The sequence below is a fragment of the Diadema antillarum genome, unplaced genomic scaffold, assembly GCF_040938485.1.
Source record: "Diadema antillarum isolate AM-2024a unplaced genomic scaffold, OU_Dant_1.0 seq00001321_RagTag, whole genome shotgun sequence".
In the NCBI taxonomy this organism is placed as follows: domain Eukaryota; kingdom Metazoa; phylum Echinodermata; class Echinoidea; order Diadematoida; family Diadematidae; genus Diadema; species Diadema antillarum.
Genome location: NW_027272092.1, coordinates 91,023 through 235,201, shown reverse-complemented (window position 1 = coordinate 235,201; position 144,179 = coordinate 91,023). Strand labels below are relative to the sequence as shown.

Genomic DNA, 144,179 nt, shown 5'->3' with positions numbered 1-144,179 from the left:
GTGTCACACTGATAATATGTACATGATGATGCCAAACATCACACAAGTAAAAACGGATCTGCTAGAGTTTTATCTCTCTCCAGCATCAAAATGATACCGGAAGGCCTGATACTAACGTGAGGGCCCCATAATGTATAAGCTTTGTTTATAAGTGGGACCATCCATTTCCATTCCCTTCCTTATTTGATTTGCACCATGCATATAAGCATATGTATTCAAAAATATAATTATGTTTTCTTCATTTTCTTACTCATTATCACATGTATTTTGTTAATTTACGTTTTTGCAGTTATTACAAATGTGTTCTGCTTATAACAAATTGTCTATAATTTTTTCTTTTTATTTGATGGACATGAATATATATATATATATATATATATATATATATATATATATATATTTGAACTTTGAACTCAAAGCTAATAAGATGCGGCTATAATTCAGGCAATCGAGGTGGATCCCTCTACAATATCCTACACCTTTAAAAAAAAAAAAAGATGCTTGGCACAATTTCAGTTAAGTTTAGGGAAACTGCATTTGCTTCGGAAGGCAGGTTCACGAATGCTCTTAAAGGACAAGTCCACCTTCATATACATGTGGATTGGGTGAAGGCAACAATATTAGTAGAACACATCAGTGAAAGTTTGGGGAAAATCGGACAATCCGTTCAAAAGTTATGATTTTTTTTAAAGTATCTGTGCAGTCACTGCTACATGAGAAGTCTACTACAATTTATGATGTCACATGCGTACAACAATAAAAGGAAAATATAAAGGGAATTTCACAAAATTTTATTTTTTTGAAAAGAGTGCACATTTCTGCAACTTGTCACTGATGTATGTTAAGATTTATATTATTTCCCCTGCCTTCTGAAAGTGTTTTTTATTATGAGAGAAAAGTGAAAATATGTTGAATTTTCTTTATATTTCTTAAATCGTTGTACACATGTGACATCACAAACTGTAGTAGTCTTCTCATTCAGCAATGACTAAGCTGAAACTTAAAAAAATTCATAACATTTGAACTGATTGTCCGATTTTCCCCAAACTTTCACTGATGTGTTCTGTTGAAATTGCTGCATTCACTCACTCCACATGTCTATGAAGGTGGACGTGTCCTTTAGATTTTCATTTCTGCATCAAGGTCCTCTTGCTGAGCTTGGGCATATATTATATCCTTGTATATTTCAGGGCTCCATGGAGTGAAAGAAACTACAGATAGGCTGTATGTACACTGATTCATTTCTTGCATTTTACTTTTGTTGATTCTTTATTTCCAGAGAGGTCGTAATTATGCATGCTTAGTCTCTTTTTCAGTCGCTGCCCTGGCTATGTACGTGGGAATGCGGATGCGGGTCTAGCTTGAATGCATGTCCATGCCAATATCCATCGGAAAAAGTTTCGCAATGGATATTGCATTGCATACAGAAAGTAAATTGGACTTGGCTAATGACTATGGCAATGACCCACTAGTTGGTGCTTCTCTTTGTTCTTAAATTTTCTCCTTTGTAAAGAGTGAAACTGTATTTTCGTCAGGACATCTTAATGGAAATTGAGCAGACATGAGCTACATTATTATTATTTTCTGTTACTCCATCATGAACTGCTCCACATTTTTGTTATTGCGTCTCTGTACATGTCATTAATGCTTTTTAGCACACGCTATATTTATTCACGAATGCAGTTCTCTTTTGAGCGAGCCTTCTGTTACACACCAGAAAACGTATCAATTCTTTTTTAAGTCACTGCCCTTTGTAAACATGTCGGCAAGCAGTACTTTCACTTCCTACGCACATTTCAACGTATGCAATTTCAGAATTCCAACCTTGCTGTTGTTGCTCTAGCTTTCATTGTCATGTATGCTTCCTACATGCTTTTTTGACATGTAAGTTTCTTGCCTTACGTAAGTCCTCCAACAAATGCTTAGCAAGTCTTTGAAACGACATGACTGATACGCATTCTTTTTAATTGACCCAATACCCAGGTTCAATCTTTTTTGTTCCCTGTCCCAGATTTGTTAAGTCTTTTGTTTGGCGATGTCGTAGATTACCGGGTTTACTTGGAGTTGTTCTGCCCATCACACTTAGTTCGGAAGTATGTGGTTCTGCAATTTTAAAATGGTTATTCTTTTCTGGCTATTCATACCCACGTATCCTACTTGTTGACACCTTCCCTTCTAACATTTTTTTCTCACTCTCTTTTGTTCTGTTTTCCTTTATATTCTTGTCCTGCGTAAGTCCCTGACCCTGAAGTTAAGTAAGTTTTTGAACAGCTGCACACTGATAGAATAATCGTTGATTTATGTCAACACATCGACAGAATATTCAGCTTTACGTGCATTATCACAAAATATATGTACATTTTTTCTCTTTCTTGCTGATGTTTGTCTAGCATTCATTCTACACTTACCACTCGTTTTGATATGCAAGTTTCTTGTCTTACGCAAGTCCTCTGACTAAACGCTAATGCTTAGCAAGTTTTTGAACCGATACACATTCCCTTTAATAGATTCAATGTTCAAGTACAAACGTTTTGTTCCCTGTCACAGGAATTTTTCTCCGATTTTTGTTTGTCTTGTTACAAGTTAGGAACAGACCAAATTCCCTCAGTTCATTATCCTTGTTAAGTCTTTGTCGATGTAGCAGATTACCGGGTTCAATTGGTGTTGTTTTGTCCACACCCAGTTCGGAAGCATGCGGTTCTATACGTTTTACTTGCTGACACCTTCCCTTTACACATTCTTTTCTCTCTTTCTCTTTCTTATTTTTTTTTTCTTCATATTATGTCTTACGTAAGTCCTTGACCCTGATGTTGAGTAAGTTTTTGAACAGCTGCACATTGATAAAAAAAAAATCGCTGATTGATGTCAACACGTCGATAAATTGCTCAGATATACATGTTTTATTTCATGATATATGCACATCTTTCTTAACCTGATCTTCTGTTTTTATTGAATACGTCAAAGTCTCTCAAATCTTTACCCTTTTGAAGCTCTTGGGTTTATTCGGTTTCATTCTGCATATTTCAAGTCCACTGAGACGAGACTCTCCCCGCCGCACTTATTTCTTTTCAAAATACAAGGTGCTCTGATAATGCTCGCTCACTATTCACCCTCTTGATCGATTATACCACTCTCTTTTTATCCTTTTCACAAAGGCCTACCTCATTCCGTGTATCTCGTTATAAATCAGCTGTTGATGTTTTTTTAGCACTTATTGGCGGGAGCTCTACCCGCAACTGGGATTACACCCTCGTTTCATACGAGAAATTTACCTGTACTGTAGTGTATCGTGTAAGATCATTGTCCATTATGTGTATTCTCAACATTTTGTTCTTTTCTTTTCTATGTATGTTGTGTTTTATAACGAAGTGTAAGCCTACAGAGACATTAGCCATGTTTTATGTTTTCTTGATTGTTCACTGTTCCTCTTATTTCCTTGCCTCTAACTACTCTAGTACCCCTGGTTTTGCTGACAGCCAACTAGCCCGAACATTTTGTTTGTATGCCCGTGAGAGGCACTTACCCTTCATTGTCACACATGGCGCCAGCCTACCTTTTCACTTTGCGCAGAATCCGGTGCGGTATCTGCCGCGTCGACTTTGCTGTTATGCCTATGCTGGTTTCTTCCTGTTAGCATCATTTGCGCGCTCAATTGTCAGAGAATTTCTCATTCAATATGGCTGAGGGGATAAATGCGCCTTTTCGTTCCGTATTGGATGATGAGTTTTTTGATCTATTTAGACCTACTACACCAGAATTTGATTTCCTAGATGATGTTTCTAATTCGCATACATCTTTTTATGATAAGTTAGTTGCCGATAATATGAACTCAACAGCTGAAGAAATGCAGTATGATTTTGATGATTTAACCCAAGCTCCATTATGTAGTTATGTTACTATGAATCAATTTAAAGAAATTCGTAAGGGTCTATGTAAAGACACATTTTCGTTGATACATTTGAATATAAGAAGTTTAAGTAAGCATTTTGACGAATTACAGTTATTATTGGATAACCCAAATAACCCTTTATTTACTGTGATAGGACTAACTGAAACGTGGTTATCTTCATGCCCCAAACGATCTTTCTCGCTTGAAGGATATAATGTTTTTGTGAATAACAGACCCGATCGTTCTGGTGGTGGGGTTGCCTTATATGTTTCAAGCAGTTTTGAATGTATTGTTTGTGAAAAGTTGAGTAAAATGAATGACATTGTGGAGTCCCTTTTTGTTCAAATTAATGTTCCTGGTAGTAAAAATATTGTGATAGGTATCATTTATAGACCCCCAAATTCTAATAACAAAGATTTTTTATCATATCTCACCGAGTTGCTCACAGATCCTTTATTTGCTAACTCAGAGTCCTTTATACTCGGTGATTTTAATATTGATTTGTTAAAACATACAACAGACAATATACCGGGTGAATTCCTTGATACATTCTTATCCTCTTCTTTTTTACCCCTTATTTCCAAACCAACTCGTGTTTCTAGTCATTCGGATACTTTGATTGATAATATTTTTTGTAATGTTTTAACTCTCCCAGATTCTTCTATAATTTTGTCTGATATTACTGATCATTTTCCTGTTATGACGCATTTTAAGTATAATCATATTAATGTTAATTCATTTCATCGTCAGGAAAGGCGTAGAGTAACTCAAGAAAACTTGTTTTCTTTTTGTGCTTCTTTAGATAATGCTAATTGGGAATGTGTGTTTGATACAGATGACATTAATTTGTCTTTGAATAATTTTTTTGATGTTTTGAATAATCATTTGGATATATGTATTCCCAAAAGAAAATACAAACGGGGGAATTATAAAACAACACCAAGGCTTCCCTGGATTACAAAGTCCATTTTGCGATCTATTAACAGAAAAAATAAATTGTTTTATTCATTTAAGATGAAAAGTACTGAGCAAGCACGTTTGAAATACACATCATATAAAAATACCCTCACAAAAATATTACGTATAGAAAAGAAAAAGTATTATCATAAGCAATTGCAGAGATATAGATATGATATAAAAAGTACGTGGAATGTGTTAAAACAAGCTATGAATACATCTACCGAAATCTCTGGTATATCAAAAATTCGATTTGATGACAAGATTATTGATAATTCTCAAGATATTGTAAATATTTTCAATAAATATTTTACAACTATTGGAGAAGAGATTGCTCAAGAAATTCCCAATACTGATAAACATTTTACTGATTTTTTGAATCAGTATAATACACATTCTATATTCTTTACTCCTACCACTAGGTATGAGGTTGTTGATATTGTTTCTGGTTTGAAAAATAAAAAAAGTGCAGGTTATGATGATATAAGCAATATGATTTTAAAAGGAGCAATATATTCTATTGTGGATCCTTTGGTGTATATTTTCAATTTGTCAATGTCAAACGGTCAGTTTCCGGAACAAATGAAAATAGCAAAAGTTATTCCTATATTTAAGAATGGTGACAACCTGGATATTAGTAATTATAGACCTATTTCTTTATTATCTTGTATATAAAAAATCTTAGAGAAAATTATATATAAAAGAACAATGAATTTTTTGAAGACGCATTGTGTTCTGACAAACTCCCAGTTTGGTTTTCGAGAAAAGCATAGCACCTCTCATGCATTTTTGAATTTTATTGATAAAGTAGCACATGCTTTAGATAATCACTCTCTTTTGATCGGTATCTTCCTGGACTTCTCCAAGGCCTTCGACACTATTAATCATAATATATTGCTTTATAAGTTGTCCCACTATGGTATACGTGGGAAGGCCTTGGAGTGGTTCAGGAGTTATCTAACTGATCGTAAACAATATGTTTCAATAAACAATTATAACTCTGATATGAGAGAATTAATGTGTGGCGTGCCACAAGGTAGTATATTGGGGCCGTTGTTGTTTATTGTTTATATTAATGATTTATGTGCTTCCTCCCAAGTGTTATCATTCATACTTTTCGCCGATGACTCAAATGTGTTTTATTCACATGAAGATCCAAATATTCTTGTGCACACAGTAAATGCGGAGTTACAAAATTTACGAGATTGGATACGAGCTAATAAGCTGTCCCTGAATATCAATAAAACCAAGTATATGTTTTTTAGTAACACTTTAGATAATTTGAATATGGATATTTATTTTGATGACACTGTTTTAGAAAGTGTTTCATATACAAAATTTCTTGGAATCACAGTAGATGATAAACTTTCTTGGAAATTTCATACAGATTATGTTTGTAAAATTATTTCGCGCAATATAGGCGTCATTAACAGGTTCAAATTGTTTCTTCCCCAACATTCATTATTCATACTGTATTCGTCTTTGATACTACCTTATTTAAATTACGGAATCTTGGCATGGGGAAACACGCATCAAACATTATTAGATAGGGTTTTATTGTTACAAAAGAAGGCACTTCGAATCATTTGTAATGCCGCTCCTTGCTCTCATACAGCTTCTTTGTTTTCTGAAAATAAGATTCTGAAAATTAAGGATTTGTTTTTATTTCATTTAGGACAATTTATGTATAGTTATAATAATAACTGTCTTCCGCTTATATTCGATTCTATGTTTCCTCGTAACCTGACATACCATAGTTACCCAACAAGACAGTCTAATGAATTTCATTTGCCCCTGCTTAGAACGGTTTTAGCTCAGCAGACATTTATATATACAGGCCCAAGATTCTGGAACTCCCTTAGTCCAGACATAAAAATGCTCCTTCTTTGTTTTCATTTAAAAAAAGATTGAAATCATTCCTTCTTAAGTCTTATAATGTAACAGAAAGAAATTAATTTTGTTTGTTTATTTTTTTCAGTAAGTAGGTTTTGTAAGCACCAGGATGCTATTGATTTTTCATAGGCTTGTTAGGTCGCGTCTTTCGCGGAATTCCGCATCGCATCCCCTGTTTTTCCTATTGCAAACTTACGTGCCTTCACAGAACAGATAATGTGTTCTGCTATCAGCAATTCCATACAATTGTATATATCACTTTCTCGTCGCTTTTAATGCTCTACACTTCTAATATGGCTAATAGTCTCTGTTGGTTTGATCTTGAATGTACCGATTGATCTAGGCTTTTTGTTCTTAGTTGTCTCGTCTCTTTACTTGTATTTATGCTTCTTCCCTTTCCCCTTTTCCACTTCTTTTTTCATCCCGCACACTTGTAGTTAAGTTTTCACCTTTTTTTTCTTCCTGTGAGGTGCCCACGTTGTACAAGCATAGTCTTTTGAGTGGGTACCTCCACTTTTTTTTTTAGCAGAATGTATAAATATGTCTGTATGAAAAATGCCTAAATTTGTAATGATTATTGACAAATGCTATCCTTTGCTATCTATGTATCATTCCTTCAAACGTATGTCGAATTTATATTTTTTGTACATTCTGTTGAAAGAAGTGAAAATAAAACCTTTGAATTGAATTGAAATTGAATTATTTTTTTTTGTATACGCCAGGTTGTATACTACATATACGGCCTAATACCAATGTGTGTGCATGTTTTTTATGTTGTTGTTGTTGTTGTTGTTTTTGGGTTGTTTTTGTTTTTTGCTTTTGTAAAAGCGTATGCATATTTGCTTGTAATGCGTAGAATCACAAACTGGTTTTGCAAGGTATAGGGCCTATATACATAACTGAGACTGATCGCAGCCCATACACTCTGGTGCGTCACATTTTGATTTTATGTCTATTAGTCATCTCTATAAATCGTATAAACTTCAACTTATATAATTCTATAGATGTAAAAATTTTTTTTTAATCAAGGAATACTATCACGACTATGTCTTCATGCTACATTGTAAATGCATGTGTGTTTGTCCCGCATTATATACAAAGTTTCTCACGTATCACAATAGGCCTACAAGCGAAAACTAAAATAATATCTACCTGCAAAAACTGTTGCTGTTTATACCACATGCAGGTGTTATGCACAGCAGGTGAAATTCAAGGTTACTCTAGGGCTGAATACGGCCCTGTTAAAGCGTTTATGAATACAGATCATAAGTTTCAGCGCAATTTTCTGGTGCCACTACAGGCCCCTTTATTTTGTTTCTTTCTATTTCTTGTATCTATTTTTTTCTTAATACAGGTATATACAAACGAATCTTTAAAGGCATAATTTACCATTTGCAGATAAAACAAAAACCCAGTAGTAATGCTAATACTTAATGCGAGTTAGGAGTTAGGGATAGAAACAAACACTTTAAAAATTTGAATCCGTATGATCGATGTTAAGTATGGTTAAATACACAAAATGTGAACAATAGTTATGATAAAAATGTTCCCGGATTAATTCGTCTAAACTTAGGGTTTATTGAGAAAAATACTGATATCTTCTTATATTTTAGGCTTTATTGCAAAAAAAAAAAAAAAAAAAAAAAATATATATATATATGGTAGGATGTTTTGTGATAACAGACCTACACATATCCATCAAATGTGATATCTGGAACATTTTCTTTTTTAATCACTGCTCCCAAAGGTAAACAGGACCGTAAGAAGTGAGCGCGCAAAACTCAACGATGAATGCATACTCGTATCGGGAATGTCAAGAGAACGATGCGCTAGTGCAAATGTGGAGCTATTCATATTTCAGTTACCTTTTCTTGAACAAGACTATAAAGCTGTCCAAATCCACCAGACCACTTCTTGGAGAGTTGTAGTTTCGACCTATGTTTCGTTAGAGGTCAGTTGCAGAGGCTCAAACTAGTGAACATTTCGAGTCGAAACCACGCCATGAATTCTATACCCATCAAGTTTGAAACTAGCTATCGATGCCCTCTCAGTTCCGCGACAGCGGATTGTCTGTTGGCTCTTCGCGTTCTACATGACATGTGCACCCGTGTATACATACACTCATGTCTCAGGAAAGTCTGACGAGGAAGTATTGTACTGATTACCCAGTTCTCATTTCTTGGCTTCCACACAGTCCCTCGAATTATAGGACATAAACCGGAGGTCCCGTGTGAGAAGGGGTCACTACTCATGCACTTGAAAGATCCCTCTTCGCTCATTCATACTTCGTAAAGAGGACAGTGCATAACCGGACACCCGGTGAAGTGGTCCCGTCTCACATCCAACTAGACCCCATGGAAGACCAGCTAGTGCAGCTGAATATAGGCTCTAAAGCCATCTTCTCAGATGGAAAATGAAACTAACCAACTGACAAACAAACACAGAGCGGAAATTCCCACGTTTGGTTTCTACTAGTGTTAAATTTCTCTATATAGAAAGCATCCAGGCGATCACCCATCTTCACTTGTCAAGTTTATAAGAACTGTAGAAGATTTTAAACGGTTGTCATGCCAGCAGTGACAGACAAGTTTCATGAAAGACTGCCCACGATGTCTCTCACGCATGTTTTACTCTTCTATGTTCTCTCTAGATACATTCTTACGCTAAACCAAAGAAAAGATAAGTTTTAATTGTCTACGACAGCATAAACCCCTCTGCAGGAATTCAGACGGTTTCCCTCTATGGACAGATGGATATGGCATCCAATCAGCTTTGAAGATTTTCCTGGTTACTGTACTTTGGCCGCTAAAATTTGGGCAACAGAAAATTATCGCAGGTCCCTTCACGAAATTGATTACAGATACAGCTGTATATATAAACTCTTCAGCACACTCGATATCATCATTAAAATTAAGTCATCATTAAAATTAAGTCATCATCATCATCCAAAAGTCAGTATGTATCAACCCACACGCATAATACGTGCACACACACATATACACACGTGACGCACACAGACAAACACACACACAAAATACATTTAACATAAACACGCGCATGTCCACAACCATGTAATACATTCTCACATGTTTTAATTGATTTATAGTAATGATAAAAGCACATTTCACTGCACTTGATGCACTTTATTCACTACTCTGCACATTTTGCTTTTGCTTTTTCTTTTTTTCCCCACCTGGCATCCCCTTGCGAACGCCACAAAATTAGCACAAAACATTTCAATGGGAAAGTGCCCATTTTGTATATGTATTGTGTTTTTTATTTCCTTTTTGAGATTCTGAGGCTGCCATCACTATCAAGCATGTGCTTAAAGACGGCAGGCTCCTGCATGTTTTTTTTTCTTCCTCTTAATTCTGAAACAAGTGTATCCTCGATTTATTTGATCTCATTATGTTTATACCTTAAAGATTGTGATTATGATGCTATGAATGTGCTATTTTTTTTCTTATTCTGTTGTCAGATACACGTGTTGTCGTTTTTTTCAATATATGATTTCCTTGAAAAAAATGGAGAAATAAAATCGAACTGAACTGAACTGAACTGAAAAGAAATGGGCTTATTGAGAAAACTAACGGTGTAGGCCTACTGCAGAAAAGAAATTCAACGTTGCAAGCATTTATTATGTTTGTTATTCAAGCAAACATCAACAATTGATGATCAAATAACCTGTACAGCGATCGAAACAGAAACATTAAACACCAACAGACATCACAAACTCGTATATGCACACATATTATATAAATATATATTACATCTTTATACATGTTTGTACTGTTTGTGGATATGGGTGTGTCATTATGTGTGTGTGTGTGAGGGGGGGGGGAGAAGAATATGTTTATGTACAGCCGAAAAGAGCAATATGCGGACAGTACTATGAAACTACATGCATAAACATTGTATATTGTAGATCGCAGATAGTTTCCTGCCTACCTTTCCACATCAGTAATCCATGGCTTGTCAGACTCTTTTCATGTCTTCGTGTAAATGACTTACATTCTGTATAGACCTATTCGGTTTCCCAACACTGTAATTTATGTCGGCCATAAAAAAACTAAAAGAGGAAGAAGTGATAGATGATTCAGTAGCTTACGCAATGAGTCAGATGCAATGCTATGTCAGTGCATAAATAAACTACCACTACTGAAGCCCCTTTATATACAACGTAAATGCATACATATAGGCCCTACACGCATTCATGTGGCCTATATCATATGTTTACCATGACGGCAAAATGCTTGCAACGTTGAATTTCTTTTCTGCAGTAGGCCTACACTGTTAGTTTTCTCAATAAGCCCATTTCTTTTCAGTTCAGTTCAGTTCAGTTCAATTTCATTTCTCTATTTTTTTTTCCAAGGAAATCATATATTGAAAAAAACGACAACACGTGTATCTGACAACAGAATAAGAAAAAAAATAGCACATTCATAGCATCATAATCACAATCTTTAAGGTATAAACATAATGAGATCAAATAAATCGAGGATACACTTATTTCAGAATTAAGAGGAAGGAAAAAAAACATGCAGGAGCCTGCCGTCTTTAAACGGCAAAGAGGAAATACAGAAATAGATGCAAAAACTGAGAGTGACGAGTTAACGACACAATTAATGAATTCTCATGTTGCAAAGCTTCACTGGTTTTCTATAACAAAGAATAATCACAAATCAGAATGCACATTACATGTATATGTCATTTATGAAAAAAGACTAGAGATGTACTAAGCATTCATTGCGTAACTCGCAAAAGATATTCAAACTTATCCAATAGTCTCCTCATTCCAATGACCTTTTAAGCTTTATTACGCAGAAGAATTCCACTCAAGCAATACTAGGTACACACATCATTGAACAGACATTTCATACTAGAACACAATGGAAATTATATTTTGCAAACTTATTTGACGATGGAGAAACACATAGTCATAAAGATATGTATATAAGGTTGAAGAGCGGTTGTATAATTGAATTACAGTCTTGTGCAACTTCAGTTGATCAGTTCAAACCGATGTGTAAATGCATGGCTAAAATCTATTGTTCACAGCAAAATAAAGTCAGCAGGTGAACAAGTAATTATTTTGCCCCACATGTTACTTCGCATCATTCAGGAGAGGCTATTATGGACACTTTTTAAGAGAAAAACATTCATCTGAAATGAATCTCAATTATCTCATTTACAGCGTGGCTCAAACCTAAAATGACACAGAGTAAAAGAAATGTAACCTACTAGTATATACATACCTGCACAGAGGCTTTCAACGCTGAGGGTTGATTACATCATTACAAATGATTTTTTTGTTGTTGTTATTGTTAAATACCAGTCTGAATACAGTACAATTCCTTTTAGCTTGAACCTTGTGCGTTGCAAGATAAATCTATAGAGCAATTAAACTGCTGTTCAAGGTCGACTGGGATACCTCATGCAATCACGTGATCACTATGATTATTATCTGCCACACCGAGCGACACTGTCATTACCCATTTCACAATTCTTAGATCAGAAAATGACGAAGTTACAGAGTTAGAGAAGTAACTTGTGCTCATCTTTAAGACATCGGTCAGAGTGTAAATCGCCCTGTGTTGTATCTTATACTCACTACATCATCCAAGCCCCCATGTACATAACATGTGACCATTAATTCTCAAATTTGATGAAGAAAAATGCAAAAAGCTACAGTATATCTAGCTCAGAAAACTAGACAATGAGCAGCGGTGTAAACGTGCCTTTCCCTCGACATAATATCCTAATTCAATTCAATTCAAAATGATTTTATTTCCATATAAAGTAATACAACGCTTACATGACTACATAACATCAAAAGGAACTTTCCGAATCACGTAATTTTCAACATAACATGAATACAATTATTATAATGATATCAACTCTGGTTTGGATAAATAAACAAGCAAGCAATACAATCTTAATCTATAACTTTACATGGAAAAGAGGAATTCACAAGTAAAGCATAGCTTGTAAAATTTGTGAATTACTCAAGAGGGTGAGGGCATAGATATGTATACGACTAATTCGTTCACATTGCTAATCAGCTTCTTCATCAAAACACGATGAATATCAGTCTGCCATGAGCAACCATGAGCAGACATGTCCCATGTCATTGGAAAGCTTAAGATACTTTCAATTGAATATGACAGTACCATTTAGGGCATACTGGCCTACATATCGTGCAGTGGTTGGCTTGTCGTCATAAAGTTCACTCGTGTAATCATGCTTTGTTTTGCGTACTTTCGCTGAAACATACAGGTACGTATAGTCCACTGAGGGAAGGGTTATTATACGTGACCCACCATTTCTTCGAAACACAGCTAGCAGTTTGATAAGCAAAACAGCAAAGTTGTGGCACTGGTACCTGAAGCAGAAGCTGACGAAATAACTTTAAAATGGTGGCAGAGTACAGACAATCAAAAGGAAGTGGTAAAATTGGTTGGGGTGTCACAAAACAAGAATAATTCGCCGGTCAAGATTTACGGATATAACTTGGAACAGCACAAAAATTCGTGATTTATGGTCATGTTGATAAATAATGTAAAGGAAACAACAAACATATTAAACCAAACAAATACAACAACATCAACGAAGTGGCGAACCCACTGAAGAATTTACAAACATAATAATACGAACGCACCCAATCATAAGATCATCAAAGACCAGTATTTTCTGATGTTCGGATGTGTTGTGAGTGTGTGGTACTGAAATACATGTACTACTCTATACCTGCAAACACACTAGTATCTGGCTACCTAGATTACCATCAATCTTAACAGCCATATATGGCATTGAAAATATGCGGAAATATGCAATAAAAACGACCTACACGTTCAGTGACCATCATCCCCAAAGCTCTGTGTAGGGGAAATCCCTGCCATAAACTTCGCCAGCTGATCGTCGCTCCCTTCGAAGAGCTCGAGATGGTCAGCCGTTAGTCGGCCTGCCATCATCACCAGAGAGGTGTCTTCGAAGATTGTGGGATGAAGTGTTTTCAAGTCCTCTATCTCCTTTTTGTATCCTTTGCTCGTCTCCAACTCCTTCATGTCCTCGTAGGGCATATCATGCACTATCAAACCAATGTTGCTCTTGCCTTGTAAAAGAAGAAATAAAAAAACATAGTTCCGACAAATTCCCAAGGGAGCAAAACAGCAACACGCAATTCTGCCCGAGTATTGGGAGTTCAACTCAAAGGACATGTTCGCTCCCATAAACATGTGGGTTGAGTGAATTCAACAATATATACCAATTCAATGGGAGTTTGAAGAACATCGGACAATCCGTTCAAAAGTTATGAATTTTTTGAAGTTTCTGCCCAGTCACGGCTGGATGAGAAGTCTATAGCTTGTGATGTCACATTTGTACAACGATATAAGGAAAGAATAAAGAAAATTCAACACTTTTTCACTTTTCTCACATAACAAAAGAACACTTTACTTCTCTCCTTCAGAAAGCAGGGGGGATTAATATTACCCCTAACATATATGTCAGTAACAAGTTGAAGAAATGTGCACCTTATTCAAAAAGAAAGTTCTGTGAAATTCTCTTCATTTTCCTTATCTCGTTGTACTCATGTCACATCATACACTGTAGTAGTCTTCTCATCCAGCAGTGACTGCTCAGATACACTGTAATCTAAAAATTCACAATTTTTGAACAGATTGTTGGATTTTCCCCGAACTTTCACTAATATTGCTGCATTCACTCAATCCATATGTGTATGAAGGTGGACTTGTCCTTCTTATGAGGTTCCAACGGAACTGTTATTGAATTATTACAATGATCAGTCATTCACTTTTACTTTAGTTCCGTAAACTGGCAAACACTCGAATAAAGAGGCAGTAAGTCGGGAGTGTGCAAACCCCTTATTTATAATCTGGGAAAGTAGCGTTCGCATGAAGTAATGTCTTAAAGAGTATCTTCAAAAATTCATATGATGGTCCACACTCCTGAGACATCTCGAAATTCCAGGATTGTGTATACTAATCATACTTCTCTCCTGACAAACAAAGGTATATTGAAGACATACATAGATTATGAACCCCAGTGGGTTCAAATTACGAAGGCAGATCATCTTGCTTTGTTTTGATGTTTCCACTAGAAAAAAAAAAAGGTAAAGGAGATTTCTGTTAGACATATTCATCAAACCATCCATATTTAAGAACTTATGGTTCCACAGGATGACATGTTACATCACATTCTGTATTCATTATGGCGGAGGCCTACTTTTACGCAACATTGACATGGCTTTCTGTTGGTGATAGCCCATGAAGAACACCATACTCATCATGCGCTATGACAGATTTTCATCGGTTGTCTCCCTCTGTACAATATGTATTCGTAAGTTCGCAACTGTTGACTGACTTTTTTAACATAAATCATATGATCATAAGTCATAGATCAAAGATACATTTGTACAGAGGGAGACGACTGATCAAAATCTGTCATAGCACATCTTGGTCCCTTCTGCTTTGATAATCTGCTTTGATCACGCTCATTATGTGATACTGCTGGACCTTTTTGGCCTGAAACTGATGGTATCCAGTAGTATCCATCCAACCGATGCTCCATGAACGATAAAAAGCAATACAGGCACATTAGATTAAAAGAGAGGGGGAAAAGGAATATAACTTACCAAGAACCTGTTTGGCATTTGAGAGAAACTTTTCATAGAGGACCTTTGTCTCGTCGCTGACTGTCATTCCGCCGTCTTTAACGGAGTGGCACAGGATCACCGTGTCCACTGGGCGATCTCGGAAGGAAAACTCGCTCACGTCGTTACGTGGCACTTGACAGAATTTAACGTTGCTGGCGAGGTTTCTGAGCGGCTTCTTTGTGAAGTGGTCAATGAATCCTTGCAGGTTGCTCTTTACGCCGGACGTGCAGATAAAAATCCTTGGCTTCCCGTCCTAGAGATCGGCACCGACAAAAGAGAGTAGAATCTATACTGGCAGTATATCGTCATAAACGGGTTAGATAAAGTTTTCATTCTTGTGAAACATGTACGTCACAGCTTAAGGGTAAGAAAAAAAAATCCATGATCGCCTGGCCATAGCGGAAGGAGCTGGGCAGCGAATGAATACTATGTTGCCATATGCACATAGATATTGTATACATGTTCAAAATTCTCTCTCCTGCATATTTACAAAGCAGTAGCACAATTTGTTTTGTAAAAGAGATTTTGTCGTTGAAACATTACACAAAGGAATGAACAATGTATCATCCAAAAAGAGCAGTCTTGATCATGATTTTCAATGCACAAATTGTTGTCAAAACGCTACGTATCCACCACTTAAACACAACTTTCCTTTACATCCCCTAAAAAAGTTTCGTTACGTTACAGTCATTACATTTGGGGTTTTTTTTTTCCACTATATCGCGACGAGTTTGATATAGTGAACTGTACATTGTCTATACCATATTCTAATTTACGAGCAGAAATTCAGAATGGGCACATATCAGAATAATTGTACACTATCAATTCGTACTTATCATGCTTAGTCTATCAAGGGACTTCAAAAAGATCTCAACTGTCTTTGAGAGAGTATACGATGCAGAATTGTGCATTTTTTAGAGGGGCCCACATACTACAAGCTCTGTCTTTTCAGTGGGTCCCTCCATTTTTCGCACTTTAAGCAACGGTATACATGACGGGGGTACTTCACTTCGATTACTTCTGTTTCTTTTTTACTATACAATGTATTATTACTATAGGTCCTCAACTGTTGTACAGTCTTTTCATTTCACTATGTTCTATTTACCTTATTCTCTGTTATCAAAAGAAGTGAAACATATGTTTTGTCGAAAAATGAAATAAACTTTGAATTGAAAAAAAAAATGGAAAGAGTATTCATTACTTGTATGGCTGTTGTGCCCTCGCCTCTTACTTGCGTGCTACCCAATGTCTTAAAATCAAATCGCCTATATTTTGCAACGATGTGTACATGCATTTCACATGATACCATCACTCAGCACTAAAACTCAGCTGTTTATGTGCATTGGTATCACTTTATATGGCCATCCCAAGATTCTCTGTTACTATAGTATCATGCACGCAAGATGTTTGTTTTTGTCTCTTCAATATTCGTTGTCTGTTGTTTTGCTTCCTCATACATAAATATTCATAATCATGACGATCATCTTCGGACGTTACTAGACGGCAAAATGACAATCTTGTCGCTTGACAGCTTATAATAGAGTGCTGACCGATACGAAAAATGCAACAAGGGAAAATACTGCTAAATGCCCTCTTGTAGGACACTAAGTACACTCAATTGGTCCATCGACAGGTGCCACATGACAAGGAGCAGAATGGTAAATAGACCTTAATTTTGTGGAAAGTGTGTAAATTCATCTCATCATGGGGATAATTCCGTACCGGTCTTTGGACGGAAGTTCCTTTCATGAATTCCTCTAGTTGGGTGTTGGTGTCTCCGAAGAGCTCGGGAGGGTTGGGGGCTAGTTGACCTGCCATCGCCACGAGAGAGGCGTTTTTGAAAGTTGTCGGTTGAGTGATCTTCAAAAACTCGATTTGTTGTTTGTATTTTTCGTTCTTGTCCAACTTCTTCGAGGGCATATCGTGCACTATCACAGCGATGTTGTTCTTGCCTTGAAAAAACAGATCATGATTAGACATTTTATGATGACATGTCTCTGGGGACTAATTTGGAGCTGTCATTGTTGCCTTGATAGATCACTGTTTTACTTTTATTTCAATTCCACTTAAGATATGAAGTCAAACATTAGCATTTCAGAATATTTAACACTTTTAAAAGCCGGATTCATCACGCTTAACAGTCTCTATTTTGCCAATCAGTGAAACTGCATGTTATAGGATCGACATTTCTGTGCTGAAATACGTATGGCCTTTGTGCTAACTGGAGAATCGATTGATAGATGAATGAATAAATAAACAAGGAGCGTGAGACTCACCACGAAACTGTGCAGCATTTGACAAAAATCTGTCGTAAAGGGCGTCTGTCACATCGGTGATGGCCATTCTCCTGTTGTGTATGGAGTGACACAGGATCACGGCATCCACTGGGTCTGCTGGGAGATCTCGGAACGAAAAATCGCTCACATCGTTATAAGGCAGTTGGTAGAACTGAAAGTCTCTGGCGAGGTGGCCGAACTCTCGAGTGATACAGTCAATGAATCCTTGCACGTTGCTTTGCAGGCTGGATGTGCAGACCAAGACCCTGGGCCTCTTATTCTCCTGTAAATCGACAGTAACACGTACCCGTAGAAGGTTGAAGAAAGATATTGTGAATAAAAAGCGCAATCATGGATGAAAACAAAAATCAAGTCTACGTAACACCAAGAAGAAAATAAACGGAAAGATGTTAACTCCGCAAATGCCATGGGTCGTCAGCAGCACACCAGGGATCACCAGTGTTTCGGCCATTTAAGTGCTGTACACCTCCCCCTGGCTGGCCGGTGCTGCGTTGGGATCCCCTTGACAGCACCCCCATGGCATTTCAAAGAGAAAAACAAAAAACAAAACAAAACAAAACAAAACATCACAAAACAAGACAGAAAAGAAAAAGCTTGGCATCAATCACCTCTCCTCACTCCCGAAACACTCTCTCTACACCCCCCTATTCCCACCATCCCCCCCCCCCCAAGCCTTCCCTACTATCCATGCAGATCCTGTCTCCGCTGCCCCACAAATTCTCCTGATCCACCTTTCCCCGTCCCTACCACCTATTCCCATCCCTCTGACCCACCTCCTTACCGATCGACCAGCATATCCCCTGCACCCCACCTCCACAGTATGCACCTCCGCTCTCCACCCCCTTTTCTCACACTCCTCCCTCAACTCAGCATACCTATCCAGCTTCCTTTCCCTTGCCTCATCCATCCTTGTCTCCCATGGCACAGTCAGCTCCACCATTGCTAACCTGTGCACAGACCTAGCCACCAGCACCATGTCCGGCCGAAGGGCAGTTACTACCACCTCCTCTGGCACTGTACGGTTTCCCTCATCCACCCGCACCTCCCAATCATCCCCCGCTGCTAAGATTCCCCCACCATCATCCCTCTGACCCTTCCTTCTCACACTGCATCTCACACCCTCCTTCACAAACCGGATTCCCCTCACCCTAGGAGGCCCATTCTTCTTCCTTGCCTCCACTGCCACCCTCGCCACCTCCGCCATCTCCTTCAACACCTGGTTATGCCTCCATGTATAGGCCTGTAATAGACCTCTACATGCTGACAGAGTGTGCTCTAGTGAGCCCTTCGCCTTGTTGCAGACCCTGCATCCACCATCCTCCACAATGCCCCATCTCTGGAGATTTACTGGAGACGGCAAAACATCAAAGGTGGAACTGATCATGAAGCGCACAGCTCCAGAGGACATTGACCAAAGGTCATTCCATGACACCTTCCTCTGCTCCACCCCTTCCCATCGGGTCCATGCTCCCTGCACTCCCTGCTGTACAGCCTTGGCAAAGCGGTACTCCTCCTCCTTCTCCTTAACCGCCTCCACCACCAACTCCCTCCTACCCTTCCTGCCTTGCTTGCTGTACCATCTGACACCCTGATGAAACCCGACCCCTTTCCGACCCACCTGAACCGCACCCTGCATCTCCTTCCACTTTGCCATTGCCACTGCCTCGTCCGCAGCCTCCTCCGCCCTCCACTTCCTCCCTGTGCGGATCGGTGGCCTAACTCCTGCTATTACCTGGTCCTTTGACTCCCTCATCATCATCACTAGCCTAACCTTGCCAGCTTTGAACTCCTCCACCACTGACGTCATAGGCAATTGCAACCTGCCTGATCTGCAAAAGAATGCCAGATCTGTAAGCATTCTTGGAACGCCTAACCACTTCCGGTAGTATGAGTTCATCTTTTGCTGCATCCTCTCAACCCTGGACACTGCCACCTCGTACACCTGCAGTTGCCACATGATCCGTGGTAGCAAGCCAAACTGGCAGCACCACACCTTCGCATTCCCAGGGATGAGTGTCCTGTCCACCCTCTTCAACCACTCCACCACTTTCTCATAGATCTGAACTCCTCGGTGCCTGTCATTCAACTTGCACTCATACCACCGCCCAAGGCTCTTTACTCCCTGCTCAGTGACCTGAGGGATATCTTCTCCCCCAATCTGAAATCTCCTTGCGACCACCTTCCCCTTCCGCACTGACACTGAGCGGCTCTTCTTGGCCTTGAACTTCATCCGTGTCCAGGCCACCAACTCCTCCAACCTATGGAGGCCATCTTTGACCTGGGTCTCGTTGCCAGACACGATTGTGAGATCATCCATGAAAGCCCTAATCGACGGCACAACCACATCTGCAGCCAGCATCAACCCTTCAATTCTCGGGGCCACACACCGGGTTAACACTTCCATCCCAAGGACAAACAGCAGCGGCGAGACTGGACACCCCATGGGGATGCCAATTTCTAGCGCTTGCCATTCTGTTGTGTAAGTCTGGGTCGTGAATCTCATCCTGAACTGGCTGTAGTAGCTCTGCACCATCTCCCGGATCACCCTAGGGACCCAGAAAAACTCAAGAGCAAAGCTGAGATACCTGTGAGGAACTGATCCATATGCATTTGCAAGATCCAACCAGATGACATCCACATCCTCCTTCTCACGTTTGCACCTCTGGATTGACTCCCAAATCATCTGGACATGCTCCGTACACCCAGGGAAACCTGGTATCCCTGCCTTCTGTATAGAGGTGTCCACAAACTTGTTCTTCATGACAAATCCTGACAACCGCCTTGCTAAGACACTAAAGAGGATCTTACCATCCACGTTGAGAAGCGAAATCGGTCTAAACTGGCCAATGCCTTTGGCATCCCTCTCCTTTGGGATATATACCCCTTCTGCCACACACCAGCTGACTGGAACAATCCGCTCCCGCCATAGCACCCTTAGGATCCGCCACAGCACCCTTCGGACACGAGGACAGTACTTGAACAGCTTGTAGGACAAGCCATTCTGCCCAGCTGCACTGCCAGCTCGGGCCTTTTTAACCACGGCTTCAACCTCCCACAACTTCAACTCACTCAAGTCAAAACTGACCTCTGGCTCCTGTGGCCTCAATAGCCCTGCCACCCCGGTAAAAGGCTCCTCTCTCCTCTCATCACAGTATGTGGCCTTCAGATGCCTCTCGAGCTCTTCCTTCGACACCTCCAAACTTCCTGAAACCCCTTCCTCAAACAACCTCTTTGTGAACCTGTGCGGATTCTTATAGAACTCCCTCCTCTCCCTCCTCCTCCTCCTCCTCTTCCTACACTGATATTCGGCCCTCCTAACATCCGCATACCTCTTCTTCAGGTCCTCATACAAACCCTTCAGACTAGCCCTTTCTCCGTCTGCCTGCCTCCACCTACGCCGCAAGCTCTTCTTCTCCGCCCTCAATTGGGCCATCAACCGCTGTCTCCTCGACCCTGACTTTCCAAAATCCCCCTCCACATTCCCCCCACCTCCACTACCCACAGGCTTTATCCCAAACTCTTCTGCACAAGCCCCATAACACAACCCCTCAAACATACGCATCTTCTTTTCAACACTCCCAGCCAATTCCACTTTCAAAACTCCCGCAAGCTTGATGTCAAAAAGCTCCCACTTCTCACTTCTCGCCGGTGGCCATGCAATCGGCTCCTTCCGCTCAAACACAGCATGTAGAGCACTGCCACCCCTCAGCCCTGGCGCACAGCCCTACGCCGCAAATGGGCCACACTTAAAACCGGTAACTCTGAGGGGCCGGTTATTTGCTTGCCATAGCCATCAGGGTAGCCTTCCCTGATGCCCCACCTATCCGGGGTGTCACTGCTCTATTCGCAGTCGTCACCTGGCCTCTCCCAAGCGTCTCAAAAGCAAGAAAATAAACGGAAAGATGTTAACTCCGCAAATGCCATGGGTCGTCAGCAGCACACCAGGGATCACCAGTGTTTCGGCCATTTAAGTGCTGTACACCTCCCCCTGGCTGGCCGGTGCTGCGTTGGGATCCCCTTGACAGCACCCCCATGGCATTTCAAAGAGAAAAACAAAAAACAAAACAAAACAAAACAAAACATCACAAAAAAAGACAGAAAAGAAAAAGCTTGGCATCAATCACCTCTCCTCACTCCCGAAACACTCTCTCTACACCCCCCTATTCCCACCACCCCCCAAGCCTTCCCTACTATCCATGCAGATCCTGTCTCCGCTGCCCCACAAATTCTCCTGATCCACCTTTCCCCGTCCCTACCACCTATTCCCATCCCTCTGACCCACCTCCTTACCGATCGACCAGCATATCCCCTGCACCCCACCTCCACAGTATGCACCTCCGCTCTCCACCCCCTTTTCTCACACTCCTCCCTCAACTCAGCATACCTATCCAGCTTCCTTTCCCTTGCCTCATCCATCCTTGTCTCCCAAGGCACAGTCAGCTCCACCAATATTACACACATGTTCCCACACACCAGTCGCTTTTGCGCATTAGACCGTGTCATTGTGGTACCCTTGCTTGGGCGAATCGTGTAAAATCACACGTCGACAATTTTTCAAATCCAAAAACGGACTATTCGTACCGTCAACCTAGCTGTTTTTATCCCTATACTACCGATTTTTTTTTGTTCGCCTCACAAGCCTTACAAGTCAGTGTACGTAGGTCCTAGCCTACACCAATTCAAAGTGCATACAGGTGAACTGATGACCACTTCAATGAAGTAATGCCTTGAACTGTATAGTATTACTATTCCTCATAACAGATAATATACAAAGAAATATTGTATTTACTTAAAGGACAAGTTCACCTTCATAAACATAAGGATTGAGAAAATGTAACAATATTAGTAGAACACATCAGTGAAAGTTTGAGGAAAATCGGACAATCGATGCAAAAGTTATGAATTTTTTAAATTTTTGTGTTGGAACCGCTGGATGAGGAGACTACTACAGCTTGTGAGTCATATGCGTACAACAGTATAAAGAAAATGTAAAAGAAAATTCAACATATTTTCACTTTTTCGCATAATAAAAGAGCACTTGACTTGCCTCTTTCTAAAGGTAGGGGGAATAATATTACCCATAACATTTGTCGGTAAGGAGTCAGGGGAATGTGTACTTTTTTCAAAAGATGGAATTTTGTGAAATTCTCTTTATATTTTCCTTATATTGTTGTACGCATGTGACATCTAAGTTATTCATGCACTGCAGTAGTCTTCTCATCCAGCGGGTACTGCACAAAAACTTCAAAAATTCATAACTTTTGAACCGATGGTCTGATTTTCCTCAAACTTTCAATGATGTGTTCTACTAATTTTGCTACATTCTTTTAATCCTTATGTTTATAAAGGTGAACTTGTCCTTTAATTGATATATACCGGAGGGATGATCCTATACTCACTGCTAGTTAATAGAGGGGTCTTTTAGATGAAAGATATAAACAAAAATGTATATATTTACCAGAAAAAATGCTAATTGGTTTAACCATTCCCCCCCCCCCATCTTTTTTCAGTTCAGTTCAAATTTATTTCATATTTCCATTTTCTCACTGATGACATTACAAAATTATTGACAACAAAACAAGAGTACAAAATATATACAATCATGTCTTTTGATTGTAGAAGAAAAAGAAAAAGAAAATATACTTGACACAAATGTGCATGGTCACATCGTATGAAAATGTCACTAGTAAGTATAAGAAATATGATGGGGCCTACATAAAAGCTTTAAAGCTTGTAAAACTGTAGGTTCCCGAGTTCATAGGCATATAATTTTACACGGAGAACGGATATGTTTGTCTTGACCAACTAAAATTACACCAGTACAAAAAAATAGATGAGTAATAAACTAATGAACCACATAGATATCGCACAAACCAGACTGCATACAAATCTCGCAGTGTTTGAATAACAAAATGCTGTATTATTAAAAGATGTATCGGTACCATGAAATCACTTACGTAACTTGGTGCTGCGGACAAGGACAAAAGACTGGGAGCATAAAAAGGTTGCTAAAGGCTTGGTAGTGTGTATCCACTAAGTAATAACTGTTTTAATTTGCGTTTGAAGGTGAATAAAAATAAGGAAGAAGTGATATCTAAAGGGAGATCATTCCAATATCTGGGTCCAGTAAATATAATTGTCTTCTTTGCAAAAATAGTGCGAGTACGGGGAAGGTGATAGGTGTCACTCTGGCGAGTGGGATAACAGTGGATAGAACGATTCCTTTTGAACATGTGGATAAAAACAGATGGTAATTCATTAGTTGTTAGTTTATACATGAAAATTCCGAGATTATAATAGAATAAGTCTGAAATTTTCAGAATTCTGTTTTGATGGAAAAAACAATTGGTATGGGCAAACTATCCGGCGTGGTTTATGATTCTTATTGCACGCTTTTGAATACGGAGAAGGGAATCTAGTAATGAGTGAATTGCATTTCCCCACGCCAAAATTCCATAATTGAAGTGAGGAGATATTAAACAAGAATATATACTCTGCAAAATATGAACAGGAAAGAAATGTTTTAGCTTATTCAAAATCCCAATATTTCTAGACAAAATTTTACTTACAAAATTAACATGAGTTTTCCAGGATAATTCTTGGTCAATCCAAAGCCCTAAAAACTTTGTGTTATTAACCTGCTTTAAACATAAATCATTTATTTTGATATCATATGGAACAACATTCAAAGAATTACTAAATACCATATAATGAGTTTTTTCTATGTTCAAGGACAATTTGTTCGCATAAATCCAGGATTGCACGGACCTGAGCTCAGTATTCATCATATTTATTAATGCATTAGGGTCTCGATGTGAAAAAACAAGCTTGTGTCATCGGCGAAACAAATGAATGACAAAATTTGCGATGATTTTGGAAGATCGTTTATGTATACTATAAATAAAAGTGGGCCCAAGAGGGAGCCCTGCGGGACTCCACATGAAATAGGCTTTAATTGCGAATCATGGCTATTGATATTAACAAATTGCTTTCTTTCTGTTAAATAACTCTTAAACCATTCTAAGGGAGTACCGCGGATTCCATAGTGACACAATTTATAAAACAAGATTTCATGATCTATCGTGTCGAAAGCTTTAGAAAAATCAAGAAAAACTCCAATTGTATGTTCAAACTATCTATAGCATGAGCTACCTTATCTATAAAAGTAAGTAAAGCATGGGTTGTGTTGTAATGTTTTCTAAAACCAAACTGAGAATCCGACAGAATGTTATGATTTGTGAGAAATTTTAATAATCGTGTGTAAACCACCCTTTCGAGAATTTTAGAGATTGAAGTCAACAAAGAAATTGGTCGGTAATTATTCACCAAATCTTTCTGTCCCTTCTTAAAGATAGGGACAACTTTTGCGACCTTCATCTTATTGGGGACTTTGCCATTAAATAAGGATTGATTGAAAATGTATGTAAGAGGAGTAATGATTTCGTTTAAAACATTTTTTAAAAGAAAATTTGTAATTCCATCATATCCTGAACTTTTTTTATCGTTCAAATTCTTAATAATATCTATAATTTCTTCTTCAGCAATAGGTTCAAAAAATATTGATTGAAAATTCCTATTACCTAAGTATCTATAAAATTCAGTTGATTATTTCGGGATTTTACTGGCAAGATGTGGACCAAGAGTTGCAAGATAATCATTGAAAGATTCCGCCATATTGACCGGGTCGTTAATCTAGCGGCCGTCCACTGAAATATATTTAGGAGGATCAGTATTGTTTTTATGTTTGAGCGCCTCATTAATCACCTTCCACGTACTCTTAATTCACATCAGATTTATATTTAACAAACTGTCGGGAAAAATAATTTCGCTTGGCTATACGTATTATGGATGTCAATATATTCCGATAACGAACATATCTTAATTTGTTTAAAGGGGATGGATCTTTACGATACTTATGAAAAATTTTATTTTTGCGGTTAATGGACCTGAGAAGAGATTTTGTAACCCATGGTTGTCGTGGTACTTTTTTATAATTAGAATGGTGAGGTCTTCGGAGAGGAACACAAGAATCATAATTAGCAATCAAAATATTCATAAAATTTTCAAAGGCTAAATCAATGTCGCTTTGACTGTATACAGTGGACCAATCCTCTGAACTTAATTTCTCCCTAAGTTTATTAAGGTTGGATTCCGACATTACACGAATACCTGGGTTGTGGGTGTGAGAAGCATTAGCAGTCATCTTCGTACGCCATAAACAATACGCCACTGGCGATGCATATCTCACAATACAGTGCAGGCCTATATCCCAGAATTGCTAGCACCTGTTCCATCATACTTTGTCTCCAATCGTATAAAACAATTACCGTACGTGCATGACTGAGGAAACGGAAATTGAAGCTAGAATACCGCGTAGCAGCTACAGCCTAGGCCTCTCGCATATTACCTAGCACAAATTAAGACGTAATTTCTAGCGTGTATGCCCTGTCAGGTTATGGCTCTAGCATGTGTTCTTATAATTCGTTAAGAATTCAAGTGAATTATAAGAAACATCGCGTCCAAACATGGCGTTTCTTTTTTGTTGCTGTTGCTTTGGCATCGTTTGAACAGTCAGTGAAACATAGTAACTTTTTTTTTCTACCGTAAATAATCCATAAATCATAGAGTGCTACTTTCAGTCATTTAGTACTTGAAAAACGGTACAACTTACTACAACCTATACTGCTATAGGCCTCATCAACTTGATGTACAACCTATACTGCTATAGGCCTCATCAACTTGATGTCCCCGCAGTCGTTGTAGTACTTAGAAATTATAGAACATAGCCTACATAATAATCATTGCAATAAACACAAATTATTTCGATGAAGCAAAAGTGAAATTGATGGTCTGAGTATAGTATACAAAACTATGTATTTTGTATTTCATTTAAGATAAAACGAACTTTACCATACTTATATTCGTCAAGAAGAGTCTAAATAAAGAAAGACAAAACCTGACTTTGAAAAAGTGGGAAAAACATATCGATGTATGATACGTTGTATTGTACTAGTATTATATTATATCATATCATGTTGTTATTATCATCATTATTATTAGTAGTAGTAGTAGCAGTAGTGGTAGTAGTATACAGTAGAAGTAGTAGCACTTGCTTTCATACGTTATCTATTTATTCATTTATTCTTTTTTTATTTAAATCTTCAAGAAGGAGTGGCAACTGGGTGTTGTGGGGACCAGAGAAAACTGGCAGCGCCTACGGTACTGGGGGTTGCTGACGACCGGAGAGTATCAGAATACGGATGTAATATCTGGGGGGTCATTTATCCGGGTAATCGCATTTCACTCCATGTACACACTTTTTTTACCTCAGTGTTGGTACCTGGTACTTCACTGAGGGATGCCTTTGAATTAGTACCGTTCGACATTGTGCTCTAACCGGCAAAGAAAAAACTTCACGGTGACTCCGGGTGGCGCGATGCGTGTATCAACTCTTTCGTTTTTTTTCGGCCGAAACATGTTTTTCAAATGGCTTTCAGGGATTTTTTCTTTTTTTAACGCAAAGCTGTTTTGAATTTGGGGCTCGGAAAGCCTTTATAAAAACTGCAAATTTGTGCTTTCCGAAACAGGTTTCAGCCAGAAACGTGTTTCTAATGAAACAACTTTGTACTGCGCGCACCGTCCCTGACCCATTTTCCTCGGGTCAAACGGCGCAATGCAGCTGCGCAGTGACAAGGCCAGTTTTCGTGTAGGCGATGAGTTGATAAACGCATCTTATTTTGGAAGGCGTTTGTAAAGGAATTTGGAAACAGCTTTTGATAGCGGGTATGGAAAGCCATTTCAAACTGGGGAAAGGTGATAAACGCAGCCTGCACAGTATCTGCAAGGAAATAGCAACGTATGTGTAGGGAGGTTTAGAGAGGAATAGGCCTACATAACTGAAAGTGTCGGTGGCACCATAACAAGCAGGCCTATGAATGCTTATGGGTCAAGTACCCATGACGTGTAACCATCAGCTGTCTGCTCATGGGGGGGGGGGGGGGGGGTGTACAAACTCACCGATTTCTCTGGCTCCGCCATTTAACTGCTAGGGGTGAGCCCAGTTTAATACTCGCGCGCAGGTCCAACCTCACAGCCAGTCAACGATGCATACTACAGGTCAGGACAAAAACGGTTTATAAATGTCGGCTACTGGCGGGGATTCCCCGTCGCACACAGCCGTAGCGGGCGTGTTTTATAGCCTCTCTCCTGTGTTTATATCGGACCCTGGCCAGGGAGGTGGAAGAGCGTCAACTGTCTCTCTCCCACCTCCCTGATTATTCTCATGTGTTATTCTCTTGTGTGTGAGCACGGAACGTCATGTGCTGCAATTAAAAATTCTGCGGGGGGGGGGGGGGGGGGGACAGTAATCAGAGGTTTTTAGTCAATACGCAAGTGACCGAAAAATGCTATGATAAACTCCGTACAAAACAGCCCCAAACTAAGTGTTATGTTTTCACCTAAAATGATCAGTTCTTTGTAGTATACAAGCACAGCGCGAACCCTCAACCACTGTCAGGATTGTGGTTGTTTTTGGTTGTTTGTTTGCCTACTTGATTTATTTGTTCTTTTTTATTTTGTTGTTATTATTTTCATCATTATTGTTATGATCATTAGTAGTAGTATTATCATTATTGTTATTGTTATTATTATTATCATCATTATTATTATCATCAGTATCATCATTATTGTTATTGTCATTAGTAGTAGTATTTTCATTATTGTTATTATTATTATCACTATTATTTCTATTATTATTATTATTATTATTATTATTATTATTATTATTATTATCATCATTATCATCATCATCATCATCTGAACCTCCGTTCAGCGATATAAATATTGCACTGGTTTCTAGTGGAAAATCTGCGAAAGTCACACGAGCTGCATATACTAGTGATACTTCCCGGCGTTTTGTGTGGGTGTTGTCTTTACACACATCATATCCAGGAAAAATCGAGAGGCTATCAGGTCGACATCTAGTATATATTGTAAAATCAGATTCTCCCATTTCTGCACTATTGTTATTCCGTAACATTACTTTTATATCTTCCCCAGGGCTTTTGTCATCACTATGCAGAACAAATGCTTGAACTTCAACTACTCGTCCATTCTGTTGTAGGGAATCATTTTTCTTTTTGTCTGCAACCATGCCTTCAATGCGTCTATGACCACTTTGTTATTTAATTATGTTTTGGGTACTTTTGGGGGTTTTGTTTGCTTCATTCACGCATTGTCTTATTCAAAATGTTGTTTCATTTTTATTTTTTTTTTAAGTGAGGGAGTCATGACCCATTCGGCCATTTTCCACCGAGGCCTTGACATAACACGAACAAAGGTAAACCAGGAGTCACACAGAAAAAACATTTTGGTCCAGGACACGCGGTACAGGTATTACAGATGCGTGGAATAGACTATTACGACTTTTGTTTTTCACCAACCTTCTTGCCACTTGGGCCTGCTGAATTGATATTTAATTGCCTGTTTGTAATATAGATACCAAATTAGAATTATTACCTGTCCGTTTGAATTCATCTTACCATATGGACCAATGATCATAAGCATGCTAATGACGCACGTGTACGCGCGCAAGTCCAATGAGCTTATTCCAATATATCCTTTAATTACTCCTCGCTATATCTATTTCTATGCGTACATGTCAATCTAGGGTATTTTCGGCCACCCCCCCCCCCCCTCCTTTCTCATTCTCGAGAAGAAATGCAAACATCTAAAAGACTTCCAGACCAGGACAAGGTTTCGATAGTTTCATTGTATGATTTATTGAAAGAACAACAACAACGACTGATACATGTACAAGACAAAGACATACAAAAACTCACGTTTTGCATAGCTCTAAAAAAAAGGCACCAACAAACCACCCTATAACTAAGACTAACAATATACGCTGCGCTTCGGAAAGATATCTACACCCAGATCGCTTCGGAAGTGATAGTGTGTCCCATCACCTTCACCAATGTTGATTACTTGTTTATTATAATATATTATATTAAATTTTATAATATAATATAATATTGTATTATACTATATTATATTATATTATATTATATCATATTATATTATATTATATTATATTATATTATATTATATCATATCATATCATATTATATAGGCATAAGAAGGCATAAGAAAGGCAGGAGGGGAAGGTAGAGAGAGTGAGAGAGAGAGAGAGGGAGGGAGGGAGAGAGAGGTTTTACCAGAACGATTTATATAAAACGTAAAGAAATGAAAATAGTAGAATGAGATGAAGTTGTATTATTATGATAATAAGGTATGTTTTGAAATCAAATATATGTATTGTATATTTTAATTTGTTTGTGTATAAATGTATCTTTGGTCAATTTGTTTGTGAGTACCCAGGTACGTAACTGTACTTGCTGAGTGTGGTTTTTTTTTAACAATGTATGATGTATTTACATGTTTTTCTGTATTGTCCATTGTCTTTGCCTTGTGTCTCCTGTACAATCCAGGAGACAACCTAGGTCTTTCATGTTACATTGTTTATTGATATAACAAAGAATGCTGAACAACAAATGTATTGCTATATAACAAATTACCATGTATACCCTTACCGCGCTATTATGCACTACGTGTTATTCCGTTACACTATTCATCCGTATCTAGATTCATAGAATTTTATGTCGATTCCTTCCGATTACGACCTTGTGTATACTTATGAGGGAGTATGGATAGGTAGTTCAACTTGATTTCATCTAATTTTTCACACTCCGTGTTTTGTGTTATCGCAGTTTGATCTTTCTTCTTCTTCTTTTCGCCTTCAGCGTGTTATCTACCTTTGATACCATACACGTTTGCATATGCCATCTGTTGATAGGATAAGGAGGCGTTGTTTCTATATAGGAAAGAGATCATCACTTCAATGACGTTGACGTTGGGCACTGCTCATACAAACAGATCTCCATTAACTGACCAATATATCCCCGCATTCTGATACGGAAGCCCGGATGACGGTACTTTATCTCTGTGGTATATAGTACAATCTACACTTTTATAACAATGCATCAATTTCAATACCTTGTCTTCTGGGGCTTTTTAAAACTGTACCAGGCATATTATTATGCAATAAAAACATCGGAATCAGCTCTGATGACATTATTTCTTGAGAAACTGAAATCATTGCAACCGCCTATTCAGCAAACCTTCCCCCACCAACTCTCTAATACAGTCTTTATCTTTTTTTTTTTTAAAGAAAAGACATAATCCGAAAGGAATGATAATAGCTAGGCAAGTGAAAAAAAAAAATCCAGCATACTTACGGTGCACGGTATAACCATTTGATACTAACTAGAAGTATCACTAAAGGTGATTAATACCCCAGCTCCCGCAGCCCAGATTCCTATGAAAAAGAATTGCCCAGACTTTGATAAAAGGCTGTGTGTGTGTGTGTGTGTGTGTGTGTGTGTGTGTGTGTGTGTGTGTGTGTGTGTGTACGTGTACCTTGTGAGCATCTTGTGAGTTGAGTCTGCTTCGCAATTGTGGAAGTAGTTCACTCGGCAAGATTTTCAAGAAAATATGCAGTTACCATGGCAACACCTTGTCAGGTACAAACACAAAGTGTATCTTGCAAAACTACCCCTATAGATCATTATATGACCTAGATACCAAATTTGAAATAAATTGCTTAAACACTGTGGAAGTAGTTCGCTCCACAAGGTTTCAGGGAAACTGTAGTTGCCATAGCAACGCTTTCTCTGACAAATGAACAAAAAAATGTTTTGCACATCTACACCTCAGTGCCATTATGCACACCAAATTTGAGCTCAATTGCTTCAAATTTGTTGAAGTATACTTCACTCCACAAATCTTCAAGAAAATATACCGTTACCACTGCAACGCCTTGTCATGTGCTTGTCGGGTGCAAATACAAAGTACGTCTTGCCAGCTACATCTGTAGATCATCATACATACCAAATTTGAAATAAAGTGCTGATGTAATGTGGAAGTAGCTCACTCCACAAGGTTTTGTGAAAGTTGTAGTTACCATGGCAACGCTTTCTCCGACAAACATGAAAACATGTCTTGCACATCTTCACCTCAATGTCATCATGTTCACCAAATTTGAGTTCAATGGCTTTAAAATTATGGAAGTAGTTCACTCCACGAGATTTTCAAGAAAACGTGCCGTTACCATGGCAACGCCTTGTCGAGTACAAACAAAAAGTGTGTTTTGCGTAACTATACACATATAGATCATTATACATGCTTGTAGATACCAAATTTGAAATAAATTGCTTCAATACTGTGGAAGTAGTTCACTCCAGAAGTTTCGGGGAAAATTGTGGCTACCATGGCAATGCCTTCTTCGACAAACACACACACACACACACACACACACACACACACGCAAAAAAAAAACCATGTCTTGCACATCTACACCTCAATGTCATCATGTACCTCAAGTTTCATCAAAATTGCTTCAAAACTGTAGGAGTTCGCGACGCAAGATTTGCGACGGACCGCCCGACCGCCTGACCGACTGACCGCCCGACCGACCGCACGCTGATTCATAATATACCCCTTATCGAGTATGCGGGGGCATAATTAAGTACGTATCTGCTACACTTTATCTATTTTTTACTACTCTGCTTGTTTTTTTCGTGTTTTGATTTATCTTGATTTAACATGAAATTAATTTTACAAGTTAGAGGACTATGCATCGATTTAATATATTACACGCCTTTGATGTACACACTGTTTTAAACATGACTTTGATCATTCATGATACATTATCAAGTTTATTCTGTATGAAGGTTACAAATATAATGATCAATGATAAAGAAAGAGGTTACTGACACACAAAATTCTTTCTCTAATCCTTCATTGACATTTTGAACAGATTAAATCACAATTCATGCAGAATATTGTATGCAAAAGGATACAAATATAAGTAATTATTATCACAAGCTTTTTGACATAGAAATTTAGTGTCGTACATGCAGATGTAAAAAGATAGTCATTACTATTATGCTGTATTGATAGGAAGGTGTGCTCTACTATGGATCTACACTTTATAGACAAGTGGTTAGTCTCAACGGGCGTTTTTACAGCAGACCCATTCGTAATAGCCTAAGATAACTATTTAGAGTTCAGTGCAAGGGTAACTGGGTAGGGTGCTGTTCGTTATTCTAATGGTTCGCTATTCCGGAGATTCATTAATCCGAAAACGAAATTCGGAATAACGAACCTTCGCAATTACGAATCTTCGGACTAAAGAGCCTTTGGAATAACGAACCTTCGGAAAAACGAGTTGTAACCACAGGGTAACACACGCATGACATTTATGTATAGTTTGTCCGACATGTTCCTCGGCGTCGGTGAGGCTAGACTATATAGGGTTGTTGTTTTTTCATCACAACATCATTGCTTTGAAATAGACGTTATGTATAGTAAAAAAAAAATCAAGTGACAAATCAGAAATAGTAAGAACTTTATTGAATATAATACACAATAATTTCTTCAAGTAACTTACTATATAGTCATACATACCAGCTGTGAAACAGACGTCAAAAAGTGCTTATCATATAATAAAGTCAAATAATATGCTTTAGTTTACATCCCCCCCCCCCCCCAAAAAAAAAAAAAGTCAACACTTCGATGACTAGGGCTTTATGTCAGTTGTAATCGCAACAATACAGTCACGGACTTAAAACAAAATTCAAAACAAGATACCGTCAATCGTTTGATAACACTCAGTAGACGTGCAGATCATGTCATTCCATGCAGTTTTTTCACTCTCCCCATTGCCTTCCTATCACTCCCTATTATAAATTATCATTCAAATCATTGGGTCCATGATTCTGCCTCGGAATAAAACAACACTCTCATCTATAAAAGAGTGTGATCATCCCATAGAATCCTTCGATCATCATTAATATAATACTGGGCCGCTAATATAGTGTGTCTATATAACACAGTAAGTGTAACTCTGGGGGACGGACTTCTACCACATGTTGAAACATCTTTGGAATTGACTACCTGCCTTCACAGGTAAGAGTACATATTTGGAGCATTCAAATGTAGTTTTGAAATCACGTGAACTTTGTTACAATCAAGTAAACTATTTCTGTTCCACCTTTTTGTCTTCGCTTAGTTTTATTCAATGTTGTACACATTTTTTATATTAGTTTTTTTGCACTCTTAATTGACACTGCGCTTTGAGCACTTTGTCAAGGTTTATACAACGCTTAACAAAATGGTAATCGTTTTTATTATTATAATACAACACTTGCTCCGCAAAAAAAAAAATGTATATATATATATATATATGACATACGCATGATAATATTGTCTTGTAGCTGCAATGTATCACAATGAGACATTATATAGCTATACATTGTACAAAGGTATCACTGAGCTAAAATGTAAAACGTGATTCTCCGTACATAAGTTCGGCAATACACTTCAAATGCGTTATACAGTTGAATATACAACGATGCAAAGAAAACCAATATCGAAAATACACACGAAAATGAGAAGAAATTTAAAATCAACTCTCCACCATAACCAGGCCATCTTTTTTTACACATGCAGGAGAGAATGAGAGACTGAAAAGCCAGTTTGATCCTTACAAAAATGAACCCCACTCACTACACGCAATGACAGGCATAAAGTCGGATTTAACACATTTACCACATATACACAATAAAGTTTTGTCCCTTTAATATTTAAGTATTGATTAAAAGCGGTAATTTTTGCTTTGTGGAAATGATTACAATATGTTTCCGAAACATTCTGCAATAATCTATGTGCTCAAAGACAAACGCGGGTGTTGGAGAGCTGTGAATACTAAGTACTTTGATCACTCCCCCTCTCCCCTCCCCTTGCCATATCCCTCCTGGAAAGGACACAATATCCCAAAGAGTGAAACACAATATGAAACACAGTGTAAGCATATTGTAAATACAGTGTGAAATATAATTGTATCTAAATTCATGCTGTTAAATTCGAGCGTTTAAACATTAATCCAGATTGCATTAACTGATAATCCCGTGGATACAGTACATCACATGGATCTTCTCAGGCTCAGGATTAAATCCTTTGAATGGCTCTGCATGCGCATCATGCTGAATGTGTCCCAAAACTTCCTAGCACACTATATCAAACCATATCTTAATGCTCAAAAGCCTTTGTCCAAGTACAGCGATTTCGATAACGTTTTCCTCCTTATATCATTGAATAGACAGTATGTACGTATTTACCATTCGCGTGATTAATGAGTATTAGGGTTTATATTTTCATGTGAAAATGTTTGATTTTTTTCATACCAATTTCTTTCATACAAATGGAGAAATAAAACAAACTGCAAAAAGAAGTGAACTGAATGTCCAATACCGCTTTGGCTCCCATAATATTATATACCAGACGTGATTGGTAGCACCAAAGAAGCTATAAGTCTGAACTTTCTCACCTATTTCAACCTGATACACGTATTTTGATTGATTGAACAGACTTTATTGAAATCATTTCTGGCAGACAAAGACTTAATTGCACATGTTTACCATCATAATCATAAAAACAGATATTACAGTACTCTTAATTAACAATGATAAAAAGAAAATAGGATAACTGTTTCAAACAAATTTAACTTTCTTATTGGTAAAAAGACAAAAGAGATAATATACATGCACAATTGGCATAATTAAAACTATCAATGTGATCAATACCCCCACCCTCATCTGTGAAAATTACCTCAATCCTCAATGTTTTAGACAAAGATGGTGATGAGTATACCATGGCAGTGCATCCTTCAACACCGATGAGAGATTCGTTTTGGTCATGTACACACGTGCCAAATTTCAGGCCAAATACTCAAACATTATAGAGGGAACCAGCCCAATCCACAACATTCCTGCACGCTTTGTTAAAAAAAAAAAGATAGAATAATGATACACTTGAGAAGGCCCGTTAGAAGGAATAGTTATTCTAAAGTGTTACAGTTTCAGTGGAGGTTTGGGCCTATGGGGTCCGAAGGGGCAGAACTATGCCCACATTGGGGGTACGATCTGTTTCAAGAACGGGAGTGAGTGAGGGAGGGGGTTTCCATTTTCAGAATTGAAATTTTGATTCAAAATTTCCTTCAAAATTTTGAAAAAAGCAAAACAACTTAAACAAACTTTCCATTTTTTGGCTGACTCCTCCCCCCTCCCCCTCCCCCGTCCCCACCCCCCCCCCCCCCCCGTATCCGTCCTAATCACAACAAACAAATAGATGGGTTAAATAGACCCGTAAAAATGCCGGAGGCCCTACATGTCCTAAGAATAGCTAAGCTCCATGATAATTTCAAAAGGCGGGAAGAACCAGGTCCAAAATTTGATCGTCAACCAAACTACATAGGCTTATAAGATGGAATTGAAAGCAAATTAAAAAAAAAAAAGATATATAAAAAAGAGGTGATGTAAATGGGCTGGGAAAATCCACCTAAGCCTAAAGTATGAATAGCAGGTTTAATGGTCAAATTGCGAGTTTAATTTTCATCATTTTCTTGAGGATGTACACATATTCTCAAGATTTGAAATTGGATGAAAACATTTTGTGGCATATTAAGCTGCCTTTCCGGTTTATGTGATAAGGGCGTTTCATAATAAACAGAAAAATGGCAGAGACACTTCGATATTCGTAATCTTCCATTAAGGTAGTAACAAGCCTACGATCCCATCTGCGGTATGATCATGGTATTTTTACCCAGCATGCGCAGGGCCTCTCCTCCTCTCTCCTCTTTCCTCTTCTCTTCTCTTATCCCCCTCCCTCTCTTCCTCCCCTTCCCACTTTTCATTTTCCATTCTCTTTTCTTCTCCCTCCCTCTCTCCCTCCTGTTTCTCCTTCTCCCATTCCCACTCCACCTTTTCATTTCTCTTTTCTTCTATCTCCTCTCTCTCCTCTGCCCCTCTCTCTACGCTGGAATCAGGTGGTATAGTCAATTTCATAATACCTTCCATATTAGCAGCTCTGTCTGACCTGCTCTGAGGAACATGAGACCCGACTTCAACTGCCGTAGAGTTGGAGTTGGGATTTGTTTCTTCTACAATCACAGCCACTATTGCAGCAATGATTAACATCAGGCAAACGGCGGCCACAATACCAAGGATGACCGTCTTGTTATTCACCGTCCAAGTTGGCGTGGCAACACCAGAGTCTCTCGCAGCCACTCTTCTTGGAGAAGTTCCTCTAAGAAATTGCTCTATCTGGACGAGACTGTCGCCGAAGAGCTCGGGAGAGTTGGGCCCCAGTTTCCCTGCCATCGCCACCAGAGAGGCGCAGGCGAAAGTTGTCGGTTGAGTGGTCTTCAAAAATCCGATTTGTTGTTCGTATTTGTCGCTCGTGTCCATCTTCTCTGATGGCATATCGTGCACTATCACACCGATGTTGTTCTTGCCTTTAAGAAATGAAAACAGTTAATTCCAAGTAAACAAAATATGTATTAAAATCAGGAGATAATACGGTTTCGACTCGTTGATATGAATGCAACATTATGGCTAATAACGGGAAGGGGAGTATCTAACAAGAGTATCTAACTATTCTCCAATATTTATAATCATGTACACAATTATTTCTTTATCTATTTATTGCAAGTGTTGCGACTAACGTTACAGTTAATGGAACAATACGAACATAAAATGTTCAGTCCGTGATTCCTACACATATCCATCTACTGTTTCTGAATGTTTCCACATTTGATAGAAAAAGCAATTTCCGACGTCGAAGCAATCGAAGCATAAAAGTTGACTTCAAAAGAAAGCCATGCCATTTTCTTTTTCTTTCTGCTTTTTTTAACGGGGGACAGTTTTTATCCCTCACCGAGAAGATGCGCAGCCTTTGGCAGAAATTTGTCGTAGAGGGCGTCTGTCACATTTGTGATGGCCATTCTCCTGTTGTGTATGGAGTGACACAGGATCACGGCATCCACTGGGAGATCTCGGAACGAAAAATCGCTCACATCGTTATAAGGCAGTTGGCAGAACTGAATGTCTCTGGCGAGGTGGCCGAACTCTCGAGTGATACAGTCAATGAATCCTTGCACACTGCTCTGCAGGCTGGATGTGCAGACTAAGACCCTGGGCTTCCGGTCCATCTACAAAGTGACATTGACACGTCTAAAGTTGAAGGATTTGTGAAAGTACAGGTGGACGCAAATACCTTAGAAATGAAGCTCTCTTGCGTAACCATCCCCCTTTTTTTATTAACTGCTGAGTGTTTATGTCTTGTAGGTTGATCCCAGTAAGTGTTGGATATCACGGAAGAATCGGATACGAATGGAAAGAGTTTAAAAAAGGAATAATAAATAGCAAAAACAAACAGTCATAGGCCGCGGTCACACTGGCAAAAAATCGCAAAGTTAAAGATCGTATATTTTGCCACTTTCACCACGGTTATTGTGACATAAACTAAAATCACGTCAAAATGACAGTATAAATAAGAGAAACAAAAAAAAATCTTTGCAGCTACAACACAATACTAAATAATGGAACAGCCACACGTAAGATTCAGAACACACGAAACAAACGAAGAGTTTGTTCACAACCACCAATAAGTTTATACTTGCCAAATGGAGATATTTGCGATTAAAGGTCAAGAAAAATAAACAGAATAGTAATAAGAAAATTTTGGTTTCTTATGACTATAACTTCAAAAATGTACGTTTATATGTCGTGACCAATATATCGTTTAAAAGTTATTATTTTGTACTTTATTACAGAAACCGTACTTCAAAATCTTCAAAAATGGACTTATCGGTTTTTGCGAACAAACTCTTCAAACATAACTTTATGATACCAACCACTGAAGTATAAATTGGGCAAATAAAACACGTACATTGTATATAATTATAAACGTTTACTGGTAGAATTTTGGATTTAATAGGAAAACTCGTGGAGTCAATGAACCTCGTGAACCAAATATCTTCTTAGTTCAACAAAATAAACTTTGAATTGCAAACTCAAAACGCACGCATACAAATAACAAACACACTTATCAAAGTGCAACACATTAATATGTTTGAACTGACTTTTAAGGAATTAAACATAATCAACAAAATAGTATAGAAATGCGTCAAAATCGAACGTACAAAAAGAAAGCTTCGTAATTAATTGCTTCTGATATGGTTTGTTACAAGTTCGTACTACCTTGATCCTTGATATAAAGACTGACGAATCTTAAAGGGACTGCAAGGTCAAGAATTGAGTTTTCTTTTTTAATGGCCCGACACGGCTTTTTTGCAATATTTCCGGACCTCTTGGCGAAAACGTACACCTCTCTGACAGAAAGTATAGGGTTTGATTTTGGTTTGTTTGTTTGTTTGTTTGTTAATCTTTGCTTGTCAGCAGTCGATGTTGTTAGAGAAGTCAGCTGGAAGTGGCATCAAAAACTGTGAAGCTTGTAAGCAGAACAAAAGAAGAAAGCATTATTATATAGAATATACGTATACATAGATTCTACACAGGTAAACTTGTTAAGCAAGTGATATTGCAATGACCACACGGCTACATTTCTGAAAGTATGTGAGGCTCTATTGTGATCAATACTGTTCAGTGTATCATTTGTTTAAGATTCTTTAGAATTTTGTTTCTCTGCTCAAGGACCACAGTACGTGTAAATTCCACAAATTTATAGATGGAACTGTCAATTTATGTACTCAATGATGTGAAATTATGAAAATCGTCTGAAATGCCCATTTAACTCATATTTAGAACTACAGTATTTTGAAGCACTAAAGCCATTTTTTTGGTTTTTTTTTGTTTTTTTTTTTTTGTTCATCTGCAAATGGTAACTAATGCCTGTATAATACGTGCGCATAGTGTTGCCCGAGTCTTTTGAAAACCATCTCAAACTGATCAAAGCAAAAATTGCTTCCGTTGCTAGCGCAACAAATTAGACGCTATGTAAAATGCATGGCAGAATGCGTAGAACAGCGCTCGAGGATGTCAGTGCAACACAATGAATGTATGACTTGGAATATTTCATACACACATACTACACGTATTAATCAGTCCCTGACCACGCGAGGCTACGATTGTCATGTGCTTGTCTGAGAACACGAAACATTCATTATACCGACAAGGTAGCAGTCACAAAAAACAAACAAAAAAACAGCCCTAGTGCCCTCGTATTCTGTACCTGATACAAAGTTTCATGCAAAATCGTTGCAGGTGCCCAAATACGACGCGTCGTATTTTGCAACGCTGGGCTCTGCATAATGCGTCGACATACGTGTACATACCTCACTTCCTTGAAATTGCTGGTAGGAGCTAGTCATGATTTCTACAGATTTATTAATTTTTCCCGTAGCTCTTCTCTTCAAACCTCAACTCATGTGTTGATCACTGACTAAAATCCTTGATTCGAAGAAAATGCTTGTTCCACCAGACATTAGTCAATGGTGATAACTGAAAGTTGGCGATCTCTTGTCTAAACATTCGCTCAGCTTCGGGGAATCCCCTCAGTGCGCGCGCACGACAAGCGGAATGTGTAGAGGAAAAAGTATGTTCTTATCATAATCGATCTCTTGTTCTGGGCCATTTTTGCAGCCGCTCAAATTCACGACTTAGAGAGCTACTTGATGCGCTCATCATAAAATGGGGGGCCAATTTTCTTTTTATACTTTCTTCGCGAAATCTAAAGCTACTTCGCAATTCAAACGACACAGGGAGAGAGAGAGCAGAAAGGCCAACGAAATCGTCCGCGTCGCTAATCTGAAGCTCCCTAATGGTGGAAAGCCTCAACATTTTGGTGATAAAGGGAGAAAGGAAATCATTATTGACAAAATTAATGATCAAAAGATATGGTGCCTACAGGGGACGCAGAACCGGGGTTGCAGCTAAACAAAACGGAGGAAGGGAGTATTGACCCTTGGCCCGACCACCCTCCCCCCCCCCCCCCCCATACACACGTACACGCGCGCACGCACACACTCACACACACACACGCACGCACACACACACACACACACGCACGCACGTACACACACACACACACAAGCACACAACACACGCACACACGCACAAACACATACGGATACACACACATGCGTACACGCACGCACACGTACAGAGACATACAGGCACACGAACACTATTATTGGCACTGTATTACACTTGAAAAACTTGTCTAGCCCTGCAAATATGCATACTTTATAACAGATCGGTAGAAATGCATTCATGATTATCAGATCTTTACAACAGTATTTTATTTTGAACACCAATTCCAAAAATATTGGTAAGTCGGGCAAGCTTATGTATCACGCTGCTCTGAAAAACGAGTAAAGTGGCAAACGAACTGAATGGAAAGAAAGGTCATTACATGATTCTATGTACGAGGTGTTTCAAAAAAAAAATTCCCACATTTGATTCTTAATAATTCAAAAACTATATATCAGATAACACTGTCATTGATACAAGTGATAGCTGAATAGTGTACAATTTTGTTGGAGGTGGTTTGAATATGAAAGCATAACTGGATGAACGTTCGTTTTATAACAATCAGTAGATATCAACTTCAGAGACTCCAAACCCAAGCACCTTTTGATCTGGAGATTCTCCCGCCTGAAACCCCTAGCAAACGGGAGACTCCAACTTGATGTGTGCGAAGCGCGAAGTTCCTTGCTGCCGGGGTCCAACTCTAGGGTCCTAGATGTTATCTCGTGCTATCTAAGGCTTATTTTACAACATACGATGACACAGAGTAAAAAATCATTTCTAGCGGGAGAATGGAAGATTTTTGCAAAAATTGGCTCTCGGAGGGAGATCTCCCTTTGAAAGCGGGAGAGTTGGAGTCTCTGTAACTTTGCTTGATAAGACTTTCGCCAGCTGGATCTGCAGGCTTCTTCAGATGGGGCGCTGTGAGAAGGACTTCCCACGAGCCGACGTAGTACCACACAAAGATTGTTTAATTCTCTTTAAAATGATACCATACTTGTTATGATCATCATTTCCGTGGAGTTGCAGTGCTTACAAATATGAGGTAAAGTCAGAATTTAAAAGCTGCAAAATGGCCCAATGTTTGACATCCCTAAAGGAGTTTCCTCGTTATGAGCGAGTTCCCCATTGTTTCTTTGGTGTTCATTTACTGTAACATCAGCATTCTTATGGAGTGAAACATGAATGTGTTCAACCAAACAGATAAACAAACACACACACACACACACACACACACACACACACACACAACACACACAAATACAAACGATCATGACTCAAACCATTTTATCTCAGAAGACATAAAGAAGTGAAATGGGATGGACTTGGTTTTACTGAAGTCTTCATCTTTGTTTTGTATTGATTTTGCGTTATTTTGTCTTTACTTTATGTTTTCTTTAACTTTAAGATTGTCAATGAACATAATCGGGGGTCAGTATCTGGTGGACTATATCCAAGTGCTTGCACCACCGCCTGACACCGTGTCCTCATGCTGTTGACTAGCTTCGTTATTCACTGCTGAGAATGGCGTTCCACTTGTCAACAAGTATCTGACGGAGTCCTGCCAATAATGTCGTTGGATTTGTGACCCTCTTCCCCACAGCTCGGCCAAGTTGATCCCAAAGATGTTCTATGGGGTTGAGGACGGGGCTGCATGCAGGCCAGTCCATTCTAGTGATGCCCTCTTTCTCGAGAAAGCTGCGCACAAGTCTCGCTCTTTGATGTGGTCTTGCGTTGTCATCTTTTTGAAGCATCTCAGCTTCAATTTGCCCTATATGGCGCGGGCTTTTTGAACATTTCTTACACGTGGCATGATGTACAACCATAAAACTTGATGAGCTATCAAAATTGCCTGGCATGGCACCACTGCAACCTTGAATGTGAGGTTAAGATGTCTATTGAAATTTGCCTTCATGACTGACCAGTTGAGAACAAAAGACATAACACAAAAGAACATGTTCTCTATTTACTCGTCACGACCATTCTCATTCATAAAGACCGTTCTTGTTCATTTTGCAGCTTTTCAATGCACTCCTTATCAGACACTTTTGAGTACAGCCCTTTACTTGATAGCATAATCATAATGAGTATAAAGGATATCATTTCAAAGAGAATTTAATAATCTTTCCATTGATATCACGCATGTATTGAATAGAGCTTACAAACTGGAGAAATTTACAACTGAAGTCAGATTTCCAAACTGTTTTTGAGGGTTATATATATATATATAGTATACATATCTATCTATCTATCTATATATATATATATATATATATATATATATATATATATAAATAAATAAATATATATATATATATACATATATATATATATATATATATATATATATATATATATACAGTATACATATTATATCATATCTCATACCATACAGATTTGCTATTCACTACGTACCTTTTTTCCTTTGTAACCTCCGTCTTTTGAAAAGGAATAATGATGCTAATGCATTTCCTTATTGAATATATTTTCGCCCCCCCCCCCTTAATTTCCAAAGCAAAAAAATATAGCTACAAACGGCAGTTTTTTTAATGTAAAATGTCAAAATTTTCAAGGTCGCTCTCTTCGCTCGCTCGCATTTAATTGTTATGCATTTCTCCTGATGTTGTTACCAGTAATTTGTTGTTTCACACCGTCATTCCATAATCAATGTGAAGAAATCTGTTGACATGTAAAAAACATTGCGCCGACAAGAAAGATAGGAGTTTTTGCACCTGGAACTTATATTTTTTCGCGAAGATATTCATTGGGTAAAAATGATTTGTATTCAAGACACATGATAAGAACATGTTTCTTAAGGCACTGGCTCGCTTTAGCTCGCTCACACACACAAATAAGTGAGGTAAATGTTGATTCTGGATATATGGAATGACTTTAGAGGGTATTGTTATAAGGTATTCACCCCCCCCCCCCCCCCCGTTTAATTTCCAAGGCGAAAAATATAGCTACAAACGGCAGTTTTTGGACTGTAAAATGTCAAAATTTTCAAACTCGCTCGCTCCGCTCCCTTGCATTTAATTGTTACGCATTTCTCCTGATGTTGCTGCCAGTAATTTGTCGTTTCACACCGTCATTCCATAATCAATGAGAGGAAATCTGTTAACATGTAAAAAACATTGCGCCAACAAGAAAGATAGGAGTTTTTGCACCTGGAACTTATTTTTTTTTTCGGGAAGATATTTATTGGGTAAAAATGATAACATGTATTCAAGACACATGAAAAGAGCATGTTTCTTCAGGCGCTGGCTCGCTTTCGCTCGCTCGCACACACAAATAAGTGAAGTACTGAAATGTTGATTCTGGACTCTATGGAATGATTTTAGAGGGTATTATTATAAGATATTCACCACCCCCCCCCCCTTTAATTTAAAAGGCGAAAAAAATATATGCATTTCTCCTGATGCTGCTGCCAGTAATTTGTCGTTTCACACCGTCATTCCATAATCAATGTGAGGAAATCTGTAAGCATGTAACAAACATTGCGCTGACAAGAAAGACAGGAGTTTTTGCACCTGGAACTTATATTTTTCACGAAGTTTTTATTGGGTAAAATGGTAACATAATATGTATTCCAGAAACGTGAAAAGAGCATGTTTCTTCAGGCGCAGGCTCGCTTTCGCTTGCACACACAAATAAGAGAAGTAATGATGTTTCTGGATACATGGAATGACTTTAGAGGGTGTTGTTATAAGATATTTGCCCCCCCCCCCCCTAATTTCAAATGAGAGAAGTAAATGATGATTCTGGGTATATGGACTGACATTAGAGGGAATTGTTATAAGGTTTTCGCAATGAATTATCAGCAATGCCAGCAGTTATAGCCTGCAATAAGAGATTGGAGCTACACGTCCTGGGTTATCAGAAAGATTACTTTCTCTTATACATTATAAATATGTGTATTCCAGAGCGCTCGCTATGCTCGCTCGTGCACATAATCTAATTTCGTAGTGAAGAACATGATCATAATTGATAATTTATAATTAATGCAATATTGGGATTGTATAGCTACATTTTAATAATCATCATCAATCAATCAATCAGTGATTTTTTCATTAGCGCAGAAACTATGTTTACATAATGCTACTGCAGTCATATTGCACATTCCTCGAGTAAAACAATATTTCCATTCCATTTTCCAGAATTATTCAGAGCTACAAAATCATTAAAAAATCCACCGAAAGTATGCATGAAATCGCACGATGACCAACATAAATATAACAAATCTCCCTACCATGGGAGGGGGACACCCTGGTTTTATTTGTACTACCTTCGTGAATTCGGGGCCCAAAAGTTTGCAGACTGACAGCACACCCACATACACACGCACGCACGCACAAGCATACACACCCTCAACATTTCTTTTCCACGAGGTGCCCCCCTCCCCCAATGTCTTGACCCATGGTACGCCACTGTATATACATATATTGAGTATACGCATAGTCCACGTGTTGGAGACAAAAGAAAAAAACAAAACTGGAACATAGTTCACGCTGTAATCACCAACAGTTTATTTCTGTTCAAGTGTTGAATGATACTGAGAGAACAATAACGATTGTTATTATATCATTCAATAACACTTGAGAAAGGGAGAATCGCTCGAAAATTTATGTTCAGAAATAAAATGTTTTTGTTATATATAATCATATATATTCGTGTGTGTGTCTGTCTGTGTCAGTGGAGAGAGAGAGTGAGAGATATAAAACCATAAAAGAAAAAGACGACGAAAAAAAAAAAGACATGAGAGTATTGTTGTGTGATCGGGAGTGTAACTAATTTCCACGTTGCTGCAATAGACCGAACGCACCGTTGAAAAACAGGAGAAGGAAGCGTATTTAAACTTTGATTGTTCCCTGTTTATTCTGTGGTTTCTATAACAGTGATGTGCCGGTCATGAGTAGATTCAACAACAGTGTTGAGATTTCTGTACGCGATTAAAACAAAAAATGGAGCACAATAATCAGTATTAAGGTTCACATACATTCTGGTCAAATATCACAATGTGTATACTTTATATTTTGTTATTTATACATTTACTTGGATGAAAATAATCATCCGTGAACTTGAAATAGAAGTTATGTGTCCCTACAAATATAACATAGCAAACACAACTTCAAGTGGATGTTTCATTTAAAAAAAAACTCAGTTGTACATTTGCAACTCTAGGAAAAAATCCTTCCTAAACCTTAATTTTCATTTATAACAACAACGTGTGATTTGTTTCCTTCCTCAACAATAATTAGAGCAATAGTACTCCCTGTAATGCAATACATGCAGGTGAGTAATAACCCCTAACAATAATACAAATCAGCTTAATTGTTTTTGTTGTTTTGTTTTGTTTTGTTTTGCAAATTTACTCAAAGTATAACAAAAACAAATTTCTTACTCCTTTGTTGCATTAACTGTAAACTGTACAGGAATTTTCCCTTTACTATTCCCACTGGTTTACACTCTAACTCTCATTACATTATACATACATAAATTAACAGACCACAACTCTGTGTGGTCTTGTCTTAACAACCTGCCTACAGATAATGAGCAACCATACAAAGCCCTAGAGGAGTAATGAGAAAGTGTTCGAACACACAGAGCCTTATCACACTACTCAAACTAAAATATCCATCCGCCTGTAACTTTTACATGCACCCATGTGTGGCCCCAACCTTTCCACACAATATTCATACGCTACACTAAAAACATTTGATAATTCAGTCACTTTCAGAACTACAACAACCATTCTAACTATATCATTACTTTCCTCAAACATTTCTACACAATTCTTTTTTCCTTTTTTTTTGTTAAACAAAAAAATACATTGAGTTAATGTCGATGCAAATATCATGAAACCCAGCATGTGAAAACAAACTACTCTCAATCATTTTCACATACGCAAACTGTGTGACACGAATTGTAACAATACAAACGTGTTATGTGAATACCAGTTTATTCAATTCAATTCAATTCAATTTATTTGTTCAATTCCACCAAGAAAACAAATTACAGAAATTGTAATACCTCGGTATTGGGTGAAGACAAGAAATCAATGATTACACAAACATGACAGTTAGCTAAAAAGAGTTAACATATACTAGTACATGAGGTGGAAAAGATAGGAGTCCTGCTGAGAAGCAAAGCTTGTAAATTGCAGAAACTCCTATTTACAGATACAAAACAAAAAACAAAAAAACACCAGATACACAAGACTGGAAAATTCAGCCTGAAAACTATGTACAATATATACATACAATATGCGAAAATGAAATGATAATTGTGGGGGGGGGGAGAGAAAGCACACTAACGGATGTTAAAAGAAAAAAAATGTATTTAAACAGAATAAGGGATTGAATAATGGGAAGAAAAAAAAATAACTTGGACTTGGACACACACTTACAGGGACAAGAGTAAAGAGGGTGAAATAAAGGCAATGACTTACAAGATATCCAGTGCTTAACTAATATGTAGCTCAGCATTAATCAATGAAAAAAAAGAGTAAAACCAATAAAGCAGATTATATCAAAAAGCCTACATATATCTAATTATTCATAAAGATGTGAATTTAACAGTCAGCCCTATTTAAAGATTACAATTTATGGAACTTTATCAACAGTGGAAACACATGTATGTATTCCCTCTGACAAATTTCAGAGTGTAAAAAATAAAGAATAAAAAAAATATACAGGTTCAAATTTCAATACACAGAAGCAAGGTCAAAATATTTGACACAAGTTGTATGTCACACAAATCTTTTGTACAGCAGGACCTCAGTAAACAACAATTTGAAAAAGGTCCCAATTGCTATTCATAAAACAGACTCAAATTATGCACAAAAATGTATATTTATAACTATGCAAGTTATTTCATCTGAAGTACAGTAATACAAAAAAAAAACATCAGGGTTCATTGTATCTGTCAAGAAGATAAGATTTCATTTTACGTTTAAATCCAGATAGGCTAATGGCCTGTCTAAAAGAGGATTGCAGAGAGTTCCAGTATTTTGGGCCTGCCATTATTTCTGAGTTGGGTTCTGACTGATGTGAAATGATATAAAGCAGCCTGTCTTGTACAATAGTTGTGTATTCTATCATTCTTAACAAACGTGGACGCTATTGCGTGGGGCACATTACCATTATTGATCTGATACATGAGGGATGCCAAGTACAATAAATAAATATCTTGTATTTTCAAAACATTATTCCCATAAAACAGGAAAGAATGTCTTGAATACTCCACACATTTATACAATGCCAGTCATCTTACATATTCTATATCTAACAAAGCTTAGATAGCACAAATCTCAACATACCTTCATAGCTGTATTGAAAAGGTCAAAAAAGGAAGAAATCTGGGTTCACTCTTAGCGAACTGCCAAACTTCCCGAACACATTCTTTTGCTCGTTAGTCTCTGCACCAGCCGTTTCATTTGTAACAACAAAACATAAAATATATATATATATATATATATATATATGAACCCTTCAAAAAAGTTTGGAAATCTGAGTTTGATCAATCATTTCTCATCTTTCCTTAGAAATGATTCATTTGTGCTTAGTACCACACAACGATTGTTTAATTCTCTTTAAAATGATACCATAATTGTTATGATTATCGTATACATGGAGGTGCAGTGCTTACAAATATGAAGTAAAGTCAGAATTGAAAAGTTGCAAAATGGCCTAATTTTTGACATCCGAAATGCAGTTTCTTCGTGATGAGTGAGTTCCCCATTTATTCTTTGGTGTTCATTTACTGTAACATCAGCATTTTTATGGAGTGAAACATGTATGCGTTCAACCAAACCGATACACACACACACACACACACACACACACATACACGGCATTACACACACACACACACACACACACACACACACACACACACACACACACACACACAAACGATCATGACTCAAACCATTTCATCTCACAGAACCTCGCCACAGTAACCGCAACAAAGACATAAAGAGGTGAAATAGCATGGTCTTGATTTTATTGGAGTTTCATCTTCATTTTGAATTCATTTTGTCGTTAGTTTGTTTTGACTTTATGTTTACTTTGTCTTTATATTGTCAATGAACATGATCGAGGCTCAGCATCTGGTGGACGAGCCAAGTGCTTCCACCACCGCCTGGCACCGTGTCCTCATGCTGTTGATTAGTGTCAACCAGTATCTGACGGAGTCCTGCCTATGTCGTTGCATTTGTGACCCTCTTCCCCACAGCTTGACCAAGTTGATCCCAAAAATGTTCTATGGGGTTGAGGTCGGGGCTGCATGAAGGCCAGTCCATTTCTAATGATGCCCTCTCTCTCTCGAGAAAGTTACGCATATGTCTCGCTCTAAGTGGTTTTGCGTTTTCATCTTTTTGAAGCAACTCAGCTTCAATTTGCCCTATGGCGCGGTTTTTGAACATTGCTTACAACTGGCATGATGTACAACCATAAAACTTGATGAGCTATCAAAATTGCCTGGCATGCCACCACTGAAGACTTGAATGTGAAGTAAACATGTCTATTGAAATTTGCCTTCATGGCTGACCAGTTGAGAATAAAAGACATAACACAAAAGAACATGTTCTTTATGTACTCTCATTCTCATTCATAAGGACAGTTAATTGTTCGTTTTGCAACTTTTCAATTATGCAGGCCTTATCAGACACTTTTGATTACAGTTCTTTACTTGATAGCATGATCGTAATGAGTAGGATATCATTTTAAAGAGAATTTAATACTCTTTCCACTGATATCAAGCATGTATTTTATAGTGCTTACAAAGTGGAGAAATTTACAACTGAAGTCAGATTTCCAAACTTTTTTTGAAGGGTTTATATATAAAGGTCATTTCATGGCAAGTATGTCTTCAAAACGCATTGTCAAACAAACAGGATTTTAGGTTACTCCTATAAGACTGTATACCTGGAGATTGAGTCTTTCAGCTCACGTGGAAGTAAATTCCAAAGTGTTGGTCCAGCGTGAGCGAAAGTTCGCTCCCCCACGATTTCGTAGAAAGCAGAATACGTGTATAAAAGAGACCAGAAGTTGAGGACGAAGAGTTCGTGTAGGTTGGTATCGACGGAACAAACTTACACTGTAATCAGCTGTTACCTCAATGACATGATAAATCAGAAGTACCGGTGAACCAGGGCTGCCAACTCTCACGCATTGAGCGTGAGACTCACTCATTTTGGTCCTTTCTCACTCTAAAACTTCATTTCATGTGCATGCATTTCTATTAATCTCACTCATTTTGACTCCTAAATTATAGCATTGGCCTATGGGAGTCTCACTCTCAACTAGTTTCCAATGTTGGCAGCCCTGCGGTACCTTAAACCTAATGATCATGATATGTTCCTTACAGGCAACCAATGAAGACTCTTTAGGATAGGAGTGCTATGACTGCAACGATGCGTGCAGCGGCGTTTTGTAGTTTTTGGAATGGGCAATTTGTTAGTTTCATGTTCAATTATTGAAAAGCAGACCATTACCGAAATCAAGGAGTGAAGAAATAAGTGAATGAATAAGTTTTTCTGTTCCGGAGCGAGTCAAAAATTTTCGAATAAAACCAGTCATGCCAGTCTTGTGCAATTTGATAACGGACTAATTTAGAAATGTTGGTGATTTAATCAGACATAACCATGTGAGAGTCCAACATAACACCCAGATTGCGACATGACTTTGACAGAGGGATATCGTTACCTACAATGGAAATGGAATTGATATCCAACTTGTAAAAGTAAGATTTCTAGAACCAAAGAGAATAAATTCACGCTTGCCGTGATGGTTTAAAAGCAATGAGTTAGACCTCATCAAGCATCAAAATGGCAAATTCCTTTGTAAAATGCTCGTTTAATACGTCTTCCTATTCAGCACATCTTTTCCCGCCAATTCTGCAATATATTCCTTTATATATATTTTCTAAAATCATAATCCGAAAGGAATATAGCTGGGCACGTGCCCCCCCCCCCCCCAAAAAAAAAAAACAACAACAACAACAACAAACAAACAAAAACGCACACATATAGCATATGGTGTACTGCATAATGATTTACTACTAACGAATTAAGTACGTATCTACTACAATTCATTTATCTTTTCACTGATCTGTTTATTTTTTATTTTATTTTTTTTTTATTTTATTTTTTTTTTTTTTTTTGGGGGGGGGGGGGGGTTTCATGTTTTGATTCATCTTCAGGGAACATTAGATTAGTCATGTAAGTTCGGAGACTATGTATAGATTAGAGCCTTTGCACACACTGTTTCAAACCCGACTTTGATCATTCGTGATACAATATTTCTGATGAAGGTTACAAATAATCAATAATAAGGAAAGACGGTTACTGACATAAAAGTTCTTTCTCTGCAACGGAATCCTTTATTGATTTTTTGAACATTAATTTTTGAACAGATTAAATCGCTATTCATGCAGAATACAAATATGCGAAAGGATACAAATATAAATGATTATTATCACAAGTTTTTTGACGACATGGAAATTTAGTGTTGCACATGCAGATGTAAAATGATAGTCATTACTATTATGCGATATTGATAGGAAGGTGTGCTCTATATTGATCTACATTTTATAGACAAGTGGCTGGTAGTAGTCTCAACGGGCGGTTTTACAGCAGACCCATTCGTTATAGCCAAATATAACTAAAATATAAGTAGAGTTCAGTCAACGTTTCAGTGCAAGGGTAACTGGGTAACACACGCATGACATTTATGTCGTTTGTCCGACATGTTCCTCGGCGTCGGTGAGGCTAGACTATAATTATAAGGACTGGTGTGGGGTTGCTTTGGGGGGTTTTTTTTCATCACAACATCATTACTTTGAAATAGACGTCATGTATAGTGAAAAACAAGTGACAAATCAGAAATACTAAAAACTTTATTGAATATAATTCATGTACACAATGATTTCTTCATGTAACTTACTATAGTACCAGCTGTGAAACAGATGTCAAAAAGTGGCATGCTGTGTGTATATATGATATGCTTTAGTTTACATCCCCCCCCAAAAAAAAAAAAAAATAAATAAATAAAAAAAAGAAAAAAAAAAGGTCAACACTTCGATGACTAGGACTTTATGGGAGTTGTAATCGCAACAATATACATTCACGGACTTTTAAAACAAGAAAAAAAAAAACAAGATACCGTCAATCGTTTGATAACACTCAGTAGACGTGCAGATCATGTCATTCCATGCAGTTTTTTCACTCTCCCCATTGCCTACCTATCATAAATTATTCATTTAAATCATTGTTGTCGGTCGTTCATTGGGTCCATGATTCTGCCTCGGAATAAAATAACACCTAAAAGAGTGTGATCATCCTAAAGAAGCCTTCGATCATCATTAACATAATACTTGGTCGCTAATATAGTGTATCCATATAACAGAGTACTTGCAACTCTGGGGGACGGACATGTTGAAACATCTTTGGAATTGACTACCTGCCTTCACAGGTAAGAGTACATATTTGGAGCATTGAAATGAAGTTTGAAATCACGTGAACATTGTTATATTTACCTTATAATCAAGTAGACTATCTCTGTCCTAACTTTTTGTCTTCGCTTAGTTTTATTCAATGTTGTACACTTTTTTACATTAGCATTTTGTATACTCTTAATTGACACTGTGCTTTGAGCATTTCGTCAAGGTTTATACAACGCTTAACAAAATGTTAATCGTTATCATTATCATAATACAACACTTGCTCCGACAAAAAAAAAAATGACATACGCGTGATGATAATTCTCTTGTAGCTGCAATGTATCACAATGAGACATCATATATAGCTATACATTGTACCACTGGCGTAGCCAGGGGGGGGGGGGCGATGGGGGCGGTCGCCCCCCCCCCCCCCCCTAAGATTTGGACCGGGGATTTAGGAGGCGGAAAAAAAAATGCGTGTGTACAGTATGCATGCACATGAAGCGGGTCTCCTTTGCAACCTTTCATCAAATAAGATTTTTTTTTAACATTTCACTCAAAGTGTGCACCAGATCGTTGAATTTCAATTCAAAATATGCAAAATCTCTCGTGCTTGGGAGGGGGTATCCCCCTCCCAAACCCTCCCCCTCTGTGCCTCTTTCCCTAGCTAAGTACCTTTTTTTTTTAGATTTACAAAAAATTATGAATAATTCTGAGTGCACAAGACTTATCTCTTATATTCCGAAAACTCAAGGTTCCCTCATGTATAAGGGGAATTTCCCCTTTTAATCGACCCTTTCCTCCCTCAGCCCCCCCCCCCCCCCCATCAGTTTTTTTTTTTTTTTTTTTGGGTGATTTCCCAAATGTTGATTCCATCAAATATGCGTATACGAGATATCTCAATTTCAACCTTAAAAAGGCAAAAGCTCCATCGGAAGGGAAGGGTGGAGATAACACTCGCCCACGCCTTCTCCCTGCTCCCCCCCCCCCCCCCGCCATGCATAGAAGTAGACTGTGGCTATACCCAGATCGCTTTATTTCAATTCTAAAAACGCAAAAGCTCCACGAGCGGGAGGGGGAATCCCCCTTCCCCTAAGCTCTACCTCACTAGACTTTATACATACACCCAGATGGTGCACATTCGGAATAAGAGCTAAATTCCGTGATTTTAACACTTCGATGAAAAAGTATTGCACCAAAAATTTGCACCAGATCGCTGAATTTCAGGTCTGAAAACGCAAAATCACCTTCGTGTGGCAGGGGATATGCCCCTATCTACACCCTCGTGTGCATGCTTTTTCTGTTTGATTGCTGAACAGACAGCGTTCATGATATTCAGTGTAAGAATTAATACAAGAAGACTAGTGTATTTAAGGTATACCAGTTTATAGGCAAATAGTTCAATAATAATCTACACTAAAATATACTGCTATATACCTTAAACAAGTGGGACTGTTTCACGTCGATAAAACGCGCAAAAACATGCATCAAATTGCACCATTTGCAATATCAAAATGCAAAAAGTTCTTATCGTGGGAGGGGGGACACCCCCCTCCCACACCCTCCCCTCCCCCTTCGCTCGCTCCACTCGCTCGGGTTCAGTCGCGTTTATGATATTCAGTGAAAAGAATTAATACAAGAAGTGTATTTAAATCATATCATTTTATAGGCAAATTGTTCAATAATAATCTACACTAAAATATACTGCATATACCTTAAACAAGTGGGACTGTTTCTCGTCGATAAAACGCGCAAAAACATGCATCAAATTGCACTATTGGAAAATCAAAATGCAAAAAGTTCTTACCGTGGGAGGGGGGAAACCCCCCTCCCACACCCTCCCCTCCCCCCTCGCTCGCTCCGCTCGCTAGGGTTCAGTCGCGTTCATGATATTCAATGAAAAGAGTTGATACAAGAAGTGTATTCAAATTATACCATTTTATAGGCAAATTGTTCAATAATAATCTACACTAAAATTTACTGCTATATACCTTAAACAAGTGGAACTGTTTCACGTCGATAAAACGCGCAAAAACATGTATCAAATTGCACCATTTGCAACATCAAAATGCAAAAAGTTCTTACCGTGGGAGGGGGGACACCCCCCTCCCACTCCCTCCCTACCCCCTCGCTCGCTCCGCTCGCTCGGGTTCAGTCGCGTTCATGATATTCAGTGAAAAGAATTAATACAAGAAGTGTATCTAAATTATACCCTTTTATAGGTAAATTGTTCAATAATAATCTACATCAAAATAAACTGCCATAAACAAGTGGGACTGTTTCACGTCGATAAAACGCGCAAAAACATGCATCAAATTGCACAATTTGCAACATCAAAATGCAAAAAGTTCTTATCGTGGGAGGGGGGACACCCCCCTCCCACACCCTCCCCCCCCCCCCCCTCGCTCGCTCCGCTCGCTAGGGTTCAGTCGCGTTCATGAAATTCAGTGAAAAGAATTAATACAAGAAGTGTATCTAAATCATACCCTTTTATAGGCAAATTGTTCAATAATAATCTACATCAAAATAAACTGCAACCATAAACAAGCGGGGACTGTTTCACGTCGATAAAACACGCAAAAACATGCATCAAATTGCACTATTGGAAAATCAAAATGCAAAAAGTTCTTACCGTGGGAGGGGGGAAACCCCCCTCCCACACCCTCCCCCCCCCCCCCCCTCGCTCGCTCCGCTCGCTCGGGCTCGGTCGCTTCGCTCCCTCGCACACTAACCGCCCCCCCTAAGATGAAATCCTGGCTACGCCGTTGCATTGTACAAAGGTACATACTGAGCTAAAATGTATGAAAACATGATTCTCCTTAAGTTCGGCAATACACTTCAAATGCGTTATACAGTTGAATATACAACGATGCAAAGAAAACCAATATCGAAAATACACACGAAAATGAGAGAAATTTAAAATCAACTCTCCACCATAACCAGGCCATCTTTTTTACACATGCAGGAGAGAATGAGAGATTGAAAAGCCAGTTTGATCCTTACAAAAATGAACCCCGCTCGCTACACGCAATGACAGGCATAAAGTCGCATTTAACACATTTACCATATACACAATAAAGTTTTGTCCCTTTAATATTTAAGTATTGATCAAAAGCGGCAATTTTTGCTTTGTGGAAATGATTACAATATGTTTACGAAACATTCTGCAATAATCTCTGTGCTCGCAGACAAACGCGGTTGTTGGAGAGCTGTGAATACTAGTACTTTATGATCACTCCACCCCCCCCCCCCCACCCTTGCCATAAATCCCTCCTCATGGAAGAAACATAGTATCCCAAAGTGTGAAACACAATGTGAAACCAAAGAGGTACTAAGCTCGCCTAGTACCTCCTTGGTGAAACACAGTATACACAGTATGAGCATATTGTAAATACAGTGTGAAATACAATAATTATTTGTATCTAAATTCATACTGTTAAATTCGAGCGTTTAAACATTAATCCAGATTGCATTACCTGATAATCCCTTGGATACAGTACATCACGTGGATCTCCTCAGGCTCAGGATTGAATCCTGTGAATGGCTCTCTACAAGTTTTCAACTTACTGGGCGTCATCGTAGGTCATTCAGGTAATGAATACAATGTGAATCATCCACTCACAGTGTGAAACAGAACATTTTTAAGTTAATTCTCTGTGAAAAACCACACAAGTGTTAAATCATCTTCACACTGTTTAATTCGAGCGCTTCATCATACAACTATGTGAACGCATTGTAAACATACTATATGGAATGCACCAAAGGGGGCGGAACAGCAAAATTTCAGAACTGGCTCATTCCCATTTCTCTCACACTAATAAACCAGGTATCAATGACTATACGTGTATCGTGTTATTTCTGAAGACAGTAACATAATACGCAATGAAGTGTATACACATTTTTCATGCTACCGCACATTGTTAATCATGTTCCATGTACAGGTATAGAGCACAATACACTGTAAAGGCATCTGCTGTAAACTCTAATCAGCCTTACGTCAATGCCCAATCACCACACACAAAGGACTTTGTGTCCATGCCACGGCAACATAGTATAGGCTCTCGCTTCACAAGACTTTCAATACTTTACAATAGTCCAGGCTAGAAGGCACCTAACCTTGTTTTTAGATATATACAATGTTTTTTGATGGTTTCTTGTCAATTCGAGGGTGCTGATTCCAAATCCGATTGATGCCACTCGCGTAACCTTGAGCATTTTCGGCAAAATGCAAAAATCCAACATGGCCGCCAAATATGCTAATTTGGCCGTGATAATCAGAATAAGGCGCATTCTATTACCAATTATTCCGCCAAACTTTGTACATTTCCTTTCCTAGAGTTACTCTATCTGTATTTGCAAGAGAATTTTCATTTCATATAGGTTTATTTGGTATTTAAAGCTCATTTTCAATTAAAAATGCATGGAAATATAGAACAAATTTACTGTATTTCTAGTCCCCTCCCTACGTACATGTACGCTGTTATTTCCACATATGTTTTTGCCATTCATATTGTACAGAATAAGAGTGACGACCATTTTGAAGAATAAAAATGCTGGGTGTTTCTTTTTTTCTGACTTCCAGCTATATTATTGTTTATTAAGATCTAGTGCTGATCAGTATTATATCTGAAGGATGTTCTTAACAAAAAGTTATTCTTTAGTGATGCAAAAGTCCTTATTTACCACATAAATTAGGATTATTACTAGGAATTACGAATGGTAAACCTTACGATGTTTAACACAATTTCTTATCTCTTATTTTGTTTCATCAAAGAATATGAGTGCACTACACATCACGCAAAAAAAAATCAATATACCATCCTGTTCTGCATGCAGGTTGCATTTAAAAATGTAATACTCACACAATATTAACAACCTAGATACATGGTATTTATCAAATAATGTTGAAAATGGAGGGGAAGCTAGAAAGCAAGGCATCTAACATGTATCTCACTGAAACCATTATTTATAGGGTACAGAAAAGGTGCAAGGAATGGGAGGGGGGAGTCCTGTGGTAAAATTGAAATGGATCATAACTTCCATCACTTTTATATGATTTAATTTAAGACAACCGCCTTGATGTTATCGAGCAAACTTGATTTTCTTCTTGAATTAAAACAACAACAAACACTGGTGAAGGTATTTAATAAACAAAACTGTCCAAACGCAATACCTTTCAAACTATTCAAAACCAAGGACCAATGTGAAGTACCTTCACTTCTGTCAGACTTCCCATGTGTTTATTATATATACTTTGACATCATGAGGTCATTCATTCTCGTCTTAAAACCAAAACTGTTCTTTATTTATTGTCTTCAAAGATCTCTTTAATTTGAGGTTTGGCAGCAGGCGACATCAGCCCCAAATATGCAGGATTCTACGGCTAAAGATGCATATCAGTCCTGCAATTGCCTTAGTTGCAACCACATCTGATGATGTTCAGCACTTCCATGACTTCCTCAAGGGTCAGAGGGTGATTTTTTTTTTTTTGCCATAGGACCAGGATGAAAGCCCGTTGAAGCCGTCTGGCTTTGTTGCCATGCCAGAGACAGTATTGTAGGTAACTTGGATGGTCCATGGCCTCAGACCAGACCAGCATCTGCACCATCCGGTTTTGGGGTCAAAGCTGTCAGTGATGGGGAGAGGGGGGAGGGAGATCTGGATTGGCTTATGGGATTTCAGACACATTGATGGCAGGTTCCTGGGGGGGGGGGGGAGCATTTAATGAAGCGTTTTGTCAGATATATATATTATATATTGGACAAACTATTATATAAGCCTAAAAACCATTGCATCTGATTGGCTGAGAACAAATTTGTCAGACAAAACGCTTTATGAAATGCCCCCAGGTCAGGTTAGCAGGTTATTATGATTGGAAGCCAAGATCAGGGTATGCGTAGACGGCACTGGGGACACTTGCCATCCTTTCCTTCAAGCGTAAGGAGGGAGAGTGATTGAGCACCAGTTAAGGAGGAAAGACTTCCTTAGCCTATGCCTGCCACAGAAGGCTACCTTTAACATATAGCGTTGCCAAGATCATTGCTAAGATGGGAGGCATGGGCCTAATGGTAATCTTGTAAAGGTTGAGGCAAAGTCTCCAGAGGGAGAATTACTCCTCTATTGTCTTGAGATGGGTCAGCACTCGGCTAATGTCATCCAAGGACCTTCTATGCAAATGAGACGTAAGGGTAAGATCATCTGCACGAGCAAACTTCCTTCATGAAGTGGTTATCATGTCACCATGTTAAAAGGAGTGGAGTTAGTTTATAGCCACCCTGGAGGAGGCCATCATTCAGAGTCCTAAGTCAGTTGGTCTGCGACATCATGAAGCTGCAAGGGCTGAAATTTACGGAGAAGCAGTGTGAAGTTGTTATAGCACTGCTTTCAGAATGAGGCAGCACTTTAGAAATCTTAGAGCCTCCCTAGACATAATTCGCAAAGACATTCACTCTGAGAAAACTGGTGGTAAAATCCATCTATCGCGAGAACAGTGAAGCCTTTCACCTATCATGTCTACAATGTCAGCATGTCTATTGTCAGATAGCTCTGTGGATGGTTGCTGGTAAGGTTGGGCTTTGGATCTTCTGTAAAGGAGTGCTCAAGCAAGTCCCCACGTCTTTACCTTCTTTCTATGGCAAGATCACCCAAAGTACCTTGTAAGGCAATTGCAGTATTGCAGGGGTCGCGGTCGGGCAGGGCTGGGCAGCAGCAGAGGTGGGGGCAAACAGGTGTAAAACAAGCCCCTTGACTATGGGCTCATCCCATTATATTCATCATGAATCACCTGCATTGTACTAACATTGGTAAACATTCAATAATTCCACAATTCATCACTGAAGAAAAGGTAAGAGCAGTGTACCCATCTCCAGACAAAAAAAAAAAATGTGTCAATTTTACGGGTGCTGCTCGTTATTCCGAAGGTTCGCTATTTCGAGGGTTCGTTATTCCGAAGGGTCGTCACTCCGAAACACACAAATTCCCTATACCTAGAGGTTCGTTAATCCGAAGGGTCGTCAATCCGAAACACACGAATTCCCTATACCTAGAGGTTCGTTAATTCGAAAATGAAAAAGGGTTTGTTAATCCGAACATTTGTGGCGTTATCCCGAAGGTTCGTCATTCCGACGATTCATTAATCCGAACATGAAATTCGGAAAAATGAACCTTCGGACTAACGAATCTTCGGATTAAAGAGCCTTCGGAATAACCAACCTTCGGAATAACGAGCTGTAACCAATCTTACAGTGGCAAGTAAACAAGTTCATGCTGTTACATTTTAACCAACCTTGAGCAAATACACTGTAGGTGAAAAATCACGCCATCACAGAACAAGTGATAAATGTGATCTACCTAATATACAGATCAGACAGAAGGTCATTTGTCATTTGTATTTTCAAGCAAATCATATACTCTGGGTAAACATGAAAACCTTTTTTTTTTTAAATATCAGAGATTTGAGGGAAGGAAGTGGGGTGGTCCCTTTTTTCAACTTTCCCCTGCCTCATGTTCTTTCTCGGAAGAGGGGATTGAACAGTTTGTACAATATCACTGTTAGATTAACTGAGTTATTTTAGGTAACGATATTTTAGACAGTTATTTGGATATTTTAATTGTGTTATCATCTGAGATTTAGCTTCAGTAAATCAGAGTAAATTTTATGATGTTGAACATCTCAAGGCAAGTAAGTGGCACATTTTCATGTCTAACAATTCCTGTCAAACGATCGTGATGTTGGCATCAATTCAAGTTTTGTTGGGCTTTTTCCCAAATTCCTTGTGAAAAATCGAGATTAAGGAACCAGATTTGGATGATTGCATCACAAATAAAACAGCCCTAAACATCCTTCTGATTTCTTCTGATTTGTAATCAGCACCCAAATTGATAAACAGTGTTGCTGCGTGACAGAAAAAAGAGAAAATTCGTTTATTTCCGTGCACATTTTATCGTTCATATTGTACAGGGGTATATGAGTGGCATTCATTTTGAATTTTTGTATTAAGAAGAACATAAGATTACAAAGAATTTATTTTCTGTTTGTTTGTTTGTTTGTTTGTTTGCTTGTGTTGCAAGTGGCACTCATCAGATTTGCATTACACATGCAAAACTTGATAACAGCGTAGGTATGTGACTGGAAAAACAGCAAATTCGTCTTCTATTTCTATGCATGCATATTCTTTTTTTTTGCCATTCGTAAAGTACATGAGTATAGGAATGGCGGCCATTTTGAATTAAAATACGCTTAAAATACCAAATGTACCTACATTAAATGAAAATTTTCTTGCATGTGCAAATACAATTACTCAAGGAACAAAAATTTTGAAAAGTTTGATGGAATAATCGGTCATAAAATTGACATAAATGGGATTATCATGGCCAAATTAGCATAGCTGGCGGCCATTTTGGATTTTTGCATTTTGCCGAAAATGCTCAAGGTTACGCGAGTGGCATCAATCGGATTTGGAATCAGCACCCTCGAATTGACAAGAAACCATCAAAAAACATTGTATATATGGAAAAACAAGGTTAGGTGCACTTTCTATGGAGCCTAGCCTGGACTACAAGACTTGTAATTTAAAGACGTTTGGGTAGATCAACTGTATATTCAATGAAAATTGCCCAGCCATCCAGCTTTAGATTGTATAGATTACCATTGCTTAATTCAAATGATTTTATTTTCATGTGATTGTAAAGAAATTCAAAGCAATATATCTAACGCTTACATGTATCCATAATAATATTGTAAGAAACTTTGAATCACATAAGTTTCAACAAAACTTGCTCGATAAAGGGACCGTATAATTTACTCTAATATCAATACAATGTATGTTGATAGATAGGCCTGCATGCGCATCATGCTGAATATATCCCAAAATTTCCTGTCTGAACACACTATATTAAAGTATTAAACCATAACTTAATGCTCAAAGGCCTTTGTCCAAGTCCAGCGATTTCGATAAACGGTCTTCTCTTTATATCATGGAATACATGTATGCAGTATGTACGTATTTACCATTTGCGTGATTAATGAGTATTAGGGTTTATATTTTCATGTGAAAATGTTTGATTTTGTTTCATGTGAAAATGTTTGATTTTGTTTCGTGTGAAAATGTTTAATTTTGTCATACTAATTTCTTTCATACAAGTGGAGAAATAAAACAAACTGCAAAAAAAAAAAAAAAAACAATACCGCTTTGGCTCCCATATATACCAGACGTGATTGGCAGCACCAAAAAAGCTATAAGTCTGAACTTTCTCACCTATTTTCAACCTGATATACGTATTTGATTGATTGAACAGGCTTTATTGAAATCATTTCTGGCAGACAAAGACTTAATTGCACATGTTTACCATCATAATCATAAAAATAGGTATTACAGTACACTGAATTAACAATGATAAAAAGAAAATATGATAACTGCTTCAAACGAATTCAACTTTCTTACTGGTAAAGCTAGAAAGTAACAACAAAAGAAATATACATATACACAATTGACATAACTAAAACTATCACTGAATGTGACCAATACCGCCATCCTCATCTGTGAAAATCACCTCAATCCTCAATGTTTTAGACAAAGATGGTGATGAGTATACCATGGCAGTGCATCCGTCAACACCGATGAAAGATTTGTTCTGGTCATGTACACACGTGCCAAATTTCAGGCCAAATGCTCGAACATTATAGAGGGAACCAACCCAATCCACAACATTCCTGCCTGCTTAATTAAATAATAATAATGATAATGATACACTTGAGAAGGCCCGTTAGAAGGAATAGTTATTCTAAATAGTTATTATACTACATAGGCTCATACGATGGGATTGAAAGCAAATAAAATATACATGTACAAAAAAGAGGTGATGTAAATGGGCTGGGAAAATCCACATAAGCCTACACTATGAATAGCAGGTTTTATGGTCAGATCGCGAGTTTCATTTTCATCACTTTCTTGAGGATGTACACATACTCTTAAGATTTGAAATTTGTGGCATATTACACTGCTTTTTCGGTTTATGTGACAAAGGCGTTTCATAATAACAGAAAAATAGTAGTCACTTCGATTGTCGTAATCTTCCCTTCAGTTAGTAACAACCCTACGATCCGCGTATTACATGCGGATCGTAGGCTCGTGGATAAAGTATCACGATCATAATATTATTATGATCACGATTTTTTTACCCAGCATGCGCAGGGCCTCTCCTCTCTCCTGTTTTCTCTTCTCTTTTCTTATCCCCCTCACTATTCCCCTTTTCGATTCTCTTTTCTTCTCCCACCCTCTCTCTCTCCTGTCTCTCTCTCTCTCTCTCCACGCTGAAATCTACAGTCGATTTCATACCAACAACGGCTCTCTCGGACCTGCTATGATTAACATGACATCTTCAACTGCTGTAGAGTTGGAGTTGTGATTTGTTTATTCTACAATGGGAACCACTATTGCAACAATAATGATCGCTACACCAACGATAACAAGAACAAGGATGACTATCTTGTTATTGATCATCCACGTTTGCATGGTTTGCACGGTATTGCCAGAGTCTCTCGCAGCTACTCTTCTCGCAGCCACTCTTCTCGGAGAAGTTCCTCTAAGAAATTGCTCTATCTGGATGAGACTGTCGCCGAAGAGCTCGGGAGAGCTAGGCCCCAGGTTCCCTGCCATCGCCACCAGAGAGGCGCAGGCGAAAGTTGTCGGTTGAGTGGTCTTCAAAAACCCGATTTGTTGTTCGTATTTGTCGCTCGTGTCCATCTTCTCTGATGGCATATCGTGCACTATCACACCAATGTTGTTCTTGCCTTTAAGAAATGAAACAATCTGAAAACAGTTAATACCAAGTAAACAAAATATGTATTAAAATCGGGAGACAATACGGTTTCGACTCGTTGATATGAATGCAACATTCTGGAGGATAACGGGGAGGGGAGTATTCAACTGTAGTACTTGACTATTCTCCAATATTCATAATCATAATAATACAAGATCATTTATTTATTTATTTATTTGTAAGTGTTGCGACTACAGTTAATGAAAAAATACGAACATGAATTGTTCAGTCCATGATTCCTATAATACATCTATCTACTGTTTCTTAATTTTCCACATTTTACATTAAAAAAAAAAACAATTTCCGACGTCGAATAACAAGAATTGAAGCATAAAAGTTGACTTCAGAAGAAAGCCGTGTCATTTTTCCCCTTTTTCTAACGGGGACTCCTCCCTCACCGAGAAGACGCGAAGCATTTGGCAGAAATATGTCGTAGAGGGCGTCTGTCACATCGGTGACGGCCATTCTCCTGTTGTGTATGGAGTGACACAGTATCACAACGTCCACTGGGAGATCTCGGAACGAAAAATCGCTCACATCGTTATAAGGCAGTTGGCAGAACTGAAAGTCTGTGGCGAGGTGGCCGAACTCTCGAGTGATACAGTCAATAAATCCTTGCACGTTGCTCTGCAGGCTGGATGTGCAGACTAAGACCCTGGGCTTCCGGTCCATCTGCAAAGTGACATTGACACGTCTATAGTTGAAGGATTTGTGAAAGTACAGGTGGACAACAATACCTTAGGAGCGAAGTGAAGCTCTTATCGTATGTAGCCCCTTCCCCCTTTATTAACTTAAGAGTGTTGCAAATTTGTGTCTTGTAGGTTGATTCCAGTAAGTGTTGGATATCACGGAAGAATCGGATATGCATGGAAAAAGTACCAAAAAAAAAAACAAAAAAAAAGAATAATAAATACAAACAGAAACAGTCATAAGCCGCGGTCACACTGGCAAAAGATCGCGAAGTTAAAGATTGCATATTTTGCCAGTTTGACCACGGTTATGGTGACATAAACTAAAATCACGTCAAAATGCCAGTATAAATAACAGGAACAAACAAAAAATATTCGTAGATACAACACAATATGCTTAATAATAGAACAGCCACACGTAAGATTCAGAAACTGTGAAGCTTGTAAGCCTTGTGCCTGTTGTGTGTGTGTGTGTGTGTGTGTGTTTGTTTGTCTTTTCACTTGGCATCCTATTAACCCGGAAGGTGGCAAAAAGCCCTGTGCGGTTTTTGTTGTTGTAGTTGTTTTGTTTTGTTTTGTTTTGTTTTTTTGGTGTGGTTTGGTTTTAGTTTGTTTTATTGTTTGTTTTATTTTTATTTATTTTTTTTGCTTGTCTGCCGATTGATCCCGGAAGTGACACCACAAAATGTTTAGCACATTGCCAGCCTATTTTAGGACACATCTGTCATCAAAGTGTCTTCTCAGTCCTCAAAATGTATCGACGTCCCTGCTCCCATAAAAATTATTATTTACATCTTTCTTTTTATCGTAGTCCATGCTTGACAGTACATGAATTTAACAAATAATTTTGAAATCATTTATAACCTTTTAAACGAGTTTTATTTTCCTCAAACTTTTGCTAATGTAACTGTATCAAATTTCTGCATTCACTGAATCATTCAGGACAATTTTCAAGGGGCTCCATGCCATTTCAATAATCAATGCGTTGGGTCTACGATGGAGTTGTTAATGTGGGCTGTCTGCTTGTTTGCTTGTTTGTTTGTTTTTATTTGCAGAAAAAAATCAAATTGCACTTAACTTTTGATAAACTCTATTAATTACCTTCATAAAGGTCTTTTACAGGACTGTTGGCTTCTATTATTGTCAGGTGTGAAAATTCCAAGAAAGATTTCCATATGGAGCAGATAAGGTGAGGATGTATGCCTATTAATGCTCATAAGAACCTCTCTCTCTCTCTCGCTTTCTCTCTTGCGCGCTACTGCATTCGGTGCAAAACAGAAAAATAATAATTGGATTGTTGTTTTTGTTTTCGTTCCTATAGTTGTTGCTGCTGTTACTGTGGCTGTGCAATAATTGTGTTGCATATAGCACGCAGACACACAGTCAGTGCACAGGAACATGCAGACACAAGGAATAATAGGTACCCGGCGTTTACCACTGGGAGCAGTGATTTTAAAAATGTTCCAGTTATCACATTTTGACGCATATATGTGTAGGTCACTTGTATGTAGGCCAACAAAACTTCCTACCACATAAAAAATCGCAATAAAGTTGAATAAAGCCTAAAATACATGGAGATGTCACTATATTTTCAATAGACCAACTTTAGATGGTGTTTTCTAGAGGCAAATCGACTTATTATAACTGTTGTTCACATTTTTTACACTGAGTGGTTATTTCTATCCTTATTCACATTTTAGAACTATTTTGTTTCATCTGCAACGACGGTCACTAATGCATGGCTACAAGACGTGCGCATAATTCTAGTGTTGCCCGAGCGTTTTGAAAACACCATCCAGGGGCGGATCCAGGAATTCACTAAAGGGGAGCACCTTTGCAAAATTAAAGGGGGGCACATGCATCACTCCTCCTATTTTTTTCATTTTTTTCTTTTGTTTCAAATAAAAATAAAGAGGGGGACGCGCGCCCAGTGCGCCCCCTATGGATCCGCCACTGCCATCAAAACAAAGACTGCTTCCGTTGCTAGCGCAACAAATTAGACGCTATGTCAAATGCATGGCAGAATGCGCAGAACAGTGCTTGCGGATGTCAGTGCAATGTGTAACACAACTTTGACTACACCATGAATGTATAACTTGGAATATTTCCTGCACACAAATAATTTATAATCAGGCCCTGACCACGTACGATTGCCACGTGCTTGTCTGAGAACACGAAACATCCATAATACCGATTTTGTAGCAGTCACAAAAAACAACAGCATTCGTTCCCTCTCATCTATTCTGTACCTGATACAAAGTTTCATGCAAAATGGTCGCAGCTGCCAAAATACTACTAAGTACTCTTGCGCTGTGCACAATGCGTCAACATTGTCGTGTACATACCTCACTACCTTGAAATCGCTCGTAGGAGCTAGTCATGATTTCTACAGATTAATTTTCCCGCAGCTCTTCTCTTCAAACCTCAGCTCATGTGTTGATCACTGACTAAAATTCTTGATTAGAAGAAAATGCTTGTTCCACCGGACATTAGTCAATGGCGATAACTCAAACTTAGCGATCTGTTGTCTAAACACCAATCATAATATCATTAAGGTTTCGCTCAGCGGGGAATCCCCTTATTGCGCGCGCACGACAAGCGGAACATGTAGAGGAAAAAGTCTGTTCTGGGCATGCGCAAAATGCTTATCATAATCGATCTCTTGTTCTGGGCCATTTTTGCAGCCGCTCAAATTCACAACGTAGAGAGCTACTTGATGCGCTCATCATGAAATGGGGCGCCATTTTACTTTTTATATGCTGCGTCTTCGCGAAATCTAAAGCTAATTCGCATTTTAAACGACACGGGGAGAGAAAGGAGAACATCCAACGCAATCTTCGTCTTAACGTCCGCGTCACAAATCTAAAGCATCCTAATGGTGGAAAGCCACAACATTAGGTGATAAAGGGAGAAAGGAAGTCATTATTGACAAAATTAATGATCACAAGATATGGTGCCTACAGGGGACGCAGAACAGGGGTTGCAGCTTCAAAAGTGAGGAAGGGAGTATATAATTATGTTGACCCTTGGCCCGACCAATAACCACCCCCCCCCCCCATATACACGTACACGCACACACACATATACAATGTACACACGCGCACGCACACACACATACGGACACACACACATGCGTCACGCACGCACACATACGGAGAGATCCAGCACACGAACATTATTATTGGCACCGTCTTCAAAAACTTGTCTAGCCCTGCAAGTATGCATACTTTATAACAAATCGGTAGAAAAGCAATTGTGATTATTACATCTTTACAGTGTTTTATTTTGAACACGAACCCCAAAATTATTGGTCCGTTGGGCAAGCTTATGTATCACGCTGCTCTGAAAACGAGTAAAGTGGCAAACGAACTGAAAGGAAAGGAAGGTCATTACATGAATCTATGTACAGTGTCCATATGAGCTAATTGTGAACTGGCTTATTGAACAACCTTCTCTTAATGTACGCCTCCATCACAAACAAAAGACCCGTTCTACAACACTGCGACTCAGTATAACATTCAGGATTGAATTGACCGTGTATCAGCGCTATCCGAGGGTACCAGAAAGAACGAATGCAAAAGAAACAGGTCGTCTCATGTTAGTAACTCAGTACATTTGTACCACTGTGAACGAAATATGAATACGCATTGTTATCATGTAGTTTGATATCAATACATGCTCGTATAGATAGGATCTGTGTCTGGCTTTCGCACATGAACTACGCTGTATCTGATTCGTCTTCATTTATACGCTGGCTCCCTCACACAAAAACAATGACTCACAATAGAGTCCAGAAGTGATGATATCACAGTCTTGGGTTGGAACCTGAGGTGTGAGCATGGTTAGTGACGATATTGTTCACAGATACATTGTATTCGGGCAAGGTGAGGCTCTTTAGATCCCCAGTTTCCATGACGATGAATAAGTATGACATCACACATGACATAGGAAATACTCGACTGGTTAAGCTATTGCGTTTTATGCGTATTTTGTTCCTTCAGTTTAAAAAAAATAGAGAGAACTGTAACAAGTCATAATCACCAGAGGCCGTTATCCACAGTCAAGCTATTTACTTATCGGTAAAGGTCTCCTGCACCTGTATATTTTAACATATACCATGGAACTATGTACGTATTCTTATAATTTTATATTTGAAATGAGCACTCTTGTGTAGGATTATTTTCATGTCAAAATAGTTTGTTTTGTCACATCGATTTACTTTATACAAGTGGAAAAATAAAACTTACTGAAACCGACTTTAATAGGCTGTTTTCGTGACATATATTCATATCCATGTCCATCTTTTAAACAGATGTTGTTCTTGACAACCTGAAAGCTTGTCTGAGGCTTGTCTGACATAGCAACAATATGCAAACTAGATTCCAGCAATAGCTCGTCTTAATGTTCCCGGGAATGAAACATCCATAAATTTGAATACATTACGAAAACGGCCTATCGGTCCCGCCTACTCTCTACATATTTTTATAGAAATTTGCGAAACAGACATAAACTGACTGAAGTAGTTTGGAAAACTGTTAGGCGTACAAACAGCCCTGTTTTTTTTTTCGGTTCTAAAATGGGGCACACGCATGTTTAACTACATAATTTCATCCTTTCCTTTTAATATTTGGTAAGTCCAAGCAGAAAGAAGATTTTTTTTTCTGTCCTGGTTTTATGAAAATATGCATGATATAATTATGATGCGTATTGTGTTGCTTTAAGATGTTTATTATTGCAACTGATTGACAAATTACCCTCATCGACCTATGTAAATGTAACACCGATTACTAGTATCAAGGAGGTTCAAGAGAATGGAGTCACAACTGTCGTATTTCCTTTGAAGTCACGTTCGATGCCGCCACTCGAAAGTATTTGAAGCATTTGGCAAATTCGATCTGCCGCGCAGATAGGAAGACAATTAACTCATGTCTCAGTATTGCATAATCATCAGCCACTTTCTAACGAAAATATGTCTTTGTGATGGTAATTACTTTTCACCATCCCTACTTATAAAAGATAGGTGGTATATAATGGTAAAGACACGGGGCGAATAGAAACTGCGCAAAAAATGATGAAATGAAAATGAAAATTACTCGACTGGCCGTGCCCGGCCACTAATCTGATATATCTATAATAAAGAATTATACTCGAAGATTATTCCATATCAGTTTTATTTGGAGGAAGTAAGTGGAAAAGTGATAAAACCGGCTTTCCAGGAGGGTACAATTTTAAACACTTTCACATGATACAGCTCTGATTTACACTTTTGCACATATTTCTTGAAGGGATTGACTTTGTTTAATGAGCTTTATCATTAAGTGAGATTTCGTTTCATTTAATAGATAAACAAGCAAAATATAGCCAAAATTAAGTTAACGTTCAAAATGAATCTTAAGATTGCTCAGCAAGACGGCGGCATCAAATCCCGCCACCAAAGGCACAGATGCACCTGTGGAATTCTTTTGTACATCAATAGAAAAGTGACAACTATTTGAATAATTACAGCCAGTTGGAACTCCATCTCTTAAACCTCCTTGCTAGTATTCAGTACTTGAGTGATAGCTATGCATGATGAAAGGATCATGGAAGACCCAAGTATACCTGGGTTGCACTTCAACCCACGACCTCCTGAGGACTATAAACAAGCATCACATGTCAAATAAATGTACTATATAGGTGTTAAAAAAATATTTCCCACTTTTGATTCTTTATAATTGTTCAAAAACTATACATCAGAGCATTTGTCATTGATAATAGTAATAGTTGAATAGTATACAATTTAGTTGGAGGTGATTTGAATATGAAAGCTTATATTAGTTTCATGAAATAATTGATTTATTTCAATGTTAGGTTCCAGATTTTGAGCAAATTTCAACCCTCTGTACAAAAATTGAAATTTACACCGGAACCAATGATGTGTATGTGAGTGTGTGCTTATTGACCCTGAACAATAGACCTGGCTACCACCTGTTTAGAGCTCTGCTGCAAGGCACGTGAATGCTTTATTAATTATTCATGTGGCTTGCCCTTGGCACTGTTAGTCTGAATTCATGCAAAGGGTGAAATGCATGCACATGAAAAAAAGTGAGCACATGTTTCCATGTGCTTGCATACACCGCATTTCAGAATGAATAAAGACTAGCTGTGATAGTGGAATTCCTCATAAATATGTAATCATGGTAATGGAGCATTCCAATCCTGGCCATTGTCCAGGACCATTGTCTGGTTATCAACAACACACTCCTATTCACACCAATAACCCCCTGTGCAAATTTGAAGTTTTGTATAACACCGAGGGTTGAAAATAGAGCAAAATCTGAAACCTAATAACTGAAAAATTAATGTTGAATTCAAAGAAGCTGAATCATGCTTTCATTTTCAAAATACCTCCAACAAAATTTTACACTTTTCAGCTATTGCTCATGTCAATGTTAGTGTTATCTGAGGTATATCGATTTGAATTATAACGGATCAAAAGTGGGAAATGTTTTTTGTAACACCGAGTATAATAACGAGATTCCGCCTGATAGTCGTTGGTGGTTCTTATCCCTATCGTACCTATGCCTGTATAGTCGCAGCGGGTAGACCTACTGATATTTATGCAAATTAATGATTCTTAATTGCACTGATTTTTTTTTCTTTTGTGGCAAACGAGAGACGAATTACCCTCATCGACTTTTATATTTTCTATTTCTAATATTTATGTATTTGTTATTTCGTAACTTAGCAAAAGCCAAGTAGATATTCGTATCATAGGTTGGAAGTAATAAATTAAAATTCAGAATCATAAATTCAGTCTCAGATTCCAAATCCACGGTGTAAATTAAACTCAGATTTTCTGATTAGTTTCCGCACTGAATTCTTAATTACCATTTGAGTAAATGTCAATAATTTCTTCATCGTTTTAAACCTGCTAATCACGTTACCACTTCATTAATCTATAGGCCGTGCTGGTCACCTGGTCTGTGAAGGTTCATTATTTGTCTGAATATGAATTTCATAATGTTATGTTGGGTATTATGCCGCTTTGAAAAGGAGTAAAGTATCTAACCACCTCATAAAAAAATAGATCGTTTTGGAGATTTGCACATGAGCAAATTACGAACTGGCTTGTATGGCAACTTCGTAGTTCCACTTTGCGCATGAGCAGAAATAAGGGTCATTGATTTGATCACAGGCATGTTGGCTTTAAATTAATGGAGATAAGCACTGTGGGGGTAATGCTACTTCATGTAATCATTATGTTAAAGTTGCATGGCAGCGCATCCACCTGATGCGAATAGGTTGTATTTTGATTTTTTTTTTTTTGGATATTCTTGAGAAAATAACAGATGAAAATAAAGAGAATGTGATTTTGAGAGATTTGAATTATGATTATAAGATTGATGAAAATTTGTGTAATAATCCTATCATTTTGATTGAAAATCTGTTTTTCTTAACACAAATTGTTCACAAGCTGACGAGGGTCACAGATAAATCATCAAAGTGTTTAGATCATATACTTACCAGTTTCCCTCATAAACATACTGTCTGTAATGTAGCAAAGATTTCAATCAGCGATCATTATCTTATACATACATGTGTTGACATGAGGATAAGTACTGATAGGAAACATAAAGAAATTGTCTTCCGTGATTTTAATGTGTTTGATGAGATTAGGTTTTTGGATGATCTTAAGAGAGTTTTTTCAATGAATGATTTCACGGATGAGGCAGAAGGAGTAAATGAAAAATGGATAAAATGGAAAACTACAAGTATGTGACATGCACGCCCCTTTAAAAAGGATAAGAGTTAAACAGAGATGTTGTCCATGGATCACAAAAGATATTGTAAAGCTGATTTATAAAAGAGATTATTTAAAGAAAAAATGTGAATCCCAACCTCTTTTTAAGAAGGAATACCAAAGAGTCAGAAACAGTATTACAAACTTAGATGCAGTAGTAAAAAGAAGTATATGAATGTTATGTTAGATAAATGTAAAAATGACAGTAAGAGAGTGTGGAGAGAACTGAATAGAGTCACGGGTAGAAAACGTAAAGATAACGTTCCGATGGAATTGACTGCTGATAAATTGAATGAATATTTTGTTAATGTCGGTAAAGAAATAGTAGAAAGTGGTAAAAGTACTTTTCAATGGAATCATTCTGAATGTATTTATGAGTTTATTTTTGATTGTGTCTCGGTTGATAGCATTCGTAATTCTCTCATAAATCTTGGTAAAGATAGCAACCTTGACATTCTGAATTTTGATTCTAAGTTGTTATGTATAGCTGCTCCTGTCATTTCTGAAACACTTTATATTACATGTAATAAGAGTTTGACTGATTGGAAAAGGGCTAAAACGACGCCTATAAGGGCAAAGGAAGTAAAAATGATCCTTCAAATTATAGACCAATTTCTGTCGCTTGTCATGTATCAAAAATTTTTGAAAAGCAGATGAAAGATCAGTTATTGGCATATCTTCAGCAAAATGATTTGATTAACGATCAAGCCGCATTCTTGCCCCATCACTCAACTAACACTTGTCTCCATCGAGCTGTTGATGATTGGTTGGAGTCTTTTAACGATCGTGAAGCAGTTACTGCATGTTGTTGTTTTTTTTATATTTCTAAGTGTTTTGATTCAATTGATTATACGTTATTATTGCATAAGCTGGAATGTTATGGCATCAAGGGCAAACAATTGAAATGGTTTTCTGATTATTTCACTGGTAGGAGTCAAAATGTTTTTTGCCATGGCCATCTCTCAACATCCAAAAGTATCACGACAGGGGTACCACAAGGGAGTGTACATTGGCCTATAACTTTTCCTCATATTTATTAATGATATTTCCGAATCTGTATATTCATGTTCCTGTAATGTATTCGCAGATGATGTAGTAATTTATTGTTCGCCTAAAGATACTGATAGAGTTACACAAATGTTGCAAAATGATTTGAACTCATTATATAGATGGTACAAGAGAAATAGATTATGTATTAACTTAGATAAGACTAAGGTAATGCTATTAAGTCCACGGTGCTCCAAAAGTTTGAACACTTTTCTTGATGGAAAAAGGATTGAACAGGTTCATGATTTTAGGTATTTGGGTGTTATAATAGACGACCATCTTCAGTGGGGTGCACACATACAAAATCTTGCCAAATCTATTTCTATGAAATTATTTATGTTACGTAAAATGAGCCAATTTTTGGATAAAGATTCACTTAAACTTTTGTATACTGCAGTTATTCAACTGTGTATTGATTATTCATGCTCCGTTTGGGGAAATTGCTCTGTGAAAAATAGAAATATTCTTTATCGACTACAAAAGAGGGCAGCACGAGTTATCACATCAAATTTTGATTACGAAACTGCAAATGGAAATGACATTATCATGGTTTTGAATTTACAAGCATTTGAAAATAGAAGGAATTATTTTTTGTCAACGCTAATGTATAAATGCATCCATGGACTTGCCCCCACCCGAATGTGCAATAATATTGAGATGATTTTTGCCAGGCATGGGTCTAATACAAGAGCAGCTGGTTCTTTGAATGTGGTACCACCTAAACCGAATGTAGAGTGTTTTAAAAGCTGCTTTACATATGCAGGAGGAAAGGTACGGAACTCACTACCAAATGTTTTAAAGAAATCAAAGTCATTATCAGCTTTTAAATTATGTAAGAAAATGTATTTTCACTGATTTTATCAAACGCCCTGTTTTTACATAATATGTATCATATTATTTTTGGTCACATTGTATTACCCAAACTTGCCTTGTGCAAAGTATGTGTGCGTGAGTCCTTGAATGTGTGTTATGGGTATACAAGCATTCAACTGTTTAGGTTTAATGGGCATGACTGCCAGATTGCATGTAATTTATTTATTAGTGTAGATTTTTACATGGAATTTCTATCTGCTTTTCATGATCGTGGGCTTGTTGATTCAAGTCCTTACTGGTAGAGTTTTTAAATTCCTTTTGTACACCAAATGGTTTGATTGTGTATATAATCTTGCATCATTTTATTCGCTGTTTTAATATATCCTTTTCTATCATATTGTTTCGTCATATCATACATCGATCTGGTTACTACTGATTTCAACTATAGACGTATTGCTCCTTTCAGCTCTGATTGCTTGTTTGTAGTGGTTTTTATGCTTATACTTATGTGACATGATTTTTATATTTATATAGTTGGATTGTACAGGACCTTGATGTAAAACAGCATTCACTTGCTGATCTTGTTATCCTGTCAAATATGTTGAAATAAATAAATTTAAAAAAATAAAAAGTATTCATTACAGCTTATAGTATATTCATCAATGATAATGATAAAAGTGCTAACATACTCAGTGAAAATCAATGAAATGAATGCTTTCATTGTGGTCTACTATATGGTCTGAAGCGCAAATTCATTTTTTTTTTGTTCAGACATACTTGTAATTCTATAAATTTGTTACGTCCGCCTTGCAAAACGAGTGAAGTGCCTACAAGTAAAGGAGGTTCAAGAGATGGAGTTCCAACTAGTTTTGATTATTCAAACAGCTATCAATTTTCAGTAGAGTTCCAAAAGAATTCCACAGATCCACGCATGTGTGTGCATTGATGGGGTTCGATGCCGTCATGTTTCTTAGCAATCTGAAGTTTCATTTTGAACTCTTGGGATAAGATAATTTCGAGTGTATTTTGATTTTTTATTCGTCAAAAATGAAATGAAACTTCACCTGATGATAAAGCATGTAAAATAAAAGTCAATTCTGTCCGGAAATAATGTGCGAAAGTGTAAATCTGAGGTGTATGTTGTGGAAGTGTTTGAAATTGTAGTCCTACCCATTGGGAAACTTTATCACTTCTCGATCCGCGTAATTCTGACTAATGAAGCTGATTCGGTGTAGCCATGGTAGTGCTTTACAAAGTGATATGTCAGGTTATAGTGTCCAATATGTCCAGACGGTTAATGTTGATGTTTATTTCAGCATTTTTTGCGCAACTTTCTATTCGCGCGTCCCCGCGTCTTTACCCCCATGTATCACTCATCTTTTATAAGCAGGGATGGCGAAAAGTAAATACCATCACAAGACATATCTTCCATAGAGATTGGCTCCATGCCATGATTCATGCATCTGTTGTCTTCCTATCTGAGGGGCATAACATGTTTGGCACAATAGTTTTTTTCAAATATTTTATGTGACGTCATCTAACCAGGGACTAGCACAGAGAATAGAACTGCTGTGACTCCATCTCTTGAACCTTCTTGCTACAAAAAGGTTCAAGAGATGGTGACGTTACGGACCTGCATTCTCTTCAGTTTATCTCGTTGCATGTTAATATTTATTGGTGCTTTCACTGCATTATGTAATAATTGCCTGTGCTAATATTTCTCGTCGATGCTTTCATGCATTTGTATAAAACAACTCATGCGTTAGGTTGAAAGGTCTTCCAAAAAATCACAAATTGTCATGATTCATTTGAATGTGTTTACCTGTCCGGCACCTGCAGCGTCACTGCTCGATTGGCTGGGGAGAGAGCCGTATGACATTGTGCACCTGGCAGGGAAGAAACCTCTTTCTGCGCAAGATATGCCACTAGCGAATGCAAAATCTGCGAAGTAAAAGCACCGTGTACATGTAATGAAAAGGGAAGTACACTGTGTATAAGGCAAATCAATGACTTGATGTTTCCATGATAATGGGCATGCATGCATGTAAAGTACCCTGTCATAAATCTCCCACACTATCACTATTTTCATTAATGGGAAAAATGTTTAGTTGTAGTCTTACCGATTTCACTGGTGTAAAGGCGGTGGCGGTATAATAGAGTGGCAGAAGGTAATTCGTGCTGTCAAAGTATTGAGTCTTGCCTGCACTCGCCCAAGCACGGTAAGTAATTGTACTACACAGTCTCTGGTGTACGATGTGTCGGCCAGACATACTGGCGGGGATTCCCCAATGAGGAGACTACATGCACTCTGGATAGACGAACATGCAATGCATGACCTTCGCACTGGTCGTATCACGTGCTCAAGTCAGACTACAGTAATGCACTGCTATCATATAGACTAAGCTACCGAGCAATGTAAAATAATAATAATAATAATTAATTAAAAAGAAGATAGTAGAGTGGCAATTATCATGCACAAGTATATATACTATGCAAGTATTAGCTATAAATAATTGACAAAAATAACTAGTACAGTGCATCAGAAGAAAGAAAAATACAAATAGGGCGAGGCCTACTCTGACTTCAATCTGTTAAGGGGATCATAACACAACCAGCCTTTTGGGTAAAACTATACTTTTCATCTATGGAGATGATTGATGTAAGTATATAAGGGCTTACCCCAAGATATCATGGGTGGGGATCAAGAAGGTTCCGGATAACATTTTGCTCTTGCAACAATAGCTCGGGGACCATCCCCATGAAATATATGGACGCTAAGCAAGAAATAGATCCTACCCACAAACATCTAACCCAAACCATAATCCTAGGCATATCAAACTAAATTGAAAACCCTATCACTTGACAACCCTATAACGCTATCCCTAGTAAGTCCTTGTCGTGTCGTGTCACCGGTAAGGACATCTTTAGAAACAATTTTAGCCTGGACATCACATCAAATCTCATGCAAAGTCTGAATTTTAACATACCGGTGTATGTATATGAAGAAATGGAATGCAAAAACCGATATGCGCCATCTTCAGTCTGTTTTAGCTTATCTATGCCAGTGAGCTATGGTGATCACTCACTGTCCGAGGTCGTCCGTTGTCCGTCTTGCGTAAACTTTTTACATTTTCATCCTTTTCTTGAAAACTCCATAATGAATTTCCACCAAACTTCGCAGGTATAGCATCCCTAGGGGGATAAGATCTCAATTTCTTCAAAATGGCACCTTGCCCCCCCCCCCCCCCCGCCCCCTCCAAAAAAAAAAGGAATCTTCACAATCCTCTCTAAAACCAAAAGTGATAGTTAATAGAGCGGAGCTAAAGCTACGAGTAAGTAAGCTATACACTGATGACGGTAGTTTCAAGTTTGTTCATGCATGGCGGCTCCAGTGGGTCCGTATTGGGGCATTAATTATTATTTTCTATCTTCTTCTCGAAAATGCATGGCGCTTCTTTGTTGACCAAACTTGGCAGATGTTTGATAGACTGATAGAACAGATATTTGTACAAACTAGCATCGGACTCCACACCCGGAATCCATCGCGGTGAATTTAATTAGCTCAGTCGGTAGCGCGTCTGCCTCACGATCCAAAGGACACCGGTTCGATTCTCGGGTGGTCCCGCTGAGCAAAGAATCATACTGTCCCCTCTAGTAAGAAGCAATACACTCTGTCCCTCGCATAGGACATAAAACGAAGGTCCTGTGTGTGAGAGAGTCACAACTCATGTATATTAAAGATCCCGTTTCATTTATTCATCGCAAAGAGCAGGGTGTTTAACCTGGGTGAAGTAGTCCCGCATGCAACTGGGCCCCATGGAAGACCAGGTATAGTGCCGCTAAATGTAGGCTATCCAGCCATCTTCTCCAGTGTTCTAGGATGGAAATAAAACAAACAAACAAACAAACAAACAAACAAACAAACAAAAACGCAATGCCAGGAATCTTTACAAATCTTCTCTCAAATTAAGTGGTAAGCTGCATGAGTCAGTGCTATGAATAAGTTAGATTGGTGACTGTTGTTTCAAGTATTGATATCGGCAGATTTGGAGATGGGCGGGGGAGGGGGTTTAGGCCTAAACTGGGATCAGTTTTCACATTTTCAAATTCTTGAAAACTCATAGTCTGATTTTCACCAAACTTGGCAGCAGGGATTATCGCTAGGGTGATAGAACATGGCAGATTAGGGGATGAGATGGGGTACCAAATTGGGACCAATTTTCAAATTTTCATCTTCTTGAAATCGTATAGTCTGATTTTCACAACGCAAAATTGACAGGGATTATAGCTAAGGCGACAGAATATGTATCTGTGCAATTGGGCATCATACCTCGCTTTAGGACCCCCAATTGCAAGGGGCACAATGCGGGGGAGGGAGGAGGAGGCCATGAATTTAAAGGAATCTTTGGGAATCTTCTTCTATAGAACTTAAGTGTGTTTAGTCTTTGTTTCGTTATGTGTTTTTTTTTCTTTGACATTCGTATCACCTCTATATTAGATTTGATTTTGTTTTGTTCAGTATCTTTGATATGTTCTCTTTATATCAAATACTTTATTCACGGCCTCTCTGAAAAACAGCCTCTAGGCTGATTAAGGTCTTTTAACCCCGTGATTAAATTTAAAACAAAATATGGCAGATCCAGGGATGGGGGTCAAGTTGGGCCCAATTTTTCATATTTTCATCTCCTTCTTGAAAGTGCAAGATAAGATTTTCAACAAACTTGACAGCTAGGTGTTATAGCCAAAGAGTGTAGGAAATATATAAGTACAAATGTGAACAATTTCCCACATGTGGGGTAGCCTCGGGGGCACAATGCCACATGGAGTGGGGGGGGGGGGGAATATAATCCACCAAATTAGGAAATGTTTATATATCTTCTTCTCTAGAACGAGAAGTTAATGTTATGAGTAAATATAATGGTGACTGCAGTTTTAATTAAATATATCCATGGCAGTTCCAGGGATGGGCTCTCAGTGTGAGAGTGGGGGGGGGGGGGGGGGAGGGGGCTATGGCCATATGTACTCATATGTACTGGGCCCTAATTTTCACATTTCCCTCCTTTTCTCGTAGAATTACACAAGGTCAAATTTGCCACAGAGCTCGACAGCATTATCACTGGAGTCACAGTGTTCATTAAAAAGGTCCAGTTTACCTTTGAAAGCAGCCTTTCAAAAATGTTGAAAGATATCACATTTGATGCATCTGTGTAGGTCTGTTGTATGACAAAACATCCTACCATATAAAACTTCTGTAATAAAACCTAAAATATTAGGTGATATCAGTGTTTTTCCCAATAAACCGTAACTGTAGACGGTTTAGGCTGGAAACATTTATATCATTATGTTATTATTTTACATTTTGTGCATTTATTAACACTTCATCGATTATACGGCTTCAAGTTTTTACAGTGGTTGTTTCTATCCCTAAGTCACATTTTAGAACTCTTTTGAAGCACTAATGCCGGGTTTTTGTTTCATCTGCAAATGGTAGATTAGGTCTATACTTAATATACAAAAAAAAAAGAGAGAAAATCTTGCTTAGATGAAAATACTCTGTAAGTTCATTGCCGCATGTACTTTCAAGGGTTAGTTACGGTAGATCCAGGCGGGGACTCAAAGAGGACCAGTTTTTATATTTTGATCTTTATTTTTCTTTAAACTGCATAATCAAGTTTTCTAGGTACAGTGTACTTTGCAGGTCTCTTTACCAATGTAATAGAATAAATGGATACCATACCCCATGTGAGCGGGAGACCCCCAGGCCTCTTTTTTCCCCTTCTTTTTGTTTGTTTGTTTGTTTGTTTGTTTTTTTAACTAGGTCATCATCAAAGTGACAAAGAAAATGAAACCTTTTTAATGATAGCACACCTATTATACAAGAAATTTAAGATATCAAAATCATCACATGTATATTTCATGTAACAATTTTCTTTATTCTTCATCAGATTCAATCTCCCATACCGCAATTGATGAAAACAATGTCAGGGAAATTACCCCCCCCCCCCCCCCCCCCCGGCTAAATACTGGTACATGTAAGCGATAAGGGTTAGAGTAAAGATTAGATTTAGGGTTAGGTCTAGGTTCAGGATGAGGATTATGGTTATGGTCAGGGAAAGGGTCTGGGGTAATTGGCCAAGGGGTAATTGCCCTAGATTGATTTTTTTTAGATTTATTTATCTATTTATTTATTCACTTATTGCATTTATGCTCTTCATATATATATATATATATATTCCGAAAAGGAGGAACAGTAAGAGGAACTAGAAATGTCGCTACAGCGACTGGTTATACCCCCACCAAACAACATTTCATAAGCTTTGGTCAAAACAACATTTCATAAGCTTTGGTCAAAAAACTGAGGAAGTAGTTAAATCCGCAAGATCTTTCCTTGATCTTCTGCCATTAATATGCCGTTACCATGGCAACGTACTTTCGGGTACTGTCGAAAAATACGTCTTGCACATCTACAACCAAAGGCACACATCTGTACCAAGTTTCATGGAAATTGGGCAAAAACTGAGGAAGTAGTTTGCAACACAAATTTTTCCATCATTTTGGCTCATAATATGTGAGCTGCTACCATGGCAACATACTTTTTGTCACTGTCAAGAAATGTGTCATGCTGACCTATATCCTGAGACAAACATTCAATATGAATTCCATGAGAACTGGAAGAACACTGATGAAGCAGTTTTGCCATGAAGCATTTTGCCCTATATTTTACCAATAACATGCCGTTACCATGGCAACGCACTTTTTGCCACTGCGGAAATATGTGTCTTGCACATTAACATATTCAGATGAACATCTGTACCTAATTTCATAAAAATTGATCAAAAACTGTGGGAGGAGTTCGCGACGCAAGATTTGTACCCATTTTTGCCCATAATATGCCGTTACCATGGCAACGTACTTTTGGGTACTGTCAAAAAATACGTCTTGCACATCTACAACCCAAGGCACACATCTGTGCCAAGTTTTATGGGAATCGGTTGAAAACTGAGGAAGTAGTTCGCGACGCAAGATTTGCAACGGACCGACCGCCCGCCCGACCGACCGCCCGACCGACCGTCCGCTGATTCCTATATACCCCCTTCAAACTTCGTTTGGCGGGGGTATAATAATGATGTCAAAAGCTACGCACTGATTTCTCCTTCCTTTCTCATATCTAGTATATATATATATATAAATATATATATATATATATATATATATATATATATATATATATATATATATATAAAGATAGATATCTCATACCATGCACATTTGCTATTCACTACGTTCAAAGTTTTCACTATGATTATATATCATTTGTTTCTGGTGAGTTTTCCCTTTCTTTGTTTCAATATATATTACAAAATATGAAAAGGGCTGGATTGCTTCAGCAATCCCTCGCATTTATCCCAAAGTTGATTTACATCCTTTGGGTTTATGTCAGGTTAATGTGTGTGTGGCACACATACACACACTAAAGCTTCTGACCACACGAGCAAAGAGAATTAAGGGTTCTGGGACGACCGCACTAGGGCTTTCATTAGCTCAGTCCGTAGAGCACCAGTCTAGTAATCCGGAGGTCTCGGGTTCGAATCCCGATGAAACCCATTTTCTTTGCTCAAAGTTTTCACTATAGATATATATACAATCAAAACAAAAAGGGTTGTTGAACAAATCCACACTTGACAAGGGGCAGATATTATTTACACAAGAGGGGACTGTTTTTATTAAAATATACGCCACGTACACATGTTAAACGGGTTAAAAAACAGTGCTATGTTATATAGTTTTGCATAGTGAATATAGAAAAATGGTGACAAGATAGAACAATTGCCACATGTAGACATGAAAGCCCAGACTAGATTTCTGCCATGGTAACGGATGGCAGACACATGATCCCTTGGACTAAAATGATGGGTGTATATCCTCAATAACTCAGGTATATATAAATAAAATGATTGGGACAGTGTTTGTAAGTGTTCACTGGACATAATAGCTTTGCCAAATGTGGCAGCACAGTATATTTGAAATGATCTGATCACACACAATGCAAAATGGATTGTGTGTTTTTCTTTTCAAAGCATAAACTGTGCACTACTGGGGCGTGGTCAACATTACGATGTACATACCCACCAGCACAAATATTATTGTATAAATAGATATATTTCAAGGACGTCAATGATGTGTTTGTTTTTTTTTAACTCTCAAACAGATAAGAAATAGGATGCTGTATTGAAAGTTATCACATGAGAAGCAATGTATCTATGGAGTTTCGTTCAAGAAGCATCACCTGAATACTGGAGCATCATATGATTTGCAAAATGAGTTTATATTTTCCTCCTCTTTGACTTGAGCTCACTTTAATCTTCTTCATATAAATCTGTGAGTGTGTCTTTGCATTCTGTGGTGTATATGGGAAACCACAGGTAGAAACATCTAAAAAATTCCTGTCAAATCGATAACCTACATGCTAAATTCAAACATAAATAGAAAACACAAATATAAACAAGTAAGTAAACAAAAGCTACATTAAAACTTATGAAGCACCCAATCATATTCATACCAAATAATACATAAAAGTACAAATAGAGTCATCTGGCTTTTTGAACATGATATCATTGTGTTCCGAAGTGGATTAAACAGAGCTATACAAAAAATGGACAGATGCACGTAGCATTTACCTACAGATTAAATAAATTTTGTCAGATTGTATACATAGCAGTGCGACATTTATTTACGATATGCATGGACACTAACTGCTTGATGAAGTAAATTAGAACATTACATATAATACTTGTGGGTTTCTACTTCAAGAAAACTGTACTAGTAATTAACAGCCACTAAGCAAAACTGCTTGACTCGGATTCTATGTAGTCTGGCTCAATATACGTCTTAGTTTTCAAGTAACTGAACATAATACTCAGGAAAGTCATCAACAAGCATTTGATCTCAACTCAAGCATAAGAAGCAAACATATAATCATTACCATATATCTTCGCAATGAATGTGCTTTAAATAGTCTTAAATATCTCTGCAGTGCATGACACACTGAGTTGCGTGAAAAAACACTTGTTTATGAAAAAAAAGTTTTTCATATTGAAGAAAAAAAAAGAATATAATCTTATGAAGTCAGCACCATCATGAAATAATTTACAGCCTTAAAAATTGTTGTTCCAAGCTTCATGAATTCCTGTACAGCTGAATGCGCAGCCAACAATCTTAACCAGGTGTGGCTGTATCACATTCGAATATGGCGAAGTGCCAGATTGATATAAAAATACAAAGTCTTGTATAAAATAGTGCAAACTGTACAACTTAGCCTCTTGCCATAAGACATGATGAGTACGTTGTCTGTGGAAGGTAAAGGCACCAAGCTGCAATGCATAGCACACTTAAATATGTGCCACGGACCTGCCCTCAATACAAAACCAATGGACGAAGTTTTTCACTAAGCAGCTGAAAGCCGAATGCTTATCTTAAAGAGTGAAGCACCATGGAATACACAAGGTAGCAGACTACTGTGAGAACAACTTTAAGAGCTTCTGAAAGATTGAGTTGAACTGAGTGGTATCCCAACATCCATACACATCATAATCTCTGAATGTGCGTTTTAAAGAGTAACCGAATGCAGCTACATGATCGTTCCTCACACTCTTTAAATTTTAAAAGCCACTTGAAAAAAATTGCCTGAAGAGTAATGACTGTTCACATATGCATACTGCTAAGTATGTCGTGTGATATCAGATTTCAAGTCCACGTTGAGAGACCCCCATTTGTAAAACTGATTCTCACAGATATGCTATCTACATAGACATTTCTGGTGACTATAAACAATACCTGCCCCAGTTGTTCCTGACAATCCTTCTGTTCTTGTATCATTTTTTTATTTTCTCTCTCTCTTTTCTAGTGGAGACTGTTGCTAAGGTACCTGGAAATTCCTCTTGAGCAAATCTAATTATGGAGCTGCAACTGGCTGCTCTTTACAGGTCCTGTACTCTACAGCCTTGGTTTGTATATCTTCTAAAATCTCCATCATTTTCATATTCAGTGCATTGATTTCGCCCGTCAGGTTCTGCAGCGTAACGCCGTTGGTGTTGAATGTGTTTTGCAAACCTGTAGAGTGGAGAAAGAAACATTATATATATTTAACCAAAAAACATGGTCTCAAAATATGAGAAATTTCCTTCAGGTCAGTGGTGCAGAAAGATCATTCTACAAAGGAACTCAAGAGGACACTAAGCATTTTTGTTTGCAGTGTTCCAGGTCTTACAAGCTTCGCTTTTTGATAGTGGAACACTGTTTTCCATCGTTATGATTACTTACTTGTTTCTGTTACCATGACAAAGTGTGCATTGTTTTGTTTTTGTTTTTCTTTAATTACATCATTTGTGCATATATTTTATATTGTATTCGAAAAAAAAAAAACTGTTCTTAATATCAGATGAATGAAAGACAAGACGACAACTTGTACCCCTTTGAATCATGTTTTCTTTTTTTTTCTTTCTTTTTATGATGGAAATAAACAAACTATTGAACTGATTTGAATTCAAAAGTATCTGTATATCCCCTCCCCCCTCCCCTTCTAGACAAAATGAATGCATCTTTTCACAGACTCTTCCTTTAGATATTCATTCGTATTCATCCTCCCTCATTTTTTGAGAATCTCCGAGATAAACATCATCAGCAAAATATGGCACAATACATCCTCCTCAATGTGCATTATGTCAAGAAAAATTACAACTCAAAATTTACTAAACTATTTTCTATACAGCATACTCCCAATATAATTAACATGTTTATAATGAAATTCTACTTACAACGAAGTAAAAATTCAGGTCCACAAGTTATCGTCTAAATATCTTTGCATACTTTACTGTTCGGCTATAATAAAATTTCAATATAACGAAAGGAAACCGCTGGTCCCAAGGAATTGTTATAGAGGGAATGTACTGTACTACAAAGATACCACTGGTATCACCGTGTCTATGACAAATCCAGTTTCTTGCCTGGAAAATTACTTAACATCTCAGGTAATGAGTGGATTGTTTTGGCATATACCAAGCAAAAACTCATAATCTGTTATTTTGGCCACCAGATCAGAAGAGACTAGTCTTACACAGTCAAAGAAACAGAGAGCAATTCAATATGGAATACTGAGAAGGAAAATAAAACAAATACAGATGTCTCCATTAATCATCCATGGCACAGGTGTACAAACAGGAGTCATCTAACCATTCTAAGCAGCTAACTGGCAACAAACATTTGTACAGTTCTCCTGCATAAATTTGCTATGAGAAGTCCCTCTGTGACACAAATCATTGCTTGGAAATATTTTGCTGAACTCTCGGAACTTCTGAGGTAAGAGTTTGATGGGACTACTTGGGAAGCAGATTGAGAGTCATTCTTAAATTTGTCTCAGCTCCGCATGCTTGACTTGTTTTTCCTTGTAAACGTGCTCACACAACTAAATTATGCATGTCTTAAAAAGGGGCATTATTTTGCACATGCAGAAGCGGCTTCCTCGCATAGACAGATAGTTGATATGTGCAGTTAAACAATCTTACCCTCAAGTTCATTGACATCCCTCGTAATCTGCCGCTCCAATTCAGCCACCTGGTCGCGAAGCGTGGCGGCCCTGTCACGAGCACCATCCACCTCGGCGACCTTCAGCTTGACCAGCTCAGCCGTCTGGTTGAATTCCTCCTCCGTGGCGTCCACGTTCTGCAGTTCACAGCCAGACGGGAAAGAGGATGCTTTACGTGGCCACTCATTCATTCAATTGTCATTCATTCATTAATTTTTTCTTTTCCAACAGAAACAAACATGTATAAATATTTTACAGAAATTGAATACATAAATTTCATAATACATAATAAACAAACACCCTGTACAAAGTACAAATCCCTACACTAACGCTTAAAGTCACTGTCATGCAGACATACACTATGTCACTGCCATGCACTACACACTTCCATAAGAGGAATATGTGTTGCAGACATTGCGTCTAACTTTCCCCAGTTTAAAATGGCCAGTGGCCTCCGAATCTATCTCCAGAGGGTGCCATTTCACTGTGAACAGTGGCCACTGACAGTGGGTTCTAATCTGTCTGTCAGCACAATAATTGGTTGGTATGATCTAAACCAGACTTTTTGTGTCTCACATAATGGTCTTTTGTTCTACCTGCGCAATCTTTTGAAGCAAACAGATTTAAACACTACATTTTTGAACTTGCCTGATTCAGTGATATTCAGGAGCATTCTTTTATTTTCATATGTGCAAGGAACGCATGCACATGGAATATATATCTTGATACATTAAACGTGAAGAAATCATATGGTTGTTTACCTATCCATAGAGGCCATGTTTCCCTAGCTACAATAAGCAATTTTAAATGTATCATACTACAGGGGGCAGGAAACTGTCATCTGTAAAACATCTTTATCTTCCTCCACAGGTCCACTTCTTATAAGCTGATATCATTAATGTGATGAGAAACTTTCATTTGCTCTTACCATGCTGCATGGCATCCCTTCCCTTTATCTACAGTCTCTTGGACTGTCGCTTTCAACAAAGTGATGTGGTTCAGAGTTTTGAAGTCGGGCAATCAAATTTTTATTTCTTTTTTTCCCTTCTTGAAGGTTTTGGGGGCCTTAATTCTCACCTGAGCAGCTTCTTGGGCCTGTTGTTCAGCCATCTGGGCCAAGTTCACGGCTTCCCGAACCTTGTCCCTGTTGCCTGTGACCTTAATCTGCACCTCACCGAGCTGCCGCCTCATGTCATCAATCTTGTTGAGGGCACTCTCTGACTTCTCCATGGCGTCATCCGCCTCAGACTCGATCTGAACAGGGGAATACAGTCGACACCCGTCAATAACGAAGTTCTTGGAAGCAGCAATTTTCTTTTATCATATCGAAATTTTGTTTTAACCAAACAAATGAAGCGTAAAAAAGATATATGGATAATAACCATCAGACTTGAATTTTAACTTGGTTGTAACTAGAATAATGACAGTGCACTACTATACATTAGAATGATGTGGAGTCCCATTTATTTTTTCTTCGTGCACTCAATACACCATGAGGCAGATTTCTATGCTGGTGCATCAACTGTAAGTAATGTTTTGCTTTGCTCCACAGAAAACATGGCTTTGGAGGTATTCAATCATCTCAACTCTGACAACATGAACATTAACTCCCTTAGCCCAGAGGGAAGATTTTTTTATATTATAACTTGTGGTGATCATCCACTTCTGCATGTGAAATGTAAACAAAGCTGCTCTTCTCTTTACAGGAAGTCAGTGCAGGGACACTCTGCTTCTTACCAACATGATGTTTCAATACAATTCACACATCACATTCGACATGGACATTAATAAATACAACCGAGTCATATGTCACAGGATGCCGGGGGGGGGGGGGGGGGGGATGTTGCTTTCCTTCACTAGTTTATCCACAACATCGTGACTAGCATAAGATTAACACTTTTCAATTCAATTCAATTAAAATTTCATTTCATTTCTCGAAAATAACATAGATATTTCACTTTCTTTGGTAACAGAGAATAAAGTTGCATAAGCAAAACAAAGTAAAGTGAGAAGAATATAATTGTGGAACCTTGTAGTAATAATATGTTGTCAAGAGAACTGAAGTGATAAAGACGAAATAACACTACGCAAACTTCACAAAAATGGAGGGACCAACTAAAAAGACAAAGCTTGTGGAATGTGGGCCCCTCATGTACAGAATGTCAAATAGAAAAATAAGCTAATGCACAAAGGGAAAAAAAAGTCTGAAAAAAGTCACTTTTAAAGTGAGGCCATTCTATATTTTGTCTGCATGTCACTGTATACTTACAAAGCTGATCACCGCCTTTGTATTGGATGACTACAGTAATGTTAGCCATGCGGAATCAATCTAAATCACTGAGCAAGTGGCCTTTTTCACCAGGAGTGTGATAAAAGTGACTTACCTGCACCAAAGCCTCATCTGCCTCTCTGATGTCCTGCTTGGCCGCATCAATGGCCTGACCAGCAGTGTCCTGGGCATCCTCGGCTTGTTGTAGGGCCCTGGACACACTTTCAGCCGAATCTAGCACTGATTCAGCAAATGCTCTGCATTCAACACAAAGAAAATATTATTATTATTATCATTATCATCATCATCATCATCATCATCATTATTATTATCATTACTATTATCATTATTATCATTATCATCATCATCATCATCATCATCATCATTATTATTATTATTATTATTATTATTATTATACTCATACTCTCACCAGATATCAATGCATATCCAAAGTGCCCATAAGATTCCATCTAAAGTGTGATAAAGTTTGGCACATTTCTATTTAATAGCATATTAGAATCTCCTTTGAAAAATAAAGAATAATTATGCTTCACTGAGCATCATCAAATTGACAACTACAGTATTAATTACAGAGAGCTGTTATTTTTGTCGATAGAGAACAGACGGCTGCCTATCGGAGAGTAGGCAGTCACACCATCTAGTCTTACCTGGCCCGGTCAGCTCGGTCCTTGAGGTCGTTGACCCTTTGGAGGTCATCACGCGTAGCATTGATGATCTCGTCAATGTTCAGCAAAGTTCTAATGATTTCCTCGATTTGTCGAGACAGGTCTGAAGAGACAGCAAGTGATACCAATCATGATATGACTTTGATAAACAACAATAACACCACAGACACCTTGTGGAGATGAGAAAAGCTTTTAGGACACATGTAAGGTCCATCCTCTTGAGGAATGAAAATAAAGACAACAATAAAAAACACACACAGTCATGGACTTCAACTATTGTCATCTGATTGACAGAAGGAATGTATTTTTTGCAGATCATTTTGCTATTGTTCTTGGTATGCTTCGAGGAGGGTCAGACATTTGGCACACAATCTGACAGTCATGAAAGGTTAATCAACAGATGATTTTGACCAGGAATCATGTCAAATTAACAATGCTACCGAGTCTCGATGTTCTTTTCTTTTTCTCTACAACCACATACTTGATAATGTTAGCACCAATCAGTTGCCTTTTTTTTTCAACCTGCCATTGACATTTACAGCATTTCGACACATGAGGGCCAACAGTTGGTATAAAGTTATTTGAGAAGCACTGTACAGCCATACCATAACTCCTGTGATTTCAAAACTGGCAATTAAATTGTATAGGATGTCAGGTTTTTGAAATTCAACTATCAAAGCAGGTAAGGATGCACGGCTGAAATCATCCACATGTCTCAATGAGGGCAGAATGCATTCCAGTTTTCTCAACAGATATGGGAGAGATTTGTAGTTCATTTTGTATGGAGCCGCCTTCGGTCAGAATCAGTGAAATTCCGCAAATTTTAAAGATGATGTCATATCTCACTTCTGCTACTTCATTTTGCAAGGTGCCTCATATGGTTGTTGTTTATAAAAAAGGGCTCTATTAAAAATAATATGTCCCAGATAATATTGACATCAAAACAGATGATATCATACACAGCTCAAGCATCATTTATTTATTCATGTATTGTTATTATCATCATTATCATTAATAATTATTAATACTAGTAGTAGTAGTAGTAGTTGTAGTAGTAGCAGTGGTACCATTACCATTATCATTATCATTATTACATGGTCATGTACTGTCTCATGTACAATCAGGGAAACTGCAAATTTTAAAGTTGATATCATATCTTACTGCCGGTAGCCAACTCAAACACCACTCACTTGCAATTTCCTCGGGAGAGAGGGATATCTTGGTGTCGAGTGTCTGATTGACAAGGAGACGAACGCTGTCGGGCTCCGCCCTGGCCCGCCCCAGGAAGTAGGTGATGTTGTTGATGAGGTCCTTGAGGTCTGTCTGGCCTCCCTCGGCCTCCTGCTTGGCCATGAGGGCAGCATCATACGCCCTCTGGGCGTCGTCCAGGGCGGCACCAGTCTGGTCCTTGGCTTGCATCATCTGGAGAGGACACCATTTACTACAGTCAGCAGGAGTTGGGATAATTTACCACTCTGACAACACTGACAAGGCAAGTTCAATATACAAGTAAAGAAATTATTACTGTTGTTTTTGTTTTGTTTTTTTAATTACCTCTTTCCACCACAGTTCACTGATACAAGTGGTATAAGGTTGCATGAAAGATGGAATTTTCTGCACCCTGCAAAGTGCTCCTTAGAGTAATCACTTCACTCGTACACAGTTGAAGATTCAATGAAAATGCTTATGGTCCAGAAAAAACAGCAGTCTAGGTCCTTGCTTTCCTGCATGTATCTATAAATTCTTAAAGACATAAGTCATTCACGTATGCTGCACACTCTGATTGATATTCACATTATTCCATCAAAATACAGAAAAAAAGGAAATATCAAAATATGCTGCCCAATTTGCAACCTACAACTTTGTATGCATATTTCTACAATTTACTCACATACTTTGCAAATTTGTCCTTTTTGTATTCATCAGTGTTTATAATGACATACCACATTTTGAGTAAAGATGGGAGATGAAGACTGATGGAATTTGGCTCCTATGGTAATGATGTGAAATGTATTGTCTTGTTCATGGTGCAGTATGACACTTTCAAAAAATGGTTTTTGTTTTGGAGTATTTTGATATCAAGAATGTAATGTGATTTTGATCACATGCATAATATATGACCTTCATTACTGAAGTGTCCTCCCCACTTACTAGTGGATAGATGAAATGGTTTGTGATGATCTATCGTGCCTTAGCAGTCATATTTTCCAAAAAGCTTTATGCACTCTTGCATTGAAGATAGGTGGATAATGCCTAGCCCGATTTGTTGATTATTAAAAAATTGGTGCCACATTGTAGCAACCAAGACCATGTATGCTTTGAGACTGTCACACTTTCAGAAAATTTTTAAGTAAATACTGTAAAAGTGGAAATGTTCATAATGTTGAAGTTTTCGCACATTTCGAGAAACCACAAACTAGCACGAAAATAAAAGCATGCGAACATTTTTGCTTGCCGTATATTCCCGTACCTAATGTCTGGATTCTGCGGAATTAAAAACATGCGAAATTCTTCTCACAAAAATTAGTTGCGCGAAAATATCCACTTTTACAGCATTTCACCTTTTTGTTGTTACAACTAAAATTGTGCTATTAGGGTGTTCTTTTACACATTTCTCATGCATAAATCTACATTTTTAAGACAAAGTTCACAGTTCTGCAGGCATATAAGGACTACATTTGCCATTCAACTTCGTACCTCTTCCAGCAAGCTGTCGGCCTCTTCCTTCTTGTTGTCCAGCTTTCCATCTGCCTCTGACGCCCTCCTGAGGGCCTCCTCCGCCTTCTGCACAGCGCCATCACAGCTCAGTCCACCACACTGTCCGCAGCCAGCCCCTCCACAGATATCACAGGAGTCCCCTGGGGAACCACACACCTGGCAAGATGGACAGAGAGCGAGAGTGAAAGAGCACGCCTACACATATACTGTAGTATTACCCCTTGACCGTCCACTCCAGTTATGGTCAAGCCTTGTGCAATGTTTCCCATACTGCTTCACCAGAGTTTCATTCATTCATTCAAGAATATGGCACAATGTGCCTGGTTGATACCGTTTGTTGACTACTGCTGGTCACCTTGGTCAGACCATGAGGGGTCAGCATCACTCGCCCACTCATCAGTGTAATAAACAAATAATGCATGGTAGTGAGTCTATTCATGACCAAATGAATAATGCACAATGTGGCTCAGGATATTATGCACGAGGCCCATATCTTAATTGACCTTTGAACCCTCCATGCAGAAAGGAAATATTTAACTTTTTTTTTTAATCTTTTAATTATTACCATCATTTTTCCTATTTCACTCATTTTCTTTCATTCACTACAATTCATGATATTAATATTTAGCTTACCTAGTGGAATTCATGGCCAGGATTGGCACTTCAACTTATTTTCTTAAGACGTCTCACCATAACCTGTGGCCTGTCACCCCTGATTCTTCTACACTGCTAGCACAGTATAGTATTCCTTCAAAACAGATGTATCTAGGTATCACATGAAGTTTTGGAGAATTTCCGTCTTTGTGTACGGGTAAGCTTTTGGAACTTATGAACCTCTGGAACCATGAAGTTTCAAAAAGTGACTGTGGTGATGAATGCCTTTTGCTCTTGAGCGGGAATGTCTATCCTGTTTGCTCCCCCCCCCCCCCCCGATAAATAAATAGAGAACATTATTATATGTCACCTGCTCATTGATGGTAGCCAGTTGGCCCTCTAGCCCCAGAAGCTGGTTTTCCACATTGTCCAGTCTGTTGAGGTAGGCATCGCGTTCCTGCTGCAGCGCCGCATTGCGCTGGCCAATCAGGTCCTCCACCTGCTGCCGGATGGCTTCTGATTGGTCCACCACACCCCCAGCCGCGTCAGCCTGGCCCTGGGCCTCACGAGACCTGTTCTGACTCTGCAGGATGCTGTTGAAGGCACCTGGGTGGGGGACAGAGATGGAACAAAGGTAATTGCTATCTGGCAGACATACACTGCAAAACCAGATAATTTGCATGAGCATGAAACTTTTGCATAATTTCAAAATGAGCAAAGATTTGTGATTCGATTACAAAATGCATTGTATGCCAGTGGTGATTCGCTATAAAGGCTGTCAACTCCAAATTTCAAAAGTTTCTAGCCATGAATGTTTCTTGTTTTAGAGTGCCTTCATTTCACTGATACTTCAGTGCGTGCCCTTTGAACATACCATCCACCATTACTTGCTATCAAAGTAGTCCATGTGGCATTGAGAGAGGTTTTCCTCATCTAAAACAAACAGGTTTCAACTCTGCCTGTGTAAAGCAGGAATGGTCCATCACAAACAAAAAGGATTTGCTCTTAAAGCTAAAAGAACACTTGCACTGCATGATATATTTTTTAAAAAAAGGATTGTATAGTTTTGGTCAAGACCTAACTTCAAGTTTCTAATATTTCTTGTCAAAATACTGAGAAACCTCTTATGAAATGTGAAATAGCATGCAATTCCATGAGGAATTCAATGTTTATTTGATGAAAATTGGTTTTGAAATGGTTGAGATATCCATAAAGAGCAATTCTAATAAAAATTGGGACCCACATCACTTTATTTTAATACTTTGTTTTTAGATGTCTCAGCCATTGCAAAACCGATTTTCATCAAATAAACTTTGAATTCCTCTTAGAATGGCATGCTCTGTACTATTTCATAAGTTGTATCGTGGTATCTTGCAAAAAGTTAAAAGCCCATTCTGCATCTCCACCAATACTATACTGTCCCTTTATCATTTATTATCCTGTCTACAATTATCAACAGCTCCCTGACTGAACATCAAGTGACTACTGAATTCTAAAATGACATTTTGGCAACAGTCTGGAGGTTGCAACTGATTGACAAATTGCCCTACATCGACGTAAATAAGCACTGAATTGATCAGTGTTTTAGTAGTAGCCATGATAAAAAATCATGGGCGTACGTACTCAGCAGGATTTGAACCTATAGGACCTCCTGATAGGTTCAAATCCTGCTCGAGTACGTACGCTCATGATTTTTTTTATCATGGCTACTACTAAAACACTGATCAATTCAGTGCTTATTTACGTCGATGTAGGGCAATTTGTCAATCAGTTGCAATGAAAACATCTCGACGGAAGAACTTCGTGAATTGGAGTCTGGAGGTTGTTTACAATCAATTATTCTTCACGACATACAGAAGTGACGCACCCTCCACATTTGCTGCCTCCAAATCAAATATCTCATTCTCCAGTCTCTCAGCATCTGCGCGGAGTTCCTGAGATTCCTTCTCAAGCTCGTCCAGCTCGCGGTGGGCGCGATTGATTTGGCCGCGGGTGCGGGTCTGGTCGGCGTCCAGGGTGCGAATCTTGTTGGCATAATCATTAAGAGTTGCCCTGCAAGTGATGGTAAGTATCAATGATTATGAGCCCACTTATACATGATGGAGACAGCCCTTGTCTACATGTCTGTTCCACTGACAAACATCATACATGAATATAATGGAAATCCTGCTGACCTTTTATCACTAGCCAAACCTATCAGAAGATGGAATCAAAGTATTCCTTAAAAACAAAGGCCACAGAGCAGATCATTAAAAAGTGTAGGAATAATAATGAAATTTGTTGAATCAAAAAAACTGGAAAACAAACTCACTGTTGCGAAGTTTCACCAATCATCAGTTGGCTTCTTTGGGCGAATGATGCTCCAGATGATGGAACGGCCCTTAAATAGTGCGAGATCGTGCAGAGCAAAAGACAGCTTGGGTTGTTGCAAATGACCAGGTCCCAGGCGTGTAATAAATTGAAACGGAGACCTCCTCTCTTGTTAAGTGTGGGTCTCTCCACTCTTTCCCAGATGGCTTTCTTAATGCCCCTCTCAAACCATTTGGATTCTCTATCCAGTATGATCACCTCATTGGTGTTGAAAGAGTGTTTGCTAGAGTTGATGTGTGTGTATACTGCCAGTGCGCTCTGCACAATCTCGCACAATTTAGGGGCCATTCCATCATCAGGAGCATCATTCGCCCAAAGAGGCCAATTGATAATTGGCGAAACGCCGCAACAGTGAGTCTGTTTTCCAGTTTTTTGATTCAACTAATTATTAATCTTGTACTTTGACTGGATGAATGAGAATTTACATCAGTCAATGATAATGATAATGATAATGAATAACATTTATATAGCGCTTAATACTGATGTTTCTAAGCGCATCGATCAAAAAAAAAAAAGTATGACATTAAAATAAAATACAGCATTATGTAAATATACGTATTATGATATAACATGCAGCAGCAAAACAACATAATTAAAGTTGAGTAAACAGATAAGTTTTCAACAATGACTTGAACTTATCAACGTTATCAGTATTACGAATATGGAGAGGAAGTTTATTCCAGAGAGACGGGGAAATAACAGAAAAAGCCCTATCACCATAGCGGGTGCAGGTGCGGGGACCATGTGATAGTTGGAGAGTGGAGGAAGAATGAAGAGAATGGGTTGAAGTGGAGGAGCGGAAAGAAATTCAGTCTTTAAGGTAAGATGGAGCAAGATTATTACATATCTTGTAAACGATAATGAAATTGGTTTGCCAGGAGATTTGGTGGAGGACAGTGTATCAAGTCAGACAAACAGCGACAATAAGGAGAAGTATGACACTGGAAATCATTATTCAAAGTAGTGTACTGCATTTCTGGAAATGTATGAAGGAGATCTGGATAATCCCAACAAGTTTCTTTCTGCTTTCAACCTAAATCTTAGAATACAAGGATACATCTTTGGGATTCAATGTCTTTCATTCTATTGTACCACTTCCAAATCTGTGGACACAACTGTGTGAAATTTCACCACTTCTAAGAAAGCAGTTACTTTATAGCACCTTGATCAAAGTAATGACAGTTAAGTCTGTATCCTTTACCTGATGTCATCGAGTTCCCTCTGAATGTTGTCGACGTCGTCCTCTGTAACCGAGGGCATTCCAATGAGGGTTTCCGCATACATTACTCTGGCTTCCAGGCGTTCAAATTCCTCATCATAAGCGCTGGTCGATCCATTGACTTTGATCTTGCGAGCAAGTTCAATGAGGGAGTCAGTTTGATCTACAACAGAAAAAAAAAAGATAAACAATGTGATCTAATTACATATCATTTTTTTTTTTTAGTACACACATCCTGGCTTTAGTTTGTCTACAGGTGTACACTGGATGACTGTGAAGTGAAGTAGTCTGTAGTCATATGTGTTAAACCTATCATAGAACGGTGATATGGATCCTAATAAAATGACTGGCTGAGAGCTATAACCTGACCACAAACACTCTTTCATGTTGACTAAAAGCCTTACTTTACTCTTCACTGGGTGCTAATATACTAATGACTGGTACTAACGGCCACTCATCTGCACCTGGTTGCATTGCCCGAGCATTACAAAATCAATGCATTCATTTCTGTGTGAAGATCAGTTAGGTTGGAGCTGGTACATACTGGCTTAGGAATCTCACGAGAACTCAATATTACCATTTCACAAAACAAATAATGCATATTACTTGGTTGGTCATTAATAAATATATCCACCCCCCTTAACTTTTGCACAGTCCAACACACATTGTTCTAAACTACTATTGGGTAGATGATTCTCACTAATGTCCTCTGTAATGTGCAATATTTGTACACCAATAACTAATGAGGAGGTATCAAAGAATAGGATTTGAGGTTGAATGACTCATATTTTTTTCACAGAAAAACATGTACACAGAAATAGACATACAAATCACAATCAAGTGAAAACACTTGAAATCATATCCAAGAGAAGAGAAGGTAAATAAATCATGTGAGAAAGTTGACTCACTCCTGAGATTTTGGACCGTCCTGTCCCAGTCATCGAAGCACTCTCCACAGGGTTCGCAGCGGGGCAGCTCTCCCGTCGTGCCGCGGGCACACTGGTCGCAGCGGTAGCCAGTGACTCCGGGCAGACAGACACACTGGCCGGTGGCCCGCTCACATTGGGAAGTGGCCGATCCCTGCGCGTCGCAGTCACACTCTGCGAGAGCAGACATATAACAATTAAATTTACTGCTTACCACATCAACAAAGGTGCAATAAAGTATGAGCTTTGATTTTTATTACAGCATTTTTCACACAATAGTATACAAGCTTTCAAACATTTGTTGTTGCATTTCTTTTTAAAGAACTGGTATTTTCTAGAGCACAGACAATTATGCCTTGATATTAAAATGAAAACAATCAAAATCATTTCAGAATGGAAAGTACAATGGGATATGCCCATCTTATATGCTAGACTGGGTGAAAAAGCCCTAATGCGGACATATAGAAAGTACATTTACAAAATATACATATATATATACAGTACTCTCCGCGTAATCGAGTATCGCTTAAACGGGTACTCCGTTTAATTGGGTAGAAATGTCAAAGTCAGTTCCAATGCACATCAAAATTACCTGATAATCGGGTTGCCTCTCCGCATAAATGGGTAAATGATTTTCTTCATATCTACTTTCTACCCACATTGTATCACAGATATAACACTTTAAGAAATCATGAATGTCAAACTTTCCACGTTAGCGAGGAGTCTATAGTCGAACCACAAAGTTTTATGAAGACATATTTGTCCATAAAAAGAGTGTAAATTATTGCTCCTGACTGAGCAAGTGTAAGGTATGTACAATGTGCCGTGCAAGCACGCGTGTTAAGCATACACTGTAGGTGTTCGGTGCAGTGTACAATGCATGTACATACGCATTGTGTGTGTCAAATGTGAAAGAGACGCGTTCTTCTGTTAATCGGGTACTCCGCTTAATCGGGTAAGAAACGCTTTGCCCGAGCCTACCCGATAATGCGGAGAGTACTGTATATATATATTTGTTTATACAGGTAAGCAAATACAACAGATATAGAAATCAAACAAAGACAACTAAACTGAGTGAACATTTCATTTACAACCACATCATGTCAGGGATACAAAACTATGAAATTTTGATGGCCTGCTACAGAAACATACCTGTGCAACCGACCCGTGGGTCACCCCAGTAGTTAGCCTCGCAATCACAGCACTCCTTTCCACCAAAGCCTGGTAGGCAGGAACACTGACCAGTATACTGAAAGCACAATCATAGGTTTGCCCTAAAATTACCTGCTACAGATGAACCTTTACACAGGAATGGTTAAAACTTGTACAAGGGGGGACAAATCTTGTTCAGAGCATAAAATGCTAGCTATATTGCACTGGGACTGCAATTTGTCTACAAAGAGTATTGAAGGAGCCTAGTATGTGCATGGTGTACAATCCAAACCACGAAAAAGTGAGACACATGATGATGTGATGGAGCTTTGGAGTCGTTTTGCTTGGACAGGCCCTCAGCATGACTCCAACTCCTGGTGTGCTTTTGGGATGGCTGATGTTAGGGGTAAATTGAGTGCCTATCATCTTGAAGGTGATATATGTCAATAAAAGGTGACTGTACACAAATCTGCACAGACTGCAAGTATGCCAGAATAAAAGTCCAACTTTTCATCGCAACAAGAGGACTGCCCCTACATCTCTCACAGGAGAATTACTTTCTTTACAAAACACATAAAACTGGCCATTTTTGGAAAACAGTCACCACTGGTTCCTAATATAGCAGATCAGCAGCTTGTCCATAAGACAAAATATTTCAATCATCTTTCAACTGATTAGTAGTTGTTTATCTTTGATGTGCTCTCCTGAGCAGTGGTGAATGAAGTTGACTGGCCTAGTAGGGGAATACCCTGAAAAAGTAACTTACATATGGGCACAGTTTCCAACTACAAAATAAACACACACATTAGTTAGAACAGTCACCTCATCACAACGTGGGGAATAGGAACCATAGGAGCAGCAGTTGCACGCCTCACAGCCTGTCCCGCTGGCAAGCTTCCAGTGGTTGGGAGCGCACTGGTCACATCTCTGTCCGAGGACGTTGGGGAGACAGGGGCACTGTCCAGTCACAGCGTCGCAAACACCGCAGTTGTTGTCCAGATCACAGATGCTGCGGTCAGTGCCGAGAATGTTACATTCACAATCTGTGGGGAGTGACAAGATCAAAGTAAAAAGACAGAAAATAAGTGAACAGAGAATTAAACTACAGCGTAAATTATTTCAACTTCAATACAGATGCAGCTTTACCTTCAATCAAAGTTTCATTAAATCCTTGGGTTCTGCCAGATTAATATGTTCAGTCTTGTGGACACTATTATCAAATTGGCGGGGCAAACAAGCTGCGGAGAAAAGGTGCATTCAAGAATTCGGTCAATGCAAGCTACATACCATACTACAAGACTAGAAAAATGCATGGTCTAATAGTCTGAAATTGAAAACAATACCCTCCCCCATCATGATTTCAGCACACTCACTGACCTGTTGGAAGTGAAAATGCAACCAAAACATTCATTTCTTAGTCAAACAGGAAATCATCTGAGCAAAACTTAATTTCTAGTGTTTTAAGCCAGAGTGGTTTTTCAGCCGGTTCTAGTTGACAACATCAAATACAGTGTACTCCTTGGATAACAGAAATTAATGTGTTGACCAAACCATCCCCGAGAAAGTGGCCAATGGTTACCTCTGCAGGTTCGTTGGATGGCATCACCGTAGAATCCAGGCGCACAGGTATCGCAGTTGAATCCTGCCGTGTTGTACAGACATCGTAGGCAACGGCCTGTGTTGGCATCGCAGTTGCCAGGATTGCTTGTTAGGGTGTTGCCATTGCAGTTGCAGAGGTTGCACGCACCACCCGGCTCATTGGGGTTTCCAAAGTAGTTGTTGTCGCACTGATCACACCGGATGCCTGCAGTTTGTAGTGACATGGTTAAATGACACTTCCCCATGATTTTCAGACTTTTGCTAATGTTGAAAACTGAACACCTATAAATTGGTTCTACTGGGTACAGAGTTTCAGAATTTATAGTGCTTGGGATGAGGATTTTGTACGTGGGTTGGTGGGGTTTTGTAGTTCACACCAAGGGCTTGGTAGCGTGGGGATTCTATGGAGTGTAAAGGCTGGACCAGTTCATATATACTTGAGAATCCCCATAACGAACTGTGTACAGTACAACTTTATCACTGATCTCTGCTAGTACGCATGCAGCCAAAGAATCTCAACTGCAGTAAGGTTGCTCACGGTTGTTCATGTCTATTACACTAATGCCATTAGTACACACTAACTCAAATAAATGCATTGCTGTTGTGAGGAATAGGCTTAAATTAATGACAATCGTAATATCATGGTTTTTGTTTTTGTTTTTCAAATGAATGAAAGCTAACGGGTTCCTTTCTTTCTATCGCATATTCCACATAAGTAATCAATGATAATAACATCTAAAATATGATTACAAAAATCCAATACGATGAAATGATTACTTGCTGTTGCAGTGAGTAGGTAGAAAAATTTATCGCCATAACTAGACAAAGCAATATCAGTGTTCACTTAATTTCTCAAGCCCACCTACCCCCTTCCCCCTCCCCCCTCCCCCTTTCTCCATCCAAGAAATGCTTTAAGAGAGGAGGGCTGCACACCTGTGTAGCCATTGAAGCAGTCACACTGTACAGTCTGCGTGCCCTGATCCAGCTGGCAAGTCTCGGCAAACTGGTTGCCGCTACCAGCCCCGCCCGGACACAGGCAGCGCTGGCACGGCAGGGAGGAGCCAAGAGTAGGATCGCCATAGTAACCTCGCTGACAGCTATGAACAGGTCAGGGAAGAAGATGGATATCAGATTATCGGCCTCCATTGAGAAGACATGATGAGAAATCACATATTTATTCTACAGAGAGTATGATATAATAAATTTTTGTAGGTCCTCAGTTGAAAAAAAAAAAATCACAGCAAATATCTAATGATTATTAAGAAATCAGAAATATCATTTGTTCCTGTATATGATGGGGAGTTTGCAATCTGACTAAAAATTCTACATGATAAAAACATCTGAAAACTTTTAAGAAATTATTGAATCACTATTAAATCTTGCAGCAAAAACACTAATTCATAAAGTGATTGTAATGGTTATTATGTATGTGCGTAATCATGAATCAAAAAGTTTAATAATGAAAGAAAAAAAGCCTACATTTCAGTTCCTTTACCTTTCACAGTAGAAACCAGCAGTGTTGCTACGGCAACCAATGCACTCTCCAGTCTGGGGGTCGCAGATGTCAGCGTGGCCGTTACAACGGCAGCGCTGGCAGTTGGGGAAGTTCCAGAAGCCCGGCTGACACTCGTTGCACTGCTGACCGTAAGTGTTGGGCCGGCACTGGCACTGACCAGAAACTTGGTTGCAGAACTCGTTCAGTGAGCCTGTGGTATCGCAGTTGCAAGCTGTGGTGGATTGAGACAGAGTGAGCCAACATTACTAGCCAGTTGTTGCCCTTCCATTCCACCTGTTTCACTTATCACTAAAGAGTTCAAAGTTCATGTTGTGACAGAGAAGGCACAAATGGTTATTAGCATGACACTTCATTTTACACTACAGAATGCTAATATCTAAGAAGAATGGATATCACTTTTATTACAAAAAAAAAAAACCTTTGCAACTGAAACTATGTGTCAGAATACCCAGAACTCAAAATAGTACAGTCTACTATGTCGATATATTGGGTCCCGTGAGATTTTCGTGCCAAAATTGATTTTTTTAGCTAACTTGGTCAATTTGGGGGTGCTGAATCGAAAAAACTTTGGTTCCATTTTTTCCGACCACGTCTTCAGTCGCCATTTTGAATTTCAAAATGGCCGCCATAGCAAACTGTATTTTGACCCAATTCTCACAATGTGAGCATTATAGAAGGTTCAGATTTGATGCAAAAAGCATGTTTGTGATGTCAGACATTCTGATACACCATTTTTTAATATTGTAGATAGCTTTGATACAATTTTTAGGCAGCCATCTTGAAATTCAAAATGGCCGCCATAGCTAAATATATGTTTACCTATATCTCAGGTTGTAAGCATTATGTAGAGTATAAATTTGGGGCAAAAAGCATGCATATCATGTCAGTCATGCTAATATATACATTCTTTTATTTAGTGATGGATCATTTTCCTTAGCGGCCATCTTGAATTTCAAAATGGCTACCATAACAATGTAATTGAACCGGTATCTCATATCGTATGCATTGTGTAAGGTTCTAATTTGGTGCAGAAAGCATGCGTATGTTGTCAGACATTCTGAAACATCTTTTTCTGAAACGATGGTTCATTTTGATATCAATGGTGGCCATCTTGAAATTCAAAATGGCCGCCATACCAGAATGTATATTTTGACCCATATCTCATGTTGTACGAAATACAGACAGTTCAAATTTCGGGCATAAACCGGGCTCATGATGTTGAACATTCAGATGCACTTTTCCCCTCCTTAAAATTTCAGATCACTTTCAAGGCTGCCTTCTTAAAATCCAAAATGGCTGCTTTCCAGCTAATATCTCTGGTTACAAGCAACTTTTAGACATATCAATGTTTATGGTGGTGTACAGTGTACATTCTTTAAAACACACACACACATAGGGCCTATACATTCTGTATTTAATGGATAATTTGTATTGGTCGCCACTCTTGAAATTCAAGATGTATTTCGACCATAATTGGTGCTGTAAGATCTTTAAACTGCAAACCCAAGCATGGTGAAACACTCATGTATAAATCAATCACTTCATTGAATATTGCGTAAGCGGAAGTGTTTCCTGTCCTGTAGGTACACTGTTGTGTTGAAATTCAAAGAGGCTGCCATTTAAAATGTTCCTTTAAAAGCATTGCGTTTGGGTAAAATTTGTGAATGGGAAATCATGGGATTTTGATGTTAAAAACAAATGACTTTCAAAAAAATTCTTAATAACTGTGTCTGATTGACTGAATAATGCCCCATTTAGACGATTTGGTTGTAAGAACTAACAATATTAGGCCTATATACTCTAATAATTCGTGGGATAGTCACTTAGATGATTAAATGTTTTCTAGGCTCATTCCCTGCACGTGCTTTTAAAGAAACAGCACTCTAAAGCTGTACACAGGGGAGAATTAGTTCTGTCAGGTCTGTCAGGCTGTAGAACCAGTGGAAATGTTACGAAGAATTGGTGATCCCTTAAGCTTAATGACGTTGGATCCAATCTTATATGGTGTATTTTTTGCACGAGCTGAATGTCTGGCCTTTTTCACAATATTCCAGAGATTAATATATTCTAATTCTCTCAGATACAAATTCTTAGTACAGAACATTAAAACTGCCCTTTTCATCTCTTTCTAGAGTATCTCCCTTGAATGTTTCTGATACCTGACTGCCAAACACCATATTCATCAGCTTCAAGGCAGTGACAATTTCTTACATTACCCTCGTGTGATGATCTTCTAAGTTGTGGAGGAATTCTGATGGATGCAAGCGCCGCAGAACTGAGCTATCATTACTCCTTTGTAGTTTTAGAATCATTGGCTGTACAGCAGTAAGCATCTTGAAAGTCTTGATACTAGTAATTGAAGGTGACTCACTCTAGGGCAATCAGGAAAAAGCCTACGTATTCCTTCTTCATTCTGTGTTATTCCAGAAATATGATTATCTAGCAAACATTAAATGTTTCAGTTTATGGCCAACAAACAAGCTTGTGAATGGGATGCCTGGTAGGGTGACCATAGCATTTCTTGCCATTGCGAGACTTTTCCTTGTTTGTCTTCATTCTTTTGAGGCAGCATCAAGTTTCTGAAGATCACCTTCAATTGCATCAATGCTTGCTTTTGTACAAATATTCATTGATTGGGATTAAATACAATCATTAACGAGGTTCCACAACGCAAAATAACGTGTTGCCCGAGAGGCAAAAACGAACCGTTTTAGCGTTTTGTTTTGTTTTTTTTTTTTTTGCTATACGGGATGTAACGCTTACACGCTTGCCCACACTATCGGACTGTGGTAAGTCCCCTCCACCCCCCCCCCCCTTACGCAGTTTTTGCCCCTCAGTATCTCTTGATGACGTTATTAGAACCTCATCCTTTCATATTGAAATTATGGCGGCTATTTTGAATTGAGAGATGGCTGTCATTCTGCGTGAACTGGAAATGAATTCAGTCTAACTACAATTTTGGCACATTCATCTAAGGCGCTTACCACAGTATAATGATTATGTTTTCTATGGCGGTCATCTTGAATTTCAACATGGTGGCCTATCTAATGATCCACAATTAGGAAACAGCTGTACTGGACCGTTGGACACCACAAGCAGGTGCATTCTTGAAAATTTGATGCTTCTACAATAATTGCAAACTGAGATATGGGTAAAAGCGCTGTGGCGGCCATTTTGAATTTCAAGATGGCGGCCTACAAACTCTACAAAGCAATCCACAGTATCAGAAAATGATATATCAGAGTGTCTGGCATTATAACGATGTATTTTGCACCAAGTTTGAGGTTTCTACAATGCTCACTTTATGAGATATGGGTAAAAATACAGCTTGCTATGGCAGCCATTTTGAAATTCAAAATGGCAGCCTACAAATTGTATCAAAACAATCCACAATATCAGACAAAGATTCATCAGAGTGTCTGACATCACACCCATGCATTTTACACCAAATTTTAAGCTTCTACAATGCTCACTTTATGAAATATGGGTCAAAATACAGTCTGCTAGGGCGGCCATTTTGAAATTCAAAATGGCGGCTGAAGATGTGGTCAGAAAAAATGGAACCAAAGTTTTTTGGATTCAGCACCCCCAAATTGACAAAGTTAGCTAAAAAAATCAATTTTGGCACGAAAATCTCACGGGATGACATAGTAGCCTCTACTAAAACTTCTTGTCTTCAGGAATCTCTGACAGGGGAGGTGCCCTTGTATCTCCGATGTGTCTATTGTTTTAAGGGTTTAGGCTGTCAGCATAGATTATCTTAAACTCAAGGTCATCTACATAACCTAATATGCACTTAAATGGAAGTACAAAAACATGGAATAGTTGCGAGTCTTACTTCAAAAGGGTGAAGTGTAAACTTGTCAAATATTTCTGTTGCTTTATTGCAAAGTTATTCACAGCAAATAAGTTACTGTAATCTAAATTTTAAAAAGGGGGGAAGGCAAGCCTTGCTGCTCTCTAGGCAAGCCTTGCTGCTCTCTTTTTGCAAAAAAAAACCAAACAAACAAATTAACACACTTGTATGTGACAAGATATTTCTTTTTTCACTGAGTAGTGTGAAAACAAAAAACGAAAAGCAGGAAGATAAAAGGACATTTCTCTCTCAAGAGGCTGCAGGGACAAACTGGGGCATGGAAAGAAATTTCTGGATGTTTAAATTGCCACAATGGCTTCATTTAATAGATTGTGTCAAACTGATGGAAAGGCCACTGCCTTTACTCTTGACTTACGAGTGCAACCCTCTTGGCCAAAGCCATAGGTTCCTGGCGCACACTGGTTGCAGGTCCGTCCAATTACGTTGGGCTTGCACGGGCACTGTCCGCCAGCCTCGTCACAGATGGCGCTGAGTGAGCCCATGAAATCGCATCCACATTCTGTCATTGGAGAATGGTAAATGAGTGGGATTAGCAGTTGGCAGAGGTAAAATACATAGCACTTGGTATCTTCATTGCAGAGGTATCTCAACTTCTGAATGAAAGGTATGGCTGTTGAACTAGACTGAACTGTTGAACTGTTGATCTTAAAGTTTTGATATAACATAGAGGTCAATATGACGAAGAACACACTGACAAGCACCTACATGAATAATCAGCTTGCAGGTATATTTGTCTAAAGCACAGTATTTCTATGGGGTTTGTGTAATTCATGCAACTTTGAAATTCAAAATGCTACACTTTTGAAGAAGTCTTCCAGAAATTATTTCTTCTTGAGTACTATTCTCTCATGAATATAAGATAAGTGTACTACAGACCAATCCCTCATACATAATCAAACACAGAAAAGGCATAAAAGAATCCTACTTCTAAGGTAACCGCAACATAGAGAAAATACAGTAATTTACCAAACACAATGATTATGTACTGTACGTACAAATCAAACATCCACTGACTGCAACAGAAGAAGCTACATAAAATAAACTTCAGTACGAACATCTGAAGAGTGTGCATCTCTAATTGGAAGCTGACAAGCAGACTCCAGTAAACAGGGCTAAAATCTCACCCAGGGCTCCGTCAAATGCCATGGCAGACATGCTGAACATGAGTCCCATGCAGACCTCAGAGAGGGGCGAGTGTACGGCAGACATGTGGGCCTCCCCACACCGGTAGTAGTTCCACTGCTCCAGCCTGTACTGCTCAATGGGGTCTTCCCCTTGGAAGATGGGGTACGTGGTTGCCCTCGGCATCACAACCAGCTAGACGAGACAGAGTAGAGACAGATTAGTTCCATCTTTATTCACAGATATCACGTTAACCCCATTCTGACTGGGGGGGGGGGGGTGTCAATTTGACCCACCTTCGACATTTCGCCCTATGATTCCGTGACACGCAAAGATTTTGCCGCGTCGTTTCATGACTTTTTTCATTGAAGTCTCCTGCATATTTTGAGACCAAATTTGCGACGTCCGGGTACACAGTTCTAAAGTTACGTAATGTTTTGTGTATGCATGTCAACCCAAAAACGGCTAAAATTCATGATATCGTGTGCAAATCTAATGCGAATTGTGTAGTTTTTTTTTTAATTGATATAAATTAGATTATTTTAACTTTTAACCATTGAAATTGATCAATTTTAATGTAGATATGCTTGAAAAAGTGCCTGCAACAAAGTTTGGCATAACAATAAAAAATTAAAAAAAAATAATCTTACTATCACAGTCTCTACTTAATCTTAAACTCATCATGAAGGAAGAACAACAAAATTTGGCCAAAATCCGGGGCATTACAATGAAAAATCAAGCGTCCAACCCCTATCCAACCTAGAGAAAAAGCAAATCAGTATAATTATGCAACAATTGCAAATGATAAAATGTTCTACTAGAGTATTTAAAAGCACAACATTTTAGCAAAAATCTATCCTGATGAAAGACAGACTTTTTTAAACATTAGTGCATGAATATTCTTGAGAATGAAGTTTTCTCTACAAAAAAAAATAGCAAACAAAAACAAGAGAATTTATGTTGCGGAGAGGGAAACAAACGTGTGGAGTAGCCTGTTTTGAAAATAAACAAACAAATAGTGGACACTATCAAAGCAATGCATAGGCATGAGAGGGGGGGGGGGGGGGGGTTTCAATACTTTGGTTGCCTGGAATCTACACAGTCTGAATACATGATAATGATAAATCCATAAATAGACAGAACTGTCAAGTTTTTGGTCACCTCCAGCCCAGACAGGTGGAATCATGGTGAGTGTCACAGGAAGTGGTACTTACAGAGTCTAGGAGAATCTGTGGGCTGATCGGCCGATTGTCTGAGCTGTACCGGGTGAAGTCTACCTGGATTGTGTAAGTCTTACCAGTCTCCAAGCACACAGGACTACTGAGCACAACGTGTCTGAAATTTTGGCAAACATAACAAAATATGTCGTTATCAGTCAGAGGACAGAGATGGGGGGGGTGTTACCTCCAGGAGTCAGCTACACCCACTATCCGCATAGCAGGTTACTATTTATACAGTCGCTGGGGCGACAAGACCTCGTATCTACAAAATGTCAAATGTTCACAAGAGCCAAAAGCACTATAGCAAATGGGATAGCCTTTCCTTTGACATGCCGTGGTGGCTTTATTTTTGGGGTAAGACAGCTAGGATTTCAACAGGACATCACTTAACTGATTATCTGACCATTAATCCAAAAAAGTCATTTTCATCAAAATTTCAGATACAAGGTCTTGTCACCCCAGCGACGAATGGTACATCTAACTTAATTGATCTCCCTGAATTTGTATGGTATATCTACAATGTACATTTGTACAATGACTTTTCAAATATGTGTAGGCCTACATCTGCCTGCCAACAATAATTGTGCTACTTCGAAATTTGATTTGATGTTCTAATCTCATATTTTGAGAACACATTGAATATAACTGAGCAGGTATTCAATAACAACCTTAATCGTGAATTTCTTCTTGGTCCCACTCCATCGAAGAGCACAGTTTCTTTCATGTGTTACATTACAAACTTGAGGAAGATGAAAATACAAAAGAGTAGATGAGTTTATGAGAAAATCTTTACTTTCATGCTTCAAGCATTATCTAATTGAATGTGTCTGATATACTGATAACAATACACTGCTGTAGTCATTTCCACTAAAGAGATTACACACAACCAACTCCTGATCAAGTTTGAGATATATAGATATAACCAAATGAAATATATCTACACCTCAAAGCACATCAAGGTAGTCAAGAAGGACACTTAAATTTTTCAAAGGGCTCTGACATACCTACTTTCATGCATTGTCATAAAATTACTGTTATGAGCGGTATTCTAGGCATCATGATACAAAGAAAGGACAACAGTGTGGTATATACTCATTCATGAGACTTATCACAGTCAATTTGTTGGAAGTTGTTACAGTGTCATTCAGTTATATCACATCATTTCAAACCTCGTATATATGTGACAAACAAAATGTACATCTGCACAATTACACAAGGGATCAGACACAATCAGGAATTGTGTTTATCTGTCTGGCATTACTCACTTCCTCCTACCACAAATTACTGCTAAATGAGGATGCATTTAACCACAACAGACACCCACTGGATGGCGCTAAACATCCTCAGCAGACAGAACAAAAATTTCTCACGTCTAGTTGGTTTGCTGCCTCATAACAGTAACCAACAGATAGCCAGCGAATATTTGTCAATGACACATCAGATACAAACCTATTTATAACAGGGACACTGGATATACTGTAAATGAGGATCATTCCTGAACATCTATCTTTTAAATTATGGAATTTCCCATTATTTTCGGGCAGAAAGAATAGCACATTGCAGGTCGGGGTGGATATGTGGGCACAGGAATAAGAGAGGTTGAAGTTCCAAATGCTACAATCTTTGTGGACTTAAGAGAAATGTGCCACACACATAACTGTGATGTGTCTTCATAATCATTTCCCATTTTTGAGTGACATAATGTTTTTGGTATTACACTCACCACACGATCATGACTTACATATCTTGTCACACACATTGTTTTTCTCTGTTATCTGCAATGTTATCTTGGTATATGATTCAATCAAGCATTTGTGGTGTCCACCATGTTTGCTAATATGAGTTTGCTGGGGGGGGGGGGGAGGGTTGTGTGTATTTTTGTTTGTTTGTTTGTTTGTTGTTTTTTGGAGAATTATGATACAAATCCTGACTGCAATATCCATAAACCCAATATAAAACACATATCCATCAAAACCAGTTCCTTCATAACAATTACTTTTTTGTTACATTATGTGGAAAAACAACTATAACATTACTTTATTTTTCCTTCATATTAGCAATCACAGTTCCAGTATTATATACATAGCGTATGTATGATAAATGTTTTTAACATATTTGTAAATGTGCACTTGAAAAAGGATGTCAAAGAGAGCTATAGCCTTTACTTTCATTGTTCTTCACATCTATTCCTGAATAGGGAAAATTGTATATATTTTATTATGAAAACATGAAGAGATGTGAAAAGATATTGATGGGGGGTACCAACCTCCTCTCAGAGGGAATTGTGGTAACCAGTATGTCATCCAGTGGAATGGTGTTGCCACAGATACTCCAGTTGGGGATTTCCCCAGGACGATTGATGGTGACTCGCACGTCCTCCCATGCTCCTGGGAGCTACAATGTCCAAGCAAACAAATGGAATTTGGATTCAACCAGTTATTACAGTTCGAGTTCCTGTCACTTTTATAGTTGCAAACACGAATGCACAGAAATTAAAATTGTGAATCCAGAATGTTAACATCATGAGCATTATAATAATAAATACTTCATGTTTAATACATAATACTCAATCAACAAAGAATGTAAAACGAGGCATCACGCGTGGACAGGGTACATCAAGAGAGAAGAAAAACATGGAGAATAACTTTATGAATGACAGAAAGATAGTGTACAGTAAAATGGAGACATCCACAAAAATATGGACACAACACACAGCAGGGGGAACTGGAAAATGAAAATGTGTCATGTTTATGAACTGAAGTCTATCACAGAATTAAAACTTACATAACAGGAAGAACAATATAAAAAGTTATTTTCATTATTACTCAATGTGGAAAATGGACCAGATACCGAAAGTGATCATGCTTTATATAGGTGTAATGTTATTTCCATCCAACGGATCTTTATTTATGCACAACCCCAAAATTTCTTGACATGCAGGTAAAACCAGAGAGTAAATATCCCTGATCTCCCCTTTAGGGAGAAGTAAACAACAACAACAACAACAACAACAACAACAACAATCAAAGTGCGTAAGAAAGGACAACTCACCAGTGGCTCGTATCTGAGAATGATATCGTAGTCTCCAGACATGGGTAGATTGCCGACCGTGAAAAGTATTTGCCCACCCTCGTGGATCCTCATAAAGCCTGGACCAGTCCACCCGATGTAGCCACCATCTCGCATTCTGGGGTAGTAGTCCACAAGCTGTGTGTGTAGGACAAGAGAGGAAGGAGTGCACCCAACTTAAGCAGCAATTTCTCAACACATGTCACAAGCCTATCATTCATGGCTCATTTGAGTTACTCAAGATTCCTATCCACCAGATACAGAATGTATGAGTCCTACCAGGCCTAGTTCAGATCTTTCAGTGTCATTTCAAGAAGACTGCAAAATTGTGAAAAAGTTTATGAACATACTACACCTGACATAGAACAATGGACATCATTCACCAGCTTGTGAATGATCTACGTACTTAACTTCAATATTGCAGAACTGAAATATATAAATGTCATGCTTCATGTCACAACAGCAAGTTCTGCACGCAATAAACTGCACTGTCAAGACTGCACGGGCAACTCCCTGTGGTCAGCTCATCTCAATTGAAAGGACACTGACAAGGCATCTGGGAACTAAAAGAACATATCGTCGCTGGGGTGACAAGACCTCGTTTTTACAATATGTCAAATGTTCAGGAGAGCCAAAAAACATGGCAGCCACAGCACTATAGTGAATGGAATGGCAATTCTTTTGAAATGCTGTGGTGGCTTCATTTTTGGGGTAAGACACATAGGATTTGGACAGGACATCACTTTTAAACCGATTGACCATAAATTAAAAGAAAGTAATTATTATCAAGATTTGGGATACAAGGTCTTGTCACCCAAGCGACGACATACTTATACAAGGCTTCCCTTAGGGCAAGGGAAAGAAATCTTCACCTTACACGCTAAAGACAGATGCAGTTCTAGTGTCAGTGCAGCACTGAAATGCAAACTTCCCTGCTAGAGCCAGACAGCTGTGGTGGAGCCACTCACCGATAGTTCCCCAACGGCTTGTGCATACTCTGCCTCATAGGTGTAGTAGTCCATGTTGACGTAGTAGTAGCCAGAGTTGACCCTCTTACACTGACGCTCTCCGACGTTACGCCGGCACGGGCACTGGCCTGAGACCTGGTTGCACGAGTTGTTGTAGGAACCGCCGGGATCGCAGTCACACTGCTGGCAGCCGTAAACGTCCTGGCTCAGACCGAAGTAGCCCTCCTGTTAGGGGTCAAAAATGGAGTACAAAATTGCTCAACTTTTTAGCAAAATAAGTATCTAAAAGGTTGCAAGATACAGGTACCTTCTCTCCTCAATTAGTTGACCTGCCAACTCCTTGCCCAAATCATGTACCAAAGTCTTGAATTCCTTGCTTGATATTAATTTTTCATTGCATCTTTGGCAACAATACTTTGTTTGTTTGTTTGTTTGTTTGTTTGTTTGTTTGTTTGTTTGTTTGTTTGTTTGTTTGTTTCAAGGAACTATGGGAATGACAGTTTTAAGTCCCAAGTACAAGGTACCTTGTCTGTGGGCATTGCCACTCTATCCTAAAGTGTTTTATTCTCTCTGTGCTACAACTTTTTTTTTCCCCTCACTGGGATATCTATTATTCTCTTTCATCTGTACACGTAATACATCATATTTCAAATAACATCATACTTTTTTCGAATTCAATACAATATAATATACATTAAGAGAAAAGGTGTCTAAAGAGACATGCTATGCTACAACTTATATCTATCCCATCACTTTTCACTATGCCAGACATATCAAACATCAAGATATGATCCTTTTGGGGTTCTTTTTAATCTTTAAATCTACAGTGAGTGTCATGTGAGAGATTATGTGAAAAACTATCAATCAAAACTACTCAAAAAGATGTTACATACCCTCTACAAAACCAGTGCTGAAAAGGAATGAACTGAAAACACCAATCGCTTTAATATCAAATATGTTCAATTCCCATCACAAAATACCTGCATATATCACAAAAACATTCCATGCAACATTTCCTTCTGCTTGTCTCAATGTGCATATCCAACTATCCACGACAGTAAACCCTGTTCTATTACCAATATTACATCACTTGCTCTCATGACCAAGCAATATCTGACCTTAAAATCTAATAGCATGGTCCCAACAGAATCCCTCCAAAATTTCATGTTTGAAAACTACAAGCTTATGTCTCAAATAGCATCTAATAGCAATGTCCCAACAGAATTTGTCAACACAAACTGAAATATAAAGAACCTTATGGACATATGCCAGAATGTGTCAATCACTGTATGTGGGATGGCATATTAGGGCCAGAGTAAGCAGGTGCATGATAGTGTATGTGCTTTGAACCCATCCCTGTCTAAATAACGAATATGACCAAAGAGCACAATTGACTCACATAGCAGCGGTCACAGTTTTGGCCAGTGACATATCGCTTGCACCTACAGTTGCCCGTCGTTTTGTCACATCCCATGTTGTTCTCAGATCCGAGTAAGTTGCAAGCACATTCTGGATGGTTCAAGGGAAGACAGGAAACGGAGAAAAATGATACAAAACTGACAGAATGACTACCACTGCTATGTCCAAAAGAATAAAAAAGATATCTCTGATGGAAATAAATGAGTCAGTGCTCTTTTTTAAAACCCTTTAAACAGACTTAGAAAATCATATGAGGTTTATCAAGATATTAAAGTACTTAGACCGTCTATAGTGGCAAATCATATTCCCACAACGTCATCAAGTTTTCATTGATTTTCAATGATTAAGTATGTGATACAATCCTCTTGTCGAAAGAATGTTATTTAGTTATGTAATCTCATTACCTCCTTAGACATAAGTTTCAAACATTACTGACAGCTCAAAGAAGAATCTTGCTTAACTTTGGAATAATATCTGGTCTCCTACATGCATTTGTTCTCACTTATGAAAGCTCAAAATTGAGATAAATTGCAACTCTTCCTGAAAAAAAGTGGATGTGATCCTAAAATGGCTTGCAGTGGTGAGGGTCTTTCACTTGTTACTGCTTGAACATTGACTTTCCTTCAGGTCTGGAATTTACTGAAAGCAGTTTGACAACTCAGGAGAGAAGTATATCGGTAAGAATTATTAAGATGCATTCATGGTACATGTAACATATTGTCATTCATTTAACTCGGCAGAGTGCCACATTACTGATTCAACCATTCACGTACATGTACAGGGTATAATGTGTGTGTTTATATACATATTGACATATCAACAGATAGATCCAAAGACAATGCTCTTGTAAATGGATGAAGAGACAGCATATTATCATTCATCTCAAAAAAGCAAGCAGTCAAATCACCTTTTGCCAAATGTAACAAATAAAATTTGATTCCAAACTTCAGACGCATTTGAAATGCATGCCGGTACAAAAACATCTCATCCAGCAGTATGTAACAAGCTAATCTTTTTTTTAAGTGGGGTGCAGAAAAGTTCTCTGCAAAGAAGCACAATTTTGTCTGGCAGGCAGGAGCGCAATATTACCTATGCAGCCCTCTGGGTTGTCCTCCCTCAGGTTCCAGTAGCCGTCCTGGCAAACGTCGCAGCGCTGCCCCGTCACATAGCGCTTGCACAGACACATGCCAGCCACCACATCGTCCACCGTGTGGCTGGCACACTCCCCGCCATTCTCCGAACCCGAGGGGTCACAGTTGCATGCTGGGAGATGAGGGTAGGAGGATGGGGGAGAGAGGACAGGGAGTAAAGGGAGCTTGGTGAAGGTCACTCATATGATTAATGAACACACTCACTCTGCTTCCACACATGCAATTGACTACACCTTCAACAGATGCATCAATGCATCACATCTGACACAGCACTGTCCTACAATACATAATTTTCAAATACCTCCATTTTTGTGCGTCTCTTTTGCAACCCCGAAAGTCAGATTCCTTTCATAAGCTAGTACATTGTAGAAATTAAGATCTTTTCTCAGAATAATTCAACTGGAAACTTCTTTATGATGGAGGGACAAGTTTTGAATTAATTTACTCAAAGAGTTATTCTCAATGCAAAAGGGGAGTGCATACTCAAGTGACATGGGGTTAGATTTTCATTTATTTAAAAAAAAAAAAAAAAAAAATGTGAGACATACTACTGTAATATTTCATACAATATATTGCAAGACATTTTTCTTCAGCCAAGCAAAATTTTGTGATGTTTGCAAGAGGGATTTATATGACCTTATGGTCTTCATGTAAAATATTTTTGTCCACCTGATTCCTGTTTACTAAAGAGATTTGGTCTTATTGTTATTGTAATTACTGCAGCTACCACAGTTATGACCGACAAACTTACAATTCATTTGTTGTCGCTACCACTAAGCTGCTCTATCTCATGTTGAAATTGTTACAAACTGCTCTACAAAATGCATGCCATACATGGTGTTGTGTTCCTACCAATTTAGCTGTTTAGCAGGCACTTTATGCAAGACAGAGTAGAAATAGTTGTCCCCAAACAAAAGTTCATCCACAGCTCATGGGAATGAGATTTTGAAATCTTTGAATCTCACCCGCCAGTATGACCTTCTGGCCTAGTGCTGACATTAACTAACCTAAATGTCATCAGCCTTTATCTAATTACAACTGAAAACAATTCTTCCTGTGACATCTGCAACACAGACATTATTGACTCCAGCTGATTAGCTATCACAAGCAAGATAGGACCATGGACTATTGACCATAAAAGAGATAAGTTTCTTTGGCAGACAAGCATGTTTCAGCTAATTTACACAGTTGTCTGTCCCTTGTCCAGTAACTATTCAACTACGTGTACATTACAATTAAACACATATTCACTGGTACTCTGAATGTTGATGACATGTACAATGTATTGCATCTATCATATTCATTTGTTTTTCAGATTGATAATTGCATTATGACTGCAACAATGAATAAAAAAATTATCCCAGTGGCCAATGAAAACATATTAAACAAATCAGGACAACGTAAATAAAAACTAGGTTACTTAAAATGTATTAGCTTGAAAATTATATCTCTTATTCAACTGACTACAGTATTCATTATGCAATGCCATGCATTTGGATTCACACATAGAAAGAAAAATGGTTCCAAACTTCATATGATAATTACAACTGAACAGCACATGCAGCTTTGGTGAAACCAAACTGCAAATCAGAGTAGCAGAGCAACAAATAAGAGGTAATTCAAATGCTCTTCAAGGGTCGGTATGTGAAATAAACAGAATTGATGAACTTTCATCAGAGTCCTTACATTGCACCCTCTTTATTCATTATCAGGTAATAGTGAAAAACGATCATGACGTTCAAACATCAAAAACATGTTCTAGGCAAAATGCAAGCACCTGGAAAATGTGACATTGTTTTGGGAGTTCTTTTCTCTCTTTCATAGTTGGGTTCAGATTTTCTTTTGTCTTGTTCAAAAACACTACCATCTGCAGATGAAACAAAAGCCCAGCTTAAGTGCTTCAAAATAGTTCTAAAATGTGAGGTACACGTCGGTACAGAAACAACCAATGTAAAACTAATTCATGTTAAGTATTGTTAAATACTGAACAATAGTTATATCAGAATAGTTTCTAGAATAAGCCATCTACAGTTATGGTTTATTGACAAAAATGGTGATATCTCCTTATATCTTAGGCTTTATTGCAAAATTTGTTTATGGTAGGATGTTTCGTGAAACAACTGAGCTACACATATGCATCAAAATATGACCACTTGAACATTTTTTAAATCACTGCTCCTAATGATAACCAGTTGCTTTAATTTCAAGCAGTACCTGTGAAAGAGGCCTGTAATACATTTCATTTTTTTCTTTTTAAATAACACTGGAAAAAGATCTGTGGTTTGTTTGACATTCAGTTTGCAAACTCATAACAGCGCAGCAGAGAGAAAAGGAAGAAAAATTGATGTTGTTGATCTTGTGATTCACAATGCAACGGTAATGAACTTGAAGCAGAAAGCAATGCTCAAACTGGTAATTCTTGAACAAACATTTGCAAAAGAAAAGAAAAAAAGGCAAAAACAAAAACTAGAAGAAATAAAAATGTAATGATGCATGATTTTATATCTTTTTCCCTTTTTTTCAAGTGCAATAAAACCCTTCATCAAGTCTTTGGCAAGTATTTCATCCCACATGGAGCATGTGAGGGGATGGGAAAACTCAGGTGGAAAACCACTCAATGACTTACGGACACAGATGTTGGGGTCCCTGATGTCGCGGTCGGGGTGCATGTAAAAGAACGGCTTGCACTGCTCACAGTTGCGGCCCATGGTGTTATGCATACAGTCATCACACACCCCACCACTGGCCCCATTCGTCAGCTCATACACCGCCGCGTCAAAGTGGCACCGCGAGGCGTGGTCGTTACAATTACACTCTGCACAGTGATTGAGGCAAGTGACATCAAAGACAAGCATTGAGTCGCATATGTTTTTGTAATTACACAACCAACAACAACATACACACTACTAAAATAACAAATGAATTTTATGCTAGCAACTGCCCTTACTGCAAATGTACTCATACAGTGTACCTCTTTCAGAGCTGCAACCTGAACATATTGTGATTGTATTGGAAAATATACATTGTATGTGACCATAGACAGGAATAGAAACAGTTGGGGATTGTTGGAGAGGACAAGCAACACATCTTCCAACACGCTCATGAGGATCACAATTGACACCGAACATCACTCTTAATTAACCCTTTGCCTATCAGATGTTGCAATCCCCCATCAGGCTAACACATGGCACATTTGGTTTCCATAGCGATGGCTTAACTACCAGGGAGATTGTGTGAAGGAAAACAAAAAAGGAAGGTAGGGCCTACAGGTTGTAGGGCAGACCAGGCTTTCTGTCTATTTCACTCAATCGTTTACATGCATACAAATATTTTGTATGCACAGCCAGTTGGAAATTGAGCAAAATCTGAAACCTAACTTCAAAAATGAACATGAATTTGAAAACTGATTTATGATATCATGTCCAAACCATCTAAAAAAAAAGTGCACTATTCAGCTATGAACCATATCGTCTTCAGTATTACCTGATGTACATTCTTTTTTCGTAATTAAAGATCAAAAGTGTGCCATTTTCATCTACACCTACATTACGTTTATTATAGTACTACCCCCATCCATGTCTTAGTTTCATACAAATTGTAAAGCTCCTCATAATAGCAAAACTTTTGTCAACTTCTACTGACAATCACATTGCAAAGTGTTCAGATGATTCCTATATAGTAGACATGACTGTGCTACAAGGTGTACATGTCTTCCCATTTCGCCAGCCTAAAAATGATATAATTCCGTATCTGTCGAGCAGTGACACATTCATGTCTTCTGAAATCAAACCATCAAATTATAGCAAAATGAGACACAGTTCATCCCATCCAGCATCAGATAGATGCAGTCTTTACAAGAAAAAGTTATCAGAGACTCTCATCAGGCTAGTCTGACTTTAAGTACACTATCAAAAGAGTTCTACATATCACTGTCTGGAGTGATGTGATACAATGTGTCTGGTATAGCTGGCTCCTGATGGGAAAATACCAACACGGGATGCCAGCCTTGGTGTCTATTGACCGATTCTGTGACGCACTATGTGTATTTTTGGCACTGGGCGCAGCCATAGTGGGTGTCTCAGCCGACCCCCCCTTCCCACTCCCCACCCCTCTCCCTACATTAGCACGCGCGCAGAATGAAAAACTGCTTTAGCCAATGGGCGTCTCATACTGAGTGCGCGAATGCTTGCTTAGTGCGCGAACCTTTGTTACAAGTGCGTGATAAACATGTTGCCCAGGGTGGGAGAGAGCAGGGGGGGTCGGCTGAGACACCCACTATGGCTGCGCCCAGTGCCATGAAATGTCTGCTGCCCTCAACGAACCCGAATCGGTCAATACTGAGAGCACAATTATCCATCAAAAGCTGTACTGCTGCAATTTGCAAAATAAATTGACAATTTAAGTGAAGCTACACCCTCAGGAAGCACAACACCCTGACACGATGTGCATTTAATTTAAAAAAAAAAAAATGACAAGGATACTATCATTGTTATCACAGTCATTTCTGTATCATCATCTGTATCACAAACATGACCTATATGCATTAATATACTGATAACTGTTGTCGTTTTACTGATAACTGATGTCTGCTTTTTTAATACGGCTTCAATTGAAGATCAAAAGTCTATTGTCAAAAATTCTGAAGCTCTTAAAAGTTCGATTTTATTACCTGGTAAACATACACTGTAAGTCACAAATTCCGCATGCTTGTGTTAGTCCAGGTCAATCAAATAGGAATGCAAATATACACTCCCAATATTTGTCAAGTCAGGCATTATTCTTTTCTTGTCTTTTTTTTTCTTTAGGAGCAGGTCAAGTTTCCATCTCACTATTAACTCAGCTTTTTAAATTGAATATCACTCTGTGTTGAAAGTTGATGTCTATAAATAGAGGCTCTAAAAACCTAACAACAAAACAGAAGATGTTTCATTTTAACTTTGTGTAACCAAAGTTATGAAGTTACAATTTTTCGTGAAACATTGATGTCACATGCAAATTAGCTGAGATGATGACGTCATCACCGCACAAGTCATTGACCTATACACAAATCTTCCATATACATCTCTTGTTTGTTTTTTTACATGAAATCAAAAAGGAATTACATACATCACTTCAAATTACTGGAGAACTGCTATGTCATGACTTTAATACTCTTGAATGTCTTTGTCATTGCCAAACTAGTAACTGAGAACACTTCTTCTTCTTTCTTTTTTTCTTTTTCTTTTTGTACATCCAGTGAGATAGTTTAGCCACTGGCAACATCACTTCATCTAATTTGCTTATGAGGTGACAACAATATATCTTTGTTCCTGAAAACTTTGGTGACACTGTAACATTTCACAACTTCCTTTAATACTTTGTCTCTGATTTTACTGAACCTTACCTCACTCAGCTAGTTTTTATATCACTCTCTCCATAAAAAAGAAAAGACCAACACTTCACAACACAATATGTATATGTTTGCCCTAAATCATCCACAGGCTGAAAGAAAGAGAGGGACTCTAAATACCAAAACTAAATAGTTGGAGAAACTTACGTTTACACTCATTATTTTCACCCAAGACTCTAGCCGGTCTCCAGGGCTGGTCGTTGTAGAAGGGCTTACACCTCTCACAGTTCTTCCCCTCAGTGTTGTGGATGCACTCACACTGGCCATTTACCTGAAATAGTAGCAGATGATGAGGAAAGAATTGTGTCAGATGGAGAATGTCTGAGCCATCACAGTGATTGCAAGTCAAACTAATGTCATTTCAATCCCTAAAACACTTTTGAGATAGAGAAACATAGAACACACACAAATTTAGCAGAAAAAAAAAATGTAATCTGACTGGAAGGCATCAAGGTATTTTCTAATACTAGTCCAGAAATATTTAGGAGTGATTTTGTTACGTTGGGTTTAGGAAATATATTGTGTAATGGGCAAGATTTCATAAAAATGTGATAAAGGCTATTCCACAGCTTTAATACGCACAGTGTACCATTTTCAGAGTGATAGCATTTGAATACCAGCTACTATATCGCACAAAAGACATTTATATATATGGACATATTCTAAGCTTTTGTCAACTAATCTAACGCTAAATGTAAATTGATCAGGTTACAGCACAAACTGGTATTTTAGAGTTTGTGACAATCAGGTCAGAAGGACATACAAAGATCTTTGAATGTCCTTCTGACCCGATTGTCACTAACTCTAAAATGCGATTTTGTGCTGTAATCTTCATATTCCATGGTTACAATCATCTCCAGAATAAAAGAAGATGAAGAACAAATACAGCACAGCCATCCAAAACAACAACAAAAGGAGATAAAAAAGATAAAGATATGTTACAAAGAGAAAAGATTAACCTGTCAAAGTACCAGCAATTACAAGGCCCCATCCATTTCAAGCTCAATCGCTCACAATGGTGGTCTCCTGCATTCAATTATCTCTGTTATCTACTGAAAATACTGTATATTTACCCACGCCGATGAAAATCGGCAGGGGGTTATGTAAAGGGTTCCGTATGTTTGTTTGTTTGTTTGTTTGTTTGTTTGTTTTTTGTTTGTTTGTTTGTTTGTTTGTTTGTTTGTTTGTTTGTTTGTTTGTGTACAAGATAACAAGAGAACGGGTAAACGGATTTGCACGAAATGTTCAGGGGATGTTTGGATAATGGCAGGAAAGAATCGATTAGATTTTGGTGACAATCGGTTGACCCTTGCAAATTCTGTGTGACCTTGAAGTTTTGACCCTATGGTATAGTGACCACTCCGAAAATTTCCCGTTTCTCACTTTGCGATTTTCCGCTACCATACGAAAACATAAACTCCCAAACGATCCGACTTCGCTGCTCAACTGTTCGTAAGAATTCCGAAATTTACGTTTAGGCCTGTTTGAGGGACTATGTCCTTCTAGATTTATGAAAGTTCGTTCTCCGTCGTCACAAACTGGCCCGTATTTTGATGATTTTTCAAATTAACATTGATTATTTTTTTCGTTGGAGGAGCATTTGCTCGGTCGCAGTCACACTGCACGATATGCGCGCTCAATGTCAATGCGTGTGCAAGGCCGCTGAAAATGCATCGCGCTCTACACTGTTGGTGCAAAATTGCATCGGGGACGTTGCGGCGCTCGTTGGTGACCGCATACTGGTGCAGTAGACATTTGCATTCAACCCATGCATTGAATAATTCCCGTAGACACTAATCATAGGGGTAATTGCCTAGGGGGTACGTAAATTTTGTTTTTCTTTTGCGCTTTTGTGGATACCATCAAAGATCGTACACTCATATGACCTTTGATATCATCACACTCTCGGCTTGCTATAATCAAAATATCAGAAAACGGCGTATTTCTCGATTTTTAGCGTTTTTCGGCGACCCGTCGCGTAGACAATACTCTTAAAACTGGACTTAATTCGCGCGCGCTTGAAAAGTTCAGATTCTGCACTTGACGGTGGAATTTGGGATTTTCGATGGATTTTGGGAGGAGACTAAAGGACTTTTCTGTTGTGAATGAGTGTTACCGTATGTTAAATGATGTGATTTGCGTGTGATGTGACTGTAGAACCAAAGATCGTACACTGAAGTGTACGATCTTTGGTACAACTCACTGGCTGGTGATAAAGCACACTGGCAATTAAGTGACCGAATTCTGGTAGCTGACCGAATGCACATTATGTTTACCCCGACTTTGTACTTAAGGCGTGGGTCTGCCGCCTTTGACGGCCCCTCTCTAGTTTATTTTATGTTTCCGTGTATGTACAAAATACACTGCTCAACGCAATTAAATGTGTCTCTATTTGTGTAATGTTATCCTTTTATTTTACTGTGAACACATTTGTTATTCTTTGTCTTTGTGCTTCTGAAATTTGTATTAAGTTTGCATTTGACTGAATGCGGAAATAAATCAAATCAATTCAAATCAAATCAAATACCCAGAGGATATACACTAGACTACGACTTCCTAAAGATTTATGATAATTACAAATTTTGAGTCACAGTTTGACAGAGGGTTTAATGTACAAGCATCTATAGTGATACACAGCCCTTGACACCTTTGACCTTGAAAAGCTGTTGGTGGTAAGAGCCTAGTAAAGAGGGGACAGGTTGAGATTAGGGTCTCTGGTTACCCAGTTATACCTGAGGGGAAAGTCCTGTTTAATCTCTGCATTATGATTCACATCACACAGTCAGCCGCAGAGGAAGACATACATTAGGTCTCTGCGGGCACGAAACAATACATCACTACTCCCCGATCGGGTCATGTCATATCAGGCACTAAATCAAATCTGCACGAAATCATCGGGCTCCATTGCAACTATTGGTTGGTACAAGGGCGACAATGAGAAAACCCGGCTGACTATAAGCTGTGGTGGGTATGAACAGTTCAGGACAGGTGTTTCTCTCCAAGGCATGATGCACCAAAACATCCCTCGGCTATTTCCACAATAATGTCACGCTATGCCCTAAAATCCACTGAGAATCCTACCCAGTAACTCTACGCTGGCACAGAGCCACAAAAACCTGGATGTCTGCATAAAACATTTCTTGACATTCATTTTTTGTTATTGTCTGAAAACCATCAACAGATGGTCAACATTTCCTTGACTTAAGGTAACACTGTCAATATTTATAATTATTGTCAGGTCTGTAACGTATTACAATCCTTTTTGTGTGTGTGTGTGCATATTTCAGACCTGTAAACAAAATATAATTTCATACATGTTACTAATTTGACCTGGAAAAAAGTGACTGGGTTAAGTACATAGTAAAAGTATGATTCCACACAAAGTTCACTTCAATTTGAATGAATAAACAGGGATGCCAGTTTGAATGAAAAACAGGGCCTGAAATTCATCAACATGAAGCCTCTTTGTATATGATAACGCCTGAACTTTGAAACTGCCAGGGCCTGAATTCAGGCTCTTGCCTGAAAACTGGCATCCCTGAATAAAGTAAAATCTCTTAAACAGAATGGCAACAGTTTTATCAGAACAGGACACAAGTTTGACATTATCTTATCCTATAATGATACTGATACTATTAAACAAATTAGCTTAAATGTGATAATGTAATTGACTTCAAACTTTCATTGGGTTTTGCACAAAAACATCTGAAAAATGAGTTTTTGGTTGATAAACTCAAAACTACAACACTATCCCATATTCTAAAAGACATTATTGCTCGCTTATTCAGATACAACAAACATCTGCTGCAAATAAATAGAATTATCTCTTGTGCAAAAAAAAAAAGTCTGTTACATCTTCATCTCATATTACTTCCAGTATGTACATGTATGAGGTTCCAATCACCACCACCATTTCCTAAAAATGTGAAATTTTAGAACTAATTGATTTTGACATAAGGTCAGATACTTGGAAAACCTCTTCTACTCTCCATCACTTTATCCCACGATACAAAATCCAATTTGGACATGGTGTGAGATTCACTTTAGGATACTTTGTGGGTTCTCTGGAGGCAGAGACATACAGTCTGTCTTGATCACTGAAATATTCTAAACTTCACACTGCAATAGTCTGATCTCTTCAGCAAAGACTTAAAGGGATGGTTTTGTATTGGTGGAGATGAGAATTTGGCTTTTAACTTTTTTTCGAGATTCCAGGAAACCACCAATGAAATAGTGCAGAGGATACCATTCTAGGAGGAATTCAAAGTTTATTCGATCAAAATCAGTGTTGGTATGGCTGAGTAACCCAAAAGCAAAGTGAAACAAATCGATCGCAATAAAAGCTGGGTCCCACCTCTTATTAGGATCGCTCTTTTTTGGATATCTCAGCCATTTCAAAACCAATGTTCATCAAATTAATGCTGAATTCCTCTTAAAATTACATAATCATTCATATTTCATAAAAAGTTTCTCATTATCTCTCCAAAAAAATGTTAGAAATCTGAAGTTAGGTCTCAACAGAAACTGTACAATCCCTTTAAAGTAAACAAAAACAAAAAAACACAAAAATACCATTAAAAACCTAAGCATCAGTAACTCTCATCAGCAAATAGAGAAAAAAAATCTTCAGGCATCTGTATAGTCACTGCATTGATGATTTAACAAACACTCATGGACTCAACTGTCTCTTTTTAAATAGGCCTTTGCAAAGATATAAGGTGTTGATGCTACACTGTGTGTACTAATCAAATCTCATTCCTGTATGCATGCTATGTGCCAGTTCTGTCACTGCACCTCTCAGATAACCCCATGTACCTTCCCATCTCAAACGTGATACTGTATTTAGGCCCTGTGCCCCATCGCCCATTCTAAACGCATAACTGCCGGCTCTGCACCTTCTCCAGTGTACTGTGTGCCTTGTAAGGGGAAATGGGCTCTTGATTGATTGGGCAATGAAAATGCACTCAATCAAACTGCTACAGTCAAGAGGATACATGGTAGGAGGGTCAGAATTCCTTCTCCATGCGTAATATATGTCAAGCAATTACACCATCCCCACTAGGAAGATCTGCCAGTACTTGGGATCTACAGTGTATGCTGATCCCCTGAATGGACTCAAATCTGAAGTACTATTAAGTTTACAATTTAATAGTACAAGAGAAAGTATATTGGCAACTTTCATCTTTTATGCTGTATGGTTCATTTGCTATCCCTATTTAACACAGAATTAAGACAACTTGTATGTGTACTTGGCTCTCTAACTCTTTTGAGTATTATTAAAACAAAAACAAAAAGATTGTTAATTACAGCTTGCATCTGATGATTCTAAAGTTCTAAGACTCTAATCATCTGATTCAGCACGCAAATAGAGCAATTTGGTTGCATAGTACTTAATAGCCCTTTTAACCCTTCACAGAACTTTACAATCAACTACAACATACCTCTGAATATATCGTGGGTGCATCCTGTAGTGTTGTGCATATCTTGTGAGGTCTATTACCCAAACAGATGGTCAAATAAACATTGTCGTCCCACCTTAAATCTGTGTTTCAATAACTGTAACCTTCTTCCTTTGCACCATTCCCATGGCTTTGCACTTTACACTTTTCATGGCTTCATATGTCTGCTTTTAGATTCCCTTAATAAAATTGTTGGAACTATACCCACTGCTTACAGCACTGATATTTTTGGAGTATCAAAGTGTGACTTTGAGTAGTTCCTGATTAACACTCTTATTGAGGTTGTTCCTTCAACTGTTAGCAAGAATATACAAAATGCTGCATAACTGTAGAGTGATATCACCTGCAACAGGGGCCCAGCTGTAAACATACAGCATGTATAATAATAAGTGTGCACTTGGTTTAAGCTTTGGGATATAATGGGTATTAAGAACTCTGACATCTGCAAATCTGAAGAAAAGTTCTGTTTGCATCTGCTCAAGTATATTGATCGCATACATGCTGATTGAAACACAAATTATACACTGACATACATGTACAGTATATCTAAATCTACTGACATAGCATTCTCTAAGTTAAAAAATCTATTGTAGTCTTAAAAGGGGATGCATAAGTTAACTTGTATAACCATGGGCAAAGAAAATCCAACTTTTTTCTACATTTCCTTCAGGTTGTCTTGCAAAGCCTAGTATGAGTTCGAACTGCATCATCATGAGGATTTGAACAGTATTTCTGAATTATAATACAAAAACATTTCCTTAAAATGGGCATCCCTATCCAAACTACTGTGAAAGCACACACGCATACACACACACACACACACACACACAAACACATATATGCACACACACAAAACTGATATAATTCACATAATTTAATGTGAAACTGTTAACATATGGCTGATATTTTGACCTCTTTTCTCCCCATCTGCTACTTTCTGTTTCTCCCATGTGTTTCTCAGTGGGTATTTCCCTGTGGGCAGAGGCCTTTCACGGCCAGCTGCTTGCTATCCCCTGACCAACACCCAGCAAGAATGGACTGATTTGGTTCCTGCAATGCTGAGCTCTTTAGGAGAAAAAAAAAACTCATAAAAACTACAGGGGGCAACTACTTGCTTTAACCTAATTTCAACTGCAAATTTTTATTTTAAAGATTCAAGTTCAGAGCACAGTCTTGGGAAATGACTGAAATACATCTGGCAGGGTTTCATTCCAAAAACGAGAAATTCTTCTTCCATGTACACAGAAAGAGCAGCGACATAGCAGCAGGAGAAAAGGTAAAATAGCACTATCTAGATGGCATGGCAATCTGCATAGTAAGAATATGAATCTGTTGGGTACTTTTTTAAACTTTATGACTACCTTTATCACAAAAACCTCTGCTCCGGACTACTAGAAGCTGCCCTGTAAAGAAGATGCCCTCAAAATACGTAATAACTACTAACAGAAAATTAGATTAGATGTAACAAAATGCATTTAGTAGGACAATACAGGTTAACTGACAGTTCAATACTTCATCCTCATGGAAAAAGATATATCCATAAATCTGAACACATTTATAAATAGTAAACTGGTTTATTCATATACTTGGAGGCGGTTAAGTGCTATTTCATGCAAGAGGACAGAAAAGGAGTTCAACTGAGGAGTGCAACCAAGAATCTTACTTGCAATCAAAGAATCTTACCATCTGTTCCTTGGTCTCCATCCCATCAGCAGGCAGGCAACGAGAGGCATGGTTAAAGCAATGGCAGCTGCCCCTAACCACCATCTCATAGAGGGCGTAGTAGTACTTGTTGAAGACCTCCTCCCCGTCGTCGAACAGGTGGTCCCCAAGGAAGTGGAGCTCGGTGAAGTTGATGCGCAGGTTGGTGACCTTGATGAGGTCCTGGACCTCGGGGCTGTAGGGGTTCTGAATGTCGATGTTTGGTGGGAGCACACTGAGGATGACCTGGGGGTGGTGACCAGAGATTTACAGAATGATGCCAAGTCAAGAAACTGCTGTGGAAAAGAACAAACTGTTTTCATACTGGCAGTCAAGTGGCCTCAGAGGAGACATGACTGGTATGAGAATTACAAGACCTGAAGAAATGTGTATACATTGTATGCAAGGCACCTCTCCAAGGGGTAGTCATGACAAGGACTGTTGAAAAGTCAACATAAAATAAACAAGTTACAGAAAGATTATGAGGGCTGTGAGGACAGAGATATGTGTACAAGTTATATGAAGTCATGGCAGCAACACACACTGTATATCCCCCCCCCCCCACCCCCATCCCAAACAAAGAAGAAAGTCAAGTCCTTCCTTGCTATTTTTGTTGTACTGTTTACAGATGGAGTCCTGCATCACAAGAACCCACAGTGAGATGAGCATGCCCAAGGTAATATTCCACTAGGCCATTCAATTTTGAATAAAATCAGATGATAAAGTATGCCTTTCACATGCTTTCTAAAATCACTATTACGAAGCACAGAATTAAAAGTTTCAGAAGACCCATTTTTGACAAGTTTGTGTTCTCCACATTCCACCACTGGGACATGTAAAAATGAGCACGAAGACCGACAGAAACTACAGAGAGAAGTCACTAGACGCTTTAATACTTTGGCATAGTCATGAAAAGAATGTTGGTAATAAGTGTACAAAGGTGAAGATTAACCTGATAATCCTTTCACAATGGTTGTCATGGAGATTTAAATCCCCTGTTAGTTCCACACACAGTACAGGCTGACTGGGTGCACTTGAATGGACCCTCAACTTCAAGCTCCATTTCTGTGAAGTAGCATTCTATATTCATGATATTGATCATTTATTTCAGTGAGTTAGGAAAATTTAAGTTTAAGTTACATATCATCCTAAAGCTAGGAATCTTCTTTCAGAATTCATCAAAAACTTAAAAATCTTAGTTAGAAACTTTTTGTGGGTTCATGAGGAGCATGGTCGCGTGTATCACTTGATGTATTCCACCAGTAGAAAGTGCCCTTATTCCCAATTGGATTGCCCTAGGCTGAAAAGTAACTCTTTCAAGCAACTTCTTTCTATTGATCTGTCCCTTCCTTTCTAACTTGAATACATTTCTTGTAACATAGGTATTCAGTCATGCTACACAGCCTGTGTATAGGTACAATCACTGGTGCAATAAAGCTGTTGTCTCTTCACAAAAAGAAAATCAATTGCCTCCCAGACGAGGCTGTCTCCAGAATAGCCTACCTCTCCCCCAGTGGAGGGTTCAACAGCCGAGTAGCGGTCTTCACAGATCACCTGGCTGATGTTGCGGATTGGGTCTCGGGAGATGTCCGGAAAGCTGCCCTCGCAGTCATAGGCAAAGTACCTGTACGGCTTCCACGTGCGGCCAAAGTCGGATGACCGCTCGATGACCATGGCCTTTGGCCTGAACGACTTGAAGGTCATGATGAGATGGGTGAAGTGGAAGATGGCTTCCAGGTCAAACTGGATGTAAACCTGCTCCAGGCCATTCTGCGACTGCCACCATCTCTCCTTCTTGTTGGAGTTCTCCATCGAGGTGACCACATGCTCGATTTCGTGGTTGCGCTCGTTGACGCCCGCCTGCCAGGGTACCCGCGAGTCGCAGTAGAAGATCTCGCGGTTCCGGTTCTCGAGGTGGCTGACGATGTAGAAGGGTTCGTAACCGTCGAGTCCACACGTAGATGATGCATACAGTTTATCTTCGCGGCCAATCAGAAGGTCACCAGCATAACAGCTGTCCCCCTCACAAGCACTGGCTGGGATCACTTGGCTGTAGCTCCCTACAGCTGAAATGAAACAAGCCAAAAACATCACTTACTTTAAGACTTTCATATGGTTAATACACAAAAAGAAAATGACTTCATGTTAGATATCAGTAGTTCTCTGATCCAACAAGTTAACATGGGAAATGCTTAGGCATTTATGAGAGAATCACAGGCAAAAAAAAAAAAGAAAGAAAAGAAAATTGTCATCATACAGCTATGTAATTTTCAGATAATCATTAAAAAGATGATGGGTCTCTGCCTGTATAATAAATGGAAACTCAAAATGAAAATCCCAGCTAATGAATGTTCAAAACACCTTTCAGGGGGTGCATGAATTTCTGGAGAGCTAAGGGCAACTCTGATGGGTGAATGAGATCATCTATAGCTGCATTTATTATCTTTCCTGCATTTGAAACATGTTTTAATACCCGCTATCAAAACACACTTGCAAAGGGCATTCGGATCACATTCTTGAGTTGTTACATTTATCATCTCTATCATGAGTTGTGAGGGAGGCCTTGTCACTGTTCAGCTCCATTGTGCAAATTGACCCAAGGAGTAATGTATGTGTGGTTGACAGAGCCTGGCATGGGCAGGTCTGAGTTATGAATGCGTTTCAGAACGACTTTGCATTTATTATTTCTACAGAAACATGTTCCTGGCTCAAATGCATTTGCTATTGTACTTTTTTGTCGTTTCAGAAAGTTGTTTCCAACCAAACAACCAAAACAGCTTTGCGCATCATTTTCCCAAATCTGTTTGAAATTTTTTATTCTACTGTACGCCAAAAGTGAGTTGATAAACGCAGCCCTTGTTCAATACACACTAAAGCTATAGGATTTATGCTAATAACTACATCCTACAAAGACTAGTGCCACCTTAAATGTAGACATTGACAAACAAAATAACAACATATACGCAAGACCTACCAAATCATTACCATGCCTCGAGTTGTTTGTCATGTATACACTGATTTCCCATACAAGTTTGTGACTCCTCACAAGTGAAGCATGAAGTAATGTATATAAACCTGCATGTGTTACACTCTAGCTGATTCACTGCATTTCATCTCAGCGCACTAATTCAACAATATCCCACAGGGAAACTCCTTCCACTCTGAAGCTAGGGTGGGGTGATGGGCAGGGAGAGCCACTGGGCAATATTCGCCTCTCAATTACCCTCATTACTTGCACCTCAGGTCCCTTCAGCATGGGGTCACTTATTGGGCCCCAATTAACATTTCCAAACTTCCTGACCACGCAAACAACACTAATACTGTTTCAATCCCAATGTATGTGTATATCCACAAAGTTGTACTGTTGGTATTGTACACGGCATCTTTTCTCACAGACAGCCCATAGGAGTTCTTTTCAAGGGTCTTACTACACATTTTTTTATATTGATGATAAGTGATGAAAACTTCACAATAGGCGTGTCTTCATCAGCCCGAAGTTTCATAATAGCGCGCTATCTTGCGGTTACCAAACTAGTCCGATGTCAAAATAGCGCGCTATCTGTGTAGTGAAGACGCAAATAGCGCGCTATTTGATCGGGAAAATTTCCCCCAAAATCTTGGTCTAGTTCGTCAACTAGAGCGCTAATTCGTGAAATAGCGCGCTAATTTGGGTGCGTCTCCATCAGCCCGAAATTTTCTCGATCCCTCCACGCTTCTGGTTAGCCAGCTGGCAATGGAAAGCGCATGTACAAGCTAGTGATTGTGTATAGTACATTACACGCACGGTGTATTCAAGGATCACATGTGTGTACTGTAACCTACTGTTGTTGACATCTTTAAAACCAGGGAGGTGATTTCTCTCACCTCCCTATTAAAACTCAGTGCCGTGCATGCTATCTGTTTGTTTGTTTGTTTGGTTGGTTGGTTGGTTTTTTTTTTTTTTGTAAACTTCTTCTTCTGGTCCACTCTACCTTAGCTGAAGATTCTTGTAGATTGTGTGTATTTTGGATTTGTTTAAACATTGCAATTCGTTAATTTCATACAGTCAAACTCGGATACCTCGAATTCGTCGGGACTGAAGAAAATGGTTCGACGTACGCGAATTTCGAGGTACGCGTACGTCGAATTTTCTTCGACTTATCCGATGTTTATCGATGTTCGACATTTATCGATGTTCAACATGGTGTTTGTTATAGTGCCTACTGATTGTTTGCATGCTTGTCAATTTGAATTGAATCAACTTTTATATGAATGAATTGAGTGAAAATCGGAAATGCAATCAAAATTTCAGAAATAAAGATTTTGGTGGCCCGATCGCGCCACCAAAAAAAAAAAAAAAAGTCGGATGTTTGCCTTTACTTTTGAAAATGAACAGCGGTAACAATCGACTACGGAAGATGCTAAAATAAATGTCAGAGTTTTGCGTTTAATTGTGGAAATGAATGACGGTAATATTGGACTCGGTATGATACTAAAATAAATGTCGGATGTTTGCTCATACTTTTGGAAATGAATAACGATAAGACTCAGCTCCGTATGGTGCTAAAACTAATGTTAGATATTTGATTTTGCGTTCGGAAATGAATAAGGATAACATTCGTCTCCGGAAGACGCTGAAATAAATGTCGAATTTTTGCTATGACGTTCGGAAATGAAAAACAATAACATTCAACTCCGAACGATGGTTAAATAAATGTCGGATGTTTCCTTATACTTTCGAAAATAAATAGCAGTAGCATTCGGCTCCGGAAGATGCTAAAATAGATGTCAGATGATCGTTTTTATGTTCGGAAGAAAATAGCAGTAATATTCTGCTCCATCATGTCCATATGATGCTAACATAACTGTCTGATGTTTGCTTTTAAATTTCGAAATGAATAACAGTAACATTCAGCTGCGTTTAATGGTAAAATCAATGTTTGATGTTTGCTTTGACGTTCGGAAAAGGGTAACAATAATTTTCAACTCCTGACAATGATGACATAAATGCTGGATGTTTGCTTTTATGTTCGAAAGTAAATTGCAATAACATTTAGCTCCGGAAGATGCTAAAATAAATGTCGAATGTTTGCTTTGATGTTCTGAAGTGAATAACAATAATATTCAACTCCGTACGCTGATAAAATAAATGCCGGATGTGTGCTTTTACGTTCGAAAGTAAATGCCAATAGCATTCAGCTCCGGAAGATGCTAAAATACATGTCGAATGATTGCTTTTACGTTTGGCACGTTTGGAAGTGAACAGCAGTAACATTCTGCCCCATACGATGATAAAAAAAAATATTGGATATTTGCTACGGTACATTTCAAAATAAATATCAGTAACATTCAGCTATACGTTTCATGGTCCAAAATGTCTGATGTCTGCCTTGACGTTCAAAAATGAAAAAAAAAAAAACAGTAACATTCGGCTCCATGCGATGATCAAATAATTGTCAGACGATTCATTTCACTTTCAGAAGTGGACAGCAGTCACATTCGGCTCCGTTCGATAATGAAATAAATGTCGGATGTTTGAAATGAATAACGGTAATATTCTGCTCCGTATGATGCAAAAATAAATAACAGATTGTTGCTTTAACATTTGGAAATGATTAATGGTATTAATCCGCTCAGTTAGATGCTAAAACAAATAGCGGATGTTTTCTTTCACGTTTGGAAATGGATTAGGATAGTATTCAGCTCCGTAAGATTCTAAAATGAATGTCGGTTGTTTGCTTTTACATTTAAAAATGAATAACGGTAACTTTCGGCTTTTTACAATGCTAAAACAAATGTCGGATGCTAACAAATGTCAGCAAATGCTCCCATTTTCTCATTTCAAACGTTAGTTTTGACCTCCTCAATATATGGGCATCAACTTTTATAACAATATCTACGCCTATTTGTCAAATCTTTAAACACAGAGTAAGATGTTTGAATTTTCTATTCATTTGTTTTAGACATGGACATCTGTATCACTTCAATAATGCTTAACATTAATTTGTCTATGTTTAGTAGGACCGATTTAGTTTTTCTAATGTTTTTCCTGATTTTTTTTTTGTCACCAGATTTTACTTTCGACCACCAGAAAATAAAAATCAATGATATTGGTGGCCCGATAAAACTTAGTGCGGAGCCCTGTGTATTCTATTCTATATTGTGATCGGCCTATACTTCCAGATTTTCATAATCGCATTGCTGAAAAAAAAAAGTTTCAGTGCTTGCGTTCACGGGGAAGTAAACTTCGTGAAAGGCCAAAAAAAAATAGTTTTAAAAAAGGCACTACGAGGGAGATTGATGTTTTGACAGTGGAGCGTGATTAATGGCAAAGATATAACTGTCAACGTAAGCAGGTGCGCCCCGACGGTCGAGAAATCTACGCGCGCGGTATGACTGTCTTGATCAAAAATCAAAACACAGTGGTTAAAGAAAAGCAAATGATGAGGCAGCGCTTAGTTCTATCGTTAAGCACTCCATTGGCACGGGTGCTATGTGCATACCATGTACGTGTGTTGGTAGGTGTTGGAGATTTTCCTTGTCAGCTATGTATCGAGTATTTCTCCTTGGGCGTGCGATTGTTCTGGTCTCAGAGAATATTTACAATCGAGTGTGAAAACATGTGTGACATGTCTTCGCTGTCCACGCGCGCTTAATCGGAGATGCTGAGTGATGTTTACAATTTCGATTCGAGCAACATGCTGGGAAAAACAATAAGTTAATTAAGATCAGGACATTAGATTTCCCTTCGAGGTAACCGAACTTCGAGTTATCTTTTTCGAGCTACGCGAATTTTAATACACGGAAACTCCATAGGAACAATCGGGACTTTTATTTTGCCCCCGAGGTAAGTGATATTCGGCTTATCCGACGTCGAGGTATCCGAGTTTAACTGTATAAGATGCCTCACTGGAGAGAAGAAAGAGTAGCGTTATCAATATCCCTTTGGAGAGTACTGCTCACCTCCCTGGTTGTAGAATCGTACATACAGTGATATAGGAGATTTTGAGCAGGGAAATCCATTCTCGAACCGCGAGCTAGGCAGAGTAATATTGCAAAGTGCGCATGCATCAATTTTTGGACTAATTTCCCGAAGTAGGCTGTTCGAACTGATGAAGACGCACATTCACTGTATCGGGCTATTTTCTAAGACCGCAAAATGTCCCGCTAGTTTGAACTTCAGGCTGATGAACACACGCCTAATGTTTGAGGCAGACATGGAAAAGCGTTTGAAAGTCATTTGTTTGTTTGTTTGTTTGTTTGTTTGTTTGTTTGTTGGTGTGTGCGTGGTGTTGCATTATCTTCCCATAAATCAATATCCACCGTACAATTACATTTTCTTGCTATTTACTTTGCCTTCAAAATAAGTATGTTAAAATCATTTTGGAAAACAAGAAAAGGAAAACCTTGTCTTTAATAGTGATTCAAGGAAAACAATATCCACAAGGGAAAATGTGGGCAAAATTAATGTACAAAATATGTGGTATAAAAGGTAGCCCAATTTTCTCTTGGTCGCATACACCACATGTAATCATGTCAAAGTACTAAATCATAAAAATGACCCCATTGAATGTGGCTACATGACAAATGTATGCAAATATATGTACTGGTTTAGCTGTGCTGCTTGCAAAATGCAACTTCAATGCCTGCAGAAGTCATATTATACGTGATTCACAAATATACTGCATACAGTGGACAGTGAAGATCATTTCCCTAGTTCTCTTGTGCAACTGGGAAGATCTGACTGCCTGGTTACATCTACTGTCCAGTAATACACAGAACCGCACACTTTGCATAAAACTTTTAAAGCTTCTTTCCTTGATCCATCTGCAGGAAGGATGCTATACAAAGTGCCAACCTTTCAATCAGAGTAATGAGTCAGCCATGGGACAATAGCATGCACCCTTGTTGTGGCTTTTGTTGGGGACATCATGCATAACAGCATTTTCTAGGCAGACGGAAGATCAGATGTAAGCAGGTAAAGGGGCCTTTCGTCCCCACAAACCACACTCGCACCTCAGATGGTTATGCACGGAGACAGGGGGAAGGCAGCTTTTCTCCGGGGGTCATTCATGGGTCTACTCATGGGAAACGGGTTTCCCATCACAGAAGAGGACAAAAGTTACATCCCCAGTTAAGTACTACCTGGACAAAGGTGGTTAGCAGTTAACAAATACTCCCCCCCCCCCCCCACACACACACACACCAAACAAACCTTCACTCTGAAGGACTGTTGCATACATATCGCCCAAATACATGTACTGTCTGCATCCTTTAAAGAAGGGTAAAAGTTTGCCTTGGTACAATTTGTAAGATATGCAATGATAATTGAGCAATGAAAGGAAATATTTCAATTTTCTGTTACTAACTAAATTATGCAGCTACATGTATCTAGAAGCATCAAAATGTAGTTTAAAAGTTTTGTCATCAAACTAAAAGTTTTTAGTAGTGTTTTAAAACATCAGCAAGTATCAAACTCTGTCACAATTTTGTGGAAGCAATTCTTTCATGTATTTTAACAGTTTTTAAGCTTTTGAATCCTCACTAATTTCCCTGTATTGAGATGTTTTCTCTATAAATTCTCTAGTACCCATACATGAAGCATGTAATCATGGCAAATTTCATTCTTTCACTAATTGATCGAAATGTAGCAACAAAAAAAGCTGCTAAAAAAAAGAAAAAAAAAACAACTAATACAAATGCAGGCCATAACTTTCTAAAGATACAAATGTAGCAGCAACTACAGTAGTTCGATTAAAAAAGATTCCCAATGACAATCAAGCTTTCCCTCCGTATTACTAATAGGAAATCATTGAACATATTACATAATTTGAATAGTAGCTAGGGAAACCCCTGAACTCTGCTTTGTCCTAACTCTTGATGTCAATCGTCCCTAAACTTTCTGAGGTTACATAGGGGCCACTCTGTGTCAATATACATCAATATATCATCTGTATTTCTGTAACCTACTTTGATCCTATTTTCTAGCTTCTATCCCTCGCCTGATCCACTACTACATGACTGCTTCATGCACAAGCACAATACTGGCTGATAAAATACTCTATATATCTGTCACGCATAGCACACACTCACTTCCACTGACACAGAAAACCAGTGCGAAACGACTGATCCCGGGTCTGAAGACACAAAAGTAGCCATTATGCTTGATTTCCGACACTAATGCTCTTTTCTGGTGTAGTGAGAACAAAGGCTGAGCTCTCATGCAGAGCATCACACTCTACAGGCTCCTACCATATGGTACTTGGTAACCCAAGCATTACAAGTAGCCATCTTTAACACAGGGATTACAGTGCTTTGATAGTTTCATTACAAGCAGAAACATATATTTGCATATATTATATTAAAAAACACTAGTATGTAAAATGTATATATATCATGCTTGAAAGTACCTGTATATCAACATGATGAAGCATCAGAATACATTCTTCGAGGCTACACAAGAAACACAAGTGTACAACGGTATTTGTCATTAACTAAACCAAGGTGATTACAGGTATGTTTTTGCCAGTATTGGTTTGTTTGTTTGTTTGTTTGTTTGTTTGTTTGTTTGTTTGTTTGTTTGTTTGTTTGTATTTTTTTTCTATCTGTCTGTCTGTTTGCAAAATAATTCAAACAGTTGCAAACAGATTCGGATGAAACTTCCAGGAAAAGTTGACAATGACACAAGGAACAGATGATTAATATTTGGTAGTGATCCAGACCACTTTCTGGATCCAAACTTTTAAAACATTTATTTTTTTAAGGTTTTCATTGGCAAATGGGGCCAACAAAAGATAAAGTTCAAACTGCGCGCATTTGAGGTGTGCATACATGCACTGAGCGCACCCTAGAGGCACAGTGTGCAGTTAGTTCAGGTTAAGCATGAGAATATCTGAGGAGTCGACTGTGAGCAAAGAGATTTTTCTCACAAGCTCTTTGACTCTGAGACAATTATCATGGGGAAATATGGGTGATTTTTCAGCATGCATGTTATATGGAAATATAAGTTTCTTGGTGAAGGTCTGCGCTCTGTGAGTGCTTTTCTAGTATTATGACTGTGATGTACCTGTACACTTGTACTTCTCATCATAAAAAAATGGATTACATCCCAAATTTTGCTTTCATGTCACTCTCGCAGTGCGTACAATCCAGATCAAGCAAATTTTGTATTATTCCTCATGATGAAAGGATTACAATGTATTTCCTAGCAAAATTGTAGGCCTATAAGTTGCAGAGTGTGGAGACAGTATTTCTGTGCCATAGAATCAGATTATGAATTCATGTGGTACTATCTAAAACAATGCTTGTTCACTTGCCCATACAGTATTTAGTGCTCAATATTACTGTGACTTTGATTCTTTTTTTCCCTATATGTACACAAGGCCTGTAATAATTTGTCTAACCAGGCTCAATTCACACTACCTATTCTCATGCACTGTAGCAATATGCAAATGAAAGTACGCAAATGCCTGTTCTTATAAGTTTGACCATTTCATGAGTTGAATAGCCAGTACCATGTGTGTGAACCAGAGATACCAAAGTACTTGATATCAAACAAGGCCTCTGAAGAACAAAGGTCAACTGATATTTAGAGGTCTCTGAAGGGATGGGTGGTCGATATTTGATGAAGTTCAGGGATTGTACGTAGATTAACAGGTCTCATGGAGGGTACGAGACCTGTTCCTAAAACAAATATTTGGGAGGATGTGTACTTTGTCAAGACCAGACACAAGTTCCTGTTCCCTTTATAAACCCTAATGCAAGACACGTTTTGCAGAGACCAGCCTCTTTGCAGGTTGCTACGATTCCACATGCCTATTTATGTGGGGAGATTTTCATTTAGAAAAAAACAAACCAAACCATGTGCATTTTTCTCAAAACAAGCATAATTCTCACAGTTGAATGAGAAGACAACTGTTGGGATTCTTTATAAAACAAGTGTATATCACACGAAAACTACATTGTACACAAAAAGTTTGTGCATTGCAGATACCTCTTGTGTGAATAGTGTGTCATACTGGCTAAAGATTTTGACAGTTTTAGAGTGATATATTTCTCAATTAGAAAGAGAAGTTGTATATTGTCATCTATAATACTATCTGAGCAAACAGTGTCTCTGTAATGTGAACCATACACTTCCATGAGATGAATGATAGCTATCAGATGGAATCCAAAGCACACCAACCTACAATCAGACCGTCTCACAGGACAGTTGCGCAGGAGATAATTACTGGAGGCACGCTTGCCCACATGACCTATACACCCTGCATGCTATGTAAGGTATGCAATGTGTTCTGCTATCAGCTGGATACGTACGGCCCTCCCCCGCCACATAACATGCATTAGTTTGCCAATGTTTATGTCACTGTATTGGACTCGGATGAGATATGAACCACCAGTCCAGACCAACTGCTGCAATACAGTACAGACAGCAAATGTCCCAGTTATTATTACAGGAACATCAAGAACTTACATTGTATGGTGGGGAAGAACAGATACATGCGGCAGAAAATGATGTACCGCTTCAGTAGTATGTGACAACCTTAAATGATTGGTATGAATGCTCTATACCCACATGACCAAAGCATGATAAGCTCGCTTGAAATTTAACATACAATTTTCTCTGTCTGCATAATCAATGTGTAGGTACATATTCTTACTGACATATAAATGTCATAAGCTGGGATAATAATATTATGATGAGAGGTTTTCTTTTGCAAAAATTTTAAAAAAAAGTAAAGTTTTGAAGGAAAAAAATCAGATAAATTAGTACTGTCATGTCATAATCAAATGATTGTTTTGAAAAATGCCCATATTTCAATGCTCATTAACATTCAAAGATGAGATCACAACCTCCCTGGATAAACTGAATGACTGGATGACTTTTAATTTGTTTCCAGATGTATTTCCAGCTGTTGTTGTCAATGTTATCAATATCTAGCCAGGAATGTTCTATACTTACTTATAATGTTGGTTTGTTTTGTTTGAGTTTTTTGTCAGCCATATAAATCAATTCTGAAATACACTGAATCAGATCTGAGAGAGATATGAACTGATTTTGATTACATTTTCAGGATAGGCCTACTTCATTTGTTATAAAAGAATATCCAGATTATAATTCAGAGGTAGGACCTATATGATTCATCCAGATTATGATCAAGGTGTACAGTTCTATAGTGTTAGTGACCCTAGATGGCCTGAGCAGAGAGCTATCAAAGTTGTCTTTAGTTCTATCTAAGGAATGCTCATGAAGAGTGCACTACAATCACTCAATTATCACAAGTAGATCGTAATCTCACAGCGTCTTGATGTAAATGCACTGTGACTGGGGGGGGGGGGGGGGGGGGGGAATCATTAGGATTTCTAAAGTTGTTTTTTTAACCCAACTTGGAGCAATGATTGCATATAAAACTGTCTCTCCTATGTATCTTTTTACACTACTGCAGGCAGAACGTGAAGGGCAATTCCGCGGTTAGTAATGTTACTTTTAAGCAAATTTAAGTATTTATCTTTATACTAAATCCCAATTTATTCATTTTAAGTCAAAATCATGTTCAAAGCATGTTCATCCCTCCCAGGTTTCTGATATAGAAAAGAACAAATACATCCCAACAATATTAGAGGTTGCCATGGCAACTTAAAGGGTTGGTTAGTATACATTACGAAAAAAGGACATACTGTACTTGACAAAAAAATCAATGTCTTGTAAAAAAAAAAGTGTGAAAAATTCAAATTACTTCAAACAAAGTGTTGAATTAATTTCAATTATTGCATCATGACAAATGTTCGACTTAAAATTTTTTAGCTAGATCCCAAAAAGCATGGTTAGTAACATTACTGTTAGTAACTACATTTGCCTGGAGTAATTCCGCAAGTCATTTCCCCCTTTTGTAATGGACAAAATGTCACATGACTTCTGGAGTATTTAAATGTATTCATATATTCCCCTTTAGCAAAACTTTGAGGAAAAAATATCAAAGGAAATCACTGTAATTTGCATTTAAGTGATTTTAAGAGTCCCCAGTCCCACATATTTCAAATGGTGGTTTTAGATCTCACAAAATCAATGAATACAAAAAATAAAATCTACTGAATTTAAAAGACCTTCTCAAAAATGATTGGAAAACATGATTACATACATTGTATTTGTAATGAGAACTCTTGTTTATATTTTCATGACTTGTGAATATGTTTGATATTATCATACTTATTTTTCTTTTATACAAGTGGAGAAATACAACTTACTTAAACTGAAAATGAAAAAAAAACACAAACACTAAAATTTTATGGAACATATCTTTGCAACAAGTGCATATACAACTGTAGGGCAAATAAATTGCAGTAATGTTGGTTATCTTCAGCTGAAAATACTTTATTACCCAGAAATTAAACCAAACCAGCTGAATCCCAATCTCTCTGAGAAAGTGAATGCTTTGTGCCAGGGGATGGTTTGGTGCCGTGGGGTGGTTTTGCAGCCATACTTCCTTGTACAGCACCATATGTTGGCTAAAAACAGTGAGACACAACATACACAACTTAAGGTCACAACACTTGACAATCTATGCTTCTAAACTAACTGACTGGATCTCATCAACTGACAGTTATTCATAATCAATAACACATGTTGCAGAACCTACAGTAATTCACTTTCTCCCTTATACTATAAAAGGGATAATTCTGTTTGAAAACTAAGCAGTTTGTAGAGAGTGCATTCACATCATGACAGGTTTAATAACCCTACCACATGGATCCATACAATCTATACAAATCCACTATATAACTTTGTAAAGCTTCTTCTATCTACATGCTTGTAACACCAAAGTCGCTTCTCCTTTCTACGCAGTTAAAGTTCGTAACCCTGTATCATAATGTACAGCTAACCTTGCCCTGCAAACAGAGCAGCTGTGTTTAGGATACACAACCTACCTAAAGATCAAGTTACAACAAAGTCACCTAGTCAAAGTTTCTAAACCATCTGATCCATCCTACAATCACCCCCTCCCCACTCCCCCCCCCCTTTTTTTTTTTTTTTCCTTTTGCCTTCCGCATCTTTTCCTATTAGTTTTCCCATCTTTTTTCTGGCTGATGCTCTGGGAAGACATCGCACATATTTAGGTTGAGGGGGAGTTATCACAGCACTGGATTTGACCCCACATGACCTCCGTGAGGGCTGGGCCATCCCATTGATGGGAGCGGACAGTGAGAGCTATGCTTCATCCCAGGAGGCAGGCGAGTAGAGAGAGACACTGCACCAGTGAGGTGAGAGGCAAAAGCCACAGAGCCATTTGGGTGGGTAGGTCTTGTGTCACAAAGTATTATTCTCCTTCTGCATAAAATAGCCTTTGTATCCCTACCCCCCCCCCCCAAAAAAAAAAAAAAAAAAACTCATTTAACCCAGTCATCTACCCCACCACTCCCCAATTCTCTTCCCTATACCCCTATATACACTGTAGGCCCCTATAGTTTTCCCAATCAGTGTAGAAAATCCAATCATGCAGTTTCCCTTCTCAGGACATTACTAAAGACAACATAAAATATATTGGACACAACATGTAGAGTTGTAACTATTCCAACTGAATCAAATTCATTCAGATGTTGCATTGTCTTATGAATATGAAGATGATACTATGCGACAGACAATACAATCTTTCACGTAGTTCTCTTCTCTCCGTCATCTTGTTTCTTGTCATCAATACGATCTTACTATTTCCCTTGAGGACATCTTCACCGCAAAGCACTTCACATTGACAGCAAAGAATCTTGTACACAAATGCACAATATACAGCATAGCAGGGGCGGATCCAGGAATTCCGTAAAGGGGAGGCGCCTTTACTAAATTGAAGGGGGCGCACGTCACCCCCTATTTTTTCTTTTTATTAGGTGATCCGAGTATCCTCTCGGATCACCTTCTGTATCTGTACGGATTCTTTGTTCTTCTTCTTCTTCTTCTTCTTTCTTTATTTCTGGACAAAAGTTGTGTATCTACGTACTCAGAAAGTACTCAGAGTATCAACTTCAAACTCATACCATATATGTATCATGTCCCAAAGACGACAAATCTAATGTATCATTGTGATTGGTTGATCGTGACGTCACTATGACGTCATTATATGAAAACACATTCTCAATCATATCTCATTAATGGAATGGAGTTTTTCAATGAAATTTACGTCACATATATTTCAAGTTATGCACATTCTACTCATATTCTCAAAATTCATATTTTCTCCTAAGACGTGCGCGTACGCGCGCGTTGAAATATTTGTATGCTCAAATCGAGCTCAAATTTTTTTTGCATACGTTTCAGACCATTTGGAGCATTTTTTGAAAAATTGAAAAAATTGGACGGACGCGTACGCGCGCGCTCATATACGCACGCACAGCTCACATGCAATAGAAATTTCCCGTTTTTTCACACTTATCGGCTGCCTGAAATGTCAAGGAATATTTCTACCAAGTTTCAAGTCAATCCGACTCAATATGAGGTCATACGGGCCCATCAAAGTTGAAATTCCGCGCGCGCGTCAATGGCGATATACAGTACAACTATGCCAAAAAACTGCCAATTTTAAATCCGATTTTACTCGTCAGGATGGACGGTGACCCTCCATTTTCTGTACATATTTTGAAAGCTGATGAGTTGTACATGTCATTTCATGGGGTGGCAATGCTGACAAAATGATTAAAAGATATCAAATTTCTTAATAAAGTAAAAAAAGTAAATTTTCAAAATGACGTCATCAAATTTCACGTTCATTCGAGCGTATCTCACTAGTCCTTTGTCAATTTTCACCCAGATTTCAGTATGATGTAGCTTATTTAATGTTCTTTCAAACATAAAATTACAATATTTTGATTGGATAACGGTATCACCTCGTAAAAATGGATTAAAAGTAATCTTGTCAAATTTGACCAGTTTACGTGTTATCTCTATGGGAGTGCAGTTTTTCTGGAAATGAAAATTGACATGACTATCTTTATCGAGCACTAGCTCACTTAAGCTTCGGTAAATTTCTCCCAGATTTTAATATGTTGTAGCTGAGACTTTACCCTACCGTAAGTGTGCCCTTTGTTTTTTCATACGATGTCGGAATCACGTCAAAAAATTGGGTTGAAATTCAGGCTTATCTTCGATGTATTGAGATATTTCTTTCTTTCTGCAACTTTCTTTGCAATAACTCAAGAAAAACGGCCTCTATCACTTCTATATTTTGCACATGTTTAGTTCATGTCACGTACATTATTTCATAAAATAACAACTACTTGATCGGACACCATCTTGGGTATGTAAAGTAGGGTCAAAGGTCATAAGTGTTTCACCCTGTATCTTAGTGAATACATGTCCTATCTTTCCCATATTTTGCACACGCAAAGACCATGTTACAAGGATCATTTCACAAAATAATCACTTTTTACTCAGATGCCATCTTGTCGTTGCAAATTGAGGTCAAAGGTCATATGTACTTCTTTTTGTATCTTCGTTATGACGTGTTATCTCTATGGGAGGGAATTTTCTTTAATGTGAAAATTGACATGATTGTCTTTATCGAGCACTAGCTCACTTACCCTTCGGTGAATTTCTCCCAGATTTTAATATGTTGTAGCTGAGACTTTGCGCTATCGTTTTATTTCATTTGTTTTTTCATACGATGTCGGGATTACGATAAAAAATTGGTTGAAATTAAAGCTTATCTTCTATGTATTGAGATATTTCTTTCTTTCTGCAACTCTCTTTGCAATAACTCAAGAAAAACACGCCTTATCACCCCCATATTTTGCACATGTTTAGTTCATGTCTCGTACATTATTTCATAAAATAACAACTACTAGATCAGACAACATCTTGGGTATGTAAATTAGGGTCAAAGGTCATAAATGTTTCATCTTGTATCTTAGTGAATACCTGTCCTATCTTTCCCATATTTTCCACACGTATAGACGATGTCGCGAGAATCATTTCACAAAATAACCACTATTTCATCAGATGCAATCTTGGGAGTGCAAAGGTGGGTCAAAGGTCATATGTATTCATTGCTGTATCTTCGTTATTCAGTGTATACAGAATTTGGTACCAAAGATGGCAGATATGACTCCCTTTTCTAAATGAGAATGCAAACATCACACGGCCAATGTCTCTAAACACAGATGAAACTTGTATGGTCATGCCTATTGCGATCAGGACTCGAATCATTGATAAAAAAAAAATCGGATCACCTTAATTTGTCAGTGATGACAAATTACAATCTCTAGTTTCTTTTGTTTTCACAAAAAATAAAGAGGGGGCATGCACCCGGTGTGCCCCCCTCTGGCTCCGCCACTTCGTAGTGCACGTTGTGGGTAGAGGTCCTATTGTAGAGCCATTACATTCGCTAACAAACAACAACAAAGGAAAAGTCACTGCAGTATAAATATCATGGGGGGGGGGGAAGATGTGTCACTCCGTCTGCAGTGACCTTTCCAGTGCTCCACTTTGAGAGACCTCACTTCTGGTCCATATTGTCGACACCTGAAATTTGTAAACTATTGTAAGGCTGTACACACCCCATGTCAAGTTTAAATTTTTTTTTTAAGACAGCAGCAGAAACCATAGTCTGTAGTGAGAGGTTCAAACACCTGCTGCAGTTTTGTCGTCAGGTCAAAAGGTAAAGAACGAAAGCTTTATGGTCCTGCAAGATTTACTACTTGATGGCTGAAAAAAAACTTGGCAGCGGCATGGGAATACATCAGGTACATTATGGGTACAAAGCTTGCTCGAAATACCCATATGAAATTATTATTTGTGTTTTGAACCACCTATGTGTACCATGAATGATGATACATAAATGCAGGATAAAAGGAAGGCGATGTCATGCTCCATTGGAAAATCATGAAAAGAGTGAGAAATGTGCCTTGTAATTGCGCTGGGAAGGAAATGTTATGTATAGGTGAGATACACTTTGTAGGTGAGATATTGAGGGGCATGTCAACTAGAAAATTAAGACTAAAAAATGAAAAGACCACACAAAAAAAAACACCCTTCCCATGTTATCCAATTCTCATCATTTGGTGACTACAACTTTGTCAGCGCCAAACTAGCTTCACTGATTGATGCACTTCCCTTCTGGTTTCTCCCGTATATACCCACTTGATGCCTCCATTTAAGATTTTTTTTTTACATATGAAGAGCTTGTTCGCAAAAACCGATAAGTCCATTTTTGAAGATTTTGAAGTAAGGTCTCTGTCATAAAGTACAAAATAATAACTTTTAAATTATATATTGGTTACTACATATAAAGGTACATTTTTGAAGTTATGGTCAAAAGAAGCAAATTTTTTCTTATTATTCTCTTTATTTTTCTTGACCTTTAATCGCAAATATCTCCATTTGGCAAATATGGACTTATCGGTTTTTGCAAACAAACTCTTCATATATATATATAAATATATATATATATATATATATATATATATATATATATATATATATATATATATATATTAGTGAAACTGTAGCAACAGTCTCATCAGTCAAATGTGAATGCCCAAATGTACAGTAAACCCCAAACATATGGCAGCTTTACCATTATATCATTTGAGTACATCTGATATGAATGTTACTGCACTATCACGAGTACTGAAAGTTAAAATTTTTGTGATGCCGAAATGTTCACACATTTCGCACAATGTGCACCTTGTGCAAAATAATACATGCAAAGATGTTTGCTTCATATGTAATATGTTATATGTAATATTTTGATTCCGAAGAATTAAAAACGTGTGAAGTTCACCTTATGGCTGAGCATGAAAAATTACTCAAGCAAAAATATCTAGTTTCACAGACAAAGAAGTCTATTCAAGGCAAACCTATTTCAAGCTCTGATTCTTACTGCAAGGTGCAGGGTATCATTGAGCTGTTTACAAAGCAAAATTTACATCAAAATAATGCTTATACCTGAGTAAAGCTG

At 38.3% G+C, this 144,179-nt stretch overlaps 3 protein-coding genes across 4 annotated transcripts; all 3 read right to left on the bottom strand.

The window, feature by feature from the left end:
- Positions 1-35,687: 35,687 nt before the first annotated feature.
- LOC139708232 (uncharacterized) lies at positions 35,688-40,102 on the bottom strand. Its single transcript, XM_071620201.1, has 4 exons — positions 39,963-40,102; positions 37,544-37,817; positions 36,515-37,121; positions 35,688-35,751 (listed from the first exon to the last, which is right to left on the bottom strand). The coding sequence occupies exons 1-4, from the start codon at positions 39,996-39,998 to the stop codon at positions 35,688-35,690; spliced, it is 981 nt and encodes a 326-aa protein (XP_071476302.1). The 5' UTR covers positions 39,999-40,102.
- Positions 40,103-62,371: 22,269 nt separating this feature from the next.
- LOC139708223 (uncharacterized) lies at positions 62,372-75,497 on the bottom strand. 2 transcript variants are annotated; one of them, XM_071620194.1, is made up of 4 exons: positions 75,372-75,497; positions 75,074-75,192; positions 63,318-63,591; positions 62,372-62,890 (listed from the first exon to the last, which is right to left on the bottom strand). In XM_071620194.1, the coding sequence occupies exons 2-4, from the start codon at positions 75,128-75,130 to the stop codon at positions 62,511-62,513; spliced, it is 711 nt and encodes a 236-aa protein (XP_071476295.1). In that variant the 5' UTR covers positions 75,131-75,192; positions 75,372-75,497; the 3' UTR covers positions 62,372-62,510. The 2 variants fall into 2 exon arrangements, with proteins under 2 accessions (XP_071476295.1, XP_071476296.1); XM_071620195.1 differs by lacking the exons at positions 75,074-75,192; positions 75,372-75,497 and adding an exon at positions 65,954-66,499.
- Positions 75,498-81,590: 6,093 nt separating this feature from the next.
- On the bottom strand, positions 81,591-127,347 carry LOC139708245 (laminin subunit beta-1-like). Its single transcript, XM_071620216.1, has 28 exons — positions 126,760-127,347; positions 125,239-125,502; positions 118,244-118,367; positions 115,334-115,522; positions 112,646-112,819; positions 111,537-111,646; positions 110,138-110,362; positions 109,152-109,307; positions 108,367-108,494; positions 106,095-106,215; positions 104,883-105,075; positions 104,114-104,257; positions 99,861-100,092; positions 99,299-99,462; positions 98,346-98,570; positions 97,589-97,809; positions 96,767-96,863; positions 95,597-95,788; positions 94,671-94,851; positions 92,967-93,151; positions 91,470-91,705; positions 90,485-90,661; positions 88,978-89,209; positions 87,770-87,890; positions 87,217-87,358; positions 85,910-86,086; positions 84,813-84,969; positions 81,591-83,361 (listed from the first exon to the last, which is right to left on the bottom strand). Exons 1-28 carry the CDS (start codon positions 127,345-127,347, stop codon positions 83,204-83,206), a joined length of 5,313 nt encoding a protein of 1,770 aa, XP_071476317.1. The 3' UTR covers positions 81,591-83,203.
- Positions 127,348-144,179: the final 16,832 nt, after the last annotated feature.

What these genes read in the sequence shown, in the direction of transcription:
- LOC139708245 (XM_071620216.1), bottom strand. Translation starts at nt 127,347, where the DNA reads ATGTTTTTGGCTTGTTTCATTTCAGCTGTAGGGAGCTACAGCCAAGTG. An exon ending in CAACCCAGAGGGCTGCATAG is followed by an intron (nt 111,647 to 112,645) that starts GTAATATTGCGC and finishes TGAACCATCCAG; the next exon opens with AATGTGCTTGCAACTTACTC. An exon ending in AGGGAACTCGATGACATCAG is followed by an intron (nt 93,152 to 94,670) that starts GTAAAGGATACA and finishes CATCACTTGCAG; the next exon opens with GGCAACTCTTAATGATTATG.
- LOC139708232 (XM_071620201.1), bottom strand. Translation starts at nt 39,998, where the DNA reads ATGACTAGCTCCTACCAGCAATTTCAAGGAAGTGAG. An exon ending in AGCAATTTCAAGGAAGTGAG is followed by an intron (nt 37,818 to 39,962) that starts GTATGTACACGT and finishes GTCACTTTGTAG; the next exon opens with ATGGACCGGAAGCCCAGGGT. An exon ending in AAGAGAATGGAAAATGAAAA is followed by an intron (nt 35,752 to 36,514) that starts GTGGGAAGGGGA and finishes TTCTTGAAACAG; the next exon opens with ATCGTACCCCCAATGTGGGC.
- LOC139708223 (XM_071620194.1), bottom strand. Translation starts at nt 75,130, where the DNA reads ATGTCATACGGCTCTCTCCCCAGCCAATCGAGCAGTGACGCTGCAGGT. An exon ending in ACGCTGCAGGTGCCGGACAG is followed by an intron (nt 63,592 to 75,073) that starts GTAAACACATTC and finishes GTCACTTTGCAG; the next exon opens with ATGGACCGGAAGCCCAGGGT. An exon ending in AAATGCTTCGCGTCTTCTCG is followed by an intron (nt 62,891 to 63,317) that starts GTGAGGGAGGAG and finishes CATTTCTTAAAG; the next exon opens with GCAAGAACAACATTGGTGTG.